The following is a 144,179-nucleotide window of genomic DNA, read 5'->3' on the forward strand; positions in this document are numbered from 1 at the left end:
GTTTGGGAGGGCAAATAATTTTACTCCTTTCCTACCTTATTCTATTAGTTGATAAATATGTTTTGTCTATGCCTCATGAGGAGGGAAACTTTTTGATAAAATGGAAAGCACCCTAGCATGGGAATCAGGCTCACTCGGTCCTAATTCTAGCTCTGATAGTCATCAGTTGAAGGAGAATAACCTCTGTGAACCACACTCTTCTTCCATAGCAGCTTTTTATAATTCACGACTCCAACACACCAGTCATAATATGGAAAATTATGAAAATAATTAAAAAATATAGTTGGACAGATAGATTATTTTCATGTCCCTTAGTTATTCTGTATGACCCAACAAATAAACTCCTTGAAATGTAAAGGTAGAAATTGATGGTCTTACAAAAGTGTTTGTGATTACTTTGCTAGAAGCTTTGATATTGAGATCATGTTATTAAACACCAAAGGGCATTCAGACAAAAGATATCTTGGAGATAAAATTAATTCACCTGTCTCTCTATAAAAAGAAAAAAAATTTATTTTTTTCATTTTACTTGTCTATATCTTAAAATTTGAATTATTTTGTTCATTGCTGGCATTCATCATTTCATCTCAAAAATTCACTTCATAAATGAAATACTTGTCTTTCATAATTCACCTTATAGTTAGATTTAGAAATTATAATTAGGTGTCTTAATCTCCTTTCAAAATTTATCACTGCAAAAAAGTTTTGATGAAATATTAATTTTCCCCTTTCTATAAATGAGAGGTGAATGCTAGCCTAGCCAAACAAAAACCTAAAACCAGAGTGCCTTTCCTTGAAGTTCATTAAGTTTTCTTATTTCCCTAAGGTGAATTCTGTTTTCCAATTCTATAGGTTGCTTTTTTAATTTTTCAAATATAAGTGACAAAAATTCTGTAAGATATAAAGCATGATGTCTGTCTAAATATTAACAAGAAGTTAGAGAGTGTATTCAAACGGTGAAGTGACTTCTTCTTCTATGTCATAGAATCTGGATATGCTACAGCAAAGGTGTGGTGAACTGCAAAAAATAAAAAATACTACTTAGCCAACTTCCTGAAAACAGAATTTTCTCTTCCTCCCAGAGGGTCAGCCTTGAAGCAGCCAAGTTTTGCTCTAGAGGTTTTAGGTGTTACCCTGCTGCTGTTCTTTGCTGATAAAAATTTGAATAATACTCTCTTCAGTATTGTGTAGAGGATTTTACCTCTTGTACATACATATGAAAATAAAACATGGCTTGTTTGAGAGTCATGTGTTTAGGTTGATGCATTATTTACATAGAAAAACAAGAAACATTTCTTGAGAAATAAGCACTAGTGTTGGTTTCTTTTCACTTTTAGATGGTGACAAGAAAGCTATGGGAGAATCATTATTGAAAGTAAAACACTCATGGAAATTAAAGAAAAATGAGTGAAAGAAATTGAAAAAATAAGAACCATGGTAGTATTAGCAACTATTCATAAAAAAAATTTATTTCTGAAAAATTCATTAGGTGATAAAAGATGCAAAGAGACTTTGCTGACACATATTGAAACAGGAAGAAAGAACTGTGTGAAGGAAAATGGAAGCCTGTGTGTAAACACAAAGAAACCCCAAGGAGGTATATTTATGAGAAGAGAAAATTCAGGATAAAAGAAAAAGAAAAGTACTAAGTATGAATACCTTAACCACATGCTCTCACTTCTTTGGCAGCAATCCCTGTCAGAGTTCTCATTCTGTCTGCTACTCAGGAAACCTGCCTCAGAGAACAGAGTGGCTGATTACACTGTCTTAGGCCCTGTTATGTCCTGCTGTGTTCTAATATCCCAGTGGGTATCTGTGGTAGTAGTTGATTTTGGAAATCGGTAGGGATTTGTGTAGGTACACACATTTGAAATTCACCCTCCTTTAACACGATGCTATTATACTTTAAGCAGAGGAATTCACACAGCTAATTTTTGAAAGGCAGTGCTCCTGGGTAGAAAAATTGGATTTGATTTGGAGTTAATGAATGATGAATTTGTTCTATGGTAATGTATCATTAGAGTCATGCTAAGAAGGGAAGTTTCAAAGGATCATTAAAAAACTCAACTTGCCAGACTAAGTTGTTTCACTTTAATTGAGAAACCTCATTTGAAGTATAGTTCCTCACCGGGAAACAGTGCACACAGTACACAGAGTGCAAATAAAAGCAATTAGACCTACTACCTTGGCCTTCATGGGGTCTGCCTTCTCGGAATGCCTGATTAAATTCTGGTCTCAAAGGCAGGCTCTGATGCAGTCACTTAACTCTTTGTCCTTGAAGTAGGAAGGGTTGTAATGTTTGTTTCCAAGGAGGCTGGGGGATGAGAAGAGTAACTGACCTATGAAAAAGGAGCAATGCTTTTTCCCCAGTAGACTCTCTATATATGTAATAACCCTATATATATACTGTTGCTTCATATTATTCCCTTTAAAATTCCTAGATACATGTAGGAATCATAAAAATGATATGCCAAGATTGCAACTATTTCTCTTTATCAAAGGGACCATTTTGTTTGGTAAAGTTCTTAACCATCTATAAGAGACTCCCTAAATTTAGACCCCAGAATTTTCCTTGGAGAAGTAAAGCTAGGCTATTACAGTCCCTCCCAAAATATTTTAACATTATTATTGTCTCATTAATAGCACAGTTTATTGGCCAGGTGCAGTGGCTCACACCTATAATCCCAGCACTTTGGGAGGCCAAGGCGGGTGGATCACCTGAGATCAGGAGTTCGAGACCAGCCTGGCCAACATGGCGAAACTCCATCTCTACTAAAAAATACAAAAACTAGCTGGGTGTGGTGGCAGGCACTAATCCCAGCTACTCAGGAGGCTGAAGCAGGAGAATTGCTTGAACCTGGGAGGTGGAGGTTGCAGTGAGCTGAGATCACACCATCACACTCCAGACTGGGCAACAGAGTGAGACTCTGTCTCAAAAAAAAACAAAACAAACAAACAAAAAAAACAATTTATCTTGTTTGTTATTATTCCTATTTTGCAAATCAGATTTATGGGAAATCTATATAAACAGATGAACAGCCTTTCAGTAACCCAGGGTTTTTCTAAATAATTCAGGGTTAAATGTAGCTGTTCTTCTGATGAGATATTCTCCTTGAAAATCAACCTGATATCTTCACTTCTACTCTTTAATAAACTCTTTCACCTCACCTATTCCAGTCTGGCTTCCGCTCTCCTTCTTCATCACATACACTCTTATACTCATATCCACACTCTTTCTATCTCTTTCTATTGAAACTACTCCTACATAAATCAACCATGACTTCCTTTTTGCCAAATCAAATATACACTACTCTATCTTGGGTTTTCTTGACCTCTCAGCAATATTCAGCTAGTTGACTGCTCCCTTCTCTTGAAACACTCTCTTTTCTTGCTCTTCATGACTTCACAGTCTCCTGACACTTATTCCATCTCTGAAGAGTTACTCCTTCTCAGAATTCATTACTGGATTATTCTACTGTAGCTTATGTCTAAATGTTGAAGTTTCTAAAACCTTACCACCTCTTCCTCTACAGTCTCTTCTTTGATGACTCATGTATCTCCATGACTTACAATAAACAAAAGGACTTCTTTTTTCAGCTGTAATATATAGAGTTTGGAAGTCATCACTCCCTTAAAATAACGAAAAACTGAAAATCAATAATTTTTCTGAAATCTACAAAAAAATTGAGGTCACCAGGACAAACGCCACCCTAAAATGTGAAGACATTACTGAATTCTGAGAGTGATAACCAAGAGCTGTTTAACTGAAGCAGAAACCTCTGGAGCCACAAAATGATAGTAATAACTGAATGATTACTTTGACAAATTGTTAGAGGCTGAGTGTGGAGTAGCTGAACAAGGAGAAACTCCTAGGGGTCACAGCCATAAAGGGCCCACCATTCTTTTATGAGTTTTTCCTTCAGAAACTCCACAAGTTTCTAAGGTGAACAGTCAAAAAACATCCCTCTGTGGCTTTGGAAGATGAAGAATCACTTAAAAATAGGTGCAGAGTATTCCCCATAACAGAGGCCTAACTGGGGCTAAAGGACATATCAGAGTCTCACTCACTTGGGGAAAGGATATTTCTCTGTCTCCAGCCCCCTTGTACCTTCCTGTTTTACCTAAGGGAGAAGTGTGGAAAGCAAGAAATGTTCATGAAAGTACAGCCCAATTGCACTGGAAAAGACAGAGATTTATTCGTAGGATTATGCAATGCTTCTCCTCACCAAAACCTCAACAGAACATTAATTGAGCTCCAGTAAAATAACAGTGAACTAGAGTTGCAAGAGCTGCAAAGTTCAGACTCTCTCTGAGGAGGAGTATTTAGGGAAGCCCAATATCACAAAGGGAGATGTAAGTAAGGATACAGAGAAAATATAAATATATAGATAAGAAACTTGAATTTACATCAAGAAAATAAGAACATTAGGGAAGGCACAAATAAAGACCAATAAAAGCTTTTATTTTTCTGATTCTTAATTGATCTAAAACTTTGCTTAAAGTAATATAGTAAGAATATATTGAGGGATGATTACAACATACAGTTATGTGAAATGAATGACTGACAGAAATGTCATTAGAGATGAGTGAGAGGAACTGGCAATATTATGTTATAAGGTAACTTCACTACATATAAAGTGTCTGAGAAACATATATTAGAAACTCTAGAGCAACTCCTAAAAAATTTGAAAGAAGTATAATTACTGGATTAAGAGAGCAGTGAAAATGTAATCATTAAAAAATGCTACATTAAAACATAGACGACAAAAAATAGGGAGATTTTAAAAAGAGGAAAAATGCAACAAAAAGAAAACAGTTACAAATATGGTAGATTTTAATCCAACTATATCAATAATCATGTAAAAACATGGGATGCAAAGCTGATGCAATGGAAAGGAGAAATAGGCAAATCCACTATTATAGTTGGGGTCGTCAATACCCCTCTACTCGTAATTGATAAATAAAGCAGGTAGAAAATCAGTGAGGATATAGTTGACCTGAACAGCTCTGTCACCCAACTTCATCTGGTCAACATTTATAGAACTCTCCATCTAACAACAGCATAAATTCTTCTCAAACTCACATGGAACATATGTCAAGACAAACCACATTCTGAGCCATAAAACATACCTTAAAAAATTTGTTGGTTATAACAAAAACAGTGCTTAAAGAGAAATTTATATAACTGAATGCATATTTTAGAAGAGAAGGAAGCTCTAACATCTATTATCTAAGTTTCCACCTTAGGAACTAGGAAAGAAGAGCAATATAAATCTAAAGTAGGAAGAAGAAAATAAATTATAAAAAATTAGAACAAAAGTTATAAAATTGTAAAAACAAAAGCTATAGAGAAAAACCAATAGAGCCAAAAGCTGGTTTTTCAGTTTGTTTGCTTTTAAGATCAATAAACATCTAGTCAGGCAATCAAGAAATAAACGAATAAACCATGAATTACTAATATCAGTAATGAAAGAGGGGTCATAATTACTGATTCTAGGACCACTAAAAGGATAATAAAGTAATAATATAAACAGTTTTTCACCCAGAAATTCAATAACCCTAATGAGATTGACCAATTTCTTAAAAGACACAATCTACTAAAACTCACACAAAGAGAAAGAGACCATTTGAATAGACCAATATCTATTAAATACATTGTGTTAATAATTTAAGCCTTTGACAAATGAAAGCATCAGGCCTAGATGGTTCTGATGGTGCATTATACCAAATATTTAAGGACTTCATGGTACCAATTCTCCACATTCTCTTCCAAAAACAAACAAGATAAAAACACACCTCAGTGTCACTATGGAGCTCAAACCTACATCTCTACCCAAGACATTTCCTCTGAGCTCAAGATATATGTATATCCAATTCCCTACTTTAAATTTCTTCTTTTATGTCTCATAGACATCTCAAATTTATTGTCCAAAACACACTTTAGAAAAAATATTTTACCCCTCTTAACCATTATTTTTCCCTCTGCTGAATCTAAGTATGCAATATCAATTATAAAAACCTAGGAATCATGCTTGATCCTACAAGTAAGTCATTTTTATATTAAATCTAAAAGTAGATTCTGTGAATTTTACCTCCCTTATACCTCTTAAATTCATGCACTGACCCCATCTTGTTCTTGCTGGAATCACCATCATCACTCTTTTTGGTTTATCCCTTAATATACTAACTGGTGTCAATCCACCCTTTCTTGTTTCTCTAATACACTCTATACTGCAATGAGAGGACTTGCCTTTAACATCTCCCTACATAAAACAATTCAATAATTCTTCTCATTACACTTATATCAAAATTCAATATCTTGTTGTGATCTTTAAAGTCCTATATGATTTACCTGTTATTGATTTCTTTCCAACCCTTGTTTTTCACTAGACTCCAACCACACTGGAATTCTCTCAGATCCCAAACACCACAAGAGATCAACACATTTGTTTTCTTTGCAACAGGATAGTCAACCCAAACTTGATCCACTCCCTTCATATAACTAACTTCTCATGCTTCGGGATTTAGCTTAAATAAAGCTTCCCAATAAAAGTCTTTCCTGACCATCATTTCTAAAGAAAGTTTTTTCACCCTAATTCTCTTTCTCAGCAACTTATTACTGAACTCATAGAAATGGATTACAAACTGCATTTATTTTGTTTGCTTCCTCATGTTGCTTGTCTCCTCCAATAGAATTTAAATTTCAGGAGTGGAGGAACAATAGTGGATTTGTTCACATTGTATTCCTAGTTTCTAGAACAGACTATGACACTTAACATTCCTAGTCTGTGTTTGTTGAGTCAATGAATGTGTCTAGAAAATTACAGTTGACCCTTGAACAATGCAGGGTTTCAACAACCCTCACACAGTCAAAAATCCACTTATAACTTCTGACTCCCCCAAAACTGAACTATTAATAGCCTACTGTTGACTCTTTTCTGTTTCTTGGGAAAACTTCCAGTATAGTGGTGCTTTGTATGGGTGCCATGCTATTATTCCCTAAATATTGCAATAAATAAAATGAAAAATACACAAGAACGGTGAGAGATAACTTTACTGCTATACTGGAGAAAAGAAACTGCAAAGTGGAGATGATTAGTGTTGCATTGCATTTTAAGCTAATACTTGCAAGGCTTGAGCTCACTGCAATAGAAACAGGAGTTGGCTACAAAATTACTCCAGTAGTACAGTATGCACTATAGTTAACTTATGCAATTATAACTTTTTTTTTTTTTTTTGGAGACAGAGTCTACCTCTGTCACCCAGGCTTGAGTGCAGTGGTGTGATCTCGGCTCACTGCAAAATCTGCCACCCAGGGTTAAAGCGATTCTCCTGTCCCAGCCTCCCGAGTAGCTGGAATTACAAGCGTGCACCATGCCCGGCTAATTTTTTCATTTTTTTAGAGAAGGGGTTTTGCCATGTTTTCCAGGCTGGTCTTGAACTCCTGACCTCAAATGATCTGCCCACCTTGGCCTGCCAAAGTGCTGGGATTACAGGCGTGAGCTAGCAAGCCTGAATCTTTACATTTGCTTATATTTCTCTTGACTCCGAATGGCTCCATGTACAGTCTGTTTGTATGCTTAAGTTTTGATGAATTTTAACTTTTTGTAATAGATTTGTATATATTATGGTAGTACATGATGAAATAGACTAGCTTCTACATACATTTTATGCATTCATGACATAGCTAACTTTTTAAATTTTTTCAATACTTCTAGGGTACACAGTTCATCTGTGAAATTTTTCAAATTGCCAGAAATCTCCAAAAATATTTTCCTATATATATAAACAGGAAAATATATATTTCTCTCTCTCTCTCTCTCTCTCTCTCTATATATATATATATATATATATATATATATATATAAATCTGCATGTAAGTGGACCCACACAGTTCAAACTCATGTTGTTGAAACATCAACTATATATATTAACTTGACTTGATAGCACCAAAGAGAAACAAAATAAAAATTTTCCCAGTTCAAAATTAAGTGAATTATTTGTGTACAAATTCCTAAATTCTCCAAATATATGTTTGGTATAGTATTTTTGCATCACTGTTGTGGAAAAAGGAATCAATGAAATTATTATAAACAACGTAGATAATTTATATTTAAATTTGTCCAGTATACTAGCCAGAAATTACTCCTGCCCTTAAAAGATTTATATTACACCTGAGAAAACATGGTGAATGCTCATAAATTTTTCTGAAAGAGATCAGCAGTTGGCAGCTTCCTGAATCTTCTTTTAATATGAAAATATCTGTTTATTCCTCTTATTCACTTCATTCTCTACATCAACATGTAACAGAGTCTGAGTTCTGGTGACAAATGATTGGCTACTTACTAGTTACATAATCTTAGGTACATTTCTCAATCCTATTGATCCTCAGTTTCTCATCTGCAAAATGGGATTAATAATAATATTCCCAATGTTATTTCCTTTTCTTTAAATACATTACCTTTATGTGTAATGCATTTAATGTTGGAATAGTTATTTTAGAGAAACTAATATCTTTATTATTAAAAATATCAAGAAATACAAAAATAGAGCTAAAATTACATAAAATCTCACCGCCCTGGAATTACCTGTCTAATCTCCTGTATTCATTCCTGAGGACTTCATTCTGGATTTATCTATGCAAACAATCAGATAGATAGATAGATTGATGTAGTTTAAAAGATCAATAGACAGGATCTATTTATCCCTGAGAACCATAAAAGCACTAGTTCCCCCAAATCCTGCTTATACTAAGGATAATATTATGTAAATATTAAGAATTTGGAGTCACTATGTTTTAGCCACATTTTATTATAGACAGTTTTAAATACTCCCTGCCTTAAAAATAAAAGTATTCCTCTTTGTGTTCTCCTACCTTTACTCCAACTTTTTCAATTAACTATGTAATTTTCCTTTCTCAAAATTTTTAGTACTGACTTTATACTTTTTAATCCAATTTCCTCAAGTTGTTTTGTCTCCATTCGATACTTAAAAGCTCGCTACTTTAGGTTTTTATTGCTATGTAACAAATCAACACAAATTTAGTAGCTTGAGACAGCACACATTTATTATCTAGCATTTTCCATGGGTCAGGGGTCCAGATGTGGTTTGGGTTCAGAGTTTCACAAGACTGAAATCCAGGTTTGGCTGCCTAAGTACTCTTCCAAGCTCAACTATTATTGGCAAAATTCAGTTTCTTATGACTGTAGAACATGGCTCCCTATTATCCTGCTAGGGGTTGCCCAGAAACCAGGCACTCTTTTCCATAGTCAGATCCTAACATGTTTGTTTCCTTTCTTTCAGCTCAGCAGAACATGTCTCTGCAACTGCATATTCTTTAAAGGGTACCCCTGATTAAGTTAGGCCCACTCAGTTCATCTCTCTTTTGATTAACTCAAGGCCAACTCATTAGTAACCTAATCAAGGAAGAGATATCTGATCTCATTTAATAGTGCCACCCACACTCAAGGGCAAGCGATTACATAAAGCATCTAAACCTAGTAAGGAGAATATCGAGGGCAATGTTAGAATTCTGCCTACTACACTCATTTCAAATTTGTTTTATTCCTGACTCCTCATTTGATTCACTTATTGATTACTTGAACTTCATCAATAAGTAGTTATTTCAAGAAAATATTATAGGAGTTATAATCCCTGAGTTCTTTCTTGCCTAAGAATGTCTGTCAGGTGTTGCTTTTACTATAATGGCTCAGCCAAAAAATATTCTTGGATGATTTTTGTTTTCCCTCAGAATTTTATATACTTTCCAGATGATACTGAAAGTTGTTGTGGAGAAATCTGTGATATTTATTATTTCCTGCTTCCCACTCATTGCAGGAGACAGGACTTTTTTCCTGCCTGGAAGTCTAGAGAAGTCTTTCTTTTTTGAAGTTTATAATCTACCTAGGATATGTTTTAATATTTGTCTTAATTTGGGAGTATTTCCTCCTTGTATAGTTCTTAATAGTTTTTCTCTTCCATTAACTAGATTCGCTCCTCCAAGAATAGCAATTGTTGTTACACTACATCATCTGTGGCCTCAAATCTGTCAACCTTCTGTAATTTTAAAAATTTCTTTGTTTACTTTTCTTCGTTGAGTTTATTATGCTGTCTTTCCCCCAGAACAGAAATTCAATATTTTACTCTCTCTTTCCTGACTCTTCTTGTTTCTAATTTATTTATTAGAGCTATAAATGTTGATATTTTGAACTTGGTTTGTCTTACTAGTGCAGAAATTTCCCTTTTCATTTTATGCTTGTTTAGTGCCTTGTCTACGACCTGTTGTTTTATTGATTTTGTATTTTTATTAAGTTCTTTATAGCTCAAAACCTACTTGGAAAGTTTTATTCTCTTTCTTGGACAATATATTTTCCCTACTGGGTACTTCATTTGTCTTGCATTGCTACATTCCTTTTACCCACTGTTTTGCCATGTTTATTTAGTTGCTGTCCATTTTTAAAAGCCTTGCTATTGGTAACAAATGTATTTCTAATATGGGTGTTAATTTTCTCCGACATAGTGAGGGTGAAATATTTTTGACACTGTCACAATTTATCCAAACTACAGATTCAGGACAGGATCATGTTTTCTATCCATTAATCTGCATTGTGAGAGTTTGTTGTGTTGGAAAGGGGAGGGGAACACCTGAAAATTAAAGCACCACTTCTAAAAAATAACTGCCCTATTTTACCGTTGGAATTTTTTTTTGAATGTCCTATAAATAACATAATCCATACAACCAGGGGTATTTCCTGCTCTGAAAATCTTTGCCTCGTTGGAAAAGGAAATTTCCTAGAGAACATTTTTAGTTCTACTGAGATCCTGTTCTCAAGGGCTTCATTGTGACTTTTCCCTACACTGTCTATCACAGTCACAGTCGTCATCTTTCCAGACTGGAGCTCTCAGAAATACCAGAATTTTGTCAGCTCACCTTCTATTTTCAATTACCTTTCTGGCATGAGGATTGGGGTGACAGCAAAATTAGGAGCTGCTTTGATATAGAATCTTCTGTTTTGATATAGAATCTTCTGTTTCTTTCCTTTGGCCTTCGTTTTTCAAAGTTTATAGCATAACATTTTACCACTTTGTATTCACTATATGTTAGGAAGGCTGAAATCTGTGATGAAGCTTTGCTCAGCCATCCTTACCTAAAAGTTTCCATTCCTTCATATTTTAAAAAGCAGAATTAAAATATTGAAAACATCTAAATATCTAAGTGTCACTAGTTAGAAAATTGCTAGACACACATGTAGCCATAGAAGTATGAGTAGGAAGAAATACTCATGGGTTGATAGGAAAAGATCTCCAGGGTTCAGTGTTAGGTGGAATAGGAGAAATACAGAACATAGTGCATAATAAGCTTTGTGTCAAAAAGGGAGGTGGCTTAATGATGGTATGCCGATGTGCTAATATATGCTTAAGTATCTCTGGAAAGATACACAAGTGATTAATGGGGATGGAAGGCTTTATATTGTACACTACATACTATTTTGAATTTTGTACATATGAATGCCTATTCAAAAAATTTTTGAGTTAATTTTTTGAAAATATGCATTATTGTTGCATTTATTGTATTCTAGAGCCTGCTAAAGTTGTCTTAATTTCTCTTCAACCTCAAGCAAAATGTTAAATTAGGAGCCCACCCTACTCAAGCATGACTTCATCATAATTAATTACATCCGTAATAAACTTATATCCAAATAAGTTCACATTGTGAGGTGCTGGGAGTTAGGACTTCAACATATCTGTTTTTGAGTAGGGGATACAGTTTTTTTTGGTGGCGGATAAACATAAAGCCAGACATAAAAATACTAGCATTGTTATGATTCCTCTAACACTGCAGCAATTCTCTTATTAGACAAAACACTGTCATTTGTAAAGCCTTTCAACCATATATTTGTGGCTCACCAAGAAACCGCTTTTAAAAAGAATTTATTAAATGTTGAAAAGATCTCAAATAAAATTTATAAAACATTTATAAGAGATCATGTATATGTCAACCAGGTTAAGAAAGAAGAAATTATTATTTTGAAGGCTCTTATGTATTTCTTCCTAAAGCCATTCACTTTCATTTCATCTTCTTTAATGAAACTGCTATTCTGAACTTAGGTTTACCATAAATTTGTGTTGTTTCGTTTTGCATGTTTTGTGAAGTTTGTGTTAATTTACTTACTCTCTTTATAATCTTCTTGCTTCTTTTGCCCAAGACTATGCTTCTTGCAACCTGGCATTGTTTACGGATGCCATTTAGGTTTCTCCTTCTATAAAGTGCTTAAGGTTTTTGCCTAGTTTTAGTAGATTATTTGTCTGTCTCTTACTGATTTCTTGAGTACTTTATATGTTCTTAATGCCAGTCCTTTATCAAATATTTTTGCTGAAAATGTTGTCTTCTAATTTGTAAATTACCTTATCACTATAGTATTAATAAACATGTTTTATTTTGTCATTAAATTTATCAAGCTTTTTTTATATGATCTCTGCTGACTGTGTATGTGTGTGTGTACATATGTTTAAGAAATTTTTTCTTTACCTTGCTAAAAATATACATCTATATTGTTTAAAAAATATTATTCTATATTGTTTATAAAAGTTCATAGCTTGCGCTTTACATCTAGGTCTTTAAGACATAGAGATTATTTTTTGTACATAATAAGAGGTAGAATTCCAACTCCATTTTTTATTCCATATAGACAATTATGTGTTCTAACTTCTTTTAATCAAGTGTTTTCCCAGTAGTTTGCATAAATTATGTTTCTGTTTTTTGTGTGTTTCTATGCTCTCTCCTCATTTTACTACCTAATTTGTCTATTTCTTTATCATTCAACTACTGTATTAATTACTGCAGTAATAAATTCTTGATATATGAAAAGGCAGGTCTCCTCACTTTGTTCTATTTCCTGATTAATTGCTTATTCTTTATTCTTTGCTCATCCATATACATTTTCAAATGAGTTAATCAAATTATACATACGCACAGGCTTGTTAAAATTTTTATTAGAATTACTTGAATCTGTTATTACAACACTGAGACTTTTAATCAATGAACATGATATATATTTCCATCATTTGGTACTTTTTCAATATTTTCAATATGTTTTATTATTTTATCCATTAAGAGCATGCATAGCTTCTCTTTAGTTATTCTCACATACTTTATGTTCTTTGTATTGTTACTGTGATTACCTGCTTTGGCATGTACGTAAATGTGACTGATTTGTAGATATTGATGTTCTTTAGCCAAAAAGGTTGCTAAATTCTGTGATTATTTTATAATACATTTGTATTGATATATTCGTAGTGATGTTTAACATAAACAATCATATCATGAAAATAAGGATTTTTAAAATTTTTCTAGTTATTACCTATTTTATTTCTTTTTTGCCTTATTATTCTAACAGAGCCTGCCAGAGGTTTATGTACAATTTTGAAAAGTGGACACGGTCATCTTTGTCTTATTCCTGATATTAGAAAGAACATTTTCAAAGTTTAACAGTTAATTATGATGCTTGCTACAGGATTTTGTCTTAGTATATTCCTAGTTTACTACAAATTTTTATCATAAATGAACCTTGATTTTACAAATACTTCTGCCTTTCCTGAATGATTTATATGGGGTTCTCCTTTAGTCTGCTGGTATAATTAATTATATTGATTGATTGTTAAATGCTAAACCAAAGTTGCATCACAAGATGTTCCCAATATGCTTATGATATGTTATCTTTTTACATAATTCAGAATTTGGTTTCCTAATATGTTGTTTAAAATTTTTGCAACAAAAATGCATTTTAGCACTTTTCCTTCTACTTCCTTTTTTATTTGTTGGTATCAAAGTCATTGTAGACACATAAAATTGGGAGAGTTTCTTCTCTTTCCATATTGCATAAAATATTCTTGACTGTTTTGTATTTAATATTATTTTTCCATTAAATGGTTGGGTACACAATAATAATCTAGTGACTGGAAGTTATTTTACTTGTTTCTGTGAAAATATTTTTTATTTTTTTTATTTTCTTTATTTTTTCTTTATTTCAAACTTTTATTTTAACTTCAGGGGTACATGTGCAGGATGTGCAGGTTTGTTAAATATTTAAACCTGTGCCATAGTGATTAGCTGCACAGACCATATCATCACCTAGGTATTAAGCCCAGCATCCATTAGCTATTCTTCCTGATTCCTGATGCTCTTCCTCCTCCCACCCACCATGCTCTGACAGGCCCCAGTGTGTCTTGTTCCCTTCCATGTGTCCATATGTTCTCATCATTCAGTTCCCACTTATAAGTGTGAACATGCTGCATTTGGTTTTCTGTTAGTGTGTTAGTTTGGTGAGGATAATGGCCTCCAGCTCCATCCACGTACCTGAAAACAAAAAACAAAAAACAAAAAACAAAAAAAAAAAACATGATCTCATTCCGTATTACAGCTGAATATCATTCTATGGTGTAAATGTACCACATTTTCTTTATCCACTCTATTATTGATGGGCATTTAGGTTAATTCCATCTTTGCTATTGTGAATAGTGTTGCAATGAACATACACGTGCATGTGTCTTTATAACAGAATGATTTATATTCATTTGGGTATACACCCAGGAATGGGATTGCTGGGTCAAATGGTATTTCTGCCTCTAGGTCTTTGAGAAATCACCACACTGTCTTCCACAACGGTTGAACTAATTTACACTCCCACCAACAGTGTAAAAGCATTCATTTTTCTCCACAACCTCGCCAGCATCTGTTGTCTTCTGACTGTTTCATAATAGTCATTCTGACTGATGTGAAATGATGTCTCATTGTGGTTTTAATTTGCGTTTCTCTAGTGATAGTGATGTTGAGCTTTTTTTCACATGTTTGTTGACCGCATGTATGTCTTCTTTTGAGAAGGGTTTGTTCATGTCCTTTGCCCACTCTTTGATGTGGTTGTTTGATTTTTTTCTTGTAAATTTGCTTAAGTTCTTTGTAGATGCTGAATATTAGACCTTTGCCAGAAGGGTAGATTGCAAAAAGTTTCTCCCATTATGTAGGTTGTCTGTTCACTCCGATGATAGTTTCTTTTGCTGTGCAGAAGCTCTTTAGTTTACTTAGATCCCATTTGTTAATTTTTGCTTTTGTTGCAATTGCTTTTGGCATCTTTGTCATGAAATCTTTGCTTGTGCCTATGTCCTCGGTGGTATTGCCTAGATTTTCTTCTAGGGTTTTATAGTTTGGGGTTTTACATTTAAGTCTTAAATCCACTGTGAGTTGATTTTTGTATATGGTGTCAAGAAAGGGTCCAGTTTCAATTTTCTGCATATGGCTACTCAGTTCTCCCAGCACAATTTATTAAACAGGAAATCCTTTCCCCATTGTTTGTTTTTGTCAGGTTTGTCGAAGATCACATGGTTGTATGTGTGCAGTCTTATTTCTGGGTTCTCTATGCTGTTCCATTGGTTCATGTGTCTGTTATTGTAGCAGTTCTTGTTTTGGTTACTGTAGCCTTGTAGTATAGTTTGAAGTCAGGTAGTGTGATGCCTCCAGCTTTGTTCTTTCTCCTTAAGATTGTCTTGGCTGTTTGAGCTCTTTCTTGGTTCCATATGAATTTTAAAATAGCTTTTTTTTTTCTAATTCTGTGAAGAATGTCAATGGTAGTTTAATGTGAGTAGCACTGAATTTATAAAATGCTGTGGGCAGTATGGCCATTTTCACAATATTGATTCTTCCTATCTGTGAACATGGAATGTTTTTTCATTTGTTTGTGTCATCTCTGATTTCTTTAAGCAGTGCTTTGTAGTTATCCTTGAAGAGCTCCTTCACTTCCTTTGTTACCTGTATTCCTGGGTAGTTTATTCCTTTTGGGCAATTGTGAATGGTAGTTCATTCATGATTTGGCTCTCAGCTTGCCTGTTATTTGTGTATAAGAATGCTAGAAAACTTTGCACATTGATTTTGTATTCTGAGAATTTACTGAAGTTGCTTATCAGCTTAAGATGCTTTTTGACTGAGACGATGAGATTTTCTAGATATAGGATCATGTCATCTACAAACAAAGACAATTTGACTTCCTCTCTCCCTGTTTGAGTACACTTTATTACTTTCTCTTGCCTGATTGCCCCAGCCAGAACTTCCAATACTATGATGAACAGGAGTGGTGAGAGAGGGCATCCTTGTCTTGTGCCAGTTTTCAAGGGGAATACCTCCAGCTTTTGTCCATTCAGTACGATATTGGCTGTTCGTTTGTCATAGATGGCTTTTATTATTTTGAGGTATGTCCCTTCAATACCTAGTTTACTGAGAGTTTTTAACATAAAGGAATCTTGAGTTTTTTGAAAGGCCTTTTCTGCGTCTATTGAGATAATGTGGTTTTGTCTTTAGTTCTGTTTATGTGATAAATTATGCTTATTGATTTGTGTATGTTGAACCAACCTTGCAATTGGAGATGAAGCCAACTTGATTGTGGTGGATAAGCTATTTGATGTGCTGCTGGATTTGGTTTGCCAGTATTTTGTTGGGGATTTTTCCATCGATGTTCATCAAGGACATTGGCCTGAAGTTTTCTTTATTTGTTGTATCTCTGCCAGGTTTTGGTATCAGGAGGATGTTGGCTTTACAGAATGATTTGGGGAGAAGTCCCTCCTTTTTAATTTTTTGGAATAGTTTCAGTAGGAAAGATATCTGCTCTTTTTTATACTTCTGGTATAATTCAGCTGTGAATCCATCTGGTCCTGGGCTTTTTTTTTTTTTTTTTTCCTGGTAGGCTATTTATTATTGCCTCAATTTCAGAACTCATTATTGGTCTATTCAGGGATTGCCTCCTGGTTTAGTCTTGGGATGGTGTATGTATCCAGGAATTTATTCATTTCATCTAGATCTTCTAGTTTATGTGCATAGAGATGTTTACAGTATTCTCTGATGGTTGGTTGCATTTCTGTGGCGTCAGTCATAATTTCCCCCTTATCATTTCTGATGGTGTTTATTTGAATCTTTTTTTCTTCTTTATTAGAGTAGCTAGTGGTCTATTTTATTAATTTAAAAAAAAACCAGTTTCTGGAATCATTGATTTTTTGAAGAGTTTTTTGTCTCTATTTCCTTCAGTTCAGCTCTGATCTTAGTTATTTCTTGTCTTTTGCTATCTTTGGGGTTTTTTTGTTCTTGGTTCTCTGGTTCTTTTGGTTGTGATGTTAGGTTGTTAACTTGAGATCTTTCTAGCTTTTTGATATGGGTATTTAGTGCTATAAATTTCCCTCTTAACACTGCTTTAGCTACATCCCAGAGATTCTAATCCTAGTATGTTGTCACTTTGTTCTCATTAGTTTCAAAGAACTTCCTAATTTCTACCTTAATTTTATTATTTGCCCAAGAGTCATTCAGGAGCAGGTTGTTCAGTTTCCATGTAGCTGTGTGGTTTTGAGTGAATTTCTTAATTTTGAGTTCTAATTTCATTGCACTGTGGTCTGAGAGACTGTTATGATTTCAGTTCTTTTGTATTTGCTGAGGAGTGATTTACTTCCAATTTTGTGATCAATTTTAGAGTCAATGCTTTGCAGCAATTAGAAAAATGTATATTCTATTGTTTTGGAGTAGAGAGTTCTGTAGATATCTATCAGGTCCACTTGATCTAGAACTGAGTTCAGGTCCTGAATATCTTTGTTAATTTTCTGTCTTGTTAACCTGTCTAATATTGTCAGTGTGGTGTTAAATCCTCCCACTATTATTGTGTGGGAGATTAAGTCTCTTTGAAGTTCTCTAAAAATCTGCTTCATGAGGCCAGGCGTGGTGGCTCACACCTGTAATCCCAGCACTTTGGGAGGCTGAGGTCGGCGGATCACGAGGTCAGGAGATTGAGACCATCCTGGCTAACATGGTGAAACTCTGTCTCTACTAAAAATACAAAAAAATTAGCCAGGCGTGGTGGCGGGTGCCTGTAGTCCCAGCTACTCAGGAGGCTGAGGCAGGAGAATGGCGTGAACCTGGGAGGTGGAGCTTGCAGTGAGCAGAGATCGTGCCACTGTAGTCCAGCCTGGGTGACAGAGTGAGACTCTATCTCAAAAAAAAAAAAAAACAGAATCTGCTTCATGAATCTGGGTGCTCCTACATTGGATGCATATATATCTAGGATAGTTAGCTCTTCTTGTTGAATTGAACCCTTTACCATTATGTAATGTCTTTCTTTATCTTTTTTGATCTTTGTTGATTTAAAGTCCATTTTGTCAGAAACTAGGATCACAATCCCTGCTTTTTTCTATTTTCCATTTGCTTGGTAAATTTTCTTTCATCTCTTTATTTGAGCTATGTGTGTCTTTTGCATGTGAGATGGATCTCTTGGAGACAGCATAACAGTGGATCTTGATTCATTATCCAGCTTGTCATTCTTTGTCTTTTAATTGGAGCATTTAGCCCATTCACATTTAAGGATAGTATTGCTATGTGTGAATTTGATCCTGTCCTCATGATGCTGGTTATTTTGCAGACTTGTTTATGGGATTCATAGTGTCACTGCTCTGTGTACTTCAGTGTGTTTTTGTAGTGACTGGTAATGGTTTTTACTTTTCATATTTAGTGCTTCCTTTGCAATCCTGATGGCAACAAATTCCCTCAGCATTTACTTGTCTGAAAAGGATCTTATTTTTTCTTCATTTATAAAGCTTAATTTGACTGGATATGCAATTCTGGGTTGGAAATTATTTTAAGAATGTTGAACATCGCTCCCCAATCTCTTCTGGCTTGTAGGCCTTCTGTTAAGAGGTCTGTTGTTGGTCTGATGGGCTTCCCTTTGTAGGTGACCTGCCCTTTCTGTCTGACTGTCCTTGACATTTTTTCTTTCATTTTGAGCCTGGAGAATCTGATGATTATGTGTCTGGGGGATGATCTTGTGGAGCATCTTACTGGGGTTCTCTGCATTTCCTGAATTTGAATGTTGGCCTTTCTTGCTAGGTTCTCCTGGATAATCTCCTGAAGCGTTTTCCAACTTGGTTCTATTATCCCATCACTTTCAGATACTCCAGTCAGTCATAGATTCTGTCTCTTGACATAATCCCATATTTCTCAGAGGTTTTGTTCATTCCTTTTCATTCTTTTTCCTCCATTCTTGTCTGCCTGTCTAAATGCAGAAAGTCAGTCTTCTAGCTCTGAGGTTCTTTCTTCCACTTGTTCTATTCTGCTATTAATATATGTGATTGCATTGTGAAGTTCTTGTGATGTTTTTCAGCTCTAACAGGTCAGTTATGTTCCTCTTTAAACTGGCTGTTTTGACTGTTAGCTTCTGTATTGTATTATCATGATTCTTAACTTCTTTGCTTTGGGTTACAATGTGCTCCTTTACCTCAGCAAAGTTCATTATTACCCACATTGTGAAGCCTACTTCTGTAATTTCAGCCATCTCAGCCTCAGCCTAGTTCTTAGCCCTTGCTGGAGCAGTGTTGTGGTCATTTGGCAGAGAAGGGACACTCTGGCTTTTTGAGTTTTCAGTCCTTTTGTTGATGCCTTCTCATCTTTGTGGGCTTATCTACCTTCAATCTTTGAGGTTGCTGACCTTTGGATGGGGTTTTTGTGTTTTTTCTTTGTTGTTGTTGTTTACTTGCTTTTCTTTTAACAGTCTGGCCACTCTTCCATAGTTGCCTCAGTTCTTCCCATAACTAGAGGTATTGCCAGTGAAGCCTGCAAAACAACAAAGATGGCAGCCTGCCGCTTCCTCTGGAAGTTCCATCCAGTAGGTACTGACCTATTGCCAGTCTCAACGCATCTGTAGGGGGTGGTTAGAGACCCTGGTTGTGAGGTCTCACCCAGTCAGGAGGAACAGGATCAGGGACCTACTTAAAGAAGCAGTCTGGCTGCTTTTTCGTATAGCAGCTGTGCTGTGTTGGGTTTCCTTTCATCCCCTGATTGGTCTGGGCTTTCGAAGGCCCACAGGCTGGACCAGCTGACTAGCCCAAATGACCGAGGTCACGGCCTGCTCCATCCCTCAGGCACTCTGTCCTAGGGAGAAATTGGAACTCTGTCAACCCCATGGAACACAGGCAGTGGTTGGAGGTCCTGACTGGAAGGACCTGGCTGGGAGGACTCACCTGACAAGGGGGAGTGGATCAGGGTCCCACTTAAAGTGAGTTATTTTTTAATCATCATAAAACTATTCAGGAATTCTCTTCTTCTTGAGTTGCTTTTGTTAAATTCCATTTTTCAAAGAATATATGCATTTTATCTAAATTTGATGTTTTTGACATAAAGTTGTCTTCAGTATCTTCTTATTATATATTTAATATCTATTGCCACTACAATTATCAACAGTATTTTCAATTCTGCATTAATTATCCTCTCTTCTCTCTTTCTCTCTCACTCCATTAAGGTTGCCAGAGGCTTATCAATTTTATAATGCTTTCAAAGAATGAAGTCTTTGTTCCATATGAATTTTGGAATTGTTCTTTCTAATACTGTGAGAAATGATGTTGGTATTTTGATAGCAATTGCACTAAATCTGTAGATTGCTTTGGGCAGTATATGAAAAAATGCTCAATATCACTAATCATCAGGGAAATGTAAATTAAAACCACAGTGAAATGCCTCCTTATTCCTGCAAGAATGGCCATTATTAAAAAGTGAAAAAACAATAGATGTTGGCATAGATGTGTTGAAAAGGGAATGCTTATACACTGAGTGTGGGAATGTAAATTAGTACAACCTCTATGTAAAACAGTATAAAGAGTCCTTAAAAAGCTAAAAGTAGATCTACCAGTGGATCCAGCAATCTCACTACTGGGTATCTACCCAAAGAAAAGAAGTCATAATATGAAAAAGACACTGGAACATGTATGTTTATAGCAGTACAATTCACAAGTGTACAGATGTGGAACCAACCTAAGTACCCATCAACTAATGAGTGGATAAAGAAAATATGGTGTGTATATATATATATATATATATATATATATATATAGAGAGAGAGAGAGAGAGAGAGAGAGAGAGACACGCACCATGGACTACTACTCAGCCATTCAAACAAACAAAATAATGTGCTTTGAAGCAACTTGGATGGAGCCAGAGGCCACTATTCTAAGTGAAGTAACACAGGAGTGGAAAACCAAAAACCATATGTTCTCATCTATAAGTGGGAGCCAAGCTATGAGTATGCAAAAGCATACAGAGTGAAATAATGGACTTTAGAGACTCAGAAGGGGGAGGGTGGGATAGGGGCAGAGACAAAAAGCTACACATTAGGTACAATGTACACTACTCGGGAGACACGTGCACTAAGATCTCAGAATTCACCACTATATGATTCATCTATTAACCAAAAACCACTTGTACCCCCAAAGCTACTGAAATATACAAAAAAATAAGGTTTTGCCTTTGCTGATAATCTTTATTTTACATTTCTATTTTATTCATTTCTGTCTTTTTTTCTTGTTTCTAGTTTCATTGCCATTATTCTGATTTTTTCCCTAATTTCTACAGGTAGACAATTAATTAATTACTTTTCTTCTTTTTTTCTACTATGAGTATAAAAGAGTCTAGATTTTCCCCTTTAGCTGTGCTATAGCTATACATCATCAATACTGATATGTAGTACTTTCATTATTGCTTGATTAAAAATATTTCCTGATTTTTGTTATTCCTTTTTTCTATATCACGTATTTATTTCCAAATATAGGTATGTTTTTGAATTAACTTTATATTAAATTTAATTGCATGAAAGTCCAAGGATAAGTTCTTTATGATGCAAATTTTTGAAATTGGTTGATCCTTTATGGCCTCGTGAATGGTCAACTTTCATAACATTCATTGTGCAATTTAATAGATGTATTCTGCTATTTCTACATATAATGTTTTACTACATTTGTAATCTGAAACTAGTTAACTGCATTAATCTCATCTTTTGATTTATTAATGACTGAAAGAAGTGAATTATAGTCTTCCACCAATAATTTACATTTTTGAATTTGCCTTGATTGGTTTTAACCTTCTCTTGCCTGGCTTTGAATGTAAACTACTGTCATTTTTGTGGGATCCACTTATTAATTTTTTCCTAGTTATTCCACCCAATTATACAACTCCAAACAATATATTTTAGTTCTGCCTACTTTTGAAATTCATATAATTGTATTACACAGGATGTATGGTGGTGTGTCTGGCTTCTTTCTCTCAGTACACCTGATCGTGTTGAGTATAGCTGTATTTTTTTCCTTAATTGATGTATATTGCTCTGTTTTATGACTAAATTATAATTTATCTACTGAAGTGTTCAGAACATTATCAATTCATCACAATTCTTGGAATTCATGCTACAAATACAGATAAAACCAGCTTATTTTTGTTAATCCTCAGGATAAGTTTTTACACCTTCAATCAGTACCAATGTTCAGAACAGGTGATTTTCTTTGGCATCCCTTGGAGGGGTTAGTTATTTCTAGTTTGCCTCTGTTTACCTTGTGTTTTTATGTCCTATCCTCTGAGTCCCATGAAACAAAGACTCACTCGGTTTCGCCAATGCCCTCAAGGGAAAAACCAGCTTCAGTGTTCCACCTATTTCTTTTAGTATCAACTTCATTTAGTATTTGTCCTATTTATTTGTTTCTTGTCAGCAACCTGATGTGCATAAGATGTCCTTTTTATAATACCCAAATAGTAGTTGCTGTTAGTAAGAGACTCTGTCTTAATACTTAATTCACTGTATTGCAAGAAAAGGAGGTAACTCTGTGTACTTTTTCAGTGTGCTCCTGTGGCAATTTTTAAAATAGACCCAAATTATTTTTACAGTCCTGCAATTGAAAAATAGAGTCTGTATACCCTCTTCTTGAATCTGGCCCTTTGATTGTTTGAACAGTGGAATAAACTGCAAGTGCTAACTTCCAGGCCCAAGCCTTGTAAAAATGGCAGCATGCACTTCTCATCTTTTGGGACATTTGCTCTTCCAAATTACATGATACGTGCAACAGTTTACTTTGTGTAACTGACCTACTAGTTGACCCGCTGGTCAATAATCTCAGTCACTGAGCCCGGCAACTCAAAGTCATGGTCTCAACCATTATTCTACGTATTTTGCATAACCCATCAGTGCAGTAAATATATACCAAAGTAGTCATAACATTTGCAAAGAAAAGACAGAGATCACGTTAAGAGTGTAATTAATTACTTCATTCATATTTAATAGAAGCAATGGGGCTAAACATCTATTGAACATCAAATATTAATAATATAAAACATATAACAAGAAATAGGTTGGTGTTTTTAAGCACATTATATTATTTGGGAACAAAGTCTTCTGAAAGATATAAAGTGAAGGATCACTTGATATGAAATAAATATAAAAGGCAAATAATACTTGTCTAAAGTAGCTATTCTTACTGTGGTGATTATAATCTTATAGGGGTTTTTAAAATATACAAATGACCAAATCCCATTAAAACCCAAGAAGGGAAGGTTTAGATGACCTGGTTAAAGCACTAGTTTTCAATGATGGCTGAATATTATAACTACTTATGGACCTTTAATACAAATTTCCAGGATGTATTCCAGGCCAATTAAATCAGGATCTTTCGGTGTGGGACTCATGCTGCATCAATACATTTTAAAGGTCCCCAGCTTTTCCATGTTTATCCAAAGTTGAAAACTCTGGTCTAAAATATCTGATTGATTGCATATATTGTTGTAATTCAAGAAAAATACTTTTAAAATTAAAAGTTCTATATACTTAACTGAATTTGCATTTCCATGATCAATCCAATCAAAATTAATATAAAATTTGAAAAAGCAAATTCTCCTAGAAAGAAAAACTCAGTGATGTATAGAAAAATTGAAATAAAATGGTATATTTAACTTGGAAAAATTAGGAAAGCTTTTTCAATCTAGAAAGTGAACTGCTCAATTCAGTCCAAAGTCAGAACCTAACATGAATTAAATACCATGCAAATGTGGCTTCTCTCTCAAGTAAATGAGCAAAATGTTGAATGCATTCCACTTATTTATAAAAAATTATTGATCAACTTTATATTTTAGTCACTAAATGTTTGAGACATAGCAGTGAGAAAAATTAAAGAAGATTCCAACCGTCCTCACATAATCAAATGGGGAGAAAGAAAATAAAGAAAAAACTCATGCAAATATCTGTGTAATGATGAGCTGTGAAAGGGGCTATGAAGGAAAGATTCATGGTGCTATAAGACATCTTACAGAATAATTTGGCAAAAGTGACAGTATGCTAGCTTTAAGGCCCAAAGTTTAAGGAACTGGGAGCTTCCAATTCCTGTCTATCCAGACCCTCACTCTTGAATTTCAGATATCTTAATTTAAGGAAGCCCAAGCAGCCAGTGAAGAGACATACGTGGAGAAGAACGAGTGCCCCTGGACCATAGCTAACAGCCAATACCCACTTATCAGCCATGGACATGAGCAATCTTGAAAAGTCAGTCATAGAGCCCACCTCGCTTCCTCCAGTGTTGGGATCAAGAAGGGCTTCTCACAAAGATGTGTCTAAAGAGGGAGCAGGAGGTATAGCATGTACAAAGGCCTCTGGAAGAAAGCGTGCTTACAGTTATGGCCTATCTGCAAGCCAGAATATTTTAGTTGGGCAATTAACTGGATTATATGCAAAACTGTTGAATGTTACTCAGTATATGTTCTGAGTTAGAAAATAATGGAAACACAAATATGTTTTATATAAAACATTACTATCAACAAGACACATAATGGTATCAAAGAAAAAAACAGTATTTAGTTTAAAATGTGACTAATGGTACATACAGATGAGTTGAAAGATATTTTTAAAATCCACTCTTTAATTTTCATATGCACTCTTGTTCACTAGAATATTATTCTATATTTTTAAATCACAAATAATGACTGTTTTTGGTCCAGCAGAATTATATAACACCTATAAACTTGATTTTTTCCTGTTGTTATTTTGAATTATAAGGAGGTGGAAAAGTGCTCTTACCAACTTCTATGAAATACTTATACTGAGTTGAGCTTTATGAGTTCAAATAGTCATACTTGAAAATTGAGTTTCAACCCACTGATTACAAGTTGTACTCTCACTGTTCTAAGCATATCCTTGCATAAATATTCTGAAGTAAAGAGGAACTGGAAGATTAGTGAAGCATCATCATCTTATTCAGCTCTTTGTCTGTCATTTGGAAACAAATATATGTTGAAATATCTTCCTGTCCATGTATTGACCTCCTTCCTAGCACTTGCCAAGATGTGATTGAAACTAATGATACAGTGTTAAGGCTCAGTGCAAATCCTGACATGTGATGGACTAAAGCACAGAATTAGTCAGACCTTATGATTTTCAGACAGCTTCTGCAGCTGTTTGTTTTTGATACACCAATGAGATGAATTGAGCATGAATTTTTATCATTTTCAACAGTGCTCAAATACATCCATGACCTATCAGCTCTTTCTAGAAAGCCCAAGCACTCTCCTTAGCCTCACTGAGGTCTCCAATATCAGTAAAAAAATTATAATTTCTTGAGTTAAGTACTCACCTGCACAATAGATCATGCTGTCCCCCTTTTTTAATGTGCCCCATTGGGTATTAATAGTGTTCAGATTTATTTTCCATAATTCAGAGCTTGGCTTATAAAATATTAAAATGCTTATTAATGTTTGGAAAAGTGGCAGAGGCAATAATATGGATTGCAAGCAGCACACGGCTGTACTTCCACCACATACTAATTAGCCACACATATAAAATACCTTGATTAAATTTTGTCTTCACTGTTCAGAAGGCAAATAGAAAAGAGGACATAGAAAACACATTTACAGATGCTTAGGACAAGCCAGTGTTTATCTGAAACTTTAACCTTTAGCCCAAACTGGTCAAATAATACTTATGAACACATATTATATACAGTAATTGTAAAAGGTTCCTTACCTTCTCATGCATAAAAAGAAAATAGTGAATCCCTTACGTTACTAAAAAACAAAATAAAACCCATATACTTTCAAATTATGAATCTTCTGTGTTTCTCAATCATCGTCATCAGGTACAGCACTTTTTTTCCCCCAAGAATAATGAATTCAACTTGTTTCATTCACCGTTTTGACTGACACCTGTAACCTGCATTTGCAAAATACATAAAAAGATTATAGATGCACTGTCTGCCCACAGAGTAGTATGGCACATCTACAGTGCTCTGTTCAGGGGATCCCACTAATCAAAAACTAAAATTATTTTGCAAAATCATACACATAGTATGTAATATCTATATTTCTAAAAATAGAAAGCTCTAGTAACACCATCTTTTATGTTTTGATACCAATCACCAATTGTAGTAGTCAATATTAAGCAAAATGAAGAATAAATTAAACCAGTACTAAATAATTATTTTGTTTTGTTTAATTTTAACAGGATAAATTTATAAAAACATGCTTTAAAGGGCTTTTGAAAATTAAAGTGCTTTTGACCTATTTGCCACTTAATGATCTATGTTGGAATGGAAGATAAACAGAGTGAAAAATTTAGCACAAGGCAAAATAAATCCCCCATTACTGGAATTTTTTGGAGCATACTGCTAATGCTCCAATTTCTCCAACAACCTCAATTAATGAATTAATCACAAATAAGCACATCTCTCCCATATATTCAAGTGGCTAAGGTCCATTTTGCATTTCTCCTCTGGGTAACCCACTTGCTTCCACTGTGAGAGTATATCCTGCCTCTCTTATTACTAGTAAGGGACACTGGAAAACTATTTCAATTTTATGAAACGTAGTTTTTCAGTCTTTCAGATAGAAATAATGACACCTACCTCAAATGATACAATTAAATGAGACTGTTTATATGAATCACAAATTACATTGTAATTCTTTTAAGAAGTATTAGCTCCTATTGGATAGTTACCCTAACTCCCCCAATTTCATATATTAAAACCCTAATCCCCAATGTGATGGCGTTTGAAGAAAGGGTCTTGGGGAAGGAATTAAGTATTGAGGGCGAAATCCTTATGATGGGATTAGTGCCCTGATAAGAAGAGACACAAGAAAAAAAGCTTGCTTCCTCTCTGTTTTCTACCATGTGAGGACACAACTAGAAGACAGCTATCCGCAAACCAGAAGGTGGGCATCACTAGACACTGGATCTGCTGGCACCTTCATTTTTAACTTCCAGGCCTCCAGAACTGTAAGAAACAGATGTTTGTTGTTTAAGCCACAAATCTAAGAGATTTTGTTATAGAAGCCCAAACTAACTAAGATATATAATAGCAATAATTTCTGGAATTGCATTTAATATTTTCATTAATCTGAAATTTTAGAAAGTTATAAGAATTATGAAGGGCAGAATAGAAATTAAAGTATTATAAATGTCAATTAGATGATTATTTTCTATATCTCCTAAATCACAATGCTACAAATATGAAGACTTTCTGTGTTTATCCTTCTTTTCATTAGAGAATTTATTTATATTTCAGATAGATTTTGTATGCTTTTAACGGGAGTCCACAGATTAAATTCAATATTCTTAAGAAGTACTTCATAAGGAAATTATTTATTCATTTTTAGACACAGGGTCTCACTGGATCCCTCAGTTTAGAGTGCAGAAGGGCAATCATTGCTTACACAGCCCCAACCTCCATTGGCACAGGTGATCCTCCCAACTCAAACTCCCATGTAGCTGGAACTACAGGCACATGCCACCACACCTGGCAAAAAAAAAAAAAAAAAAAACTTACAGAGATAGGGTCTCATTTTGTTGCCCAGGCTGTTCTTAAACTCCTGGGCTCAAGCTATCCTCCTCCCTCAGCCTCCCAGTGTGCTGAGATTACAGGCATGAGCCACCACACCTGGCCTGAAAGGAAATTATGTGATTTTCATTCAGAGAAGATTGGCAATCCATCTTTGGTCACATATATAGTGTGTATATATATATATATATATGTATCACCACCTTTCATATATACACACACATATATTTATATATATGTGTGAATACCTACACATATGTGTATTAGGCTAATACATATATCTTGTGTGTGTGTATATATATATACACACACATATTTTTTGTGTATATACATATATATACACACACACACACACACACACATATCTTGTGATCTTAACTGAGCAAGAGTGGAGTTTCAAGTGAATGCACACAAGCACACAAGGTATTGCAAGTACTACAAACAATTGGATAACTAGTTGCAAGTCCACTGGCAGGAATTATTAAGAGGAAGTGATCTTCCATGAAAGGAGTATCCTGACTGGTAACTGTGCATTAGCTGGCATTATTATTGATGAACCATCAGAATATGAATTATGGAATAACTCATAAGACTAAGAAATTCTTATTTACTCTTTGAGAATGAGAATTACATTTTTATTGATGTGAAATCTACTGTGAATAATAGATATATTATGACACATCGGCCCAGAAGGATTAATATGCACTACACTTTTTGTTGCTTATCTGCTGTTTTATCTTAAGCCCTGAGGCTTTCATTGAGACCAAGGTTAAATAAAATCAAGAAATAGGAAATGTCTCCCTCTCTCTTCCTTTCACCCCACACAACCTACCCGTCTCCTCCTGCCTCCACCAAAAAGATTAGAGAAGCACCATCCCTACTGTAGATAAGTAAGTTAAAACAAGATGATGGAATTTTTAAATTATTAAAGAAGATAGGTAAATATATTTTGTTTACTTTATGTTTACTAAGAGGATATTTTGCAGGTATATGACTGAATACTAAACTTATCATCAGAAATATCTGCTAGAGGATCTTGTTACTTCCTATGCAGTATATACTATATGTATGATGTTTCTCTTTAAGTTTACATATAAAAATATATAACTTTATAATACCAGTCCTTCTGAATTTGCTCTCTATTTAAATCATTTTCCTCCATATTGTGATACATTGTTAAACCATTTACTATTATTGAAGCTTTTATTAGTATTCAGCAATATTTATTAACCTTCGAGAAAGTCACTGACCTCATTTAAGAAGGTAATGAAAGCCATTCCAAAAAAAATGCACACAAACATGAGCACACATAGTTTCCTACAATGCCAAGAAGCTCATACATATGCTACAGCTCATCCACAGACCAGACTGATTAGACTTAAGAAATCCTGACCAAAGGCTCTTTCACCCTGAGGCTACATAGCATTCATGCTTTTGAAAGTCCACAGAGCTTTAAGTTAAAAGACATGGGTTCCTACCCAAATTCCACTTCTCAATTAACTTTAGCATCCTCATTTATAAAACACGAAGTGGTCTCTTTGGTCTTGTCCTACCTAAAATTCTCTGGGTCTAGGGCAAATAAGTTGCTTTAAGGAAAAAAAAAAGGCTCTATCTGAAAATTACAAAAAGAAAAGCAGATATACAATATGAACAAGGTTTTGTATTTTTCTATAATTTATTAACATAAGAAACCTTGAAAAGAAAATATATGTGCCATCTGAATTTTGTTAATAAACATGACTTTATGGCTTTTGAAAAAGTAAATTGGCTTTTAAGGGTCATATTTACATATGATTATATGAACCATGCTTGCATATTCTTTTGTTTTCCTTTTCAGGAGTGTTTTAAGGATATTAAATAATAAGTTAATTGAGTAGAAGTATATGGCTGACTTAAATATTGAGATAATACATTCATTTTTATAATTAATACTATATTTTGCAAGTGTCTGAATATTTGAAAGGAACCGACTGCCATTGACTATTGATACTGACCCAGCTTTCACACTGACAAAGGAATTATATATAATGTCATCAACAAATCTGATCATCTTTGGTTGTCTTAGCTTAATTTTAAATTTGAAAAGTAAAGAGTGAGCATACTTGCAATTGGGGATGTCTTAATACACATATCTTCCATCACTGACTTCACAGGTAATTTTCTGAGCACATGAAGTAGATCATCATGTGATAGACAGAATCTAATTCTTTTTCTCCAGAAATTGGGGGTAATTTCCAGCAGTAAAGAAAACAAGAGAGGATATATTTCACTTGCAAAAATATTAAGGAATTCCTGTGAGATACAGGACACAAGAGACCTGAATGAAGGAAGGACTCATTCAAAACTCTCATCCTGTGAGAGAGTATCTTTGCTGGAAGTAAGTGGAAAGCACGGTCACAGGATGTGGAATGTGAAACTTAGGAAGTCATAGCAGAGGCAAAGTGTGCAGTGAGCTTGTGGGAGGAGCACATCAACCCTACAACCACTGTATCCTTGAATCAAGATTTTATGACTTTTTTTTGCATTACACATGACATAAAGATAGTTTTGTCATTCAGCAAAGGACACCATCATTTTCAAAATTCAGCAAACATGACAAGCAACAACAAGAAATACATTAGCTATCTGTATTAACTGCCGCTAAGTTAAATTCTGGACCACATATCTCTGTTTCACTAAGTAGCTAAGTTTCTAAAGTATTATCATTGAAAGCAACACAATGCTAAATTTTACACCGTCTGTGCTTCTAGGCCTATTGGACATAGATTGATATCCGCATGAATCTAAGGGATAGCTTTCAACTCAAATTTCCTTTCAGCCAAATCTGAGAATGTATAAGTGTTCAAATCCTTTTCTTTAAGGACACAGAAATGGAAACAAGTCACCATACTTACAAAAGATAAGCACTGTGGTTCTAAATAGGACCTGTTTTGAAAATTCTGTCTCTCTGAAATAAATGGTAAAAAAGAAGAGAAGGGAGAAATACATAGAAAATTTCTATTTAGTGTTTTCAAAAATAGTCAAAGCAGCATTGCATCTGAGAAATTAGGGCAGCAATTATAAAGAGAGAATAAATTTAGATCAGTAAATATGAGTATGATTAAATGACAACTAATTTAAAAATGTTATGAGAGACAATAGCAGAATATTGAATAATCAAGAAAATTACATTGGCCAAGGAAAGCACAAACACATTCTCAAAGTTCAAAAGACAATGATAAAGAGAATAAAATAATAAGAAAAATTTAAAATGGAGAGCAGATTCAATCTACTTATAAATAAGAATTACAAAAAAGGGAAAGCAGATTACTGAAATTTGGTAAGCCTGGGTGTTCAAACCCATGAGACTGTACCAGGAATCAAAGCTGTGGAGTAGAACAAATATTATACCCCTGAGATCTTTCACAAATGAGGACCATTTCAGTGGAGCTGAAGTCTGCATCTTACATTAGTTATAGGAAAGTGAGAGAAGATCCAGATTTTCAAGACAATGGGAGCAGACACATGCACACACAAATGTGTGTGTTATATATTTGAAATAAAATAAAATAAAATTACAGAACTGAGAGTAAACATGTTGATCATTCCAATATATGTAACTGGACATAATACACCTATTAGAAGAATAAGTAAGATCATACCGACTAACAAAGCAAAATCCAATTACATACTACATATAAGACAGAAAGATAGCTAGAGATATAATAAATGAAAATAAAGAGAAAGCAAGAGTCGAAATCTTGTTATCCAACAAAATAAAACTTAGAATTAAAAAATGTTAAAAATGACAAAGAAGGACACTTTATAAAGCTAAGACTATAATTCACCATGAGAATATAATAATTATTACTATTTTTGAATCCAACAAAAACAACAATTTTCATAGAGCAGAAACTTTAGTCTTGGAAGAATTAAATATAAATAACTAATGATAGACACCACCTTTCTCTCACTTGAAGATGGAAAAAGTGGGCAAGATACTGATAGGAATAGAGAAGACCTAAGCAACACCATCAAGTGAACTACGTCTCCAGGTATCCCCCAACAGGGGATAGGTATCCAGTTATTCTCCCAACTGTAGGGAATGTATATTTTTTGGAAACCTTAATTTACTAAAATTGATTTTAGTAAAGAATAGAAAAAGTTTTAAAAGATCCTCCACACCCCTCAGGAGAGAGAGAGGAAAAAGTGGGAGACACAATTGGTTTTACCAGAATTGTGATGACTAGATAATTCCATTGCTGCTTGAGCTGATCCAGAGAGTAAACAAGAAAAACTTACAAATTATTTTTACGAGACAAATATGATGTGACTTTGAACAAAAACATAATCACACAAAAAGGACAGTATTGATCAGTCTTCCCCATGGATATTATGGCAGAAATCTAAAATATTAGCCAAGTGAATCCAACATCATATTAAAAATTAATATATATAAAGATCATGAGGGGTTTCAAGGCGGGCGGATTGCCTGAACTCAGGAGTTCGAGACAAGCCTGACAACACGGTGAAACCCCATCTCTACTAAAATACAAAAAATTAGCCAGGCGTGGAGGCAAGTGCCTGTAGTCCCAGCCACTTGGGAGGCTGAGGCAGGAGAATTGCTTGAATGCGGGAGGCAGAGGTTGCAGTGAGCCGAGATCACACCACTGCACTCCAGCCTGGGTGACAGAGTAAGACTCCATCTCAAAAAAAAAAAAAAGAGAAAAAGTAAAGAAAAAAGAAAAGAAAAGAAAATTAATATATAAAGATCATGAGGGGTTTATTTCAGGAATATAAGAATGGATTAATATTAAGAAAGCCATTAATTTAATCATTGTAATAGATCTAAGAAGAAAAAGCATTATGAATATCTCTTCAGATCTTATAAGACACTTGACAACATTTACAATCCTTTCATGTTAAAAGAATTCAATAAAATAGAAAGTTACTTCTTAACTTTCTTAACACACACTCACTCATACACACAACATTATTGCACATTAGGTGAAATAATAGATGTATTCCTACTAAAGTAAGACAAAGAAAAGGATTCTTACTATCTCAACTATAATTGAACATTGAATTAAAATAATTGACAAGTGAAAATAACTAAATTCAATAATTTTTAAAGGACCACATAAAACTATCTCTATTTACGGGAAAATCATTATGTATCTAGAAATCTTCTACCAAAAATATTAACAGAAAAATTGCTATGGCCAGGCGCGGTGGCTCAGACCTATAATTCCAGCACTTTGTGAGGCAGAGGCAGGTGGATCACTTGAGGTCAAGATTCAAAACCAGCCTCGCCAAGATGGTGAAACCCTGTCTCTACTAAAAATACTAAACATTAGCTGGGTATGGTGGCGTGCACCTGTAATCCCAGCTACTTGGGAGGCTGAGGCAGGAGAATGGCTTGGAGGCAGAGGTTGCAGTGAGCTGTGATCATGCCAATGCACTCCAGTTTGGGAGGCAGAGCGAGACTATGTCTCAAAAAAAAGAAAAAAAAAAAGAAGAAAACTTGATATAAAAATAAGGAAATTGGCTGGGCGTGGTGGCTCACACCTGTAAATCCCAGCACTTTGGGAGGTCAAGGTGGGTGGATCACCTGAGGTCAGGAGTTCGAGACCAACCTGGCCAACATGGTGAGTTTGAGACCATCCCGGCCAACATGGTGAAACTTCGTCTCTACTAAAAATACAAAAAATTGGCCAGGTGTGGAGGCATGTGCCTGTAATCCCAGCTACTCAGGAGACTGAGGCAGGAGAATCACTTGAACCTGGGAGGCAGAAGTTGCAGTGAGCCGAGATCATGCCATTGCACTCCAGCTTGGGCAACAAGAGTGAAACTTCATCTCAATAAATAAATAAGGAAATAAGGAAATTAAGTAAAGTATAAGAATATAAACCTAGCAGGTAAACAGGTAGCATTCCTATATAAAAACTCTAAGTGAATAGAAGATACAGTAGAAAGAAATTCCATGTATAATAGCAAACAAAAATTCAGGTACAGAAACTATAAGTACTGAAATACACACACAAAAAGAGATTTAACAAGTAGAAACATTCACCATGTCATAAAGAATAAGCAACATTATAAATATGTCAATTCATTCCAAGATCGTCTATAAATTTAATTCAATTCCAACGACATTACCATCAGTTGGCTTTTTCCCGGAGCTAGAAAGGTAGATTATAAACTTTATATGGAATAACACATTGGGAATTATTGTCAAAATAACCCTGAAAATAAGAGTTAATGCTATCGCAGACACACACACACACACACACACACACACACAGAGAGAGAGAGAGAGAGAGAGAGAGAGAGATAGAGAGATAGAGAGATAGAGAGAGATAGAGAGAGAGAGAGAGAGAGAGAAAGAGAGAGATTGGCTTAAAAGAGTACATGGTGTATGATTCACTTATATTAAATTCAAGAATAGTCATAACTAATTCGGTGGGTCATAACTAATAAGTCAAAAGAGTGAAAAGAGTAGCTACCTTTAAAAGAGGGAAGGCAAACAAGAATCTATTAGATGAGAAATTTTTAAATCTTGTTTTGTGTGGTGGTTATACGGGTATAAGCGTATGTACAATTTTTAAGGTTTGTGCAAGGGTATATTTTATTTAATAGACTTCATTTTTGAACAAATACTACAGAGAGTTCTTGTACACCCCTTAACCCACACACAATTCCTCTTTTATTTTGCGTTAGTGAGTATACTTGTTCAATGAATGAACCGTTATTAATATATGATTAACCAAAGTCTATAATTTACATTGTTTCACCTTAATACAATACCTCCGTTGTACAACTTTATGGGTTTTGACAAATGCATAATGTCATATATATGCACCATTCCAGTATCATACAGAATATCATATCTTCTGTATATCACCATAATACAGTATCATACAGAATAATTTCACTGTTTCAAAAATCTCCTCTGCTTCACCTGTTCATGCCTTTCCTCTACCCCCTGGAATCCCTGGCAACCAATGATCTTTTTAGTGTCTCTATAAATTTTGCCTTTTCCAGAATGTCATATAGTTGGATTTATATAGTATTTAGCCTTTCAGACTGACCTCTTTCATTTAGCAATATGCATTTAAGTTACCTCCATTTTTTTTCATGGCTGGATAGCTCTTTTGTAAAATTACTGAATAATATTCTATTATATAGATATACTATAGATTGTTTATGCATTCACATACTAAAGGAGATCTTGGTTACTTCTAGTCTTTGATGATTATGAATAAAACTGCTAAAAACATTTTTGTGGACTAAGTTTTCAACTCAATTGAGTAAATACCTAAGAGCATGATTGCTGGATCGTATGGTAAGACTATGTTTAGTTTTCTAAAACCTTTCCAAACCATTTTCCAAAATGGCTTTACTAGTTTGCATTCTTACCAGCAATAAATGAGAATTACTGTTGTTCTTCATTCTCACCAGGATTTGGTATTGTCCGTTTTTGTTTTATCCACTCTCCTAGGTGTGTACTGTCATGTCACATGTCATTGTTGTTTTAATTTGCAATTCCCTAATGACCTATAATGTAGAGCATCTTTTCATATGTTTATTTGACATCTGTATATCTTCTTTAGTAACGCGTGTATTCAGAGACTTTGCCCAATTTTTAGTTGAGTTGTTTGTTTTCTTATCTTTGAGTTTCAATAGTTCTTTGTACATTTTGAATACAAGTCCATTATCAGATATGTTTTGCAAATATTTGCTCCCAGTCTGTGGCCTGAATTTTCATTGCCTTAACCATGTCTTTTTCAGGGCAGAAGTTTTTAATTTTAATAAAGTCCAAATTATCAATTTTTTTCTTTCATGGATCATGCTTTTGGTATTGTATCTAAAAACTTATTACCAAACTGAAGGTCACTTAGATTTTTTTCCTTTGTTATTTTCTAGAAGTTTTATACTTTTGCATTTTACATTTAGTTCTATGATCCATTTTTAGTTAACTTTTGTGAAAGGTACAAAGTCTCTGTCTACATTCATTTTTTGCATATGAATGCTCAATGGGTCTAGCACTGTGTGTTCAAAAACACATTCTTTTCTTAATTTAATTGCCTTGGCTCCTTCGTGAAAAATCAGTTGGTTATATTTGCATAGGTCTATTTCTGGGCTCCCTGCTCTGTTTCACTGATATATTTCTCAATTATTTAGCCAATCCCACATTGTCTTGATTACTGTAGCTTTATAGTAAGCCTTGGAGTCACAAATTGCCAGTCTCTCACCTTGATCTTCTTTACTGTTGGCTATTCTGGGGATTTCTGCCTTTACACCTAAATTTTAGAATAAGTTTGTCAATATCCACCAAATAACTTGCTGAGATTTGGATTAAGATGATATTGAACCTACAGACCAAGCTGGGAAGCTGAACATGGAGTATCTCTACATTTATACAGAGAATCTTTGATTTCTTTAATTAGAGTTTTATCTGTATGAGTGTTCCTTCTATAGACCTTGTGCATATTTTGCTAAATTTATGACTAAATTTTCCATTTTTTGGTGCTAATAGAAATGATACTGTGTTTTTATTTCAAATTCCAATTTTCATCACTGCTGTACAGGAAATTAATTGATTTTGCTATTATTAACATTTTCTTTCCCAACTTTGCTATAATCACTCACTAGTTCCAAGAGTTTTTTGTTGCTGATTCTTCTGGATTTTCTACATATAAAGTCTTGTCATCTATGAATGAAGACGGTTTTACTTGTTTTTTCCCTGTTGTATCTTTTCTTTTACTTTCTTGCTTTATTGCTCTAGCTAGGACTTCTAATAAAATTTTGAATAGGAATAATTAGAGGGAGCATCCTTGTGCTTTTCCCCATCTTAGGGGAACAGTATCTTGTTTCTCACCACTGATTATGTTAACTATAGAATTTTGTAGTTTGTTTTCTTTTTTATTTATCAAGTTGAGGAAGTTTCCCTCTATTCCTAGTTTGCTAAGTTTTTATTATGATTGTATGCTGGATTTTGTCAAATGCTTTTTCTGCATTTATTGATATGATCATGTGATTTTTCTTCTTTAGTTTATTTATATAAATGATGACATTAATTGATTTTGGAATATTGAACCAATTTTGTATACCTGAAATAAATATTGTTTGGTCATGGCATTATGTCTTTTTATACAACATTGGATTAAAATTACTCATATTTTGTTGAAGATTTTTACATTTACATCCATGAGAGATATTGACTTCTGTAGTTTTTCTTTCTTGTAATACCTTTATCTAGTTTTAATATTAGTGTAGCACTCACCTTAAATTGAGTTAGGAATTATTCCCTTTGCTTCTGTTTTTTTGTAAGACACTGGAGAATTATCATTTCTTCCATAAATGTTTGGTAGAATTCACCAGTGAAACCATCTATGCCTGATGCTTTCTTTTTTGGAAATGTAATTGTTATGTGTCAACTTGACTGGTCCACAGGAAGCCCAGGCATTAGCCAAATATTTTGAGTGTGCCAGTAGTGGTGTTTTGGATGTTATTAACATTTGAATTAGTAGAATGAGTAAACATTGACTTTCATAATGTGTATGGCTCTCATACAATAAATGGAAGCCTGGGTAGAACAAAATGCTGACCTTCCCAACAAAAAGAAAGAATTCCTTCTGCCTGTGTTGAGAAGGGACATCCGTCTTTTCCTGACTTCAGATTGAATTAAAACATCAGCTCCTCTTGAGTCCCAAGCCTGCAGGATTCTGGACTGAAATTTACACCACTGGCTCTCCTGAGTTTGCAGCTTGCTGACTGCAGATGTTGGCACTTCTCAGCTTCTCTCTCTCTCTCTCTCTCTCTCCATATATATATATATATATATATATATATATATCTTTATATGTAGAGAATGTACACACACACACACACGAGCGCATATTGGTTCTGTTTCTCTGGAGAACCCTAATACAGAAGGTTATTAAATATTAAATCGATTGCTTTAATTGACATTAGCTTATTTTTATTATGTATTTCTCCTTCTATGAGATGGTAGTTTGTGTCTTTCAAGGAACTGGTCCATTTCCTCTAAGCTCTCAATGTGTGGACACACAGCTGTTCATAATATTCCTCAATTATCTTTTTAATGTCTATGAGATCAGCAGTGATGACCTCTTTCATTTCTGATATTAATTTGTGACTTTCTCTTTTTTCTTGATTAGCCTGACTAGAGGTTTATCAATTGCACTGATCTTTTTACAGAACAACCTTTTTCATTTTGGACACATTAATTTTCCCTGAATATTTGTCAGTATATTACACGATTTTGAAATTTTGTTTGTGCTATCCTTTGTCCTATTTTATTTCAAAGTGCTTAATGTGTACATCGTCAAAAATACAAACCTTTATGATTTCTGGGTTTCTTAAATGGCTCAGAAGAGGCTCTCTACCTTCCCTTCTCAAGGCTATTCAAATATTCTTAAAACTTTCTGCAGCTTTTTGGTTTACACTGGATATTTACATTTTAAATATAACTGAACTTTATTTTTATATGTTATCAGATGTATCTCAATTATCTTTCAGATAAAAAGATTGCACCACTTATTAAATTAACGACTGTGCTAGTTCAGGGATAAGCTAAGCTGTACAAACAAAGATACAAACATTCAGTTTAATTCAGCTATGAGGGAGCAGGTCTGCCATCTTCATCAAATAGTTTCCATTTCTGATTCATCAGTTCCCAGAAAACAAGAAACAAAAAGGAAACATGAAAACACACACCCACTCACGATGAGGACACAATTCAGAAACGACACATGCCAGCATCACCTCCATTTTCTTTCCTTTTCCCTTTTGGCCAGTACTACTTAGTTACATGGCCATACCTAAATACAAAGGAGTCTGCAAAATGTAATCTTTACTTGGTGGATCATGTATCCTGCCTAGGTAAAACTCTATTAATATGGAAAAGAGAAAAAGAGTGTTAAATTATTACTAGCTATTTATCACAATTGTCCTTTTCCTTCTAAATTAAAATGCCCATTAAGTCTTATGAGACTAAGAGGGTTTGTTTTTTTCCTAGACTTTATTCTCTTCTACTAATCTTCATTGTGTTGCTATGACAACACCATTCTCTGCTTACAGAGGTTTTATAGCAAACGTTAACCTTTGATGATGTTAGTTTCTCTGCCCCTTACATTAATTTTTCTTAATTCTTCCAGATATATTTTTAAGTTCTTCTAAATCTAAACCATCAATATTCAAATTAAAATTGAATTAGTCATATTTACTCATTGTAGTGTAGCTTCTTGCAATCAAGAAATCAATTTGTTCTCTAATTCTTCTAGTTTAAATGATTATAAGCTTCTTTAATGAAAGTACTTCTGAAATATTCTAAATGTAAATATAATGTGGAGATTATTTACAATAATTATACATGACTTATATCTTCCTCATGTTTGTCCATTTTATATTGGTTAATATGCCACTCTGCCTTATTTTCATGTCTTTCTCCTCAAAGTTACAAATATTAATATCATTATTCCTACTTCCCTGTGGTTTACATTTGCCTTGTCTAGCCTTCCTTGACATTCAGAACTTTTACCAAGAAACGTTTCAGTGTGTGGGGAGGCATTCTATTTTTTTATCATTGCATTTTGACATTAATTCTTCATGAAAATAAATGAGCCTTTTTAATCTATGAACTTAAGATTTTTTCTTTTGACCAAGAAACTAGCTCCCATTACTGTATAATTATAAATTTTGTGTCTGTTTCTGTTTCTATTTATGAAACTCTTACTTATAAATAACTACCTTGGATCTGTTCTTCAAGTGCCTCATATTTTTACTGTTTCTAATTCTATGGAGCAAAATATTTCTCCTACTGTGTTTTTCTCACTACTAAATCAGTTCAGTTGTAAACACAATTTTTCAATTCACTTTTCTAATTTTTAAGTTCAAAAATCATATTATTTATTAAGTCCTTTTGGGTTCTATAGAAATAATTAGGACTGTTCATAAATATCCCGGTGTTTTTCTCCTAAACATGTGGTAAGGATTACACCTTTCTCCCTTGTAGTGTACCAAGTGACTTTCTCTGGCAAACAGTATGTAAGTAGTAGTAATGTGTGTAACAATCATGCAGAACTTTAAGAGCTAGTGTGCAATTTCCCATGCTCCTTTCACCCAGCTTTAATGAGCATAGAGCATCTTGCCCTTCCTGACTTCTGGTACTCAGGTAGAAATGAGGCTAGGAATGTTCACTGGAGCCGCCACTTTCCAGAGGTCTCTTTATACCTTTCCCCTGGTCAATCCCCAACATTGGTATGCAGCTATGAGACTTGGAGATTCTACAGTCATCCTTACCATCAAAAAAGGATGAAGGCAACACACAGAAGGAGATCTAAGAGGTAAGTCCTTTTGATATCATTTAGGGGAGTAACGAGGTAGAAGGAACCTACTTCTGTGGTGCCTTCATGAAGCATTGTGCCACACAAGCCTAGGTAATTTTATAGGAAAGAAAAAAAGTTCTGTCTCCTCCAAAACACTCTTATATTAGGTCAATGGTACCTGCAACCAAGTTTGTATTCAATCTAACACATATCTAAAAATATAAGTATGAAATAATCAGTTAATTACGTTTAACATTGAAATGTTACGTATTTTTTGAACTAAACAGTAGACCCAAAAATCTTGTGAGAAAAAGGAGAGTATATCTTATTAGTGTCATATATTGTTTTCATTTATTTTAGAATTATGAAACCACTTAGTATTGCATATTTAAAGACATAAGGCATGTGGTGGGTTTTGACAGAATACTCTAAATAGCTGTAGTGTTCTTACTATTGCTTTAATGAATGTTGAAACTTCATGTGGAACATAATCAAATTTAATGACTATTAATAACTTTATTCCTCTATAATTAGCAAAATAATGCTTTGTCCTACAAATATAGTATGAAAGTCACTAATTACACATAAAAGCTATTTTTCAGTAGAGGTTTTAAAACTCATTGGTAGCTTAATGAAATTCATTGAGCTTAGCAATATAAGGAAAAAGTTGTTAATGCATTAAAAAATGTCATTTTGTTGATTTTTGCCTGATAGTAGGATAAACATAGACCATGTGTTAGAAATTCAATACTTTGAATATGCTGAAAAATAAAATGAAGAGTCCCACTCAATTCATAATTGGTTCTGGCACATATACCAACAGAGGGGCCCAAGACTAAGGTCTGAACTTTGTTAACGGGGCTGTGTATGAAACTTCTCCTGAGTCTTCATTCCTCTGTGTTAGTAAAGAATAGGTTCTTCCTTCTTTCTCTTCCAAATTTTCCCATTTCACAGATTCACACTGTCATTTCTCCAGGAAGCCGCTCCAGCTCCTACCACTGCATAGCAGGCCGTCTCACCTCAGAATTCACATACATACAGTCTGTACAACTTACCTCAGAAAAACACGTGAAAACAGAAGCCAAGCTTCATATAATTTTGCAGAATTACTTTTTTATGCAATTATGGATTTTTCTATTACATTTTAAGCATTTTGGGTGCAATGGACATAGTTCTTGAGTATAAAATATATTTTAAAATATGTCTTTATTGTTTTGATATCTTGTACATTTCTGAGCACACAGACACTCTGTAAATATTTTGTTGAACTTAGTCTATAGTCATTTCTATTCTCTTCACTGAATAATTAATGGATATACTGACAGTATAAAACTGAACTACATATGAAAAGGAGCAATTTGATTACCTAATCCATTTTAAAACTGTTTTCATTTCCTTTTGAAACAAGTAAATAGAAACAGGTTCTTTATAGTTTTTATGTATGTATATGTAAAAGGATATATACAAAAGCTGATCAACTTCCATAAAATTGTAAGGCAAGAGTTATGATAATAATTTGCTTCTGAGTAATGATTTTAAAGTAAAATGAAGTAAGAGTTTGAGGCACAAAGTTTCAGTGCAGAGTGAGCATATTCCACCCTGTCTCTTTCACTGAATGCAGCTATAAAACCTAGATGGAATGCATGGAGCAACTATTTGATGTCTCTGAAAAGTAAGTAGTAGCACATAGATCAGTAAAAGAAACCAGAATTTCAAGTATCACGAACTCAGTGGTAAGTCTTCCATTTTTCCACTCCCATATCCCTCACCCTCATCTCAATGTAGCCTGAAGCAGAAGTGGGCACTGAGTTGCAGAGAGAGCTCAGGAAAAAACACTCGAGTTCTAGCTCAAGAAGTGGAAAAGAGCATTTCTAAAGCACAGAGAATGTGGAAACACCTTTTGTCCTTTCTCTAGTTTCTCAAACCTCATCCCACTAGCAATCCTGTGATGAGGTAGCAGCAGCAGTAGGAAAAGAAGCCCATTGAAACCCAGATTCTGAAGAGAGGAATCTTCTTTCCTCATTGGTGGAGCTGTGATCCCGAGAGGGTAGGGCACATTACCCACTGCTTTTGTCTCTTGTTTCCCAGTCACTTGGCTTGAAATGCAGGTACAGTCATGGAAGCCCAACTTCCTGGGTCAGAAAAGTATCACCTTTCGGGTTGGAATACTGAAAAAGGGAGCCCCAGGAAACTGGATGTACTGGAGAGATGGGGGCAGGGGGAAGAGCAGCTCAGGAAAAAGTCCCTGAAAGTTGCTTATAACTTCATGGGATCACCCTCAAGTTTCAGAGTTATATTTTATCTTAATCAGCCTTTTAAAGAATTTGAGAAGTGAAATAACTTACAGACTGCCACCCTAGACTCTTGCCTGGCCACTCTGGGGGGCAGACATGTAGTGTAAATGTTAATAGTACTGAATAGGCTTTAAAAATGGAACTGATTTTAGGACCAAAGCCCATAGAAGATATATTGAAATATATACGTCCTGAACCTAACCAGGTTGATTGCTAAAACAAAAATATCAACATGCTTTATAGGATTTATAAGATGCAGAGTTTTATAACATCATGTTCAAAAAGCCCAGACAATAATCCAAAATTATTTGGCATATGAAGAACCAGGAAAACGTTAACTCACACAGAAAAAGACAATCAGCTGAGGCCAAGGCAAAGATGACAAGATGTTGGATTATTTGACAAAGTTTAAAGTGCCTATTACAAAGGTTCTTCAACAGGCAATTTTGAACATTCTTGAAAGAGTGGGAAAATATAGATATGCCAAAAAAAAAAAAGGTGATAAGAAGAATATATAAAAATTTTGTAACTGAAAAATACATAACTGAAATTTTAAAAATTCACTGAATAGGATTAATATTAGCATGGAAATGGCAAAGGAAAGAATCAGTGAGCCTGAAAATAAAACGAGAGAAAATATCAAATCTGAATGCAAGAAAGAAAATAGATTTAAAAAATAAAGAAAAACATAGCCTCAGGGACATGTGAGATAATAAGAAAAGGCCTAACATTCGTGTCTTTAGAGAAGTGGAGAAGGTGGTGCTGAAAAATTTTTTGAAGAGATAATAGTTGAAAATGTCCCAAATTATGTGAAAGTCATAAGGCTACAGATTTAAGGGTCTAATTGAATCCTAAGTAAGATAAATTCAAATCCACCCACAAACACATCATAATGAAATGTCTGAAAACTAAAAACAGAGGGAAAAAAGTCTTTATAGCAGCCAGAGGAAAATGACGCATTATCTACAGGGGAAGAACAATTCAAAAGACTGCAGATTTCTCGTCAGTAAACATGGAAACCAGAAGGAAGTAGAATGTTCTTAAAGTGCTTGAAGAAAAGAACTGTTAACTCATTATTCTATATTCAGTGAAAATGTCTGTCAGAAATGAAACTGAAAGAAACTCATTCTCAGATGAAAGAAAACTAAGAGAATTTATAATCAGCATATCTGCTCTGGAAGAATTGCTAAGTGAAATTCTTCCATTAGAGAGAAAAGTTACCGGAAGTAAACTTGGAAAATCAGAAATAAAGATAACAGAAATAATAAATATCTGAGTAAATATATTAATTATTATTTTACTATTGAGTTCTTTAAAATACGTTTGACAGTTGAAAGCAAAAATTCTAACACTATCTGATGAGAATCTCAATGTATGTATATATATGAGACGACTAAAACATAAAAGTAGGGGAGTTAACGAGATCTACACAGTAATGAAATTTGCACTTTACTTGATGTGGTTAATAACTGATTCTAAGTAGACTATCAAAGTGTACAAAGATGTACAGTCTAAAGCAATGGAAAAATTCAAAACAACACTAAAAAGTGTTCAAATAACCCACAGGAAGGCATGAAGGGGAATCAACCAAACAAACAAATAAAAACACAAGAATAAAACTCAAAAAAGATAATAAAATGGTGGGCCTAAAACCAAACATATCAATAATTACATTAAATAAAAATGCCCAGGCCGGGGCACGGTGCCTCACACCTGTAACCCCAGCACTTTGGGAGGTGGCGGCGCATCCCTGTAATCCAGCTACTTGGCAGGTTGAGGCAGGAGAATCACTTGAACCCAGGCGGAGGAGGTTGCAGTGAGCCGAGATGGCACCACTGTACTCCAACCTGTGCAATGGAGTGAGACTCCATCTTAAAAAGAAAAAAAATGCCCAAAGACCCCAATTTGAAAGACAGATATTATCCACGTGTGTGTGTATTTGTGTTTGTGTATCTGGATTCAATTTAAGAATATTTACATATATTAAAATATATATATTGCTTCTTTTTCTAGTATTTATATATACTTTTTAAATATATATTAAAAAACAAAAGTTGAGATGTTAAATCTCTTCAAATGAATCTATATATTTTATGCAATTTCAACCAAAATCTCATGGAACTTTTTTATAGATACAAGCTGATCTTAAATATGTTTGAGGAAGAAAAGAAATGAGAATAACTAAAACCATTTTTAAGAAAACTAAAGTTGAAAAACATAATACAATCTAATTTTAAAACTTACTATAAGGTTATTGCAAGCAATAGAGCATGGTACTGGCAAACAGATCATATTTCTAAATATAAAAGGTAAAATGTAAAATTTTTAGAAGAAAACAAAATCTTCATGACTTAGGGTTAGGCAATGAGTTCTTAGACATAATACTTTAAAAATATATTAATAAATTAGACTACATTGAAATTAAAAGGTATTGTTAAAATGAAAAAGATAAACTATGAACTGGAAAAAAATGTTAGCAAATCACGTAACAGAGAACTTATATCTAAATAAAAGAACTCTCAAACTCAAAAGTAAGAAACCAATTTAAAAGTGGGTAAAAGACTTCAACAGAGACTTTACCAAAGAGGATATAAGGATTGTAAACAAGCACATGAAAAGATTTTCATATCATTAGCCATTAGGAAAATGAAAAAACTGCAATGAGATACCACTACACACTATTAAAATGGATAAACATTTTTTAAAAAGTCAATACCAACCACTGGCAAGGATACAGAGAAACTGGATTTATTTTACTTTGCTGGAGGGAATGCAAAGTGGTATAACCATTCTGAAAAACAGTCTGATAGTTTCTTACAAAGATAAACATACACTTACCAGATAATGCAGCAATGCCACTAAAGGGTAGAGAAATGTTTGAAGCACCCATATTCATTATTGTCAAAACCTTTCATTGCAAAACAACCCAAAGTTTCTCGAACACTTGAATGGAAAAAATATGGTATATTCACACAGTGAAAAGCTACTTAGCAATAAAAAAGAGCAAACTATTGACACACACAACAACATGCATGGATCTCAAAGTCATTAAGCCGAGTGAAACAAGCCAGTCTTAAAAGGTTACATACTTTACAATTTCATTTATATGACACTCTGGAAAAGACACAACTATAATGATAGAAAGCAGATCAGTGGTTATCAGAGGTTTGGGGTGGTGGAAGCTTTATTCTAAAAGGATACATGAGGGAGTTCTGTGGGGGTGATAACATTGTCCCCTATCCTGATAGTGGTGCTGGCAATTGCACAAATCTATACATGTGTTAAAATTCATAGAACCAAAAACTAGTTAAATTTACTGTTTAATAAATTAAAAATTAAAATTAAAATGAATAATTGCAAACCAAATGACAATGTTAAAATGAAAGAAGTGAAAAAGAGAAAAGCATAATGATTACTATGCTTGCCACAACTATTATATATTTATAGTATCTACTTCTTTAATAGTGAAATAATAATACCATATATTCTGTTTCCCATGAATCCTGCATATAATATCTTTTTGTTCCCAGTGGATGTCCCAACACAGGATGCCTGACTGATGGCTATTGGTTCACATATTGTACACCACTTAAATATGCTGGGACGAGGAGAAATTTCTGTTTGGGGATTTTGGCCAGCTTCTATGGCTTTTGAATTGTGAGGTACAAACCACCCACATGTCTTTTTCTATAAATTTGGTAATAAATTTCTCTCCCACCTGAGTTGTACATGGCAACAAGAACATAAATGAAATACATTCTGAGATGGAAGTGGGGCTGGGACTAGACTGGAGAATTCCTCATTTTCCATTTTCTGTCTTTATATGGGTAAGAGCATTAACTGTTGTCCTGGCTAAGTTCCAGCTCAGGTAGTTACCTTCTTCCAAAAAATTTTCACTGTAGTTTTAATTGAACAATGTATTTTTTACTTCCTGTCTTAAATCATATGCCTATGCCTGTTTTCACCAGCTGCAGAAATACATCTACTCTGACCTAAAATTCAAGAGGCTGTGGATGTAATCGTTTTCAAAGAAAGAGCAGTACCCTTTTTTTAAAAAAAGCATTTTATTCTTTTTCTCAATGAAAAAGAGCTAAGCAGCTTTACAGTAAGAAGCTCTCCCCTTCAATGGAAAGATAAATGATTGAACAGACTCTATATAAATATTTGATATCCTTGAATTTTCCTGATACACAAAAAGCAGCAAGGCAGCAGACTTGTTAACATCTGATATTTTATGCAATACCTGAAAAAACATTAGATCTCCATTTTTCATTCCCAGTGTCAAGGAGATGTCCACACTAGTAGAAATACTGACCAGTACCCATTCATATGTTTTCAGAAATGTTTTATCAGAAACTTTCTGGGCATCAGAAGCTAATGCTGAAGGCTAAATGGCAAGCCTAAGTGATTATAAGGTGTTTTAATAAAACATAAGGCGTTATGTGTTAGTCTGTTTTGCATTGCTTTACAGGAACACCTGAGGCTGGGTAATTTATAAGGAAAAGATGTTTATTTTGGCTTATGGTTCTGCAGACGGTACAAAAGCAGAGTGCAAGCATTTGCTTCTGGTAAGGGCCTCAGGAAGCTTCCAATTGTGGCAGAAGTCAAAGAGGGAGCGGGCATGTCACATGGTAAGTGTGGGAGCAAGAGAGAGAGAGAGAGAGAGAGAGAGAGAGAGAGAGATGCCATACTCTAACAACCAGATCTTGTGGTAACTAATAGAGTGTGACTCACTAATTACCATGAGGACAGTATCAAGCCATTCACGAGGGATCCACCCGCATGACCCTAACACCTTCCACCAGGTCCCACCTCCAACACTGTGGATTACATTTCAACATGAGATCTGGAGGAGACAAATATCCAAATCATATCACATTACTATGATAATTAGATATGACAGGCCTATTTTGAAACTGGATTAGGCCAGCAGTTCCCAAACTTGCTTGATTAGAATTACTGGGGGCACTTGCTTCAAAAACAGATTAACAGACCTCTCCTGGAAATCAGAGGAGAAGAGAAATTGTTACGTAAGAAAATTTGACCTTATAAACCCTCCATCGTTCTTTCCACTCCAAACTCCTCAAGCCAACTCCCCATCTGCCAGTGGCCTTCTCTGCTTGCTATCTCAAGCATAGCTACACACTGGAACAACCCGACAAGATTTCTAAATACTGATGCCAGTTCCACCACAACACATTCTTATTTGATGGATTTGAGAAGATGTGTAGCCATTGACATTTTCAAAGTACTCAGCTAACTCTAATGTGCACCAAAAGTTGAGAACCACTGAATAAAGGTAGTTCTAAAATAATTTAGACTAAGGGTGATGATAATTCTACACTGGTTTTCTAAGAACACCAGAGCAGTACATTTGGCTCTGAAGAGATGTAATGACCAAGTGGAACGCACACGCTAACTGCAGAATGACAAAGATCTCAGCTGGAATCTCAGGTCTACCAGGTAAAATGAGATCTATTGCCACTTAGAAGACAATCTACCCTCAGTTTTCCAGTTATGTAATGGGAAATATAGTAGCTATTAATCAAACAGGTAAACCAACTAGTCTGCCAGATTCAACTTTTTCTGGCTTATGCAGCTCTTTTACTATACCCAAGAAGTGATTGTCTTACAAATGAGGTGACCCTGTCTCCCTGTTTGTCTAGAAGCATCCTGTTTATCATTATTGTTTTGGCATAATTAGTAATCATGCCAGCTTTTCTCTCAAAAGTGTCCCAGTTTAGAATATAAACTAAGTAGTTACCTTACCTATATGCCACATTTTTCATTCATCACTTATAATTGACTGGACCAATGTGAGCAGCTGATCCATATATTGAACAGAGCCAATAGATTGTCTACATAACTTTATCTAAAATATGGAGTGTAGAGTTGTATAAGTTATCTAAGCTGCATAACAAATTACCTAAAATCATAGTGGCTTAAAACAACAAGATTTATTATTTCACATTTCTGCACGCCAGGAATCCAGGTATGATCCCTTCAGAGTCTATCACTACAATAAGCTGTTCAGCAGTGGCTACGGTCATCCTAAGGCTCAACTGAAGAAGCATCAACATGCAGGTCACTTATGTGGTTGTTGGCAGGATTCAGTTCCTCACAAGCTGTTAGATTAAGTACTTCAGTTTCTTACTGGCTGCTGGCAGGAGGCTGCCCTTGGTTTCTTGCTACATGGGTCTCTTCCATAAAACAGATCCCAAGAAGGTAGCCTGCCCTCATCAAAGTGAACAAATGAGAAGAGCCAAAGAGAGAGTGAGAGAGAGCAAACAAGACAATATCCACAACCTTTTTAAAAACCCGTTCTTGGATTTTATATCCCACCTCTGTTGCCATATTCTGTATGTTTGAAGTAAATCACTATGACCAGTCCACACTCAAAGGGAGGGGACTAACACAGGGCATGAATACCAGGAGACAGGAATCATTGAGAACTATTTTAAAGGCTGCCTACCACACAAAGAGACTATAATCAAATAGTGGAGTTGAAAAGTCCAACAAAATTAGAGATAGATATGAAATGTAGCAAACCAATGTCATGAGTAAACTGAAGTTATGGAGTAGAAATAATTAAAAAGTAAAAAGATAAGAGTTGAAAAAATAATGAAACAGATGCAAATATATCTGTTCAGAGTCTGGAGACTATTGTTGAAGGGTAATTCAGAGACACTTAAAAATTTCTTATGCAAATTATTTACATTTGAAGGAATCAGGTGGTAGACTACTGTATTAATCAGGGTTTCCTAAGACACAGCTCCAGTGGGTCACATATAGATATTTAAAAGATTTATCATGGGAATTAGCACATGCAATTATGAAGACCAAGAAGTCCCATAATCTGCCATCTACATACTGGAGAACCAGGAAACCTGGTGGAATAAATCAGTCCAAGTCCAAAGCCCTGAGAACTAGAAGCTCTAACATTCTAGATGAGGAAAAAATAGCTGTCCCAGCTCAAGAAGAAAGAATAAAATTGCCTTTTCTTCACTGTTTTCTTTTTGTTCTATTCAGGCCCTCAATGGATTGTATGATCCCCATCTAATTGAGGGTGGATATTCTTTATGCAATCTACTGATTCAAAAGGTAATCTTTTCTGGAAACACTTGTAGACACACCCAGAAATAATGCTTTACCAGCTATCTGGGCATCCTGTAGCCCAGTCAAGTCAACATGCAAAATTAAGGATCACAACTGCCTCAGGAAGTGAAAGCAAAACAGGATTCAAAGAGTGAAAAGCGGGATGAAAAAAACCGCAGACAGTATAGGGGAAAAAAAATCTCACTTGTACATTTCTAGGGTAAACTGATTAGCTGCCAGCTAGCAAAGAGTTCAGTCAAGGCATTAGGTCCTTGATCAGGCTGACTAGGTAGATCAAGGAAAGCAATTTCACTTCTCTAGAAAACCTTGAGAGTTTATCTTTAAAACAAATGTGATAGTTGCCAGTGTATAAATTCTGCCAAGTCCATTTAAGCCTCCTTCTTAAACTATTTATACTTTTATTCTTTTTTCAGAGCTTTTCACCATGTAACTCCAAACTTACTGTCAGGCCTCTGAGCCCAAGCTAAGCCACCATATCCCCTGTGACCTGCACGTACACATCCAGATGGCAGATTCCTGCCTTAACTGATGACACTCCACCACAAAATAAGTGAAAATGGCCTGTTCCTGCCTTAACTGATGACATTGTCTTGTGAAATTCCTACTCCTGGCTCATCCTGGCTCAAAAGCTCCCCCACTGAGTACCTGGCGACCCCCACTCTGCCTGCCAGAGAACAACTCCCCTTTGACTGTAATTTTCCTTTATCTACCCAAATCTTATAAAACGGCCCCACCCTTATCTCCCTTCCCTGACTCTCTTTTCAGACTCAGCCCACCTGCACCCAGGTGAAATAAACAGCCATGTTGCTCACACAAAGCCTGTTTGGTGGTCTCTTCACACGGACGCACATGAAATTTGGTGCTGTGACTCGGATCGGGGGACCTCTCTTGGGAGATCAATCCCCTGTCCTCCTGCTCTTTGCTCCGTGAGAAAGATCCACATATGACCTCAGGTCCTTAGACCAACCAGCCCAAGAAACATCTCACCAATTTCAAATCCAGTAAGCGGCCTCTTTTTACTCTCTTCTCCAACCTCCCTCACTATCCCTTAACCTCTTTCTCCTTTCAATCTTGGTGCCACACTTCAATCTCTCCCTTCTCTTAATTTCAATTCCTTTCATTTTCTGGCAGAGACAAAGGAGACACGTTTTATCTGTGGACCCAAAACTCCGGCGCCGGTCACGGACTAGGGAAGGCAGCCTCGTGGGTGTTTAATCATTGCAGGGACGCCTCTCTGATTAGTCACCAAGGTTTCAGAGGTGTCAGACCACACAGGGACGCCTGCCTTGGTCCTTCACCCTTAGCGGCAAGTCCCGCTTTTCTGGGGAAGGGGCAAGTACCCCAACCCCTTCTCTCCCTGTCTCTACCCCTTCTTCACTTTTCTAGGGGGCAAGAAACCCCCAAACCCTTCTTCATTCACCCTTAGCGGCAAGTCCCGCTTTTCTAGGGGAGAGGCAAGTACCCCAACCCCTTATATCTCTGTGCCCCGATCCCTTATTTCCGTGCCCCAACCCCTTATATCTCTGTGCCCCAATCCCTTATTTCCACACCCCAACCCCTTATATGTCTGCACCCCGATCCCTTATTTCCATGCCCTGACCTCATATCTCTGTGCCCCGACCCCTTTCCCACTTTTCTGGAGGGTAAGAACCCCCGAACCCCTTCCCTCCATGTCTCTACACTCTCTTTTCTCTAGGCTTGCCTCCTTCACTATAGGCAACCTTCCACCCTCCATTCCTCCTCCTTCTCCCTTAGCCTGTGTTCTTAAGAACTTAAAACCTCTTCAACTCTCACCTGACCTAAAATCTAAGTGCCTTATTTTCTTCTGCAACACCGCTTGGCCCCAATACAAACTTGACAATGGCTCTAAATGGCCAGAAAATGGCACTTCGATTTCTCCATCCTACAAGACCTAAATAATATTTGTCGAAAAATGGGCAAATAGTCTGAGGTGCCTTACGTCCAGGCATTTTTCACACTTCATTCCCTCCCTAGTCTCTGTTCCCAATGCGATTCCTCCCAGATCCTCCTTCTTTCCCTCCCGCCTGTCCCCTCAGTCCCAACCCCAAGTGTCACTGAATCTTTCAAGTCTTCCTTTCCTACAGACCCATCTGACCTTTCCCCTCTTCCCCAGGCTGCTCGTCGCCAGGCCGAGCTAAGTCCCAATTCCTCCTCAGCCTCCGCTCCTCCACCCTATGATCCTTCTACCACCTACCCTCCTCACACTGGGTCCGGCTTACAGTTTAGTTCCATGACTAGTTCTTCCCCACCTGCCCAACAATTTCCTCTTAGAGAGGTGGCTGGAGCTGAAGCCATAGTCAGGGTACATGTACCTTTTTCTCTATCAGACCTCTCTCAGATCAGTCAGTGTTTAGGCTCTTTCTCATCAGACCCCACTAAATATGTACAGGAATTCCAATATCTAACTCTGTCCTGCAATTTAACCTGGAGTGACTTAAATATCATCCTGACTTCTACCCTCTCCCCAGATGAACAGGAAAGAGTTTTTTTCCCTAGCCCAATCTCACACTGATAACCGTTGGCTTCATGAGCCGGACCTCCAGGAAGGCATTAGAGCAGTTCCCCAAGAAGATCCCCAATGGAACTATCAGGCAAATTCCCCAGGTATAGCTAGGCAAGATTACATGATTTCCTGCCTAGTTGAAAGGCTTAAAAAGGCAGCTTACAAAGCTGTTAATTATGACAAGCTTAAAGAAACTACCCAAGGTAAAGATGAACACCCAGCCCAGTTCATGGCCCGCTTAGCAGCAACCCTTAGACGCTATACCGCCCTAGACCCAGAAGAGCCAAAAGGCCGCCTTATTCTTAATATACATTTTATTATCCAATCTGCTCCCGACATTAAATAAAACTCCAAAAATTAAATTCCGGCCCTCAAACCCCACAACAGGATTTAATTAACCTCACCTTCAAGGTGTACAATAATAGAAACAAGTTGCAATTCCTTGCCTCCACTGTGAGACAAACCCCAGCCACATCTCCAGCACACAAGAACTTCCAAACGCCTGAACCGCAGCGGCCAGGCATTCCTCCAGAACCTCCTCCCCCAGAAGCTTGCTACAAGTGTCAGAAATCTGACCACCAGGCCAAGGAATGCCTGCAGCCCAGGATTCCTCCTAAGCCATGTCCCATCTGTGCAGGACCCCACTAGAAATCGGACTGTTCAACTCACCTGGCAGCCACTCCCAGAGCCCCTGGAACTCTGGCCCAAGGCTCTCTGACTCCTTCTTGGCTTAGCAGCTGAAGACTGACGCTGCCGGATCGCCTCAGAAGCCCCACAGACCATCACGGATGCCGAGCTTCGGGTAACTCTCACAGTGGAAGGTTAAGTCCGTCCCCTTAGTCAAAACAGAGGCTACCCACTCCACATTACCTTCTTTTCAAGGGCCTGTTTCCCCTTGCCTCCATAACTGTTGTGGGTATTGACGGCCAGGCTTTTAAACCCCTGAAAACTCCCCCCACTCTGGTGCCAACTCGAACAACACTCTTTTATGCACTCTTTTTTAATTATCCCCACCTGCCCAGTTCCCTTATTAGGCTGAGATATTTTAACCAAATCAGCTGCTTCCCTGACTATTCCTAGGCTACAGCCACACCTCATTGCCACCTTTTCCCCAGTTCAAAGCCTCCTTCGCATCCTCGTCTCATATCCCTCCACCTTAACCCACAAGTATAAGATACCTCTATTCCCTCCTTGGCGACTGATCACGCACCCCTTACAATCTCATTAAAACCTAATCACCCTTACTCCCCTCAATGCCAATATCCCATCCCACAGCACACCTTAAAAAGATTAAAGCCTGTTATCACTCGCCTGCTACAGCATGGCACTTTAGAGCCTATAAACTCTCCTTACAATTCCCCCATTTTACCTGTCCTAAAACCAGACAAGGCTTACAGTTTAGTTCAGAATCTGCACCTTATCAACCAAATTATTTTGCCTATCCACCCCGTGGTGCCAAACCCGTATACTCTCCTATCCTCAATACCTCCCTCTACAACCCATTATTCTGTTCTGGATCTCAAACATGCTTTCTTTACTATTCCTTTGCACCCTTCATCCCAGCCCCTCTTCGCTTTCACCTAGACTGACCCTGACATCCATTAGGCTCAGCAAATTACCTGGGCTGTACTGCCGCAAGGCTTCACAGACAGACCCCATTTCTTCAATCAAGAACAAATTTCATCCTCATCTGTTACCTATCTCAGCATAATTCTCATAAAAACACACGTGCTGTCCCTCTGATCGTGTCTGATTAATCTCCCAAACCTCGATCCCTTACAAAACAACAACTCCTTTCCTTCCTAGGCATGGTTAGTGCGGTCAGAATTCTTACAGAAGAGCCAGGACTGCACCCTGTAGCCTTTCTGTCCAAATAACTTAACCTTACTGTTTTAGCCTAGCCCTCATGTCTGCGTGCAGCGGCTGCTGCTGCTTTAATACTTTTAGAGGCCCTAAAAATCACAAACTATGCTCAACTCACTCCCTACATTTCTCATAACTTCCAAAATCTATTTTCTTCCTCATACCTGACGCATATACTTTCTGCTCCCTGGCTCCTTCAGCTGTACTCACTCTTTGTTAAGTCCCACAATTACCATTATGCCTGGCCCGCACTTCAATCCCGCCTCCCACATTATTCCTGATACCACACCTGACCCCCATGACTGTATCTCTCTGATCCACCTGACACTCACCCCATTTCCCCATATTTCCTTCTTTCCTATTCCTCACCCTGATCATACTTGATTTATTGATGGCAGTTCCACCAGGCCTAATCACCATACACCAGCAAAGGCAGGCTATGCTACAGTACAAGCCACTAGCCCGCCTCTTAATACCTCTAATTTCCTTTCCGTCATGGTAAATCTATCCTCAAGGAAATAACTTCTCAGTGTTCCATCTGCTATTCTACTACTCCTCAGGGATTATTCAGGCCCCTTCCCTTCCCTACACATCAAGCTCGAGGATTTGCCCCCACCAGGACTGGCAAATTAGCTTTACTCAACATGCCCCGAGTCAGATAACTAAGATACCTCTTAGTCTAGGTAGACACTTTCACTGGATAGGTAGAGGCCTTTCCTACAGGGTCTGAGAAGGCCACCGCAATCATTTCTTCCCTTCTGTCAGAAATAATTCCTCAGTTTAGCCTTTCTACCTCTATACAGTCTGATAACAGACCAGCCTTTATTAGTCAAATCAGCCAAGCAGTTTTTCAGGCTCTTGGTATTCAGTGAAACCTTTATATCCCTTACAGTCCTCAGTCTTCAGGAAAAGTAGAACGGACTAAAGGTCTTTTAAAACCACACCTCACCAAGCTCAGCCACCAACTTAAAAAGGACTGGACAATCCTTTTACCACTTTCGCTTCTCAGAATTCAGGCCTGTCCTCAGGATGCTACAAGGTACAGCCCATTTGAGCTCCCATATAGACGCTCCTTTTTATTAGGCCCCAGTCTCATTCCAGACACCAGACCACCTTAGACTGTGCCCCCAAAAAACTTGTCATCCCCACTATCTTCTGTCTAGTCATACTCCTATTCACCATTCTCAACTACTCATACATGCCCTGCTCTTGTTTACACTGCCGGTTTACACTGTTTTTCCAAGCCATCACAGCTGAAATCTCCTGGTTCTATCCCCAAACTGCCACTCTTAACTCTTGAAGTAAATAAATAATCTTTGCTGGCAGGACTATGCTGAATCTCCTTAGGCACTGTCTAATCAGATGTCCTGAGTCGTCCCAATTCTTCGATCTTTTATACCTGTTTTTCTCCTTCTCTTATTCCATTTAGTTTTTCGATTCATAGAAAACTGTATCCAGGCCATCACCAATAATTCTAAATGACAAATGTTCCTTCTAACAACCCCACAATATCACCCGTTACCACAAAATCTTCCTTCAGCTTAATCTCTCCCACTCTAGGTTCCCACGCCACCCCTAATATAGCTTGAAGCAGCCCTGAGAAACATCGCCCATTATCTCTCCATACCACCCCCAAAAATTTTCACCATCCCAACACTTTACCACTATTTCATTTTATTTTTCTTATTAATATAAGAAGACAGGAATGTCAGGCCTCTGAGCCCAAGCTAAGCCATCATATCCCGTGACCTGCACGTACACATCCAGATGGCCGATTCCTGCCTTAACTGATGACATTCCACCACAAAATAAGTGAAAATGGCCTGTTTCTGCCTTAACTGATGACATTGTCTTGTGAAATTCCTTCTCCTGGCTCATCCTGGCTCAAAAGCTCCCCCACTCTGCCCGCCAGAGAACAACTCCCCTTTGACTGTAATTTTCCTTTATCTACCCAAATCCTATAAAATGGCCCCACCCTTATCTCCCTTCGCTGACTCTCTTTTCGGACTCAGCCCGCCTGCACCCAGGTGAAATAAACAGCCATGTTGCTCACACAAAGCCTGTTTGCTGGTCTCTTCACACGGACGCACATGAAACTTAACACATTCAGTCAGATGACTTACCATGTTTCCAAAGTTCCCACTATATTTTAGAATCCATGCCATGAAATCCCTCTGGGTTTATTGTGTTTAAGCTAATTCTGATGGATTTTTGTTCCTCCAACCAAAGAGTCTTCACTAAAGCAATTTGACTGAGTTATTGAAAAGATTAAATAACATAGTGTGGATAAATTATGTGGAACTTAATTGGAACCTATAAGTAGTAGTTGTTTTCAAGCTATGAGTACAATTATTGAAGAGACTAGACAGATGGAAACATGTGCATGAGAAAGTGAAGAAGTGATTAAACAATCTCAAAATCATATCTCATGAAGAATGACTGAAGGAGCCAGAGAGTTTAGCCAGGACAAGAGAATCTCAGACGGTATATGGCTTTTTTTCTAAATGCTGACAGTCAATCATATAAATGATGATTCCATAGACAGACATAAAAGCATAAACCTATGAGGAAGCTGTGAGAGGGTAGATGAAAGTATTTTAGGGGGTAGGGCTTTCTTCAGCATGGAAAGAATTTAACCATAAGCAGCTTGTTGGAAACACTATCTATTAAAACCAGATTGTGGGGGAAAAGAAAGAGAGATCAGATTGTTACTGTGTCTGTGTAGAAAGAAGTAGACATAGGAGACTCCATTTTGTTCTGTACTAAAAAAAATTCTTCTGCCTTGAGATGCTGTTAATCTGTAACCCTACCCCCAATCCTGCGCTCCCTGAAACATGTGCTGTGTCAACTCAGGGTTAAATGGATTAAGGGCTGTGCAGGTGTGCTTTGTTAAACAAATGCTTGAAGGCAGCATGCTTGTTAAGAGTCATCACCACTCCCTAATCTCAAACCAGTCCCTAATCTCAAGTACCCAGAGACACAAAACACGCAGAAGGCCGCAGGGACCTCTGCCTAAGAAAGCCAGGTATTGTCCAAGGTTTCTCCCCATGTGATAGTATGAAATATGGCCTCGTGGGAAGGGAAAGACCTGACCGTCCCCCAGCCCGACACCTGTAAAGGGTCTGTGCTGAGGAGGATTAGTAAAAGAGAAAGGAACACCTCTTTGCAGTTGAGATAAAAGGAAGGCTTCTGTCTCCTGCTCGTCCCTGGGCATTGGAATGTCTCGGTGTAAAGCTGATTGTATATTCCATCTACTGAGATAGGGGAAAACCGCCTTAGGGCTGGAGGTGGGACATGCTGGCAGCAATACTGCTCCTTAAGTCATTGAGATGTTTATGTATATGCACATCAAAAGCACAGCACTTTTTTCTTTACCTTGTTTATGATCCAGAGACATTTGTTCACGTGTTTACCTGCTGATCTTCTCTCCACTATTATCCTATGATCCTGCCACATCCCCCTCTCTGAGAAACACCCAATAATGATCAATAAATACTAAGGGAACTCAGAGGCCTGTGTGGATCCTCTGTATGCTGAACGCCGGTCCCCTGGGCCCCCTTTTTCTTTCTCTATACTTTGTCTCTGTGTCTCTTTCTTTTCCAAGTCTCTCATTCCACCTAATGAGAAACACCCACAGGTGTGGAGGGGCAACCTACCCCTTCAACAGATGATACGTAAGGTCTTTTCAATCCTAAACTTATATGATTTTGTAAAACAAGGGGAGAATTCTTTTCTCTCTGTGTGTTGATTTTCTATTCTGTAAAATAGCTAAGATAGTGACTGCCTTTTCCAGCTGCAGTTGTTGAGAGAATGCACTGAAGCCTTAATAGAATATACAATGTTCCACAAAATATAAATTGAAGAATAAACCTCTGAATTAAAATCTCCATAAATACATGAAATGTTTATTTTTACTCTTTAAATGAAATATTTCTTGAGTCCCGACTATGCGCCAAACACTCCTATAAGTACTTAAAATGCATTAGTAAATGAAGCAGATAAAATAGGGACAACTTATTTTTACATATAATGTCATAACGGAAGAATGGTGAAAACCAAACCAGTTTTTAATCATCTGGGAAGCTGTAACCATGATAAAGCTACAACATGAACCTAGGATTCAACCACAAAATTAAGGAAAAAGAAAAAAATTGTTGATCAGTACCAATTAGCAGGACCTGGAAGTCCACAGGCAAGACTCGCTTTAAAAAGAGAGAGAGAGAGAGAGAGAGAGACTAATAGAGGCTTAATCTCAACCTTCCCAGTCTCCACCATTAATAAGACTAGCTTTACCATTTGGCCTTCTCAGTACCTCCCTGCTTGTATTCCCAAGGCTTGCGGTCTCTCAACACTATCTACAAAGAAAGTGTTTAGGCCCTATTTCTCTAATCATGGATAATATGATAACTGGACCACTGATTCCCATTACTCCCACTACTGCTCTTTGAGAATTTCTGTTCATTTGAAAAATATATACTGAGAGGCTCTTTAAGAATCAGGCATATAGTATGATATGGTGTGTGTGTGTGTGTGTGTGTGTGTAATACGTGTGTGTGTTTGTAATACGTATGTGTGTATTTGCATATTTGTGTGCAAGGAAATTAACAATTTCCTTCTTAGATCAAAACATTGGTCTTTATATCACAGGTAGGTATCAGAATTAACTACAGGCTCTCCCAATACACCCACATATATTCTGATTCAGTAGATCTGAACAAGTGAAATTTGGAAAAGTAATTCTGGTAGATATACTGGATTCCAAATCACTGTACTAAAAACATAACTAGATTTAAAAATAAAATAACAAAGCTTTCTCTTCCACCATGCTATCCCATCTCTGGCAAAATCTTCAGCTTATTTGACTAAAGTAAATGGTGTGCATAATTCAGTGTTTATTTCATGCTCATTCATAACATAGGGCTTCATTTAAAGCACTGTGATATTTTACTTTTATTATTACAATTCTATAAATGAAAGAGACCTTATTCAATAAATGGAGCTAGGAAAATTAGATAGCCATATGGAGAAGAATGAAACTAGACCTGTATCTCTCATCATATATAAAAGTCAACTCAAGATGGATTAAAGACTTAAATATGAGACCTGAAACTATAAAGATTCTAGAAGAAAGCCTAGGAAAAACTCCTCTGGACATTGGCCTAGGGAAAGAATGTATGACTAGGTCTTCAGTGCAAATGCAACACAAACAAAAGTGGACAAATGGGACTTAATTAAGCTAAAAATCTTCTTCATAGCAAAAGAAATAATCAACAGACAAGACACAGAATGGGAGAAAATATTTTCAAACTATGCATATGACAAAGGGCTAATATCCAGAACATACAAGGAACTCAAACAACTCAACAAGAAAAAAAAAATCCCGTTAAAAAGTGTGCAAACATGTTTCAATAGAAGACATCTAAGTGGCCAAAAGCATATGAAAAAATGTTCAACATCATGAATCATTAGAAAAATGCAAATTAAAACCACAACAAGACATCATCTTATATTAAAAGTCAAATAACAGATGTTGGCAAGGATGCAGAGAAAAGGGAATGCTTATATGCTGTTGTTGGAAATGTAAATTAGTAAAACCTCTATGGAAAACAGTATGGAAATTTCTTAAGGAACTATAAATAGAACTACCATTCAACCCAGCAATCCCACTACTAGGTATCTACCCAAAGGAAAAGAAATCATTATATTAAAGAGACACCTGCACTTGTATGTTTATTGCAGCACTATTCACAACAGTCATTAAATCAACCTAAGTGTCCATCTGCAGATGACTGAATAATGAAAATGTAGCATATATATACCATGGACGCTCCTCAGCCATAGAAAATAATAAAATCATGTCTTTTGCAGCAACATGGATGAAACTGGAGACCATTCTCCTGAGTGAAATAATCCAAAACAAAGTCAAAATACCACATATTCTCACTTAAAAGTGGGAGCTAAACAATAGGTACATATGGATATGCAGAGTGGACAAATAGATGTTGGAGACTCCAAAAGGTGGGAGGAGAGTAAGGATTGAAAAATGATATATTGGGTACAATGTTCACTATTTAGGTGATGGGTACATTAAAAGCCCAACTTTACCACTATACGATATAGTCACATAATAAATCTGCATGTGTACTCTCGAAACCTATTTTTAAAATTTTAAGAATTTTATTTTTTAAATCTTTAATTGTTTATAGCCTTGTTTTTCCTAAGTCATTCTAATGTAAAAGTGTACAATCAGAGAGCTACAACAATTGTAACTCAAATCAACTTGAATAACTATAAAGGCAGGTGACAAAGTCATCCATAGCTTTGCTGAATAGAATGTTTTTAAGTAGGAAAGGGATGTAGGGCTTATAATACGTTACCTTTTCTATTCACAATTTCCATTCACATTGGTATGTGGCTCTGTTTATCTCTCCTGAACTGTCTAAGGCCTCTATGCACTGCTGCATTATTGTTGCTGCTTCACTAAAAGAAGCTGACAGGTCTCTCAGCATACCCTTCTATTAACATGCACTCCAGAATGCACAGGTTATTTTCATTCTGATGAAAACTACATCACACTTGATCTGAGCTGTTCTCCCTGTAGAATAACAAAGCCAAAATACAGACACCCTTCCCCCAACCCCTCAATTCCTACCGCTTCTACTGTTCTTTTGGGTTATACTGAATCACCATCAGGTTTATTAATTTATTTTAAGGCAAAAGTAAGTAAGCCATACAGCATATTACAGCAGACACAAAAACCGTAATATATTTTCTATGGAAAATCCTGAATTTTAAAAGATATTTAGTGGGTTTCTAAGAAAGTGATAAAACAGCTGGTTTTTCTGAACACTAGGAACTAGGATTTTATAGTAGAGAAAAATGGGCTGTGGAGACAGAACAATCTCGGTTTGAATCCTGGATCTTAGGCTAGAGTAACTTCATATTTGCCTCAGTTTCCTTAAATATAAAATAAGATTTAAATACCAGCCATTCAAGGTTGTTGAAACAATCAGTAATGACATAGAATAAGCTCCTAATATAGTCTGTATATAATAACTACAAATATGTCTACTAAATAAGTAAATGTCTGCATGAGAAAACATTTGTCCTCCAAAATATACATATTTCAGTGGGTAGATGGGTGAATTTTTTAAAAAACTGCACATATTATGAAAGCCCACTATATAGAATATGTTGTAAAGCATTACAAAACCATCCAGAGGGACAATACAAAGTCTTTCAGTTACTCCTCAAGTACTTTGTCTATGTACTATCAAAACCTAGAATGAATGATGGAGTAATTAAATGCATAGGTTATCTTCTTCCTATCTTCATTGAGGTTACAGGTATATAATGAGTCATACTTTCTGAGGATGACCTTCAGGCTACTCATTAATTTTTCTTCCCCTTTTTGTTTTTGCTGGTAATTTACCAGAACAATAGATCTCTGAAGAAAAAAAGAAAGAGACAGAAAGGAGGAAAAAGATAAAGGAAGGAGAGAAAAACGAGGATGAAGGAAGAGAGCACAAAAGAGGAAGAAGGAAAAAAAAGAAAAGAAAAAAGAAGTCATGAATTTTTTTAAACTAAGATTTGGTTTAATCTGATTTAAGAACAAGCTGTGTTATAACTCTCCTTTATAAATTAGTTTTGTTGTTGTTGTTTTTATCTTAACCAAATGATTGGTGGAGAATGACTTTAATAAATTTATAAAGAAATTCATAACTTTGACTTGCTTTTTTATGAATTCACTGTCATCTTTTCTTAATTATATGAGAAATACATGAATCCACCCTATTTGTAAAATATTCAAGTAATACACATGCCAAAACATGACATTATTCTGCTACCTCCATCTGTTCTAATTCTTTCTCACTATTACCAGTCTTTTCCCCATGCTCTAATATAAATATAAAAAATACATTCACATTAATACATTTCTTTTACAAAAATGAGATCTTGTCACGTGTATTGTTCTGGAGCCTTGATTTTTACACTTTGCTAATCTTCCTAACTTTTATGGGCAAGGGTTACAATACACAACACTACAGTTAACTGACAGTGTGTGTGATCTAAAAGTCCAAAAAGCTGGACTAATAAATACATAAGAGTTATCACAGTTTAAACTTCCAAATGTTCTCTCCTCACTCTGTTATGCCACTAATGTTCTCTTGCTTCCTTCACATTTTTATGTTGATCTTTTCTATTCTTCCATCATATTCTTATTTTCTGGTTTGATACAATCTATTTCTCTGAGACCTCAGGGACATTTGGGAAATTTCTCTCTATTGTTGCAAAGTAAACAGGTTTCCTAGAATTCCTATGCTAAATATGTCCTTGGCAAGACAGGTGCTGCAGTGGCACTTTGTGTGTATGTTACATGGACCTTGCCCCAGCAATGGGGTTGCATATCAGAATCTGGAGTAGTGCAGAAAAGGCCAGTATCGTTAGAAACCAATGGGTATCTTATTTCATTGCTAGGGTCTATATTTATATTATATTAAATTTATTCTAAAATTTCAAACAATGTTAAATGTAGTTGTTAGACTTCTGTGTTAATCAAAAAGTGGAAAAAGGATGAGTTCATGTCCTTTGTAGGGACATGGATGAAGCTGGAAACCATCATTCTCAGCAAACTATCACAAGCACAAAAAACCAAACACTGCATGTTCTCACTCACAGGTGGGAATTGAACAATGAGAACATTTGGACACAGGAAGGGGAACATCACACACCGGGGCCTGTCATGGGGTTGGGGGAGGAGGGAAGGATAGCGTTAGGAGATACACCTAATGTAAATGACGAGTTAATGGGTGCAGCACACTAACATGGCACATGTATACATATGTAACAAACCTGCACATTGTGCACATGTACCCTAGAACTTAAAGTATAATTTTTAAAAAAGTGGAATTACCTAAGTCACTGAGAAAAACTATGTGAGAAAGATTACCAAACAGAGTATTTATAACAAATGCAAGTTTTTGAGGCTTTAGACGTTGTTAGGTGTATTCTGCCAATACTCCTTGGATTTACACATTTTCTATTAGCCATACTCTGAATTAGTTGAAAGGAAAAAAGTGGACTTTAATTGTGATTTTTGGTGTTCATTTGCTAAGAAAACTTTTAATCTACTGGAGACCAAGGGTGCTTCTGATCTTAATTTTGACATGCTTTCTAAATGGAGTTCATATAGAGCCATGGCTTAGTGCAGCATAATTAGACACTGCAAGTCAAGAAGCCTTGGGTTTAAATCCTGGCCCTTCTTACTCCCAGCTGGGTAACCTTGTTTGTATTACCAAATATCTTTAAGCTCAGTTTCCTCATTTGTGAAAGGGAATAACAATGACACCTTCTTACAGGGTCGCTGAGTGAAATTTCACTAGATAAATAATTAAAGTTCCATAGCATCATGTCTGGCAAAAAAAATGAACAAGTAATAAATAGAGATATTGTTATGTTCATTTTCTTCATATATTCTATTTTTAGTTTCCTTGTTATCCTACAATGAAATAGTACAATTCATTAATATATGCTATTTTCATAATTGTACTGTTACTGAGAATCTGAAAATGTCATTTATTTAATATGAGTATTCTAGTTCCTTTAATGTTAGCTTCAGAGTTTTGGGAGACTTCTTCTTTCTTTGTGTATTTTGCCAACACAGGCCACATCTCCTAGATACAAAGTGATGGTCACTTTGTTGTAGTTTTCAAGCATTGATATAGATGTATTACACTCTTCCCATAGAAAAAAAAGCAAGGGAGAAATTTCAGCAGTGACAAATTTTAATTTTTGGAAAAATCAATAAACAGAAATAAATGTCAACAAAATGTGTTCAATGTACACATCAAAAAGAAGCAAGGTAAATAGAAAGGAAGTATAATATGGCAGGGCCAGAAAAGTAACAGGAATATCTGTGACACTATAATATCCTTCTCTTGAGAAATGAACTGCCTCAAGTCAGCCTTGAATATTTACGCAACCTCTGATCTGGTGTACTATGGGGACAAGAAGAAGCTCATGACCAAAACTATGCCTTCAGTTGCCTGTCACATTGCCTGAAATGTCACTATTAGAATTTTTATATTTGTGTTCTTTCTTAAAAAGCAATGTCCAGGGAAGACAACACATCATAAGTTATTCTGAGTCTTTGCATAAGAGAAAATGATTAAAGCAAATTTAGAGTAACGCACTCTGGGTACAGCAAATAGGCTAGGTGTCTAAAAAAGAGGAACAAAGATTTCTGGCATGGCAAGTTAATGTGTGTATGTGTGAGAAGTGAAACTGAAAAGCTAGATGAGGGAAATGATTATTTCTAAGATAAAAGTTAAAATAGCCAGAAAAGGCAGCATTTTTTTCTCTTTCACTTAAGAAAATGACCTACAAGCCATTGTTACACCTGAGCCCTCCGAAACAGAATTGTAACCGCATCTATCTTCACTGATAAGAGAAAATTTATCAGAAACTCAGGAGTTGGGTAACCTTGCAAGTATTGCTACAGCTATAGGCTCCCTGATTTATGGCAATGTTAGGAAGCTGGGCCTTTTCCTTTCTGAAGTACTGCAACATGCTATAAAAGGGCATTCTGAATCACAAGGCGTAAAACAGCATGTCAAGGGAGGGATATTCCAAGTCAGAAATAATGGCGATAAATCAGGAACAGTGAATGTGGCTATATGGTTTTATTTTGTTAAATAAAGTCTTTGCTACACTTTTTAGTATACTCTGTTGGAAACTAAACCCATGACAGTTACATGCAACTGGAGGGATTGGCCTTTTTAATAAGTATTATCTCAAAAATGATACACTATGCTGCACTCCAATATTGGAGAAGCAAGTGAATATTTTGAAGGGATATGTATTCTCAAGGGCTATCTATATCTATATCCATATATATCTATGGATATAGATATAGATAGCCCTTGAAATGTAGAGATATATGTGTATATACATATATGTATACCTATACACATTTATCTCTACATGTGTCTTTGATAATTTAACTGAAGTTTGCTCTTATTTTAAAAATAAACTATAGTTTACCTGTAAATATATAGATATAAATAAGCCTGATTGAATTGTTAATTCTCAATGGGAGTTGTGTGTGTGTGTGTATGTGCACATGTTTTAATTTTTAAATTCTCAAAATGTAAAACACAAATTTAGTACAGGAAGTTCAAAGTATAATCAATCACTGAATCAATCAGGCATGAATACTAATACTTTCCTAAAGAATATTCTTAATATCTTGATTAGAATTGAATCAATGTTAAAACTGTTTCTCTATTGTTTATCAGATTTCAGAGCAGTTCAATACTTGAATAGTTACTTGTAAATATTTGTAAAATTTTGAAACTCAAATAATCATGGAGTACAAATGGCCATCTGTGTTGCCATTCGTTACATCCTAGGGTAGACCCTTGGGTGTCAGAGCTTTAAAATTTACTATATTGAGTACTTATAAGTGACCTGAAAGTCCACGATGTCAAATAATTTTCAGTTTGTCCATGGCATAAGTTGCCACGTCTCAGCTTTCAGTGCCCTAAACCAAATGCTCCTGTGGCTTCATGTGCTCTTGGCTGTAACTCACATGTTTGATGTTTATATGTGGAAAAGAACCCTCTCCCACAAAGTAAATAATTCAACAAGCAGAAGCCAACTGCTAGTACTTGTGAGGGTAATAAAGAGAATGAGGAAGAGGGCTAATTAATTATTAGACTTAAATCAGAGGTTTGAGATAAATAAAAAACTGGAATTTTCAATGACACTGAATTTGTTATGTTTATTATTTTACTATGTACTCTGCACACACACACAAAAGCAAAAGTGGTTTGTAAAACTTGTCCAGTCTTCCAACTAGTGCACAATTGTCCATCAATTTATTTATTCTCAATTCAGACAGAAAACTGGAATCAAAATGGAAAAGATGATAATTTTATGCTGTAAAAATGTGCAGTTATCAATGATTCTCAATGGAAGAGTAATACACATGAAAAGCTTTTACAATTTCTTCATGTTTGTGATTTTGAGGTATCATGAAGGAATCTGATCGATGTATCTTTCACAAACGTCAATGTGAGAATAGCCTTTTCCTTTCTTTTGAAGAGGGAAGGTGGCATAAGAAAAGTTTATGCCCTAAAGAATCAAATAAACCTAAATTCTAATCCAAGCATCACTTTTGTATTAGTCATGGAAACTTCAATAACTACTTAACCTCTTTAAGTCCTAGTTCCCCATCTGAAAATGTGACTAAAAATTGATCTGAGTATTAAATGAAGTAGTGCATCCAAATTGCCTGAACATGAAAGCATTAAGTACAGTGTTTTTGTTTTTTAAGGCAAGTGGCATCCTCTCAAAATCTATCCTCTAAATCTGTCTACTAATGGATTCTGTATTACTATCCATCAGTAGACAGTTGTGGCATATCCAAAATTGAAGGTACAGTTTATGGCCATGAGTCATGTATAAAGTCTTATCTTCCAAGATAACTAATTCATCAATTAATTATTGATAACACTTTTAAGTAATAACTAGCCAGGTAAACCAATAATTACATGAATTTTTAAAAAGCAGTTATAGTTAATTCATAAAATAAATTTTTTCATTTATTATTCAAATTCCAAAGCCTGTTTATTTATTCATTGAAATGTAGTAAGCCACTTAATTAGAATGTTGCTCAAGATCTATAAAAATGAATCTTTGTGTCTGTTTTACATATAAATAAAATTATAAATAAAATGAAGGCCCCATGAATATTCTAATACATTCTAATAAAATAAAAATATTTTATCTATTAGTACATTTTAAAATAAATTACTGTAATTATTTATTTATGAACTACAACTTAGAGAATTAATTAGTAAGAGAAAAAGAGGAAATTCAATTAATCGATCAGTTTTTTTTGTTCTGCTTTTGATATTAGCTAGCATTTCATCTTCAATCATTACAAAAATATATACTGTTTTACTGAACTATAGTTCGGTATAAGGGATATTTTAAATTATGATTTTACTCTACAGCTTACTATAAATAAGAAATCTTAACTTCATCCCTTACCTTTTCAAGATGTTTTTAAAACTACCTGTTAAACAAAACTTTCTATTTTAATGTACTGATCAAAATAACTTTTTCCCCTGTTCTCAGTAAATCACTTGCTTTTCTTTGTAGTCCATCTTCAAAACTTGACATTTATCATCTTTTCAAGAAGATAGATTTAAAAAAAAGATACAGATCACATTTGCATGAACTCTCCATGATATGGTTTATCAACATGAATCAATCAGGGAATCAATAGGAGGTGATAGAGAAGCTGGGAGAGACTGGCACTCTGTTAAGTACTAGAATAGGAAGCCATTAAAGGAATTAAATCCAGAGATAAGCTAAAATTATGTATTGCAATTCTAATCTATATTCAGAATAACCTTTTAGTACTAAATCAAAAGGAAGCTCTGAACAGAAAATATATCAACTAAATAAGCTTTTGCTGTTTATACTGTAACAGAATATTAAAAACACCTCTGCTGGTCAGGTTGAAAACAAAGGTTGCTAAAATAAGCAAGGTTTCAATGTCCTCCCTCCATATGATTCAAGGTGACATAAATTGTTGCACAAGCACAAAGGTATTTTTGAATACATTACTGCACACAGATTATTTTGAAACTATTGTGAGCAATTTATTGGTTTTTCAAAATATGCCTTATTACTTTGAAGTTGTATTTTAAACAAACCCCCATTTATAAAATTTGCTAATATGGCCTTACTCTTCAGTACATGTTATTGATAATATTCAATTTATCCTAATACCTTATGCCAGTAATATTAAGACAACAGTTTAATGAAATAGATTTATAAACTAATCATTGGCTACCATTTAAAATTAATGAGTTTATTGATAACCTACCTCCTTCCTAAAAGCATTTGCGAAGGTCTAGGAACAATAACATGGAAACAACTAAAAGCAATAGAAAACTAAAAATTAAAACTCAAAGGAATGACTGGCTTAGGAAAACTGCAGAGATTAAGCTCAAAGCTAAATTCTGAAACTCTTATTAGGAGGAGTGAAATAAGCAAATGCTGAGTTACTTTTCCACAGCCATTGGGGGAAGAAAGTCTTAATTCCTGTATGGAAGCAATTAAATAGTTTGCATATGTTCAATGAATTTGTGAAAATAGAAAAGAAAGAAATGTGTGTACATAAGTTTTACTAAATAAGGCAATGCTATGAGGTAGGGCTGAAATCAGTAGAGAGAAAGAGGATCTAGAGATAAAGCATCTCAAGGCCTTAATTTAAGAACAATTAAAAGTTGACATATTGTTTGATCAAAAATTTGACAAGGGATAAATAGTAAACAAATCCGCACAAGGAACCAACCAAGAAACTCAAGAGAAAGTATTCTATGTTTTGTTTGAAAGAAAATTTGTTAGATGCCAAGTATGTGGACACTCCTGCTTGTGTTTTATGGTAAAAGATATGTTTTAATTATCTGAAGTGCCCACTTGAATTCTTGTCTAAGTGTATGGAGATAGCCTATAGGAATTTATATAAAAGCTATATTTTTTGCCTGCAAAGTAATTAGACAGTTCATATTATCAATTAAAATATCAAAGGTCAATATTGTTAATATGAACAAAATAACCTTGAATGATCATTTTTAATGAAGGAAGTTATCAAATGTCACCTCTACCTCTGAGAAAACAAAATTGAGTTCTGTAACATCTGGACACATATTATCTTTCTTCCTCTGACACAAAGGAGATAATAACCCTTCTTGTAACCAAGACCAAATTTTCACATGTGCCAATGGATCCCATCCTCTCCCACATTCTCCAAGACTATACACTATCAATTATTTCTTTATTTCATGCATCATCCCCTCTCTCTCTCTTTTTTACTGATTCTAGTGGTTTTGAACAATAATATTCAACATCCTTTAGTTTCTCTATTATTGTTTTTAACTTTCTTTTGTTTTCCCACATCTTACGTCAGAGATCTCTCCCTTTTCTTTTTGTAGGCAGCTTTGAGTTTTGTGTTGGGAAAATATGAAGCAAATTGATCTAAAGACGCCTATTTTTATATCTGAGTTCAAGAAAAGATGGGTCAAGATTTTCAAAACAGTTGGTAAGTTTGGAACAATATAGAGACTGAAAATGAGCTTACTAGAGATGTATATTAAGATTGTTGAGCTATCAAAGTGATTGTACCTGGCATCAGCCTTTTCATTCTAATGAGTGTATCTGTTGAGAACTAAATGTGTCTGGTAAGGAATGAAACAAGTGAAAATATTCTATTTAATGAAAATGTAATTTTCCTTGTGAAAACTAATTTTAAACTTGTGATTTCAATAAATAACTCCAGCTCCCATAACAAAATACCACGGATTTTTGGCTTATACAATAGACATTTATTTTCTCACAGTTCTGGAGGCCAGAAATTCATGATCAAGGTGCTGGCAAATTCAGTTTCTGGTGAGGGCTCTCTTCCTGGCTTGTAGATAGGCACCTTATCGCTGTGGCTTCACCTGGCCTTTCCTCTGAGCTCATGTGGAGAGCTCTCTGGTATCTATTCTTCTAAGGACACCAACCCTATGGCATTAGGGCTCAACCTTATGACCTTGTTTAATCCTAATTACCTCCCTACATGTCCCTTCTCTAAATTCAGTAATTTTGGGGGTTAGGGCTCCACTATATACATTTTGGAGGAGCACAATTTTGTCTACAAACATCTTGAATCTGTTTTAATTTATACTTCTACATTTGAACATATTTAAATATCAACCAAATAGTTATTACTGATAATCAATTGTTTTCTACATTTTATATGACTGAGTTGAATATATGCTCCTTCACTATTTTACTTCCATATGAACATTTCAAATGTAAATTATAGGCAGTGTAATTATGTCATTTTTAAAAATGTGACTTTGCATTCAAAAGGCAACAACACGTTTTCTGGATTGAGATATTGTATCAGGTTGTTCTTGCATTTATATAAAGCAATACCTGAGACTGGGTAATGTATAAAGAAAAGAAGTTTGATTGGCTCATCGTTCTGCAGGCTGTACAGGAAGCATGGTGCCCACCTCTGCTCAGCTTCTGGGGAGGCCTCAAGGAGTTTGCAATCATTGCAGAAGGTAAAGGGGGAGCAGGTGCATCACATGGTGAAAGCAGGAACAAGACAGAAGGAGTGAGGGGCAGGTGCCACACCCTTTTAAATGACCAAATTTCTCCAGATCTCACTACCACAACGACAGCACCAAGTGAGGAAAGATCTGCCGCATGATCCAAACACCTCCCACCAGGACCCACCTCCAGCACCGGGGATTACAATTCAGCATAAGATTTGCATAGGGACAAATGTCCAAACTATATCAGATGTGATCTCACCCAAACAGTGCTAAGAGAAGGAAAACACAGCAGAGGTAGATTTAGGATGAAATACAGAGGTGCAAGAGGCAGGGCACAGTGGCTCATGCCTGTAATCCCAGCACTTTGGGAGGCAGAAGGATCACTTGAGGCCAGGAGTTCAAGACCAGCTTGGCCAACATGATGAAACCCTATCTCTACTAAAAAAAATTACCAAAAAATTAGCCAGGTGTCATGGTGCATGCCCGGAATCCCAGCCACTCGGGAGGCTGAGGTATGAGAATCAATTGAACATGGGAGGTGGAGGTTGCAGTGAGCCGAGATTGTGCCACTGAATTCCAGTCTGAGTGACAAAGTGTGACTCTGTCACAAAAATAAGTATCTATATTTCTATATATAGATATTTAAATATATATAAATATACAGATCTATATATAATATAAATATATATTTATAGATATAGTTCATATTTTTATATATTATATAAAGAGAGAGAGAGAGAGAGGTGCAAGAAAGACAAAGTTATTTGTGGGATACATACAAGTTCCAATTGCCAATTCCAATCTATTCCTAATACGAATCCCAGTCCTAGGAGCCCACAAAATCCTTCTACAAATCCTCCTTTACAATTAAGCTTACTAAAATTCTTGCTACTTATACTGCAGATTTCTAGCTAAATCATTTTTATGGACAAGATTTTCAAAACAGTTGTTTCTACAAGCTGTCTCCACTTGCTCACCTTACAGCATTCAAAGAACTGCAGTTTCTCTTCCTCTTACATTACTTAAGCAACATAAAGGTCAAATGGAGCACCGTTTATTATACTCCATCAATAATTCAAAATCATGTCACATTTTAGTTTGCTTCATAAGTAGATTATTAACATTCTTTCACAGGCTTTTATTTTACTTGGAGTTTCTACTCACACTGACCTCTCTTCTGTTCCTAAAACATGCCAAGCATGTTCCTTTCTGAGGCTCTGAGAAGGAATGCTCTCTTCATTTAAACCCACGAACCCCAACCACACACATGCAAGCACGCTGCCATCTTGCCATGGTTAATACCCATTCACCCTAAATTCTCAGTTTTAATATCACTTGAGACCTTCTACACTGAGACCTTCTCGGACTCCACCCACATGAAGCTCCCCTCTTTTACTCTCATGACATGCTACATTTCTTCATGGAAATGTTCACAGTTCATAGCTGCAATTTAATTTCTTAATGTTTGTCCAAACTTCTACCTACCCATCATCCATTAGAATATTGTGTATCCCCTGAGGAAAGATGCTGTCTATTTTGTTAACATTATATATTCTATACATTTCTCTGAGCTCATGCCTAATAAATGGCAATAATTACTGTCTAATTTAAGCATAGATCTATGTATATTTAGCCAAAATTTTTTAGTGTCCGTACTATTCTTTGGTTATAAGGGGAACATTTGGTGATGTTACCTTAATTCTTTCAAATATGTGATTCTCAGAGCCTGAATGGAAAATAGGTGGGGTTTTTTTTTTCTTGTATGCCAATGTTTATCTACTTGTATTGGCTGTCTAGAATGCTGTCTGGAAGCAGAATCTGAGGCTGAGGCTAGGTTCAGCAAAAAAGAATAGTAAGACAGATAAATCCTCTCTGCTGAAGACAAAAAGAATTGTTGAAGCATAACTCTTGAATTTTATGTTTGACATCTTTAACTTAGTAAAATTTTACCACCCAGGGTGCTAACTACATACCTAGTTGAGTAATTCTCTTACTTGAATTATTATTGAGATTAAGTTCCAAGATCATCTTATTTTACTGAGTTGAAGGAAATACAGACATGAAATTTAATTTCCAGGTTAGTCCAATTGCTTCTAAAGTCTAAATAAATTCAAAAATGTCTCTGAGGAAATCAGTGTGTAGACAATAGTTTGAACATAATATTACTAAACCAAAGCTCAGGAGAACTGAATATAATCTCTAACCCTGGCTAGTTCTCAAACATCCTAACCTCATCCATGTTTGTTTACCAATCTGAAAAATAAAGATTATGCAACTTTAATCAGTAACTATTAAATGAAACTACAAAATATTTTAGAAGTTTTATTTCATTACATTTGTGTGAAAACAAATATTTATTTTCTTATTATTGTTATTAATTTTGATGTGATGGAATAGTAAGTAGCAAAACATCAAAACCTGATAATTTAGATACAATTTCTAAAAATAAATGACTGCTTCGATTTAAAGCAGTAACACATGACAGTAAAGAAAGGACCCAGCCTTAGATATAGTTCCAGAATAGAATCTAATGGTCTTATTTGGAATTAATATTACTTAACTCTTGGGAAGTGGAACTCAGTAATTCAGGTTTCATTATGTAAACATTTTTGGCATTTCATTTACTTTCTGAGTCCAAACAGCTGGCAAAACAATAGAAGGACAAGATTATTTGCAAATTAGTTTTTGGGTTAATTCTCCAAATGGCCCTAGGACAGAAACAAATGTTTAAATCTGTTGTGTATTACTTGGAATTAGTACTTACCTTCTTGGTTAAAACTATAATAACAACTTTTAAAGGTAAAACCTGTTTGGAGCTCAGTATTATAATTTGTGACATAAAAAAACAATATTAAGAAAGTTAGCAAACACAAATAATACAGTCAGCCTTACTCCCAGGTTGTACTCTAGACACTCATTAACAATATCTGCACCCCTTCCTTAATCAGATTCACAAACTCCATTTCTGTCCATAATTCTTATGTTTCCAGGCTTTATTAGTACTCCAACTATACAAACCCATCCCTGTCATTTCCTCATTTCACTTATTTTCCAGTTAGATTCCATGTTTCTTCATTAATATCACTTGCATATATTCTAAAGGCTTTTATTGTGCCAAGCTAAAGCTCAATTCTGGTTAAATCCAGTTTATCCCATGAATGCTTGTGCCATGTTGCCAAAGTATATCACATCACTCTGGCAATTTTCTTCTACTTTTCCCACAAACATAATTATTTCCTTTTAGCTACATTTTAAAATCCACAAACAGATGATACTTGCACCATCTTAAAACACACACACACAAACACAAAGAAATACTTATCCTACATCCTCATTTAATTACAGCCCTTAATATCTGCTCACTTTTATAGGAAAACTCCTTGAAATACTTATCAGTATTTGCCCCCTCCTCCTACTCCACCTTGAGTTTGTCTCAATCAGGCTTTCACCTTCATAATGATACCAAAGATCTCCATGTTGTTGAATTCAATGGTCAATTATTGGTCTTCTTATTAATTTATTAGCAATAAATCATTGAATATTATTATTTTATATATATTATTTTAATAGTACATCCTATTTAATGGTACATCTGATATGTGATTCAGCTGATGTCAGTGGTCATGCTTTTTGTCTCCTTTGCTGGTCCCTCCTTACCTCTCTAACATCTAAACATTGGAGCAGCCATGATCTCAGACCTTTTACTTTGTTCCTCTTTATACTGTCTAGGTAATCTCAGCTAACCTTGTATTTTTAAATTCTATCTATAAGTTATTTCCAAATTTATAGCTCCATTAGATACCTCTACCTTGAACCCTAGACTTGTAATTCCAATTATCTACTTGACATATCTACTTGCATATCTCACAGGCATCCCAAATTTAGCAAATCTCCCAAACTGAACTTCCAATGTTTCCCCCAAAATCTACTTCTCCTAACAGAATGTTATGAGAATGTCTATATCTCAGTGAGAGCAACTCTGACCATCTAGGTGATCAGGACAAAAAACCAGAATCATATTTGATGCATATTTTTCTCTCATAGCCCAAGTCAATGTCAGCTAACTCTATTAGGTTTATATTCACAACATTCCCTTAATCTATACCCTTCTCACTACCTCCATTTAGGCTATGGTCAAAGGCGTAAACATCTCTGGTCTAAACTAGTGCAAAGTCCTTCTATTTGGTTTCTCTGCCCTCTGCTACTACTGCCCTTGCTCAATCTACCCCAGTCACATTAGCTTATTTGATGACTTTGGAACAGGATGGACATGCTCATGCTCAGCACCTTTGCCCTTTCTGTTCCCTCTGCCCAGATTATTCCTCCCCCAGACATCCACATGCCTCATTGCATCTACTTCTTCAGATATTTCTTCAAATAACCCTTCTTAGTAAGTCTTTCCTTACTTAATATTACATCTAACCCTGCTACATATATTTAGTAGACATCACAAACACACACACACACACACATATATATTTGTGATACATGAATGACTTTATTCCACATGGTATGTCAGAAGCAAGCAATGTTTTTCCAAGCATGATACATTAATCACCCAAAGCAGCAGCCAATAATATGTTCAATCACATTCCTTTGGAATCTTTTAACTTAGTTGTTGATTTGACCACCTAACCACAGAAACAAAATTTTCTATTTTGTAAATAACAATTAATGAATAAACTAATATATGATTAATAGAGATATTGCATTAGGTTTAGAAGAATAACATAATAGGCCTGAAATGATCATAAAATCTAAATTTTGTTAATTTCCTTAAGGTTTTAATCACAGTCTAATTCACACTGCTAATCTTAAAATGAATATAAACTTCAAGATAAAAACAATATCATATAAGGTTTTCTACTAAAATTTCTTATAGTAGTGCATGATTTTGAGAAAATTAAATGAAAATTGCACCAAATCAAAAACTTCAGTAGCAGCAGCACTACTTTTCAAAATGTTACCAATGATTTATACAAAACAAACAAAATCATTAAATGTAAGAAAAAATGCAAGACTTGACATCACTAAAGGTGTTAAGGCCATATTAGCCAAGCAAATCAGTGGTCTAAATTAGTGCTCTCAAACTTTATCATGCATTACAATTACCTGGACAGCTGGCTAAAGTGCATATGGCTGGACCTCATCTCCACATTTCTGATTTAGTAAATCGGGGGTAAAGCTTGCATTCCAGGCGATGTTAGTTCAGAAACCACAATATGAAAAATACAGCTTTAGGCCGGGCGCGGTGGCTCACACCTGTAATCCCAGCACTTTGGGAGGCCGAGGCGGACGGATCACAAGGTCTAGAGATTGAGACCATCCTGGCCAACGTGGTGAAACCCCATCTCTATTAAAAATTCAAAAAGTAGCTGGGTGTGGTGGTGCACGCCTATAGTCCCAACTACTTGGGAGGCTGAGGCAGAAGAATCGCTTGAACCTGGGAGGCAGAGGTTGCACTGAGCCGAGATCGTGCCATTGCACTCCAGCCTAGCGACAAAGCGAGAATCCATAAAAAAAAAAAAAAAAAAAAAAAAAAAAAATTACAGAATCACTGAGCATAGGATATGCTAGAAGAACATCTATAGATTTACATGCATATATGTGTGTGTGTGTATGTGTGTATATATATAATTTAAACTATCATGCAGATTTAATGAAAGGTAACTTTTTTTTCCAGAAATAACTCCCCCTGGTTTCACATACTTAAGAGAAAGAAGATGGCATTCTTTCTTTGTTGATTGGTTGATGTCAGAATTTCCTTTTCGCCTGTGTGGAATTCAGGCCACCCTTCACACCAACACCACCAAACAAAGCAATTTCACATGCCTTTAATAACATTCTAATTTTTTTGGATTATGCAGCTACAGGTATAATTTGCAGCCTTATATATATGACTCCCTATTGTGTTACTTCTAAAAATGGAAGTCTGGAATAAAAGAAACTGAAGTGTTAGAGTATCATAGAGAATTATATAAAAATCAAAGCAAGAATACTTCAGAGAGTCTGATTGTGTGGAGTTATTCTTGATTTACTAACTAGATGTGCAGCTGGATCTCTTAAAATCCAATTGCCAACATAAAAAGAAAATCCTTAGTTTCTCCCTCATAGCTTGTACTTTCTGTTGACTTTTTGGTATTAAAATATGTCTTCTGCCTTAATCTAGGCCATTTTACAACCACCATCTTTTCTCTTCATACTCTTTTCAAGATTAAAGGGACAATGGACAGAGATAGAAAAATGAGACGATGGTGTGTGCTTCTGACTGGAAAGTAGTGTGTCTGATTCACTGTAAAGAATAGCTTGATTGAGAAAAATGAGACTCTGGCACATACAAGGTTTATCTCTTCCTTTTATTTACAAGTCTTGATAAGCAGGCAACTGAAAAGACAATTCCTAAAATGAGCACAGGACATCACAGATAGCTATCATGACTGAGTGTACTCACGAAGTAACGTTTGTTTCCACCGTTGCCCTTAAAATCCTCTTTAATCTACCTCCTTCTCAGTGCTTTCATTCTCACTGTAATGGATTCTTATTCAAAATACTGATATCACTCTCATCCATAAATTTCACACCCCAACACTCCATACACAAACATACAATTATTAAGATTTTCCAAAGCATGTAGTGCCTTTTCATTGAAAATTTTGACCCCAAATAGGAGTGCTAAAGTGACTGCTCTCACAGCCCTTGAAACATAATGGCACACGGTTATGAAGATGAAAGCCTCCTTCATCTGGGCTCACAAAATTGTAATGGATATCTGTCTCCTGTAGGGGTTTAATTTCTGAATTTAACTCTTCATCTATTATTTAATATTGATGTCTTACAGCATTGTTATATAAATTAGTGATTGAAGTAGAATTGGAGAAAATAAAACATCAAAAACAGAATTTGCCTGTGTATAAATAAAGGATTGAATGAGTTTACAGATTATTCTGATCACACAGAATCACTGAGCATAGGATATGCTAGAAGAACATCTATAGATTTAAAAAACTTAAATACCTCTATGACTTTTATTCATAAAAGAAAGGGTATCCTACATGATAAAAATTAGTTATTGATTTAACAACCCTGCCAATATAATGATGATTTTGGCACACTTTACATTTCTCTATGGCATGACATTGAAAATAAAATCTAAGGACCTAACTGGAGCATATTAATGTGTGGAAGTTAATGAAAACTTGATACTGAAATTGAGAATAAAAGTTTTTCTTTGATTTATATGGAAAGAAAAAAGTGCTTAATCATTGTTTAGTATCTAATGGGCTTCACCATTTCTCAAGAATAGTCAAAAATCAATCAATGAACCTTGTGATAAATATGAATGATAAAATACCAGATGGTTTAAAATAAGTGAAAGTAGACTAAGATTTTAATAGCTCTTGAATATATCTTAAAATAGAATTCCAGAACATGAAAAACTCCCTTTTCAAAGAAAATAAAATGGATGAATAGTTTACTTCCACTGATTTTCCACTAATACTAGAAACTGAAGTCTCTGCTATGATTCCACAAAGAGCACTAATCGTACTTGTCAGATCCAAACTTGGCTGGTTATGTCCAAAGCAGTGGACAATAATTAGGAAAATGATTCCAGGGTACCCATTTATCCCTTTGTATTTATGTATCTATTTGATATTCTACCTAATTTTTAAGTGATTGAGGATGCTTATATAAACACAATTACATTGTAACAAGATAAAAAGTGAACAAGGAAATAAGAGCAAGGAAAAATAAAAATTGTACGATGACATGCAGTAGGGTTAGATACATATGAAACGGGAGAGTTCCCTTATCCCCGTCACAGGACAGGAGGTGCGACAGGGCTGTGGCTCACTTGCTTGGTCGCCCCACTGCTCAAACCCCAAGGGGAAGCATGCAGACGAAAAGGCGCAGAGGCCAGGGCAAGTGCTTTGGGTTCTGGCCTCATGGTAATGTCTAGGGGTAGGTGCCTGCAACCCCAGTGTTACAAAACTCTTTCAGATCTTTCAACACTCACCGCATGAGTGTTAATCAGCTCAATGGACCCTCTGCCTTATCGTTAAGATTTCTGTATCCCAAGTTCTTGCCCGGTGTACGGGAAGAATCGGATCATACGTGGGCTCGAAGGATGAGGCAAGGTTTTATTGAGGGGTGGAGGTGGCTCTCAGCGAGATGGATGGGGAGCTGGAAGGAGGAAACGGAGTGGGAAGGTGATGTTCCCCTGGAGTCCGACCGTTCTCGTCCGACATTTAGAGGCCTCTTCCCTCTTTCTCTGCTTTCTGTTCCTCTGCTCCTCCGGATGTAGAGTTGCTTGCATGTTTGCCCGCTAAGGTCTCGGGTTTATATGTGGGCAGTATAGGGCACGTGGTGTGCCAAAACGCACCTTTTTGGGCACGAAAACAGAAATGCCTGTCCTCAATTAGGGCCGCGGGTCTTCAGGCTTGAGTAGGGCCTTTGCCGGGGCAGTGCCCTCTTCTACCCAGTATTTCCTTGCTCCCCCTCCCATATCACATAGATACAGATGATAATATAGATGATGGTAGATATATATTGTTATAGATATTGATTATAAATATCAAACTCTTACAGTTGCTAAAGATGGCCTACAAATTTGCCTCTAGGCTTAAATTTCTTCACAAAGGAAAATTACATTTTCTGAAATCTTCAATTTTACAAAAACAATAATGATTAAACGTAAAAGTATTTGAACCATAATAATTTCTCATTTGTTTCTAATATTTCTCAGATTTCTCTGTAGTTATCCCCTGAAAGTTCCTAGATTTTACATCTTTAGCTGAAAGATAGCAGTGGAAATTTAACTCCTCTTATCTGCCATCAACATTGATTTCCATGGTAAGTATTATTTATGTTTGACATATATGTCAACTTTAATACATTCTTTTCTGTATTTTTCTCATATGCTCATCATTCATCCTCATTTCAGGTTGTTATTTCTACTTCTGAGAGGAAATCAAAAATTATACTAAATATATTTTTCATAGGAAAAAACCCTACCCATTTTGCATTATTAATAAGAACAGTAAGAGTAAGATTAAGCATTACTGCTAATGGGGTCAGGAGCCACTGACTAAGCAGAATAGCACTACTACTATTCTAGCTTTCATCTAAAGTACATGCTGAATGCCTTTATCCACCCATTTAATCTCTTAAACTTTGAAATCTAATTCCTTCTTTTAAATCCTCTTTTCTTGTTTTGTTTGGTCTCCTAACCCTTGAAGTTCTCTTAGATAAGCCATAAATTCAGTTGAAATAATCCCTATTGATTCTTGTGTTTCTCAGAAAGCTTGTGAGCAGGAAAACAAACTCAGATCAAAAGCTGAAATAAATGTCACTGAGCTAACAAAAACAATAAATGCATTTAATATTTAAGCTAACAGTAGATATTTGTAGCAGAAAGCATATCTTCAATAACAAATACCCTGTAGCACTTAATAAATGCTCAGCTAACCCTTACACACCCCTATGTGGCAGGTGTTGTTATTATCCCTGTTTTATAGATGAGGGAATTGAATAGATGCAGATTAAATACTTGGTCCAAAGTCACACGGCTAGTGAGGGATGGAGCTGCAATTTAAACTCTATCTAGCAGTCTGCTCTAGTCTATACTCCGAACCTCTAAACTGCCTCTTCTGAGAGGGAACTGATCATAGGCAGTCCTCCCTGTTCTACAAGCAGCTTCTCATGTAATTCTGATTATTCACTCTCCCACGGCTCACACCACTCTGTAGCAATTTAACATCACCAGACAAAGCATCATGCAAATTAATTTATTCTACCAATGTGTAAAATATTTAAAATATATAATATTTATATTCTTCATATGTGTAAAGAAAAACTAATAAAGTGAAATAGAACATGGGGTAGTTACACAGCTATTTAGCTACCAAATAGACATTTGTAAATTCCCAACTTAGTATTCTAATCACCAGGTTTGTATAATTTTTCCATGTCCCCAAATCTTAGCAACTATCTGAAAATTGTGGACATTTTGAAAATCAAAATTTACCATAAGGTCTAATGAAATATTGACTAAATATTCTAATACATCAAAATGTCAAATCACACATTGTAGTGTACTTGAGGAGAATACTATCTATTGTCTGGTGCCTGTATGATTAAGAGTCAAAAGATAAACAATTTGTATAACTAATACTTTAAAACTGTAATAATATAAAGAAATAATAGATTCAAATAAATAACAAATATAAAGTTGTTTGTGTTCTTTTGATTTTGCCTCCAGGGGCAAAGATCTTGAGTTTGCATTTCTAGATTCAGTACAATACAATAAACCTTTTCTAGCCATCTAATATTTTCAAAACTTTGAGCCAGATCTTGAAGAGGGGTAGAGCTGTGTGAACAGAACCCAATGTGTACGCTCATAAAATTTAAGATGTACTAGAAGGAGTAAAATATACTGTATGTACAAAATAACTATAACACAATGCAAACTGCTAAGAAAATATAAGAAAATGAAGTGTTATTAAACCTTATACAAAAGAAAAATCATTCAAGGCTGAGTCCTGATAAATAGATTTTTACAAGAATTATAGAAATGGAAAGAAAGGAACTACTAATGGGAAGAGTATCATGAGCAAGGACAAAGTGGCAGGAAAGATCAGTGAAGGTTCTCTGGATGGCATCTGCTTAGTTTGGCTTCCGTGTGCAGTGGAAAAAGAAGTGTAGTAGGACTGCCATAGACACTTAGGATCAAATGATGAGGAGCCTTGAATGTCAAGAAAGAACACAAGTAAAAGTCATAGAAGATTACAGAAACAGCATGTGATATAGGACATTTGATTTAAGAAATGTTCTCTCAGAGTAATGAGCAGAATTAACTGGGAAGGTTGAAGGCCAGAGGTGGGAAGACCAATTAGGAAGCTATTATAGTGGTCCAAACTATTGGAAATAGGGATCTAGACCAGGTCAGTGACAATGTTAAAAAAAAAAAAAAAAAAAAAAAAGGAAATGAATGAGAGAGAAACTGCAGAAGAAAATGAACTTTCTAGGTAATTTCTTATACTTGCTTTCTCAGGAAGAGAAGGGAAAATTAAAAATTAATTCTAAAATTTAATGTCCAATTGATTGTAAGAAATAGGAAGCTATTAACCCAGCAAAAGATTATGGAGGGAAATGTTTGTGGGAAAAACAGGCTGGCTTGTGGACATGATTAATGCGAGGTGGTAGAGCAAAATCTGTGTAAAGGTACTCATCACACACTTATTGAGTATGAAACTCAAGGGAGAGATTAGGGGATTAATGTGTATTTGGGATTTCTCTGAATACAGATGATAGTTGAAATTGCACCAATAAGTGACTCGGCAAGAAAAGAGAAAAAAATGTAGAAAAGGATTCTTAGATATTATATTAAGAAATAAAAGTAGAGTTAGGAAGAAAATATCAAAAGGTTAACACAGAGCAATGACACAGAAGCCAAAAGAATAAATTTTCATAAAGAAGATAATGAAGTAGAAAAAGGGTGAGAAATGGGAATCAATTTGATTTTGTAACTAGGTGACTTTTACAGAGAAATATCAGAAGAGTTATAAGGATAAAAGCTATGTTACCAGGCAGTCAACAGTGAGGAAAGGTAGATATGGAGTATAGATTCATATGAGAAAAAGTAAAAAGTGAGTTACTGAGAGTTATTAAATGGCAAAATATACTGTTGTTAACATTTGTTATATGTTACTTTATTTTGATAATAAAAGTTTTAGCATTCCAGCATGTGAACCCTCTCCTATGTTTATAATATGTCCCACAGTAGAAATCTTGGTGGACCACATTAAAAGCTGGAGAGACAAGGTCGTCCCTCTGGCCTACCCATAGGGCAAGAGTGCATGATTGGAGCTTGTCCATGTACGTACTTTTGCCCAAAATATTGATTGTGGAGTAAGTCACACAGACAAGTAGGGAGAATGAACAATTTCTTTCAATAGCAGCACCAGCAACATCTTATTTCTAGAAGCAGCAGGACCCAGTGCCAGCAAGAGCAACCATTGTACAGCAGTGGTGATAATGGCATTTCTTGCGCCATTTCTAAAACATCATTTTGGTTGTATTATTGGCTGTGCTGTCCACCTTGATTCTTTTCCACTTTTTGAGTCTGGTTTTCTAGCCTTCCAGAGAGTTTGGAGAGCTAGTCAATATCCTTTCAATACATGACTTACCTGGGTAAATCAGCTAGAATTGATTTTTTGTTTGTTTGTTTCTTATCCCTAAGAATAAGGCACACCCGTGTGATTGACCCATGTGTGATTGACACACAGATATGACAAAAGATGAAGGTAACTAGGAATTTTAGGTTTCTGACTTGAGAATAATTGAAATGTCTTACTCTCTTACCCAGCTATGCAGGCTGGGTAAGAAAGTAAGTCAAATGAGTGAAGAATTAATTTTATGTAATAATTAAAGGCCAATAGAGATTTGAGAAATTAATGAGAATAAATAATAGATTCAGAAGAACAGAGTTTAAGAGGGATTACAGGAAAATTTAATAGTTCAATATAGCTGAACTCAAAAGATAAAAGGGTTCCCAAGCTTTCTAGGCAACTATTTGGAATCAAGATGACTTTATTTGATCTTGTCACTAACTGTATACCCTTAAGGAGGAGTTTTTATACTCACAGGAAATAGAGTCCACATTTGAGTGTTATTTGGTGCCTCCCATCAAACTCCAGAGATCTCTCTGCCTCTTGATTCTAGTATTAATACGTCTCGTGTTTCTCCCTGGCTGACTTACTATCACTTGATTTCTATATATTCCTCTTAACTGTTTATACCCATATACCATATGGTTTAAAAATGAAAAATAAAAGCATACAATGAAAAACAATATTCAATTATCTCCAGTCTAATCCTGTTCCCCAGAACCAAACCTCTCTATTTATGTTTTTCTTCTGAAATAGCAGGGTTAATTTAAAAAATTGAAAATCCCGACCATGCATATTCAGTACAAAATGAATCATCATTGTTAATATTCTGGGAGTGGAAATCTCCAAAAATATGTACAAGATAGAATTGCTATAGGGTTACATGACGCTAGAAACTTCAAACTTTAAGTCACTCCTAAAGCAGGATTCTTGGCTTGGGTTTGTTTTGGTGTGTGTGTGTGTGTGTGTGTGTGTGTGTGTGTGTGCATGTCTTGTCTTCATTTGTTTTTGTTTGGTTTAGGAGTTTGTTGCCTAGACGTGGAACTGAACCTCTGAGCTTAGAGAGTGGAGAGTGGAGATGGCTGTGTCTTGTACTCTTTTTCCGTAACCAAGGTGAAGCAAAAATAAAAGTCTACAGTTATTCATATTTTATTTTCCCAGATACCTATATGTTTTTAATTATAAATGACTAGTCAGTTTTTAAAAAGCAGTTATTCATTCTCAAAAAAACCTTATGAAAATTGTTTTGTTGCAATTTATGCAAATTAAGAGTTCATCTAAATATTCACTCAGAATTTTAAAATCACAAACCCAGCTGACTTCAACTATCTTATAGATTATATAGAAATTTACTATTAAATATTTTTAAATGGAAAAATATATCTTAGGTTTAGGGTTAAAAATGTTATCTAGTTTATCCTCCCAACCAATGGAGAACAATGGAATATTTCTAATTCAGTGCATCTATCTACAGTGCCTCTTTTTAATTATTAGAGAGTTCTACATTATTTTTAGTCAATTTACTTTCTATTCATGTTTTCTCTCTTTTCAAAGTTTTGCTGTCTGAAACAACATAGCTTAGGTATCCTTCACTCTGCAGAACCTTAAAATATTGAAAGAACAATTATTTCTTCTAGCTAAATATTTATAGAAGCTTTAATTTCTTTTCAGTTGGAGCCCAAACCTGTTTGCCAGTGTCTCTTAAAATGTGTGTCCTGAATTGAACACAACATTCCACATAGAAGCCTCATCAGTGCAAGCCTTTCACAAAATCAGAATGTTCCATTTCTAATAACATAGCATAAGAATTAGCTTTCTTTGACAAATGTGCTAACATATTGACCTTGTGGCCTTCCAAAGTCCTAGGTGTTTTTCAAACATACTGTTCTCAAACTAGGTCTCCCTTTGTGCATATCATTTCTTATGCATAAACTTTTACATAAAATTTAATGGAGAAAATAGTGTGTGTACTACATAGTTTTATTTAACAGTGTTTTTAGCCACCATTCATCAACTCATGCACAGAAAAATCCAACAAATAATTTCAAAGACCACAGAGTAAGTTATCAGCTTGCTATAGGCCTGACATAATGAAGCTGTCAACAATTTTTTACTCAAGTGAAATAAATAGCCCTAAATAATAATTATGTATTTATTTAGTGTTATTGTTCCTCAAGGCACTTTTCAATCATTGATTTACAGCTCATCATGCAATACAGGTAAAAAAAAAGTTTTATTATGATAGGGCTTACCACATGTGAAAATATATTAGACTCAATTAAAAAAAATCTTGAAAATTCTTCTAGAAGGGATAGCTCCCCACTTGGCAGTAGGCATAGATAACTTTGCTTTTGTAACAGCTCCCCAGTCTGAGCTTTATTTACTTCCCATTTACGTCTTTTCATTCTAAATGCCTTACCAGTGACTTTCTACCAGTATCATTCTTTGAATGGCCCTAATTTCTCTTCATGCTATCTTGATATTCTTTGAGGAAATATCTAAGGACAGTTATAGTGAATGCGAGTTGGGTATAGGGAAATGTGGGCTTCTTTGACTTATCTTCAAAAGAAGACAGAGGAAACAAACCATTATTAAACATCCTCCAAGGGGCAGGCAGTAGGCTTAGATATTTCATAGATGTTATTTCTCTTCAGTCTTATAAGATCTTGTAAGGGACATATTACTTTTGCTTTATTAAAAAAAAAAACTGGTAGAACTTAGAATCAAAAAGCTTAAGCATTTGGCCCACTCCGAATGCGATTTAGCTGAGATTCAAACACGGGTTTTTCTGATTCTGTATCCATTCTCTTTCCTCTGAAAGAGCTAAGGTAAAAATCATTATGTTTGGTGCAGAAGCAGGAATTTCTTTAAGCATCAAAAAAGTGTGGCATATTCTTTTTGGGTCTCCAGCATAGTGGGGTTCTGCAGAGATTTAAGAACTCCAGTTTCCACATGCATTAGGTGTGAAGAATTTTAAATATGGATGTTGTTTTAAGGAACTTTCAGACAAAAAAAAACAGATTTAATTATTACATTAAATGTTCTTAGCTAAAGAGAAGTTGAAAAAACATTCACAAATTCAGTTACACGGCCTACTAGTGAGAGTTTACAAATAATTAAAAGACTCCAGAGGACTTCAGAGAATCCAGGTACACTGGAATAGCTGAGGGTTACTTGCATAAGGCATCTGCTTCATAACCACAACTAGCTTGAAAGTGTCATGATCTCACTCCACCTGTTCCCATCTACCTGCAGTTGCTCCAGTTTCAAATGAACCTCCTACCCATGCAATGTGTCTTTTCATCTTTTAACTGTTTGATTTTCTTTGCAAAGATGAAGTAATAATGACATTTTGTGTCGTCTTTTGCTTTTCATGGGTTCAAAAATAGCTCAGGTTGTTCTACGTGTCCATATCTTAAAGAAATGTCTAGCATACTTTTGCTGTCGATGGGTTCCCTTTTCACAGGTGGCTGGCTTGCTTACAATATGTAGTTTGATAGTCATTACAGTTAATTTACTTAGGAAATGAAGGCCTCACTCTGCAGCATAAGGGTATTTTATACTTAGCTGACAAGTCCGGAGCCCTTCTAATAGCGCAGGCATACTCAGACTGCCATGCCTGACCTTGCTCCTACATCTCTTACTCAAAAGTGTAGGCAGTAGCCTCTGTGTAGGAACCCCTTCTCAACACACTATGATCAGCAGTCAAATTAACAGTTCTACTTATTCATAACTGTAGTTGGAAACTTACCAGATGAGGAATGGAGATGACCAATTTAATCTTTGAAATGAAAATCAGAACACCAAATTCTGAGTCATTACCAAGAAAAGATGATCATTTAATATGTGTTATTGTATATTTAACAATCCCAAAATCATACAGTTTGCATTCAAGGAGCACAAGAATATCCAACAGTTAGTAAGTACATGGTGAGAGTCAACTCAGTTGTTCTTTTACACTGCTCAATTTATAGTCCAACATATTTTGTTTCTGACATTACGCAGTATGTACAGTGTGTTGTGAGGACTGTTGACAGTAGATAAAGAAATTGTCTAAACTTTATATTTGGAGGAATACCAAGGAAACCTCATGACTTGAAACAATGTTTCCACCCACATGCTGCAACACCTTTAGAATGTCATTAATTTGTGTGTTTCTTTTTCTTTGAAGTGTATTTCTATTCCCTGGATGGACCATGTGGTTCAAATATTCATGTGATATTAATATATTTTCAGATTGCCTTTCTTATAACAGGAGCAACCCAGAGTTAAGAATATTTTATAATATTAATATGAAAATAACTTTGAGTAAAATTATTAAGTAAAAGATAAATAGAAAATTTGTGTATATATAAATGTCTGTATCTATATATATACATATGACACAACTATTCTGGACAAAAATATACAGAAAAAGATAGGAAGGAAATACAATACAGTGAAATCATTGTCACTAGGCATGTGAATTCTTCTATTTATTTATTTTTTGTTTATGTATATTTTTAAACTAAAATTTACTAACAGGAGGCTCTTGAAAAAAATCATTAGCATGCATTTAACATTGTTCAAAAAGTTAAAGAGCTGGCTCCTACTGCACTCTGTTCCTTCATCCTCTTATAAAGTGCCTGGCTGGCTCCCCTGCAGTTGTTAGCATTCAGGATGTCCTGCTACTTCATTGCAATTTTCTCAAGACACATTCCTCTGACCTTGGTTAGTTCTCAGTCTCCATAGAGTTATGTGAAAACTGCTCTACAACTTTCCCATGTCTATAGTACTTAGTTTCTATACATCATTATCCTTTCCCTAAAGGAGAATCAATTTTTTGTTGCATTTCTCCAGCTTTTTTTTTTAATAGTGCCCTTCCCAAGGAAATGCATTTAAAATATCTTTCCACAAACACTAATCCACTTCTCTGGAAGATATATTTTCAATGGGATTTTGTATCCCTTATTTGGAAATTGTCCCTTAACACATTATGGCACTGCTCTTTTTCACAGGATGAGGAGATATTAAAATTTCACATGAGCTTCTTTTCCACTTTGTTCCTTCAGCTTTTTATTTTTATTTTTCAAAAGGACATAGGTGTAGGTGCCTCTTATTAAAGGTATCGCAGTGTAGACCAAATACAGTGTCATAGTGTCATACACTGGGTTGTTTCTCAAACCCAAACCAGTGAGCTACTTTGTTTCATCTATCTGCCTATGAATTGGAAAAAATAGTAATAAATTAAAAGCAAAGTGAGGTCATATGATAGGATAGTAAGGCAAATCTCCACAAACCTCAATGCACAAATCAAAAAAGTCTGTTGAAGACTGAATGCCAGTAAAATCTCAGGATACCATGCCTTGTTAAAAAGTCATTGCTAGCCGCCAGTGTATTCACTTTAAATCAGGTGTTTAATTCAAGGAACTACTAGAGTTAGATTTAAAAGAAGAGTAAGAAAAATCAATGATTGGCTGTGATTTAAAAGAAGTCATACTGGGCATGGTTTAAGATTTGTCACATCTCTCCTGAAGGCTCATAAAGCAACTGATGAGTAATATATTTAGCAATTTGCAGAAACCTTGAGGGTGTAAAAAGCCAAATGTAACTAGAAATCTTATTTTCAGGGAAAATATATATTTCATTCAAGATTTCATTAAAACTAGGGGAGCAAGGGTGAATTGTATTAAAGGAAGACTGTGAATTTGAAAGCAGACATTGTCATCGGGAGTTTAGGGTCAGCATCTCAATTTCTCATCTGATTTGTATTAGTCTTCTCAGATGTAGAAAGATTGTGAGGTTAGCTGGGGTTATGTCACACAGCTGCTCTGTTTTATTGAGAAGGCTGGTCCAGGGAAGCTGAGAGCTGCTTCAGGTCCTCCAGGCAATGTTGATCCACTAGTTTCACAACACATTATTGCCTTTCAAAGGTGAATGATGAATTTGCAAGTGGATTTAAGAAAGTTAAGAAAAAATAGAACAATTTCTCATTATGCTTTATTCTTATGTCTTTATCTGTTCATTAACCTGTCTCTGTAAATATTAGGCATTATTCTTTTTTTCACTGACAGCAGGAACTATTGGCTGACTTTTAGAAATAAAACTACTTTCATTCCCATTTTAGTACAGTTTCTACATATAATTTCTTGTGATTAAAAATATTTTGATGAAATGACTTTAAACATTAACAATTTTTTTTTTGACAGAGTCTTACTCTGTCACCCAGGCTGGAGTGCAGTGGCATGGTCTCGGTTCACTGCAACCTCCACCTCCCGGGTTCAAGCGATTCTTCTGCCTCAGCCTCCCAAGTAGCTGGGACTACAGGCATGCACCAGGCTTGGCTAATTTTTGTATTTTTAAAGTAGAGATGAGGTTTCACCATGTTGGCCAGGCTGGTCTCGAACTCCTAACCTCAAGTGATCCACCTGCCTCAGCCTCCCAAAGTGCTGGAATTATAGGCGTGAGCCACCGCACCTGGCCAGTATTTTTAATAAAAGATAAAAAGTACTTTATATAAATGAGAAGCCAAAATAATCATGTTGGACTATGAAACAGGCTCTTGTTTTAAACGTAGATTCTGTATTACTCCCTCTTGATACAGGAAGCCTAACAAATGGCTAACAGAAAACAAATGTGTTTTCAGAATAGTTGAAAAGTTTGATATTTGTTTTTTCTTTCCCATTTTAAAGGGGATATAGGCAGAATATTTATACTGTTTTCCCTTTTGTCAGATACAACTTTTCTAACCAATTCCAGCCAAGCTAGCTGAAAAGTGAAAGATGCAACAAATCACTTACTCATTTGGTTTTTGTTTCACTTAACAATGACTTTGAGTTTTTTTTTTCTGTTTTTTTTTTTTTTTTTTTTTTTTGAGACAGAGTCTTGCACTGTTGCCCATGCTGGAGTGCAATGCTGTGATCTCAGCTCACCACAACCTCCACCTCCCAGGTTCAAGCGATTCTCCTGCCTCAGCCTCCCTAGTAGCTGGGATTACAGGTGCCCGCCACCATGCCTGGCTAATTTTTTTGTATTTTTAGTAGAGACAGGGTTTCACTATGTTGGCCAGGCTGGTCTTGAACTCCTGACCTCGTGATCCACCTGCCTCGGCCTCCCAAAGTGCTGGGATTACAGGTGTGAGCCACCTTCACAGTTATTCTCTAGTTTGATGAGTTAGGAATCATGTAAATACTGCCTGAATTGATATGGTGTCTAGCTCATTTTCCTTTCTATACTTCCAAATAAAATTAATTTTAAAACAATGAGAACACGTGGACACAGGGCAGGGAACATCACACACAGGGGCCTGTTTAGGGATGGGGGGCTGGGGGAGGGGTAACTTTAGGAGAAATACCTAATGTAAATGATGAGTTGATGGGTGCAGCAAACCAACATGGCACATGTGTACCTATGTAACAAACCTGCACGTTGTGCACATGTACCCTAGAACTTAAAGTATAATTAAAAATAAATAAATAAATAAATAAATAATTTAAAATGGATCACAGACATTCATGTGCTGACACAGTCATATGCTGCATAATGTTTCAGTCAATGGACCACAAAAATGACTGGTGGCCCCATAAAATTACAAAGAAGCTGAAAAAATCCTATAGCCTAATGACATCGTAACTGTCAAACACCACGTGTTCATGATGATGCTGGTGTAAACACACCATGCTGCCAGTCATCTAAAAGTATACCACATACAATTATGTTCACTACATAATGCTTGATAATAAATTTTGTTACTAATATAAAAAAAATTAATGTTAAAAAGCAGGTGGTGTCTATTATGTATGCCTTCCCACTTCACTGAAATTGCCTCCTTGCGGAGGAGTAACATAAATTACTGAATAGTTCCTGGGTTACATAAGACCAAAAGGACCATTGGCCAGAAGGAACTTGAGAGATTTAATAGTCCTCATGGTCAAGACTGACCCAAAAAATGAGAAACTTTCATGAACATTTTGTATGCTTCCAAATTACAGAAAAGAATCAAGTTTTCTCCCACCAGTTGCATCTTCCACCAATCATAAAATCACACCATAAACACCCATATCCATGGAAAGTAGGAAAAGATGAAGAGGGCACTATAAGGTGGGAAGGAAATTATTGCAATCAAGCTTGCACTCTATTTTTTCCTTATGTAGGGACGGGGGAGCAGACCCAGAAAGGAAAAAGAGAGGTGAATTGTCAAATTTCTTTATGGACATGCTAATGACAGGCCACAAGGCCAATACACTAGTGATATTTCCTAGAAAGACCCTATGGATAGATATTTCCTGTAGGATGTACCTGTCTAGGGTTGCTTGAGGAAAAGTAAATAAATAACAATAACAAAAATACCCAGAATCTATAGATGAAGATAAATAATATGTAAGGTATAATAATGCACAAAAGAGAAATGTGTCACGACTGAAAGAGTCCACTTATAATTGTCAGACAGGTTCATCTTGACCACTGCCCAAAAAAGCCAATGCATTGAGAATTGCAGAATTTTGCAGCAAAGAAAGAGTTTAATAACTGCAGGGCAAGTCAGGAGGGAGGATGAAAGTTAATTCTCAAATCTCATTGCCAAAAACCTCAGAGGTTAGGGTTTTTCACAGACAGTTTGGTCAGCAGGGGCCTAGGAAATGGGGAATGCTCATTGGTTGGGCTGGAGATGAAATCATAAGAGGCCAAAGCTATCTTCTTGCACTGAGTCAGTACTCGGATGGGGATCATAGAACCAGTTGAATTAGTTTCTTGGCATGAGTCACAGGTCTAGGTGGAGTCAATCAGTCGCTAGACTGACTTTTGTGTTTCACTAGAACACAAAAGTCTAAAAAATATCTCAAAGACCAACCTTAGCTTTCGATAATAGTTATGTTATCTATTGGAGCAACTGAGGAAGTTACAAAATCTTCTGACCTTTGGAGCAGTAAACAACTACAGAAAGGCAAGGTAAAGAATAATGACTGGTTATCGTTCACACCTACACCTTAGCAGAAGTCAGGCCCTTCCCATAATCCTAGTCTTGTGGCCTTTCATGAGTCTTACAAAGGTGGTTTTAAGATCCCTGAGAGGGTCAGTTTTGGGAAAAGACTGTGATCATCTTTGTTTTAAAGTTAACAAAGGTGGTTAGCTTGTGAGGTTAGAAGCAAGATGGAGTCAATTAGACTAGATTCTCTCACTGTCATAATTTTTACAAAAGTGGTTTCACTCTTTGTATGTGTGATATAGTCACACTTAGAGAGGTCATATGTTAAATCTTGGCCTGAGCATGCAGCAAAAAGGGACCTGAGAAGTGACATTGGCTGTGTCAAACCTCTCCATGCTTCACCTATTCCTCATATTACTTGTACTTTTGCAATTGTTACTACTGCTGATACAAGGTAAGATCTCTGACTCTCATAGGTCTCATTTAACAATAAGATATTTTGTATTATCTCATCAAGAGAAATAGTTCATGGCTGCCCTCTTTCATCCTGAGAGGTCTCTGATCCTATATTGTCCATGTGAGTTGTTGACATTTTATGATCCTCAACCTTTATCCTCAAACACTGAAAATTCGGAAGTTTAGCAGACATTTTGGCAATCTGTTTCAAAACTCAAAATTCCCAGTTTCTGTATTGTTATGTAATACAGCATGGAACATCGTTGCTTTTTGCCACTAAGCCTGCATTTGTTGAGGGTCCTGGTTAAGCCAAGGTCTTAAATTATGTTTGTTTTACACAGATATTCTAATTCAATTAGGTCACCGTGATGGGTAATTTTGAATGTCAACTTGATGGGGCTAATGGATATCAGATAGCTGGTAAGACATCATTTCTGAGTGTGTTTGTGAGGGTGTTGCTGGAAGAGATTAGCATTTGATTTGATAAACTGAGTAAGATATTCCTCACCAATATAGGTGCACATCAACTAGTCCTTTGAGAACCTGAATAGAACAAAAAGGTGGAGGAAGGGCAAATGTGCTCTTTCTTGTGGATTCAGACATCTATATTCTGCCCTCAGACATCAATGCCTCTGGTTCTCAGGCCTTAAGGCTTGGACTAAAACTATACCACAAGCTTTCCTGGTTCTCCAGTTTGCAGATGGCAGCTGGTGGTACTCACCTCTATAATCACCAGTCCTTCATAATAAATCTCTTTCCATACATCTATGTATATCCTGCTAGTTCTGTTTCTCTGGAACATCGTGATTAATACACCATTTTAAAAATGTCCTGCCCTTGACAGTATCCTCCCAATAGAAGGACAAAATGTTCTGCCTTTACTATTTCTAATTGTACTTTAATATTAAATTTCTGTGCAATAAATCACATTGTAGCAGATAATTTTATATCAAATTAAAATTTATTAAGTCACTATTAGACATTTTAAAAGTTAATAGTATGTGGATTCCTGAAAATTTAGATACTCATTTATTCATAAAGCATTTATTGTATCCCTACTATTTCCCAGACAAGGTACTACATTAAAAGTTATGGAAAATATAAAGTACGATCTTGATTATTTCCCGGAAGATCATTTAATATGTAGAGAGAGTAAATCAAGTACCCAAATGTTGGATTAAGTGTTAAGTGATATGAAAACACAGGGAAAGAATTTATGAAAGGAAAGGAGTCCACTAAGAATTCCAGGAGGAGTCTAATAACATTCTCCTGAATGGATGACTGTTGGTCGGAACCTTGAAGAATGAATAGAAGGTCAGGTCATTATGTGCAGAAAAGTGGAAAGGGCATTTTACTGAGGGAAAAAAAGCAAGCGTGCAAGCAAAGCATGGAAGATGGTGATTGTTCAGAAACACTTATGAAGTGACTGGAAGGCAAAGGATGTGCTAGAATAAAATTCAACAGTCTCTGGTATGATACCATCTTACAAGTTATTGCAGTAGCTCTGGCTTGACATGGGCCCAATTAAGGCAAAGGCAAAGAATTTTTTTTTTTAAGAAGGAGAAAAATGAGAAGGATTTAATAGGTGTACTAAGTATGGAATGAGTTAAAAAGTAATGAAAAGGGAGGATTTACACTACAAGAAAAGAAAATTACAGGCCAATATCCCTGATTAACATATATGAAAAAATCCTCAACAAATTACTAGCAAACCAAATTCAATAACGCATTAAAATAATTCACCACAATTGGCCAGGTGCAGTGGCACCACAATCAAGTGAGATTAATCCCTGGGATGCAAAGATGGTTCAACATACGTAAATCATTAACTGTGACACATTACATCAATAGACTGAAAGCCAAAAACCATATGACTATCCCAATGAGTGCAAAGAAAAAAAAGCATGTAATAGAATTAAATATTCTTTCATGATTAAAAAAATAACTCTCAATAGATTAGCTATAGAAGGAATGTACCTCAACATAGTAAAGCCCATATATGACAAGCCCACAGTGACATCATACTCACTAGTGAAAATTTGAAAGTTTTACCTCTAAGATTAAGAATGAGACAAGGATTCTCACTCTCCACACTCTTTTCAACATAGTACTGGAAGTCCTAGTCAGAGAATTAAGCAAGATAAAAATAAATAAAGGGGATCCTAATAAGAAAGGAAGAAGTGAAGTTGCCACTGGTTGCTGACATAAACTTATATATATACAAAATCCTAAAGACTGTACCCCAAAACTGTTAGAAGTAATAAACAAACTCAGTAAAGTTGCAGGATACAAAATCAACGCACAAAAATCAGTTGCGTATCTATACAATAACAATGAACTATCTGAGAAAGAAATCAAGAAAACAATTCCATTTACAACAGTAACAACAAAAATACTTAGGTGCAAATTTAACCAAGAAGGTGAAGATCTGTGTACTAGAAACAATAAAACACTTATGAAAGAAAGTGAAGAAAATACCAATAAGTGGGAAAATATCATGTGTTCATGAATTAAAGAGTTAATATTATTAAAATGTCCCTACTACCCAAAGCAATGTACAGATTCAATGCAATCCTTATTAAAATGTAATTATTTTCATGGAAATAGAAAAAAAATTCTAATATCCATATAGAACCACAAAAGCCCTTAATATCCAAAGCAGTCTTGAGCAAAAAACAAATCAAAACAAAGCTTGAGGCATCATACTTACCTGACATCAAAATATTCTACAAAGTTGCAGTAATTAAAACAGCATGGTACTGCATAAAAATAGACACATCAACCAATGGAACAGGATAGACAGTACAAAAATAAACCCATGCATTTATGACAATTGATTTTTTTATAAAAGTTCCAAGAACACATAATAGGGAAAGGACAGACTCCAATTAATGAGAAAACTGGATCCAGTTGAGAAAACTGTGTATCTATATGCAAAAGAGTGAAATTAGGTTCATATTTCATACAATACATAAAAATCAACTGAAAATGGGTTTAATCCCAGGGATTAATCTCACTTGATTGTGGTGAATATATGTAAAACCTTGAATATATTAAAAAACTTAAATATAAGACCTGAAACTGTAAAACTGCTAGAAGAAATCATAGGGGAAAGTTCTACAACATTGATCTGAGCAGTTATATTTTGGATATGATGTTAAAAGCACAGGTAACAAAAGCAAAAATAGATTAATGGGAATATATGAAACTAAAAGTCTTCTGCACAGTAGAGGAAGCAATTAAAAAGGTGAATAATCAGAGAGTGAGAGAAGATATTTGCGAACCATATATATCTGATAAGGGGTTAATATCCAAAATATATAAGGAACTCAAACAATTGAATAGCAAATAAGACAAATAATCAAATTTTTAAAAGGGCAAAGGACTTGAATAGACTTTGCTCAAAAGAATATATACAAATGGCCAACAGGTCCATGAAAAAATGCTCCATGTTACTACTCATCAGGGAAATGCAAATTAAAACCACAACGAGATACACCTCACACCTATTAGAATACCTATTATCAAAATACAAACGATAACAAGTGTTAGTGAGTATGTGGAGAAAAGAGAACCCTGGTACTATTGGTGGGAATGTAAATTAGTACATTATGGAAAGCAGTATGGAGGTTCATCAAAAAACTAAAAATAAATTACCATTTGATCCAACAATCCCAGTTCTGGATATGTATCAAAAAATTAAAATTAATAAGTCAAAGCGATATCTGTACCTCCATGTTCATTGGGATATTATTTGCAATAGCCAATATCAACCTAAGTGTGTATCAATAGGTGAATGGATAAAGAAAATGTGGCATATATTAATAGTATATAAAAAATGAAATACTATTCAGCCTTAAAGGAAATCCTGCCATTTGCAACAACATGGAAGAACCCAAAGAACATTATGCTAAGTGAAATAAACCAGGCACAGAAAGACAAACAACTAAAAATGTCAAACTCATAGAAGTAGTAATTAAATGGTGGCTACCAAAGGGTCAGGGGGAGAGTAAATGGAAGACTGGGGAGATGGTGATCAAAGGATACAAAGTTTCAGTTAGACAGGAGGAATAAGTCTTTGATATCTATTACACAGCATGGTGAGTATAGTTTATAATGCACTGTATATTTCAAAATTGCTAAGAGTAAATTTTTAATGTGCCACCACGTAAATAAATTAGGTAATGGATATGTGAATTCACTTGATTTAGTCATTCCACATTGTATATTTCTATGAAAATATCACATTGTACCCCATAAATATACACTATTATTCATCAGTTAAAATAATTTTTAAAGGAGGATTTGTAGGAGTAGCAGGTCTCTAGACCTCTGGAGTTGAACAATTTGGCTGATGAGATTAGCTTGCATGAGAATTTCAGGAAGGAAAAAGCAGGTGTGTTGACCGGCAAGCACCGACTATGACTTGGGCCTACTAAATTCCTTCCAGTTCTTCCAACAAACTAAAAGTCTAATGACTTGGAGTCTTTGCCCATGCTATCCCCTCTGTCCGGGATGCCCTACCACCTTTTACACCATTTTTGGTGACACACGGCCACAGGGCTTTCAGACACATACCAAATATAATCTTCTGAATATTTCACAGGAATAGAGGCACTTTAGTGTTTACATGGCTTCCTCTATTATATACCTTCCTCACATGCCACTATCATTACTTTTTAGCTTTTCTTCCTCCATTCAGACTCTAAGATCTTCTAGGGTAGAAGCCACAGGCATTCCTTTAAATTCAGTACCTATCACAAAATAAGCACATGAGCATTAATATTCTGTTTTTAGTCTTTGTTATGCCTTTTCTAAATTAATTTTAATAGTGCCAAAATTGATTAGCTTCAAATCATGTTTTCTGTCAGTAGAAAAACATGCATACATCTTAAGAATCAGCTATAGGCAGGTTATTGACCTTTGCCTATAAATCTTGCCACTTTTCTTGTGTGCATGTAAGCATACATTTTGGTAAGCATATATGTACATTGAATAGTCATGATGAGAAATAAAAATAATATCCTTTGATTTTTCTCCCAGCACCAAATTCATCTGAATAGCCAATTGGTTGTTGTAGTTGTTGGCAAATGATGTCTGAATTTGTATGTTTCTAGTCAGCCCAGAGAAACAGGAATCAATGAATTTGTCACTTTCTATCTCTTCTAGCTTCGTTGTTTTTGTGATCCTTTATTCCACTGCAGTAAAGTGTTAATGCAATTGACTGGTAGTGCCTACAAAATAAACTCACTCCTCCTTTTGATAGGCCATGCTTTGAAGAGCTAAACGGCAAATCTTTTTGATCTAAACAGTTTAATTACCTTGCTAAAAAAAAAAAGAATGTGTATCCCATGCGTTGATTATCTTTCTTAGTCATCTCTCTAGGAGCATGCCATTTTTTCCTTACTAGGCTCTCTGTTTCTTTAAACTACTCTCCAGATTTTCCAAAAAAGTATAAAAACCCCATAGTGTGTGAAAACTTTGCAATTTTCACTGGGTACAATTCCAATTAACTCAAATATAAGGATCAGTCCTAAGGGCTGCATGATATGTCTATGTTAGAACAAACTAATAAGTGAAACAAAAACATCACAGCCTAGAGAACAGAAAGGAGCACTTTTCCTGAAATGCTTATAATCTGAATATGAGCTCTAATGACCATGTTCTGATTAATTTCCAACAGAGATGCCTACCCAGGCATGAGAACTTTTCCACTACAGCCTGCTCAAAAAAGACTTCTGTGTTTTGAAACAACACGACAACACTCATGACTGCTGCTTTTTGTTGCTTTATTTTTCTAGAAAAGCACTTCTTAGCTTGACAGATGTTCAGCCATTCTGTCAAAAGGATTTCTTCAGAAAAGTTAGGGGATACTGTGTAGGCCATGTCTTCCCATGCTGTCATTGGAAAACTAACAGGGAGTCTTAGCAGGCTTTCATTCACTCTCAACCACCATTACTGCTGAATACATTAAATAATACTTCCCTTTTTAGTACATTTCAATGTGAAAAAGAAACCCTGGATTTTAATGTGTTTGTCAATTTGAACTGGATACGTTTTTTTAAAAATCATTCAAAACTTCAGAATTATACATTGCTGCTACTGCTTTACCAATACTGTTCTGAAGCAACCAAGGATTATGGGGCATAAAATTCTGGAAATTTCTGTTAGGCCTGGTTTGGTTTCAAGTAGATTTCTCTAGTGAAAAAGAATATTCAGAGTGCTTGAGGATATTAACATGATACTTTATGAGGAATTTCCAGATAGTTATAATTAACCCCAAACCAAACGCTAATCTCCTGAAGCTGTTCTACATAAGGGTGGTTCTCTCAGATTTAGCCCTGTTCAATCAAGGTACCAGACTGGGTATTCTGGCTACCTCTGAAGGCCAGCACCCATCCAGGATGTCTCTGTGATAATATTAGGCTTCCTCCTTAATGGTTGGCTCAAGGATGTCCCTGGATTGGAAAGTCATATTCTTGAAAAGCCTTTATTTTCTCCTAGCAATACCAGTCAGCATTAACTTACTATTAGACAAGAAATTCTTAAATACAGAGCCGATTTTACTTATCTAGGATCAAGAAGGAAAATAACATTTAAGAGTCTATAACATACCAGAAACCTTGTTTAGTATTTTATATCTTTAGTCTTCCTAAGAAAACTAAAAGGAAGTCACCATTATTTTCATTTTCTGTATGAGAAAATTCCTAATAACCATAGAAGGCAATATCCTAAATATGATAGCTGCTTTCTTTGTATACTGTTTCATTTCCCAGTTTTTTCTTCATTTTTTAACACTCTAAACAAAAGAGATCCTGTAAAGAAATTACAACTGTTTCCTGTCACTTACCTATTTATAACCATGTACTAATTTTCATAAAAGGATGGTGACAAAACTCAACACAGTCCCGAAGCTCTCCATATCATCTCTCCCATGTCTCCATGGACCATGTTCCTTTCTTCTCTCTAATGTTCCTTCTGCTTCTAATGCCCCAAATGTGCTGACTCCTCCCTGCCCTAGAGAGCATATGCTGTTTATTCCATCCAAAAAGATCTCTCTAATCCTCTCCACTCCCAACTCATCAAGCAAACTTGTATTCATTCTTTAATTCTTAGAATAAAAAGAACTTCCTTAAGGTAGTTAAAAATATCGTTTCTGCAAATATATTCAAATATATCTTTTGCTGCTATGAGGGCATATAATAAATCCTGTTTTATACTGTATAGCAAGACACATTGTTTTACGCCCTCATAGCATCCTCTACATAGTTGCCAGAGAACGTATTTTGATTTCAATTAATATTTACCTAATCATATGCTTTTCATATTGCCTGTAACTGCAAGAGCCACGAGGGCAAAATCTATGTCTACTTTATTTAATGCTGAAACCCCATGGCCTAGAACAGTGTTTGAAACATAGTAGGTGCTCAGTGAATATTTGTTGAATGAATAAATGAGCCACTGCTCTGCATAATTAGTGTCCTTATTTTACTTAAAAAGCCATAGGTGAGTTTACCCTGAATTAGTATTTCCAAGGATTTTTTCCAATTTTTTTCCATATCTGAGTGTTTAGCCATCTTTCTGTGAAATATGAGAATTCACAAGACTGTAACATGTTAAAAAATAAAATGAAACAGGGCTGTTTTCAGTCTTGAGCTCCAGATTTGTATTTACGTCAATATATCTTATTATTGATATAATTTAACCTACATTCCACAAAACATAATTTTGCTTCTTGACCCTTTCATTTAATGTACACTTGTTGGTTCTGGTAAACACATACTTTGGAGAGTTAGAAAGGAAATTTGAAGTTGAATAAAAAGAAATTTATCTACAAAAAACACAGCCTGACTTTCATTCAACTATTAAGATTTCATTAAATATAAATAAAAATGAAATACACATATTTGGGTTTGTGCATAACAGAAGAACCACACATGTTCTGGTTTTACAATTTCTATCTTATTTCACCCCTTTGTAGCATTAAACACTGTTGATAAGTCTTTTTTCAAAGTCTTTTATCTGGGCTTCCATGACACCAGGTTTTCCTCCTAATTTTCTTCCTTTCTTTCTATTGCTACCCATCACTCCTTTCCCTGGCTTTTCTTCAACTCTTTCTTCCTTAAACAGCATGTATTGAAAGCTCACTGTGTATCTGGTGCTGAGCTGTATTCTGGAATAAAAAAATCTTACTCTTTTTTCATCTCACTAAACCCTCTGGAAGGGATTAAACACAATTTTTGTTTTATGCTGATTACTTCCAAATCTGTACGTAGTCTACACTGTTCTCCTAAGCTTAAGGCTCACATGGCCATCTGTATAATGGGCATAAACTATCTCAGACTCAGCATGTCCAAAGTGAACTTGCTATTCTCTCCCCAAAACCTTTCTACACTCTATCTCATAACTGGATAATTGTACCCAGTGCCATAGTCTCCCAGACAAGGAACATGCAACTCATTCTGACTTTCCTTCTTTATTCTTCAAATGCACTTGGTTCTAGAGTCCTAACTGGTTAACCTTTTCTTTATTTCCTTTGCACTGTCACTGTCCTAATTTTAATGCTCATCAACGCTTTTCTGTATTGCAATATTTACCTCATAACTGGTCTTCTCTCCCTCATTTCTTTTTCTCTCAAATCCATTTTTCATACTGCCACCAGAGTGCTATTTCTAAATTTAAATACGGCCATATGGCCCAAGCTTAAAACTCATCCATGGCTTCAAATTTCCTGTAGGGTAAAGCCTAAGCTTTGTAGCACCCTATTTTGTCATGATCTGATCATAATTTACCTCTCCATCTTCCTACACCTTATCTTACACCTATGATGCTATCACAACATAAAGTGTCCTCCATAAGACATTGTATTTTTATATTTCTGTACTTTCATAATGCTTTTCCTCTGCCAGAAATGTCTTCCTCACCTTGTACACTAGAAAACCTAACCACCAGAATTCATATTAGACATCTTTTCTGTTAAGCTTTCCATGGCCTCTTCAGAAAACGCTGTGCCACCACAGATGTTCATAAATATAGAACATATTGTTCCCTAATGCAATTACAAATGTACACATTTGTCTCCAACTGTATATTTAGAACTATAGGACCTAGCACCATAAGCCATGGCACATAATGGGTCCTGAAGACCAAAATAAAATAAAACTCCTAAATTTCTCCAACAGACACTCCTTTGACTATAAAAACCCAAAATTTTAAGTTCCCTTCCAAGGTAAGATGGGAGGCTAATTACGTCCCATTTGCTTTCACCTTCTTTTACTCATTCATCATTACTAGATTTTCTCAAAAGCCAGCTTGAGAAAACAAAAGATTGGAAGGCCCCTCAGCTCCTCCTGTTGTTATGGCTCCAGCATAACAGCTATTCCAGTTCACAAGGAATTTCTTCTTCAATACTGACTACCGGCTGTGGACTGGTTTTGGCCAGTGTCCTGAGGATGCACAGAACTTGTACACTATATTTCACCTTTTTATGTATAGAACCTAATTATAATGCATTTAAATGTTAAATTGCCACCCCAAAGTGAAAATGGGTCATAATGTATGTTTCACACATGTAAACCTAAAGTGCACACATGTGAGCATCTTTCATGAATATTGATAAGTCCTCCCATCTCCTGTTAAATATGTACACCCTGCCACCCCATTTAGAATATATACCTATCTCTTCTTTCTCTCCCTTTGAAGCATGGCTTTATGGTTTTGGCCAGAGGCTTACTTCCCACCTGCGCACCTGCAGGATGGAACCCCCTTGAAATAAATCTCTCCATTTAAATTTATTGACTCAACAGTATATAACAAACTTTTGTGGAAGGAGTGAATTAATGATCATAAGTAAACTACTAATAAATTAGATTTCTCCTTTGACAAAAAGTCTTTTCAAATAAAAAGTCAACTGGGAAAGCAAGATTAGTATAATGAAATCACATTTATGGGAATTCAAACTAATATTTTATTAACAATTACAAATCAGAAGATAAACAGATGGGCTGCAGAAAAGGTTTGAGTTTTGTTCATGAGGTGAAAAGGTCATCCTTGAGTATTACCAGTACATATGCTCCTCTACTTATGATGGGGTTAGTTCCAACAAACCCACTGTAAATTGGAAATACCATAAGTCAAAAATGCATTTAATACACCTAACCTACCAAACATCATAGCTTAGCCTAGCCTACTTTAACCATGCTTGGAATACTTACATTAGCCCACAACAGGGCAAAATAATCTAACACAAAGCCTATTTAAAAAGAAAGTGTTGGATATCTCATGTAATTTATTGAATACGGTACTGAAAGTGAAAAACAAAATGGTTGTAAGGATAAAGTACGGTTTCTACTGAATGTTTATCACTTTTGTACCTTTACAAAGTTGAAAATTTTAAGTCAAACTGTTATAAGTTTGAGACCATCCTTATTAAACTTGGCATTTTATTTCTGAAATACCACCTTATCCCTATCCTAGTTCTGAATGGTCACCAATAGCCTCACTCATAAATGTAGAAATTCAGGAAGATATGCTCCTTCTCCTTCCAATGGAGATACAGATTTTTTGTTAATTTATGACATAATCGTTCCTGTCTGAGCATTTCTTTCGGGAATTAATTTCCTAGGGAACATGAACTATTTTCTGTTGTTGTTAATAACATTATGGTCTTGTCAATAAACATGATGATCACAGAGTTCTAAGCATCTTTAATTCCTATCCAAAACTTGCTGTAAGTGTGCTCTATGTTGGTTTGTCTAAAATTGGTCACAACGGACACATTTCTGCTCTTGTAGTTGATATTATTTGCATAGAGAAAAAGTTGTTGCTAGTAAATGCTTAATAATTTCCTATAAAATAGTGATAGTATCTCACTTTGGGGAAGGGAAAACTGAGTCATGTGGAATACATTTTGTTTTGGAATTCATTTCTCTTGGAAAACTAATTAGAGTTCATTTCATTCTGGTACATGGGACAGGGACACAAAAATGCTAAGGTTCCCAGTATTAATTAAGTTGTGCATATCTAAGCAAAACAATCTGTTGATCCAAAAGTAATTAAGCCCACACTTCTTTAAGAAGTATTAAGAAAAAATAAGAAAACGAGAAGTAAGCCTTAGCTTCTGATGTGGCAGCCTTGGGGAGATGGACCAGTGGGAAGCTAATCTTGCCATAATGGACAGGAATGTGAGAATATTATAGAAGGGCTGAGATATGAAGCAAAATTACTGCTACTGGTTAATACCATCTATCTTGTTTGGGTGCTTCTACAGCTCAAACATCCTCCTCTGTAGTTAGTCTCTTTTTGCAGCGAGCCTAATCTACCTCCAGGGGACTAATTCCTGGAACATTTTAAACATCCTGCTCTGGGAAAATACGATGGGCAAATGGTTAATACGACTTCCTTCTTTGTGCATTGTGCTAATAAATATGCCTCTTTTCCACTTTTTAAAGCCCCAACGTACAGTGTGCTCCATCTATCCAAAACAGATAGGATAGGACTATATGAATCAGAGAGGACTAAGACAACCAGTCCTTAACATGTACGTCAATATTATTCAGAAGTCTCTGCAGCAATGAAGACAATGGTGATGGCGAAATCTAGGATGTTGCTGCAATCTAGACTGCAATCTTAATCTAGGATGTTGCTGCTGTAACACACAGACAGGTGGAAAATCCCACGATAATTTTTAAATGAAGGAATCCCCAGGAATTCCCATGACCTTTTCACCATCTTTCAAGCTTCTGAATGTGGTCTATTCATTTATTTTGATTAACCCAATAAATTAGCTTTGAATCTCTACCTTTCTATAAAATAAATTTAGTTAGCTCTATTATTGTTTTATTTAAAAGAAAGTATAAAAACTTAAGATATATAGAAAAAGGTACCAAATAATAAATAAAGTAAGCTCTATCATTTTAAAGAAATAACTGGATTGCAAAGGAAAATTGCTGTTAATGGAATTGTAACATAGTCCCCAAACCAAAGATGTAGTAATCCAGACAAGTATATTGTAGACTAGAGATCAGGACACAGTTTCTATAACATATAAAACTAGGTTTTATTCTCTAAATCTGTGTTTAATATATTTTACCAAAATATAAAGTCAAATTATTCTAATATAAATTTATAGCATTGAAAAGTTATAAAAGGGAGTTGTTATGCATTTAGAAAGGATCTAAGTTGAGTAAAAATTTGATAAATTTTGCAACTTTAAATTACCTGAGTTTATTAGTAAAACACTTGAAATCTTCTTTGTAATTCTCTCATTTCTCTAGATCCCTTAAGAGCTGTCAGGTGCATCCTTGGAAGTATCATTGCTTTTGTTTTCATCAGTTCACATATTCATGGCATTTCCCTGCTGCTTGTCAAAATAATTAATATCTGGAGTGGAAGAAATAGGTATACTGCATTTTAATAAAAAATTTTATACAAACATGGTTAGAGAAATAGTCTATTAAAAGTGTGAGCTTTCAGTCTTTGACCTTTTGTTACATTGCAAAAACATTTCTGATCTGCTTAAAGAATTATGGACACAGCTGTCATCTCTGTAGCATTAATGAAGGGTTTATTTTCAAAAGAATTATCTTGCTAAAGTTTTGGAAAAGTCTGGATATTCATCAATTTAGGATCTGCCTCACAGTCAATAAGAATAAATAAGAAAAAAAAATCTGCTCTATGGAACTGTACTGAAAGCTTATGAGAACTTAAAGTGCCTATCACCTTGAATATACAATTTTTGCTCATTTACGAATAAATGTATTTAATTCCATCATATATTCTTGCTAGCTACAAGTAGGTTATCAGCCACTTCCCTGGGTGACCTATGGAATCAAAATAACTGTGATATATTAGATCAAGTTCTTTTCACAATCCATTATAAAACACAATGATTCACTTTCCCAAGATATGACGCCACCCAATATCTTGTATTCTTCCTACTGATGCTGGGAACATTTAGAATTATATCATCCTCCATATAACACACCTGAAGTTTTTAGGTCCCATTGCCTCTGCTTTTAGTCTATGGTTAGGAACATTTTGTTCTTTTGTATGAAATCACTCTCTCTCAAGAGTTACTTAAATCAACACAGAATACACAGTCCCATAAAATGGGCAAGTGAAATATATTAGTCCAGCAAACAAGCATCAAAAGTACTAACACAATGACAAATTATTGGAAAAGAAGGGAATATGGTCTTCCTCCTGGTGTATTACATTTAAAAAAATAAGTCTTTTAGGAAAAATTGAAAATAATTGAGTCTAAATAACAAAAAGGATTGCAAATATCATACAAATTCTTAGCACACTTCATAACACACACTTTTCTCTACAGATACCCAATGACATAGGAAACAAAAAGGTGTCTGATGCTTTTAAAAGGCTCCTAATTTTATATAGTCCATAACTTTAGCTTCTGAATTTCAGATAACCAAAAACAATGTATTTTTTAAAATCTCGATTTCCTGAATCCTTAAAAATAATGCACATACTATTTTTAAAGAAAGAATTATTAAAGTAAAATAATAATAATATGTGTAGAAGCATCTAGGAGATATCTGGCACAAAGCAGACACAGGAAAATCAACATTCTCATTCTTTATCCTTTTCTTAACCAAAAGAATGTAGATACAATTTTGCAATATACAAGCATACAGACTTTTCATAGATGCTAAAATCTCTTCAAGCAGCACCCCATGGAATTTTATTTTAATTTTACCTATTACTGATCTGTAAAATCCTGAATTGGCATAATAGATGACAATTAAGTCAAATCAGAAAATAATTTTATATGCTTTCATTAAAGTTTAAAGTAAATTGATGTAGAATTTGATCTAGTTTTTCTTTTTGAAGCAGACAGCCATCTGTATCTGTGTGGGTTCTACATCCACAGATTCAATCAACTGTGGACTGAAAATATTCAGTTGAAGGCTGAGGCAGGAGGGTCACCTGAGGCCGGGAGTTCAAGACCACCCTGAGCAACATAATAAAATCCCCTGTCTAAAAAAGAAAACAATTAGTCAAGTGTAGTGGCACATAGTTGTAGTCCCAACTGCTCAGGAGGCTGAGGTAGGATTCCTTGTGCTCAGGAGTTTGACACAGCAATGAGCTGTGGTAGCACCACTGCACTCCAGCCTAGGCAACAGAATAATGTCTCGTCTCTTAAAAATTCACAGAAAATACAATTTAAAAATACAGTATAAAGACTATTTGCCTAACATTTATATTGTATTAGATATTATAAGTAATCTAGAAATGATTTAAAGTATATTGGAGGAGATGCATAGATAATATGCAAATATTATGCCATTTTATACCAGAGACAAGCATCTGTGGATTTTGGTTCCCTAGGGGTCCTGCAACCAATCCACTGCAGATTCCAAGGGACAATGGGATACAATTTCATTTAACTACATAGCCTCCCAAATAATAAACCTTCCTCCAGTTGCCTGTTGATGCTTAAAAATGCTTTGACAGAAGACAAATCTTACTCCACGATGATAGACTACACTTAAAATATGTAAATATAATGTTTTAAAACCAGCAATTTAACTTCAACTCACCACAAAGTTATAGGGACTGATGTGTGAGCCCCTCTGGAAGTGAGTTTTGATAGGAGTCAGACAAGAACACTGAAGAGAGGTGAAGAAAGAAGGAAGGTGAGGAGAAGAAAGGGATATAAGTTAAGGGTAAACATTGCCTTCTATTTGCAAAGCCTCCTCTTCTGCCTTTCCATTTTCCTGTCTCTCTTTCCCTTTGTCTTAGCTCTAAACACTTCTTTCCTCATAAGGGTGACAGCTGTGTGCACATTTTAAAGGTCAAGAGGTGCTAAGCTAGACATTTCCTCAAGCATTCTTTTATAGGTGTTCCAGATAAAAGAGTTGGTGTAAGGCCGGGATTTAAAAGACTGAGAGAAAGAAAACCATGATAATTTCCCTTATGGCTTTTTTTTCTAGCCCTGGAATTATAAAAGTTATAAAAGTGATTCCCTTACCCCCTGGTGTAAAAAAAAAAATGTGACTACTATGGTAACATGTTTACATCCAGTCTTAATGTACAGAAGTCAAGAAAAGCTGAGTTCATGAATATTTTCCAGAGCTATGATACAAATGTTTCCAATTTAAAGCCAATTTCTTTTTATAATTCAGTCACTTCCTGTCTCAGGTAAAATAAAAACAAAAAAATTAAATATATTCCTGGAATTTACAAGACATGGTCACTATTTTATTCCACTCTGAATTATTTTGCCCTTCTATCCTTCTTGAAATTTGCTGAAGGTCAGGCTATGTGAATATTTGCTTCTATTGATTAGAATTGAATAACCAGCATGTGGTAAAGTTGAGTAAAGTTCAGAAGATCGCACAGCAGACAACAAGACAGAGATGCCAAGGAATAATGGATTTCCAGAACAGCACGGGCCTGTGTAACTTAGCATGAACTTTCTGGTTTTCTATGTACAAGTGTACTATTCATTGGCAATTAGGAGAATTTGTATGAACTGTGTGAAGTTTATTAAGTCTCAAGTTTTATATTGAATTTCTGGGTCTGATTGCATAGCAGCTCCAAAGTTTGCTACTGAGAGATACTTAGATTTTTGTTTGTCGAAAAGTGATCTAGATCCTAATCTCTCTTCTGCTCTTTTTCTTTTTTTCTGCTCTTTTCCCTACTTCAAACACTACCACCTCGGGAAGAGCTCACTTAAGAAATAATTTTCTGAAGATTAAAACTACTTAAAGAGCATCTTAATATTTAACATTTATAATGAGAGCTCTTCCCTTTGGGTCCAAGAAAGATTGTAGCCAAAAATAACTAAATATCAAACGCTAAAAAAAAAAAGAGAGAAAAAGATGTACACATTCAGATTGTTTTTCTCTTCTAGAAAGGTGAATTCATATACCTTGTTAACTTGTGCTTATGGTATAAAATTATTTATTATGGATCAATATTTACCTTATCAACTATAAGTAGAAGTGGATTTCTTTAATTGGAGTTCTCTTTGACTGCCTACATTGCATTTGTGTAATGGCATTGGTCTTATTTTAGTTATTCTTTCCTGTATATATTCTCAAGCTGTTTGGTATAGTTAACCCCTTGACTTATAAATTGATAGAGATTTAACCATTTGTGCCTTGCAGATGCCCAAGCTTTAATTGCAGTGCATATTTTCTATATGTTTTAATTTTGAAAACAAATCAGAATATCCAGAATAATTATTCCTTCTCAAAAAGCACAAAAGTAGGTGGACAGCAGTAACTTAAGAAGAAAACTAAGTTTACCATAAATGTCTCTCTTTTCTATTACACAGTTGGAAAAACTATAAGTCAACAGTGCTGAGCCATTCAGAGAAATATTGTGTTTAATGTCTTTGAGAAGCTTTGAAAAGAGGGAAATATTTTTTTCCTTTTATTGATGCTTTGGGAGTTTAGCCCAATAGCACTATAGTTGTGACTTGAATTGCGTTGGAAATTGGATTCTGTACACTAAATTAATCTTTAAAAGTGCTCAAATAGTATTATAATTTATTGACAGTGTGATGGTATAATATACTAAAGAACTAGACAATATTCTCCAGCAATACATTAAATAAAAACTTGATTATAGTTCAGATTATATTGGTGCTAATTGATCTTTATTTAGATAGCTGAAAATTTTCTATTTCTGTTTCTGATAAAGAAAAAGTAGCAGCATCTACTTTCTTAGAATTCCAGGTTTTTTTTTTTTTTGTATTGCTTGTACTTAATCTTGCTATTTAAAAAAATGAGAAACTAGCTAGAATTTTGGAGCCAGGAAATGTATTTTTGATTTGGTCTACTTTAATGTTTCTGGGCTGATTTGGTTGACCCTGTTGATCAAATAATTGGCCTTGTTTGCAATCCCATTACTGGGTATATACCCAAAGGATTATAAATCATGCTGCTATAAAGACACATGCACACATATGTTTATTGCAGCACTATTCACAATAGCAAAGACTTGGAACCAAGCCAAATGTCCAACAATGATAGACTGGATTAAGAAAATGTGGCACATATACACCATGGAATACTATGCAGCCATAAAAAATGGTGAGTTCATGTCCTTTATAGGGACATGGATGAAGCTGGAAACCATCATTCTCAGCAAACTATCACAAGGACAAAAAACCAAACACCGCATGTTCTCACTCATAGGTGGGAATTGAACAATGAGAACACATGGACACAGGAAGGGGAACATCACACTCTGGGGCCTGTTGTGGGGTGGGGGTAGCGGGGAGGGATAGCATTAGGAGATATACCTAATGTTAAATGACGAGTTACTAGGTGCAGCACACCAACATGGCACATGTATACAAATGTAACTAACCTGCACGTTGTGCACATGTACCCTAAAACTTAAAGTATAATAATAATAAAAAAAGAAGTAAACAACACGGAGCTTCAGGCTGATATAGTTACAAATATTTTAAAATGGGAGTCTGATATGGAAATGATAATTCTTCATTTGCCTTCCCAGACAGGCCTTCTTAAAATAGTTATACCCACTATCACAAAACACCTTATACTTATAAACATTCTTCCCTTTGCTTGACATGTACTTGGAATAAGTTTTGAAGTATTGGTAATACAAATAATTGAGTTCAGTAAAAGAACACTGGGATTAGAAGAGTGTGTGTAGTGTCACCATTAAATAGCTCAGCACTCTTAGATAAATGACAACGTCTCTCAACCACGATTTCTCTCTCAGCTCTAAAATGAGGCATTAGACTTAATCGTCTACAGACTCTGGCAGCTCAAATTCCTGTAACCTGTTCCAATTATACTCTCTTGCCCAATTTATCTTCTGTCAGTGGCCCCATTTAAAAGATTGTTGGCCAGTCAATATTTGCAATGAAAATAACAGAGAAATATATTCAATTTTTATAGAAAAAAATCAGAGTTCTTACTCTCATTTTATTAATTTATTATATAATCAAGACTGAGACAGAGAGATAAACAGAAAGAGAAACAGAGAGAAAGAAAGAGGTAGAAAGAAAAGCACTGTAACAGTTAGTATTCCATATATTTCTTTTATAAAATTATCATCAAGGTTCTAGTATATGAGGAAGTTTAAGAGAAAAACCATATATAAAAAAAATTTGCAACTGGGTAACATTTTATAGGAAAATTTATAAAAATATAGACTATGCAAATATAATTAATTTTTATTATAGACGATGGCTTACAGTGCGATTTAGTGTTTTATCTTAATTTTCCTAAAAAAAAGGCAACTAAAATATTGACAATCATAACTTCTTTTATTAGGTACAATGTGTTTTTCACGATATATTCCTGCCAGAGAACCAGCTTTCTAGTAGTATTTGGTTATATGGTTTGGAAATTAAAAGAACTCCATTAACCTCCTGGGTCCATGAGCTGATGAGTAGCATTCTTATACCATCATTTCAAAATGACTTCTTATTACTAACACTAGTTGTTCCATTATAGTTAAAATTAAAGACTATGGAAGCTTGTTTAAAGGAAGCTTAATGTGGACTTTTACACTGAAAGAGTGCTAATTCGCCACAGCAAATATATGACTACATACAGCAGTTATTCATCATTTTGACTTTAGAGCAAAATGAGAATTTGTGGCCATGCTATTAAAAGACTTAAAGGGCATCTTTAGTATCTTTTTCCTCTCCCAGACCTCTAGATACATTAATATACTAAAGAGACACAGTCATGCAATCTCCTATGATTTGAATGTGTCTCCCAAAGTTTATGTACTGGAAACTTAATCCCCAATGCAACAGTGTTAAAAGAGACGGTTAAGAGGTGATTAGGGCATGAAGACTCTGCCCTCACCAATGGATTAATGCTATTATCATGAGAGTAGGTTAGTTATTGTTATAGAAAGATGCAGCAAGAAGGCCCTTGCCAGATGTGGGCTTCTCCACCTTAGACCTCCCGGACTCTAAAACTGTAAGAAATAAGTCTCTGTTCTTTATAAATTATGCAATCCCAGGTATTCTGTTATAGCATCACAAAACAGGCTAAGACAAAATCTTAAGAGTATTTGGTTGTCTGTATAAAACAATTTGGGGCTGAGTTATGAGGTATGAAAAACAATCTATTCATTAAGTTAATCATCAGTATGAAAGGCAATTAGGAGTTGGTTATCCATAAATAAATAAGCATATGAACTTTGAATCTTAACTGAAGATTACTAAACAATGAAACTATATAAACATTTAATTTCTCTATTTCCTGAAGTAGGAGGAATCTCTCTCCTCTTAAAAAGTTTAAAATAATCAACATATAAAAGATTGAGGTGGTAGATGGATTACTTGAGGTCAGGAGGTCGAGACCAGCCTGGCCAACACAGTGAAACCCCGTCCCTACTAAAAATACAAAAATCAGCCAGGCACGGTGGTGTGTGCCTGTAGTCCCAGCCTCTCGGGAGGCTGAGGCAGAGAAATCACTTGAACCCAGGAGGCAGAGGTTGCAGTGAGCTGAGATCACGCCACTGCACTCCAGCCTGGGCAACAGAGTGAGACTCTGCCTCAAAAAATAAAAACAAATAAATAAATAAATAATTCAAGAAAATATATTTTTGTTGTTATTTTTCAGAATATCGGTCTTTTAGAGAGTGAAGTCAAAAGACTAATCATCTATTGGATGCCAGACTTTTGCGTGGTTTTGGCTGATGTTAAAAAATAAATTAGGCTTAAAAACATAAAGCAACTGACCTTTACTGACCATCTAGTGTGAGCCTGATCCTATGCTAAATATTCCAAAATCATCCTATTTCATTTGATTTCATCAAGAGACTGAAGGAAGATTTTGCTCTTTTGATCCACAGGTCAGATCTCTTACACAGTCATGAGAAACTAAAATGGCTTTGACTTGTTATACATATTAACAGCAGCAATAATTTAAATGTATTTAGGTTTTTTTTAAGATTTGATTTTTTAAATAACTTTTTATCAACATACATAAAACATATGGCCAAGTTGACTGCATCATTAACAGTTGTATCTAACCTGTAGTCACAGAATCAACATATAGGAAATATTAAAGAGTTAACTAGTAAAGCTATTGCAGCAGGTAGTGGATGTGTATTAGGCTGTTCGCACTGCTAATAAAGACTGGGTGATTTATCAAGAAAAAAAGATTTAATGGACTCACAGTTCCACATGGCTGGGGAGGCCTCACAATCATGGTGGAAGGCAAATGAGGAGCAAAGTCACATCTTACATGGCATCAGGCAAGATAACTTGTATAGGGGAACTCCCCTTTGTAAAACCATCAGATCTTGTGAGACTTATTCACTATCACGAGAACAGCATGGGAAAGAACCTACCTCCATGATTCAATTACCTTCCACCAGGTCCCTCCTACAACACATGGGAATTATGGGAGCCACAATTCAAGATGAGATTTGGGTGGGGACACAGCCAAACCATATCAGGGTGTGTGACAAGAAGGGGGATAATGTAATCAAATATTCCATCCAACACAGGAATAGCTCCCAGTTACTCTGGTGTAGTGAAGAGATATTCATTAACAATGTTTTCTTCTTTTCTGTATTCTCGATACTCTGGCATCCGGGCCTTGAAGACTGGGGAGAGACTGCCCCTCTCAGGGCTAGCCAATTCTTAGAAATACCAGATGACTTACCCAGGAGCATGCCTTTGATTTGCAAACCAACTAATCCAGACCCCATACCTCAATCATCTATTTTATCTAATTCTCATACACCAAGCCAATGTTCCCTGTTTCATAATCACCCTGGGGTCAGGTACTATACAACTAGGGGCCACTCATATAGCCCAGAGTCTACCAAAATTATTCAAACTATCCAAACCTAAACCTGTACAGCTGCTTACCCTGCCTCTCTCACTGCATCCCACAACAATCACAATAAAGTTTCTGATCCATGCATTCCCCCTGCTCCATCTGTCTCCTGATCAACTTTGGTGCTTCTCCATGTGGCCCTGAATGGCTTGTTGTGCCCCTACTCTTGGAAGCTATAAGTAACAAACTACCTTTTCAATGGAAATTTTCTCCTGATCTGTTGGCCTCACCATATCTGAAAGAAAAGAAAATTTCGGGTGCATTTTAAAACAGAGTAATTTTTAAATAACAATCAGTTCTGAAGATGTTCTCTTCTACCCAAAATGTCAAGGAGCATAAGTTTACATATAAGTCAGGGTCCTCCAGAGAAACAGAATGAATAGGATATGGCTCTATCTATCTATCTATCTATCTATCTATCTATCTATCTATCTACCTATCTATCTATCTGATATATATACATACATATATATACACACATATATTTATGGAGAGAGAGATATTGATTATTAGGAATTAGCTCATGAAATTATGGAAGGTGGAAAGTCCACCATCTGCTGCATGCCACCTGGAGACCCAAGAAAGCCAGTGGTGTGATTCAGTCCCAATCAGAAGGCCTGAGAACAAGGTGAGCCAGTGATTATGTAAATCTCATTCTGAAAGCAGGAAGAGATGAGATGAGCTATCCCAGCTCAAACAGTGAGGAAGGAAAAAGGTGAATTTCTGTTTACTCCACCTTTTATTCTATTCAGGCCCTCCACAGATTGGATGATGCCGACCTACATTGGGGAGGGCAGGCTACCTTATTAAATCCACCAATTCAAATGCCAATGTCATCCAGAAACACCCTTACAGACACACACAGAAACAATGTTTATCCTGAGCACCCCATAACTCACTCAAGTTGACACATAAAACAACCCATTGCAAGGGGGAAAAATATCTTCCCATTCCACCACTGCAGCTCTTTGCAACAGAGAACTACTGAAGATAGGCCAAAAGTTCATAGCAAAGTTCAGAAAAGCCATTCCTGGAGTAAATGAGTAACCAGTTGTAGGGATCTTTTTCAAAGAATATTGGCAACTTCCATATTTTTTTTGTAGTTGCAACTGGTGGTGTCTAGAATTAGATAAATATACTCAATAAAAACTATGTTCTAAGGATTTAATGTGTGTAATTTGAGCATTTACAAAAGAAGACAGAGAATTTGCTGTAATTTTTACAAAAGCCTTGGTGCAGTTAGGCAATAGATAATGCAGAACTCAGAAGCATACCACTGGAGAATACTTCAGTAAAATGAAAGAAAAAGGGGCATTTTCTGAGAATTGAAGAAGGAAACGTCCCCCTAAACCACTGGCCCACGATTCTAATAGGAAGGGCTTGGAAGAAAACATCAGAACCATATTCAGTATGAACTATATATAGTTCTCCTTCCACAGCATGGGTTTAGACACTTCATTGCCTTTAGTTATAATCAGTTTTTCAGGTCTTTTAAAAAATAGCTGCAAAAGCAGTGGACCCAATTGACAACTATGGTCATGATACTATACTAGTACTCCATCTAAACACACCAGGTAGGCATTTCATTCATCTATGCTGCCTTAAAAAAATAATTCCAGCTATGTACCAGTAATTTTGTTCAATTCCTTCATTTTTATCCGTTAAACTGCCAGAGAATAAGGAAGAGGAAGAGAAGAAGGCTATCTGGGGAATAGTCAAATTTGTTGATTAGATACACTGCATTTACAATTAATTTGATTTACTGACTTGACTAGTTCATGTATTTATTTGTCTATTCCTAGCAAATATAGATGGAGCACTACTTTGTGGTAAGCACTCTGCTAACTTCTAGGTAGCAATAATGGACAAACTAAGCATGTTCTTTTTAATTTAGGGTCTACTCGGAGAAGCAGACATTAAAAAAGCAAACTCACAGAAACAATCTAGAATTGTGGTAATTGCTGTAAAGAAAAGGAAAAGTCCTATGAAAGGGAAGAGTCAGGAGGCTGTGTAGACATATTCTGCATCAGAAATTAATCAGTCACATAAATGAGCTGATGTTACAGAATATTTTTTAAATAATTAAATTTTTGTATTTTGTAAGTACGTGTTTTGCTTTTTGAAGATTTTGGTGGTAAAATCCACTCAATTTGACAGCTCCTTTTCTCTTTCTGTTCTTTCTTCATACCCAACAAGGGTTTTCTGATTATTTAAAATTTTTTTTTCTCAGAACAGCTTGACTTCAGATTTCCCCAAGCATTTTATCGGGCAAGAGATGATATAAATTATTCATTTTATAAATGTCTTACTATTCTACCAATACCCATAGGAATATATGTTTTAGAACTTATTTTCTAGTCCAATAAAAATTAATCTCTACATGAGCATTACAGGCTATGTCATTCAGAACTTGTTTATATGATATGTTAGTATTTCTGTGGTGTATTGAGCTTATATTTCTGTTTAGGTAACCAATAATTTAAAAAACAAAGATTTTTATTTTATTTTAGTTAATTAGACATGGGGTCTTGCTATATTGCCCAGGCTGAAACACAGTGGCTATTCACAGGCATGATCATAGCATACTACAACCTCAAACTCTGGCCTCAAGTGATCCTCCCACTTCAGCCTCCCAAGTAGCTGGGACCACAGTTGCATGCCACCACACCTGAACAAGAATCTTAATAACAATAATAATAATGATAAAGTATCCCATAATTTAATACTTATTTAGAAGATCTATATAATTATATGCTTTTAACCAGAAGGGAATACACAGTATAACATTTATTAACCCTTTACACTATGGTATGCACTGTGCATCTTCTGATCAAATGCAGTTTGATTAGACAAGCTTAAAAATCTTTTCATATTACCAATATTTTACCAATAATTCAAGTTTGTTTGTGTGCATGTGCACATATCTTTAACAGGAGAATTATTTATAATCATATTTAGTATAATGACTAATATACTTAATTTCATTACTTCAATATTAATTCATATATGCTTATTAGCTCTTTTCAGCATTTTTTTCCTCCTCGTGGCAGCACTGAAATGTAGTATTGTATCCACAGTCAAATGAGAGAGTTGAGGTTCTGATTTTGATGGGAATGCTTCATGCATATTTTCATCTTTGAGTGTGATTTGGCTTTATCATGTTAAGAAAACATCTTTCCAGTTTAAGAAGCTTTATATCAGGACTTGATGTCAAATTTTATCACATCTATTTGGAACTGTTAAAATAATTACATTTAATTTTTCTTTGATTTAGTGATAAACTGAGCTGCGAGTTTCTAATATTGACCATTTGCCTATGCCTGAAACAAAAGCTTCTTGATCATAACATGGTGTTCTTTTAGCATGTGGTGAGTTTTCAATTGTATTATTTTATTTGTGCTTTTACATCTATAATCATGAGAGAAATTGGTTTGCTTTTCATGCTTTCTCAGGTTTGGGTAACAAAAAAGTAGCACTTGCGGCATCTTTATATAAATTCCCAGTGTCTGGAGTAGACTGGGCAGGGCTCACAGCTGGTAAGCAGGATATAACAGACTATATTCAACACCTACCGCTGCTCGCACCCTTGGCCAGGGACTCCTGGGCAGTAAACTTTGATATGTTGTGACCCCAGTTTCGAGGTTACATTCACTACCTTAAGTTTGGCAACTTCTCTTCTTTTTGTGTTTATTCTTTGTCTCTCATGACATTAATAATCTTGAAAACTATGGCCAGCTGCATTACAGAATATCCCTCAGTGTGTGCTTTCTGATTTTTCTTTTTGATTTGATTTAGATTATGCATTTTAGCTGAAATAGTACAGTGATGCTATGTACACACGTCATTCAGAGGCACATGATATTCACTGCTTCTTATTGAGGATGTTAATTTTGATCAGTTGTTGACTGTTTTCTGCACAGCATTAAATGTTTTTTTTAATTTTTTATTAGTAAATAATTTGTGGAAAGATACAGTCATGCTTACCTTAACAACAGGAATATGTTCTGAGTAATATATTGTTTGGCAATTGTGTCATTGTGTGAATATCACAGAGTGTACTTATACAAACCTAGCCTCTATAGCCTACTACACACCTAGGCTACATAGTATAGGCTATTGCTCCTAAACTATAAACCTGTATAGCACATTACCATACTGAATACTGCAGGTGACTATAACACAATGGTATTTATGTATCTAAACATCTAAGCACAAAAAAATACAGTAAAAATACAGTATCATAATTTTATGAAGTCACTGCTGCTTGTGTGGTGGGTCCATTGTTGGTCCAATGGTCCAAAACATTGTTAAGCGTGCATGACTGTATTTTGGGACTATGTAAATACATGTTCCTCATTAAATTTCCCCACTCTCAGAATCTATTGATTATTCTTTTTGTTGGAAACCTGAATTCATTTTTACCATTATGGTTGTAAAGTGGTGATGTTTTAATTCCCATCACTCTTTTTTGGTTGTCATTCTGCTATTGTTATTCTCAAGACAAAAAAAAAGACCTTTCATTTGAGCAAGTTCTCAACCTGTCTGTACCTCAGCTTCCTTATCTCCAGAATGGTTAAGAACTATATCTCTTAGGGTTTATGTGAAATTGAAAGAAGATAATGTATATAAGTATATTAACATAATGGCTAGTATAAAGCAGCATGCAATAAACGTTAGTTTCCCGATCTATTCTTTCCAACATAAGTTTTTAATTTATTTACTTTAAAAGTTCTTGCCTCTTTAATGTATAATAGATATTCTAATAAATAATAACATTCTAATAAAATGATTTCTAGATAAAAATACTTCAGAAAATCATGTGATTTCATCCTCCTTGATTTAAGCAAATTGTTAATATGACCATTTATTGAAACAATTGCAGATTCATTTGATACTAATCTTTGGAGTTTCCTGATTAGTAAATGTGGGGTTTACACAATTCTGTAATGCAGCTGTTATTGGAAAAGTCAGTACAAAGTTCAGCTGCAGTCTTGGAAATAGAATTCATTGTGTTTTATTTTTAGATGGTTCTTTAATTTCTGTTCCCTTTCTAAAGAAAGACTCAATTTCACTGTCCCTGGTATGTATTATTTCCATTCTCTTGGCTCAATATTTTCTATTATTTATTTTTCCAAGTATAAAATTTCATTTCTGGTAGCCCCTGGGGTCGTGGTTATCAGAAACAAACAACTGAAATAGATACGTGGACGAGATTGGACTCACATACCATATTGGTTGGCAAACTACAGTAAGCCAATAAGGGGTTTTAGGACATATATTTTAAAAGTCCCAGAATCATTGTAGATACCAAAGATCTCTGAATCCCCTTTCAATTTGCCTTGGGTCCTTTGCTAACATGCCACACAAATCAGTCAACATAGTCTTTAAACTTTTGCTTCCCCTCTAGTTTCATGAATGTGAGCCTGGGGAAAATATGTCAAGCCTGAGGAAAATATGTTCCTCCCTCACATGTCTCTTTTCTTAAAAGTCACACCCATTGGGTAATGAGTGAATACACTGGGTATTCTTTTTAATAAAGAACTATTTTGTGCCAAAGTGACCATTTCAGTTGTTCCTATGCTATGTCATTAAAAGAAATACATAAAAGGGGCTGCTTCCCACTTAGACATTCTAAAATGTTACCTCAAAAGATAGCCCCCTACCAATCATATTATCAATTTCCTGCCAATCCCACTATAATCAAACTTTTTTATTTCAACTAATTTATCCCCCTGTTAAATTCCAATTCTTACCCAACTTTACCACTAAATGCTCCCTCTATACAGTTAGCAGTCCCATTCATATCAAGTTGCAGTAACTGGAGTTGATGCGGCATAAAGAGAGCCTTAGTCTCCTTCCCTTCCTGATTCAATTTGATAAATGAGACCCCCTTTGTCTTATTCATGTCGGGTTTACAGTTGCTTGGGTCTTGCTTCTACTCAGTCATCCTCACTTGAGCCAGGGTACTGATCCCTGACCTCCTAAGAGAACTATCGCTATCTAAAGAGTTCTTCCACGCTGCCTCCTTCCCATATTCATTGGAACCTTGTGATCTCCTTTCAAGCCCAGACCAAATGGTCATCTTCCATTTTCACTGTAAAATAGGAGTTGAAAGCTTTACTCCTCTCCCAGGAGCCAGCTCTAGACCTGATAGTCTAACTTCTACTCCCTCATTCCTGCTGGCCATAAAAAGGAAAGTGGGACCCACGGGGTATCATCAATTTATATCTCAAAATAATATAATTCTTCCCTGTCCCACAACAAGACAAAGTTCAAGCCCTTTCCACAGGTGAAAATTAACGGAGAAACCAAAAACAAAGAAATTTAACAGTTCAGCTAAACGTGTACACACATGAAATCTCTTCATTTTTTTTTAGCTGCTGTTGGGAAACTCTTAAGCAGATACCAGGTAAGCATGTGGTACTTTGTATTTCAATCATTTTGATTAAAAGGATGGAGGGATACTCATCAACATATGCCAAGACAGATGAGCCTACAATAATAGAGGACCCTGGTCCTTGAGGTTTCTGCAGTCAGCTTCCTTTATACTCCAGATTCCCATGGTACAAATGTAAGTGACCTGGCAGCATTCTGTTAAAAGTGTTTTATGCCCTTTGCCCTCGGAAGACAAACACATTCACTTTAGCCTTTGCACCAGAATATAGCAAGCTGGACACCAATGTCTCCCCAGGCATAAGGAGCGATTACTCCGTCTCCATTCTCTAGAGGAATAATACAGTGCCCACAGAATCCATGGGAGTTAAATAAATATTTGCTACAAATTACACTGGTATTTGGAATTCATTATTAGGGAATTGTTGTAATGGATTTTTCAGACTGTTCCTCAGATAAATCTTCTGACTACCCCCTGATGAGCAGCAGAAGTGCAGCGACTCTTAAATTGACATGATTAACCTAAATTGTAAGTTGTCACCATGTTCTATGCTATATATCCTTTCGGCTTTGAGGCTAACAAGCCTTTCCTAGAAAAATACAAAAATGCCATGCATTTTATCACTTTAACATATGATTATTTATTGCATCACTTCACTTGAATCCCAGGAGTTAGATCTGCATACATAACTCTGGAATCATCGACATAAACTGTAAACCACTATACAAATATAAGCATCCTCATTGCCATCATCACCATCATCATCCTCATCATCATTATTCATAAAATCTGTTCTTTTTCCCTCCAGTATTTCCCTATGAATCACCATTTCCTCTCCGGTACACAATCACTGTCCTTCTGGACCCTCATTGCCTCATGCCTGAATATCACAATGCATTTGTAAACAACTTTTCTAACTCCGTGATCTCCCAGCCCCCAATTCATCTCATACAGGACTATCAGAGGCAGCTCACTAAAAATCTGCATTTGCTATGTTTGAAACGCTCTAATTCATTCAATATTCACTTATTGAGAACATACCATGTAGAAACATTCACTATGAGGGAAGCAAAGATGAACAAGACAAGAGAGCAAAATATGTATACACAAATTACTATAGTCCTAGGCAGAACTGAGAGCTGACAGAACAGAATTAAAACACAGTTCTATGCAAACTCAGAGATGGTAGGATTTAATTCTCATTGAGTACATTCGGAAAGGTGTAATTGAGGTGGTGGGATCTGGAGGCAGCTTCAAAGAAAATAATAAATTTTTTGAATGGTAGAGATAGGAAAACCTATAGGAGGAGAAAAATGTGAGCTAAGGTACAAAAGCAGAAGATCATAGGTTATATATTTTAGATATATATATTTACAGCAATGCCATGATTACACCGAAAATGCAGTGTGTGTGAGTTTCCTATGCCAATTTCTACTGTAGATTTATAGATCACATATCCTCCTCGACCCATCCACCCTTCATCAGCCAGTACCCACATTAGAAATAACAGGGGGAGAGTTGAAAAAATGGAAGAAAAATTAAGATTCCCTTATCTTTTTATCACCTGTTAGTTTTTTTTTTTTAAATAATTTTGCCAGATCAAACATTTTAACTTACCTTAAGGTGGGACAAAGCTGTTTCCAACAGACCCTTAGTTCTTCCAGAAGAAAGCAAAAGGTGATTCAGCTGACTAGTTAGGAAAAAGCTAAGGACAGTTGTTTTCCTTATAAGTTGATTTTCTTGCTACTCTGCCAATTTAATCTAATAACCTACCTCTGCTTCTAAAAGTCACAAGCACCATAGCCACCTCCAAACAAGAAACAGGTCATGTTCTCTTTTTGGTGCTGTCATTTGCCTTGCAGTTTACTGCCCCAACTCTGACACCAATTGTTCCCACTGCCTAGTCTCTAGTTGCTATGTATTTGTGTTTATAAAAGTATAGTATAGGAAATACCCAATAATTTGTTTTATTTTGTTCTGTGAGTCTTGTTTTATGTTTTTCCTTGATTATGAATCACTATGATTATAGTGATTTGGGGGGATAATACCAAAACCTATGTTTTTATCAGGCATCTCAGAAGAATTCAAGCAAGAGCAATTCATTGTTTGAATTGAATTTATGGCTGCTGAATGAAGACAAAACTTATGTAAAAAGGCTAAAATTAAGTATAGAAAAGATAAGAAATCCTGCTCTTGGAGCTCCATATTAGCCAAATGACAGAAAGCTGACTTCTGACTAAGTTTAAAAAAAACTGTTTAAGTCCTTAACTGTGAACTCTTCAGTGTTATGCGAAACCTTGTCTCTACCAAAAATACAAAAAAATTAGCCGGACGTAATGGTGCACACCTGTGGTCCCGGCTACACAGGAGACTGAGGTAGGGGGATCACCTGAGCCTGGGAGGCAGAGGTTGTGGTGCACTGAGATCACACCACTGCACTCCAGCCTGGGCAACACAGTGAGGCACCATCTCAAAACCTCCCCCCGCCAAAAACAAAACAAAACAAACAAACGAAAAAAAAAAAAAACTAAAAAAACTAACCCCTTCTTTGCTCAGGAACTGAAAACCACCTTTGTAGAGCTAATGAAAGGCCACAAGAAAAAGGTTATGGGAGGCGTCTGAACTTTGTCACCTAGGCTGGAGTACAGAGGCATGATCTTGGCTCACTGTAGCCTCTGCCTCCTGGGCTCAGGAGATCCTTTCACCTCAGCCTCCTGAGTAGTGGGAACTACAGGTGTGCGCCACAACCGCAACCCCTGCCCAGGTAGTTTTTTGTGTTTTTGGTAGAGAGGGGGTTCTGCCATGATGCTCAGGCTGGTCTTGAACTCCTGGCCTCAAATGATCCGCCCACTTCAGCCTGCAAAGTGCTGGGATTATAGGTCTGAGCCACCATGCTGGCCCAGCGTTGTATATTAAACAAGATCAACAAAAAGTCCAATTCATTCTCACAAAAGTGGCTAAAAGAATATTCCTCTGTTACCATCTTGCTGACTCTTCGACTTTCTGATTTTTCTGTTTGTACCTCATGTTATTTTTATTCATCAGCATCTGCACCTCATACCCGCTACTGCTTCAGGGCTCTTCCTGGAGCTGCTTCTTGGCCTTTCCTTATATCAATGCTTTAAAAAACTTCATTTAATGTTGGGTGCGATGGCTCACGCCTGTAATCCCAGCACTTTGGGAGGTCGAGGTGGCCATATCACGAGGTCAAGAGATCGAGACTATCCTGGCCAACATGGTGAAACCCTGTCTGTACTAAAAATACAAAAATTAGCTGGGTGTGGTAGCATGCACCTGTAGTCCCAGTACTTGGGAGGCTGAGGGAGGAGAATCGCTTGAACCCAGGAGGTAGAGGTTGCAGTGAGCCCAGATCGTGTCACTGCACTCCAGCCTGGCGACAGAGTGAGACTCCATCTCAAAAAAAAGAAAAAAAACCAAATAACAAAACACACAAAAAAACTGCATTTAAGTACAAAATATGTATAAGTTAAATTTACATATTCTCATTTGTCCAAGGAGTTAAATTAATCCTCTGCCTCCATTTTGGCACACTCCTCACAGGATTGTGCAAGAACCCCGTCTTGATGTATTTATTTAATTTCATTTTATTTCCATTCTAATATGCTTTGATATTCTTTTCATATTAATATATCCTACAAAAACATGTATCATAGTTTGAAGTGCATAAACTTTTTATTTCATTGACAGTATTGTTCTATAGCTCCTATTGTAGTTCTTAGGCATATAGAGCAAACATTTTGCAACCAGATGCCCAAGTTCAGATCTAGAATGTCCACTTACAATGTCACCTTATATACCTCAGCTTCTTCATCTATATAAAACATGGATGTAATAATCCATCACACGGTTGTTATGAGCTCTGAACAGTAACTGGCACATAGTAAATACTAGTAAGTGTTTTCCATTATTGTTAACATTACTATATGTTTCATATATCCTTATTTCATAAGATCTCTCCATGTTACTACACAAAGCTGGGCTATGACTTCTAACTGCCACATCATATCCCATATTGTATGTCCACTATATTCCATTTCTCCATTATCCCTACTAGACTTGATATTGAACATCCCCTTACATGCCTGATAACTGAGTACTTTTTCTGCAAATAGTCTGTTCCTATTTTCCTACATTTTATTGTTTTTTCCTATATTTTTCTTATTTATTTGTAAAGTTCCCTGTGTGTTGTAGATATATATCTCCTGTCAGATATAGACATTACAAATACCTTTCCCATTCTTATATCTGTTTATTCTGTTCATGACACCCGTAATTTAAAAGAAATCTTTAATTTTAACACAATCAAATAAATCCATTCTTTCAGCTCATGATTTGTGCTTTTCAGATTTTCTTTATGAAGTCGTTCCTCAGCCTTAGGTGACAAAAATAGTTTCCTATATCATAGACGGTTAACTTTGCAGGATTATTCTACCTGAAATCCCAACTTTGTAGTGTTAGGCAGAAATTCAGTTTCATTTTGCTCCACGGAGTGATCCAGTTTTTGCAAACTATTTACTAAACAATCTGTCCTTTCTTCATTAATTTGGGCTGGGATGATTTCTATGAAACACTCTGCATGGCAAAAGCCAGCTGCCTAATATATAAAAACCTATCCTAATGCTAAATTCTGTATGTTTCTCTCTAAGAAGACTATTGAGTTCTTTTGGTTGGGTGTGTACCCAAAGCTTTAATGCATAATCATTTCCTCTCAAGTTTATGTGGGCGTTTCTTTTACCAAGTTCACATGGGACAATAAATTCAAAGCAAATATTCAACTTGCCTACTCGTTCACTTGCAGAGACTGGTATGCTTGTTTAAAGAACAAACTTAAACAGGGCCTAGTTTGGCCCTGGTTTTGGATTCTGTTTCTGAGAAGTGGCTTTCCATTTTTCTTATGCCACAACTAGCCTTTTCTTGGAAGCCTGCCTTGAATTTATTTTCCTCTAGCTACCATGTTTCTCCCAAGTCTCCAGAAGGATTTTATCATTCAACCAATTTTGAGTAACTACTATGCACTAGGCAAAGTACAAGTTAAGCTGTGTGAACAAGACAGTGAATAACAGTAAACAGCACAGAGGCTCTGATCCAATGGAACTAACAGTGAAGAGACTAATTAAATGAATAATCAAATATATCTACACATTATAAACTATGGTAAGTGCTAAGAAGGAAATCACTGAGGTACTGTGTGAGAATATAATTGAGGAGGTGGATGCCTTACTTAGACAAGGGATTTTTAAGGCATTTTTGAAGAAGTGGAGTTTAAGATATGAGCTAATGAAGTAGGAGTTATCCAAGTGGAGGAGCCACATGTGAAGGCCCTGAGAGGGAAACAAGCTTGGTGGGTAACTGTGAAGCCCTGAAAGAGAGTCTAATGGCTGCCAGAAAGGTTTTATATTGCATGATGAGACTGTGATTTGAGATCATGGGAATTGGAACCATTTAAGTCTTTCTAAACCAAAATTCTCACAAAGACCAGGATTCCATGGTGTTTCTGGAGGAAACTACCGATTAAGCAAAATTGTTTAAAATCCTCAGAGATTCTTAGAAGTTCTCTAAAACTGAGAGTTCCAAATCAGGATACAAAGATTGAAAAGATAGTTCTCCTTCCACTTACAATGTACATAGATGCAAGAGAGTATCATTTTCATCCTAAGTACAAGGAAAATTCAGAAAATCTATAAAGTCATAATTTTTTGGAACCTTTGAGAGCCAAGTTTTCAAAACAACCAAATATATAGAATTCTAAAATGCTTTTCCAAGAATTGGGAACTATTAACTGTTGTGCCCTTGGCGGAGCATGGGAAGAAGAGGTAGCAGCAATAGAAGTGAGTAAAAAGGAAACAACGAATCTTTTAATGTATCTTAAAGGCTAACTGTGGGCTAACATGATAATTTAGAATCCCTGAGAGCTCCAGACACAAAGGGAGTCTGCACAAACTCACCAGCAATTTTACACCTCCTTCTACCAGCTGCTCACAAGAAAGACTGGGAGGCAGAAGACATGAGAGAGTCTCTCTCAGGGGTACCATCATAGAGGTGGCACAGTAGTATGGAGAATTGGCACAAACCCAGCAGTGTCCTAGACTCATATATCTTAGAAAGTAAAACCCTCACACTCACCTCCCCCTTACCAGGTGAATGATGATAAGCACTGGGGCAGTGTTGGAAATTAGTGTCCCATGATGTTGGAAAAAAGACTAGAAAGCGCTCCTAAAAACGAACCCCCTGGAAAAAAAAAAGTCTTTAATTGCTGGGGTGTGACAGAAATCCACCCTTCCCACGCTGCACCGAAATGAAGCAAAAATAAAAACATCTGTCACTGAGGGAAGGACAGGAAGTGCATTCATGTTCAGGATCTTAAATTAATACAAAGCAGAGGTCTGCTGCAATAAAAGAGAAACAAGAAATTTGGCTGTACCCAAGATCCCCAAAGACAGAAAGCAGAGTTTGGCTGACATAGGAAGAAAGGTCAGGAATGTTAAGAAAGCCCATTGCTCAGGCTCAAGAACAAAAAGCTACCTAAGACTGATGCCGGATAAGAAAAACAAAGGTATCCTCTAATATCACCACAAACAGTCTTGAAGCAAGTAAAAAACAATGGCACATTACCACAAGAGAGGTGAAAGAGCACCACTGCGAGAGACACATCTGACCTGCAGGCACAGAAGGCCTGCTAAAAAGAAGGATGGATCTGAGGATGGATGAGGAAGACTCAGGACTACCACTCCCTCCCATTTCACTCTGGAAATCTAGAACTTCCACTAAGAACAAAATAACATGTTTTCTACTGTAGGAATTTGAAGTCTATGTCACAATAAAATAACTAGCAACAACAAAATTCAAACCCAGTGAAACTACTGGGATTAATTTAACTCCCCATGCTAATGACCTGATAGGAAAAGAGGTGTGGCAATTGCAAGGCATAAATACTATTTCCTTCAGTTTCTACTGACCTATATACAACGTCAGCAGTAAAAAAATATGAGACACAAACATGACAAACTCACAGCTAACATCATACTGAAAAGGTAAAAACTGAAAACCTTTTCTGTAAGATCTGGATTAAGACAAAGATGCCCACTTTCACTACTTTTATTCCACATAGTATTAGAAGTCCTAGCCAATTAGACAAGAGAAAGAAATAAAAGGCATTCAATTTGTAAAAAAAAAAAAAAAAAAAAAAAAATCATATCAGCTTTCCTTGCAGATGACACGATCTTATACTTGGGAAAACCTAGACTCCATCAAAAAAGTGTTAGAGCTGATAAACAAATTCAGTAAAGTTACAGAATATGAAATTAACATAAAATGTCAGTAGCATTTCTATATGCTAACAGCAAACAATCTGAAAAAGAAACCAAAAGGGTAAAACCATTTACAATAGCTTCAAATAAAATAAAATACAAGAAGTAAACTTGGCCAAAAAAGTAAAATATCTCTACAATGAAATCTGTAAAACATTAATAAGAGAAATTGAAGAGGACACAAAAAAATGGAAGCATAGTCTCTGTTTATGGATTGGAAGAATCAATATTGTTAAAAATGTCAATACTATGCAAAGCAATCTACAGATTCATTGCAATCCCTATCAGAATACCAATGACATTCTTCACAGAAATAAAAATAGTAATACTAAAATTTATATGGAAACACACACACATAAAATAATAGCTAAACCAATCCTGAGCAAACAGAACAAAGCCGGAGGCATTGCACTACCTGACTTTGAAATGAACTACAAAGATATAATAACAAAAGCAGTATGGTACTGGCATAAAAACAAACAAATAGACCAAGAGAACAGAACAAAGAACCCAGAAATAAATCCATGCATTTACAGTCAACACACTTTTGATAAAGGGACCAAGAACATACATTGTAGAAAGAACAGTCTTCTCAATAAGTGGTGCTAGAAAAACCAGATATCCATATGCCAAAGAATAAAATTAGACCTCTATCTCTTGCCATACATAAATATCAAATTAAAGTGGATTAAATAGTTAAATGTAAGACCTGAAACTGAAAATACTAGAAGAAAATATTGGGGAAACAATCTAGGACATTGGTCTGAGCAAAGATTTCTTGTGTAAGAACTCAAAAGCATAGGCAATGAAAGCAAACATGGACAAATGGGATCACAGCAAGCTAAAAAGATTCTCCACAGCAAAGGAAACAATCAACAAAGTGAAAATACCACCTACAAATGGGAGAAAATATTTGCAAACTACCTATATGACAAGAGATTAATAACCAGAATATACAAGGAACTCAAGTAACTCAATAGTAAAAATAATAATAATAATAATAATAATAATCCAATTTAAAAATGAGCCAAAAATATGAATACGTATTTCTCAAAAGAAGACATACAAATGGCCAAGAGCCATATCAAAAAAATGCTCAATATCACTGCTTATCAGAGAAAGGCAAAACTACAATGAGATACCATACCACCCCAGTGAAAATGACTTTTATCAAAAAGATAGTCGATAATAGATACGGGTGAGGATGTGGAGAAAAGGAAATGCTTGTACATTGTTGGTGGGAATACAAATGAGTACAGTCACTATGGAGAACAGTATGGCAGTTTCTCAGAAAACTAAAAATAGAACCATCATATGATCCCATATGATCCTGCAATCCCCTTGGTGGGTATACATCCAAAAGAAAAGAAATCAGTATATGGAAGAGATTTCTGCAATCCCATGTTTATTGCAGCACTATTCACAATAGCCAATATATGGAATTAACCTACATGTCCATCAACGGAAGAATAAACAAAATATTGTGCATATTCACAAGACAATATTATTCTGCTATAGAAAAGAATAAAATTCTGTTATTTGCAAAAACTTAGATGAAACTGAAGGACATTATGTTAAATGAAATAAGCCAGGCACAGAAACAGAAATATCACATGTTCTCATTTATCTCTGGAAGCTGAAAAGTTTGATCTCATAGAGACAGAGAGTAGAATGATGGTTATCAGAGGCTGCAAAGGGTAGTGGGGAGGGATGAACAAAGATGGCTTGGTTAATAGGTACAAAAATACAGTTAGATATAAGGAATATGATCTAGTGTTTGGTAGCACAATAGAGTGACTATAGTTAACAATAATTTATTGTGTATTTCAAAATAGCTAGAAGAATAGAATTGGAATGTTAATAACACAAAGAAATGATAAATGTTTAAGGTGATGGATATTTTAATTACAATTTGATCATTATACATTGTATGCTTATATCAAAATATCACATGTACCCCATAATTATGTGCAACTACCATGTATCCATAAAAATTTTAAAATTTAAAAAATTATGAGACATAAAATATCAGCAAGAAAAATAGATCCATTGTCAAAAAATTAAGCAGTCAACAGAACTAGACCCAGAGATGGTCCAGATAATGGTACAACCAGATAGAGACTTTAAAATGAATATGGGCTGGGCACAGTGGCTCACACCTATAATCCCAAAACTTTAGGAGGCCAAAGCAAGAGGATCACTTGAGGCTAAGAGTTCCAGAGCAGCACTGGGCAACATAGCAAGACCCCATCTCTTCAAAACATTTAAACTTTAGCCAGATGTAGTGGTGTATGCCTATAGTCCTAGCTACTTGGGAGGCAGAGGCAGGAGGATTGCTTGAACCCAGGAGTTCGAGGTTACAGTGAGCTATGATCATGCCACTGCACTCTGGTCTGGGTGACAGAGCAAGACCCTGCCTCAAATAAATAAACTAATTTAATTTAATGAATATGATTAGTATGTTAAAAGCTAGATGAAATGGGCAAACTCTTGGAAAGAACAGATAATAATCATAATAGCTCTACATCTACTAAAGAAATTAAAGACTCCTCCAAAGAAAACTCTAGACCAAAATGGCTTCACAGAATGAAATCAACCAAAAATTTAGGAAAGAATTAATATAAATTTTAGATCACCTCTATAAGAAAGTCGACAAGGCTTGACACTTGACAACTCATTTTATTAGGCCAGCATAAACCTATCACCAATACCAGAAAAACACTGCAAAAAAACACACAAAGATATACTTTATAAATATAGATTTAAAAAATATAAATATTCAAATCTAAACACAGTTTTTAAAATTACTAGCGGTCCAATCCAGCAACATACAAAAAAGATAATACAACACAATTCAGTTAGCTTATCCTAGGAAAGCAAAGTTGGTTCAACATTAAAACTTCAATTAATTTAATTCATCATATTAACATACTAAGAAAGCAAAAGTAACATATGACTATCTTGATTGATGCAGAAAAAAATTTGACAAAATTCAACATCCATTCACACAAAAATTCCCAACTTGAAACACAAGGGAATTCTTCAGTCTTAAAAAGAACATCTGTAAAATACTACAGAATACATACAACGGTGAAAGACTGAATATTTTATCCCTAAGATCATAAAAAAGACAAGTTGATCCACCCTCACCACTCCTAATGAACACTGAATTGGAGTAAATTTGCACATTCATGCATGTGGGAACACATATACATACACACACACACACACACACACACATACGCACCATACAGGTTGGAAAGAAGGAAGTATAACTCTCTCTCTCTTCACAGACTACATGATTGTTTACATAGAGAATCCCAGGAAATCCACAATAATGCTACTATAGCAAATTTGTTTATAATATCAAAAAGCTGGAAATAGTTAAATGTCCATTAATTGGTGAATGAATAAACAAATTGTGGTGCATAAACGCAAAAGAATATTCCTTATCAACATCAAGTAAAAATAATTGATACATGCAACATGGATAAACCTCAAAATCATTATGGCCAGGAAAGAAGTCAGACATGAAAAGCTGCATATTGTAAAATTATTTTTATATGACATTCTAAAATTTTTACAAAAAGCAAAACAAGTTTAGAAAATGGATCAATGCTTGCCAGCAGCTGGGGCTAGAAACAAGAGATTGACTGCAAAGAAGCATAAGTGAACTTTTTGGGGTAATGGATATATGCTATATCTTGATTGTGGTGGTGGTTATGGTAACTGTATAAATCTGTCAAAATTCATTGTTTACTCTAAAAGGTATATTTTAGGGTCTTTAAATTGTACCTTAATAAATATAGCTTTTAAATGAAAGATGACTAGGACAGTCTCTGTATCATGGAGTTTGCAATTTAGTGTTGGAGACAGATAAATGAACTAACTATAATATAATGTGTTAAAGGTAGCATTTCAACAAATATTTCATTCAGCATGTATTTGTGGAGGTCATACTAAGTGCTAAGCACTGTTTTAGTCCTTAAGATACATCAGCAAAAAAACCAAAATTTTTAAATGAAGTTTACATTGTATTGAGGGCACATGCATAATAAGTTTAAAAAAATAAAGAAATTATAATATATTAAGTAATAAGTGCTATCAAAAAGGAAAATTAGTACAGGGTAAGGGAGATAGGAATATGAAGGTGGAGGAGGTAAAGGTCTTGTTGCAATGTAAAATCAGGTGGTAAGGGTAAATTGCATTGAGAAAGTGATATTGGAGCAAAGAAATGTGAGCCATGTAAACCATGGGAAAGCATGTTCGAGGCAGAGGTAAAATCCCATGAACTGGCCAATGAATTTGGTGAGAGAATGTGTGATGTGTTCCAGGAATAGCGAGTAGGTCTGGAACAGACTAAGCAAGGCAGAGAATAGTAGAAAACAAAGTTAGAAAGGTCATAGGAAGGTGAATTGTGTGGGACTTTTATAGACCGTTGTAAGTGATATAGTTTGGCTGTGCCCCACCCAAATCTCATCTTGAATTGTAGTTCCCATAATCTCCATGTGTCATGGGAGGAGCCAGGTGGAGATAATTTTGAATCATGGGAGCTGTTTCCGCCATCCTGTTCTCATGTAGTGACTTAGTTCTCATGAAAGCTGATGGTTTTATAAGGGGCTTCCCCCTTCACTCATTCTCCCTTTCCTGCTGCCCTGTGAAGAGGTGACTTCCTCAATGATTGTAAGTTTCCTGAGGCCTCACCAGCCTCAGGAACTGTGAGTCAGTTAAACCTATTAATTTTTTTTACATAAATTACCCAGTCTCAGCTATGTCCTATAGCAACCTGAGAATGGACCAATACAGTAAGGATTGGGGTTTTTATCCTGTCAAATGGGAGACATTGAAATCAACCTAAATGCCTATCAATGACAGATTAGATAAAGTGTGGTACATACACACCATAAAATACTTTGCAGCCACAAAAAAGAATGAGATCATGTCTTTTGTGGGAACGTGGTTGGAGCTGTAGGCTATTATCCTTAGCAAACTAATGCAGGAACAGAAAACCAAATATCACATGTTCTCACTTGTAAGTGGGAACTAAATGATGACAATTCATGGACACAAAGAAAGGAACAACAGACACTGGGGCCTACTTGAGGGTGGAAGGTGGGAGGAGGGACAGGAGCAGAAAAAATAACTACTGGGTACTTGGTTTAGTACCTGCGTAATAAAATAATCTGTACAACAAACCCCCATGACACGAGTTTACCTATATAACAAACTTGCACTGTACCCCCAAATCTAAAATAAAAGTTAAAAAAAGAAAATTTGTTTTATTTTGTAAATTTCTATATTTAATAATTTTATAATTTTATTTAAGTTAAAAAATAAAATATAATTCCAACTTTACAGCAATACAAACAATGCAAAATTACAAAATTGGTAACAAATAACTTCTGTCCATTGCAGGATCTTGAGAGGAATATATCATGATCCAACTTTCATTTTAAAAGGCTCACTCTGGTCTTCCGTTGAGAACGGAAGGTTGGGACAAGGGTAGAAACCACTTAGGAAACTATTAGAGTAATCCTAGGGAAAAGATAATGATGACTTAAAGATGGTGATAAAGGATATAGAGAGAAAGGTTCCAATTCTGAATGTATTTCAGATGTTGAGCCAACAAGATTTCTTGATGGATTGAATATAGATATAAAGCGGAGGCAAGAATGAATGATTTTGGACCTGATCAATGACAATTATGAAGTTGTAAATAACTAATGGAAAACCTTGTTACAGAAGTTGGGAGTAATGCAGGGGCTTGGTCTGAGATATTTGGGGGTAAAATTTGTACTACACATTGAAGTGAAAGTGTAGAGTATATAGATATATACCTCTAGGGTTTGCGAGAGAGGTATAGGGTGGAGATATACATTTAAGAGTTGATGGCTATATATTATTTAAAACTTCATGAATGGATAAAATCACTAAGGGAATAAATTTAAAAAGAAAAGAGTATCAATCACTGAGCCTTGAGTTTCTGAAGTTAAGGAGACTGAGAAGATGAACCTGAGTGGAAAAGGAAAGGAAGAAAATCAGAAGAGTGTGGTGAAGGAAGTATATCAAGAATTATGTCAAATTCTGCTGATGGAATAGTAACTAAGGATAGTCCACTGGGTTCAGTAATATGGTAACATGAATAAGCTTTAAAAAGTGTAACTTCAAAGGAGTGGAGGGGCAAACATCTAAATGAGGTAGGTTAAAAGAGAATTAAGGAACACAATTAAAGACAAGGACTATAGATGACTCTTTCAAGGAATTCAATAATAAAAGTGAGCAAAGAAATAGTATGGTAGCTGGTAGGGAAAGTAGGGTCAATAGGTTTTCTTATTGTTTGTTTTACTTTTTATTATCAAGAATTTTATATATACACGTAAGTACAGAGAATAGTATAGTACTCATCACCAAGCTTTGATCATTATCAATATTTTGCTAATCTAATTTCATCTATATCCCACCTTGCTCTTAAAGCGTATCTTATGTTTCATATTATTTCACCTAAAAATACTTTAGAATGTAATTTCAACTGATGAGAGCATTTTGGCATAACCACAATACCACTGTCACAGCAAACAAAATTTATGACAAGTCCTTAATATAGTCTAGGACCTAATAAGTTTTGTTTTGCTTTGTTTTTTGAGATAGGGGAAACAATAGAATGTATTTATGATAATTACAATAATCTAGTAGGAAAAAAATTGACTGATATAAAAGAGACAAAAAATATGGTTGGAATTGTATCCTTGAGTAGGCAAGACAGGCATGTGATCTAGTGCACAAGCAGAGGAATAGCTTTAGATAAGAGTATGGATAGTTTATGATAATAGATGAGAAAGGATAGTATTTGGTGTGGTTACAGGTGCTGGCTGGGCACTTTGGCAAATAGGGTAGTGGGATAATGCGTAATATCTCTTACATCTGCTTTTATTTTTAGTGAATAAGATGCAAGGTCACTAGGTAAAATAGAGGATGGGCTTGGAGATGTTGGGAATTTGCAGAGAGAAAATAAGATGTCAAATAATAATCCAAGATATTTAGACAGTAAATAGCTAGGGACATCCACTATGCTTTTATGAGCTTACTTGAAAGTTGTGGTCATATATTTAAGGTGAGAGTAATCAATGTGGTTGAGAATTTTTCTCTAGCTAGAATCAGTTCCAGAATGGTGGAGCTACCCACAGAATATTATACATTTATGTGGGTCTGGCTAGCCCCAATGACCAGGGGAAATGTATTTTGAATGATGCAATAACCAACACGAGCCTAAAATAATAAAGATGAATCAGAAAAAGAAATGTGGTAAATGGCAGGGTGAGAACACAAGAAGAGGCACTGAAAACACACAAGGCAAAGAAGTGAGGGAAAAATGTTTGAGTTTAAGAAAATACATCAGTTTGATTTTGCTGAAATTTAAAATGTAAAGAATGGAGTAGTAACACATCAAGCTAGAAAAGGATGTAGACCACACAGAGCTTTATAACAGACCTGGGTTTTATCCAGCAGACAATGAAAGGTTAACGAATGGTTTTAAAAAGGGAAGTGTAAAGATTCCATTGTACAGTTTGAATAAAAATAAATAAAATAAGACATATGTGAGGATTTGGGAAAGACACATGCAAAGTCAGGAACCACCATGAAGTGAGGCGTTTGGAGCAGGAATCCCCCAGTCAAGAAACAACAAGTTTCTGAACCAGAGCAGGGGAAAGGAAAAAGGCAGGAAATGAAAGAAGGAAATCAATTAAACAAATATTTCGATGTGGAATTAGCAGGATTTAATAATTATTTCAGGGAACTCCAAAATGGAGTAGAATGACTATATAGTAGTTATAGGAAATAAATATTAGAACTTCTTTTATCTTAATAAATAGAGTTTTCTTATATTTAATACATCGATTGATAATGCATGTAAATAATAACTAAATGAACTCATTTTGAAGTGCCTGATTAACATTTTTTACTATTAGGGTGCAAGTTCACAATAGTTTGGAGACCACTGTTTAGATGTGGATAGAGTGTAGGAAGAAAAAGGAATAGAGAAGACTGGTTTCTATTCAAGTGACAGGTATATATTTTTGCCACCAAATAAGATAGAAAATAACAGATTAGAAGCCAGTTTTAGGGAAGAGTGACAATAGATTTAATTTTGGATGTATGTTTAGGTATCTGAGGACATCTTGGTAGAGCTTCCCAGCTGACAATTGAATAAATTGGTTTGAAACTCAGTAGTTAAACGTACAGATTTGGAAACTAATAAGGTACAATGCTGGTTAAAACTCTGGAAGTGGGTAAGTGGAAGAACACTAAGTGGCAGGTCCAGGCGGAGGTGAAAGGGATAACGATATTTGCTGGCAGGAATGGTAGTGTCAGTGTTGATAGGGTTGAGGTGTATGGAAAAGATAGTCATGAGAAATTCAAAAAGAAATAAAGATGAGCAGAACTAGAAAAGCTGAATACAGAAAACAACAGTGCAGAATATTTTAAGAAGTAGCAGGTATCAATAGCATCAATGTAGGAAAGGCACAATGAAAATAAAGAAGGGAAGAATAAATTTTGCCAGCTGGAACATTTGTATCCTTCATGTAAGCAATATTTTAGAAAAAGTAATTGGTAGCAGAAAGGTAAGTGCATGGCGGAGTAAATAGAAATAAAGAAGGAGAGGCAGTGAATATAAACTACCTTTTGAGAATTCTGGATAAGTAGGAGGAAAAGATATTTATTTTGCTCATATCCACTTCAATTCTTCTTTGTCTCCATGTCTGTAAGTCTTCATCATCTTTAACAGTACTATTATAATAATTACTGCCCTCTAGGGATGAAAGAGACAAAGAAAAAAAAAGAAGAGACAATATTAGCAGTTACAATAACAACAATTGCAATGATACTATTTAATATTTAAATACCACAGCAACCCACTTAGGTAGGCCCTTAATTTTTATTCAATTTTTGTAGGTGAACTAAGACTGAAAGTGACAAGTGATTAGATCGAAGTATACAGCTTGTAATGTAGAAATGATTGCTATGCACCTTGAGATCAAACTTTGTACAATCCAGAGTGAGTCTGGTTCACTCTGCCTTACAGGAATAAGACTGGCCTGAAGGCCCAGGAATTTTCCTCTTCTAGAACCACCTCTGGCTATCCTTTTCTATATATACTGAATTTTTAGTCTTCATTCTGTGTTATGAAGTTGTTCCTTTCTGTCTGCTCTGTACTAGGACTTCAATCCCTCTTCTTTAGCTTTCACCAGAAAGAAATCCCATTCCATGTGTGTTTAAAGGCCACACTTCACAGAGAGTTTGGCTAGATGGAGAGCAGGAAGTAACATCACAGCAAAGAAAACAACTTCATACTTGTTATCTTTGTTTTTTTTTTAAAAGTCTTTTAGACAATTCTGGCCATTCTGGTTCTGGGTTCTTTCCATGTTATTTGACTCCATCTCTCTCTTTCCCTTCTCATTGCTACTTTCAAGATTCAAAATGCTGGCTTATCATCCTATATATATATATAGAGAGAGAGAGAGAGAGAGAGTAATGTCACTCTAGTATTTTTGTTAAATCTTCTTCAATTCCTGGTGTTTTTCTTTCCAACTTCAAGTGACCTAAAATTTGCATATCTTTATTTTCCTAAGTAAGGACTGTTCCTTCCCTAAAAGGAATTTTATTTTCAGTGAATAAAAATATGCTTTCTCATTCAGTCACACATGTAAAAGCTTTGGTCATGCATCTTTTGATCTATAATCACAATTGATTAAATCAGCTGTTTTTGCTGACCATAGTTGGAAAACTGCCAAAATTCATGGTTAACAATTTAATTATTTCTCTAATTGAATATATGTTTAACGACATTTGCAATTTATGGTTTACTACAAATATGAACTTTGCAAGAACCCACAGATCTAGAATTTAAATATACACTTAATATAACCCCCCTGCAGATCTAATTAAACTAAAGAGCTTCTGCACAGCAAAAGAAACTACCATCAGAGTGAACAGGCAACCTACAGAATGGGAGAAAAGTTTTGCAATCTAGCCATCTGACAAAGGGCTAATATCCAGAATCTACAAAGAAATTAAACAAATTTACAAGAAAAAATCAAACAACCCCATCAAAAAGTGGGCGAAGGATATGAACAGACACTTCCCAAAAGAAGACATTTATGCAGCCAACAGATACATGAAGAAATGCTCATCATCACTGGCTATCAGAGAAATGCAAATCAAAACCACAATGAGATACTATCTCACACCAGTTAGAATGGCGATCATTAAAAAGTCAGGAAACAACAGGTGCTGGAGACGATGTGGAGAAATAGGAACACTTTTATACTGTTGGTGGGACTGTAAACTAGTTCAACCATTGTGGTAGACAGTATGGCGATTCCTCAAGGATCTAGAACTAGAAATACCATTTGACCCAGCCATCCCATTTCTGGGTATATACCCAAAGGATTATAAATCATGCTGCTATAAAGACACATGCACACGTATGTTTATTGCAGCACTATTTACAATAGCAAAGACTTGGAACCAACCCAAATGTCTATCAATGATAGACTGGATTAAGAAAATGTGGCACATATACACCATGGAATACTATGCAGCCATAAAAAAGGATGAGTTCATGTCCTTTGTAGGGACATGGATGAAGCTGGAAACCATCATTCTCAGCAAACTATCGCAAGGACAGAAAACCAAACACCGCATGTTCTCACTCATAGGCAGGAATTGAACCATCAGAACACTTGGACACAGGAAGGAGAAGATCACACACTGGGGCCTGTCGTGGGGTGGGCAGAGTGGGGAGGGATAGCATTAGGATGTATACCTAATGTAAATGACCAGTTAGTGGGTGCAGCACACCAACATGGCACATGTGTACATATGTAACAAACCTGCACGTTGTGCACATGTACCCTAGAACTTAAAGTATAATAATAAAAAATATATATATAAGCCCCCTACAGGAAAACAATAATTAAAGCAATACTAAAAGAAAAAGGTACTCCTTAAGCAAATAATGCTATTCTTTGCACATAAAGAATAGGCATAAGAAAGATGACAATTTACTTTCAAGACTGAATTCAGTTGAAAGCCACATGGATGCTCAGCCGATTTATTTACTACTGAACCCCCAGTGCCTAGAAGAGTGCCTGGCTCATATTAGCCACTACATAAATATTTGTTGGGTGGACAAGGTTCAGTTCTAACTTAAAAACTAAATGCTTGAATGTGAGCTTATTTTGACCCAATTCACATACTTCTTCAATAATTTTAAGTTAGGTTCAGATAGCTAGGGAAATTAAGAAAACTATTTAACAATTGTAATAAATGAGTCTAAAGTAACATCTACCAAGTCACTATATTTAATTTGGATAGTGTAACCATTGGAACATGTCAAAGGAGATAAAAGGAATTAAATATGAGATTGAACTCCAAAGAGAAAAAACTCTGTTAACATTTACTACATTATGCTATATATTTATATTTCACCAATTATATTAATATAATCCTTGCAAGGTAAATGGCTGTGATAAGCAAAATAAGGCAACCTCCCCACAACAACCAAAAGATATCCATATCCTGATCTCCTGAACTTGTGAATATATTGCCCTACATCGTAAAAAAGTATTTTGAAGCTGTAATTAAGAATCTCAAGATGAGGGGGTGGGTCTAATTTAATCACATGAATACTTAAAAGTGGATAAACTTTCCTGGCTGTAGTTTGTCAGGGAAAGATGCAGTGTTGCTGAATTTGGAGAGGAAGGAATGCATCCAGCATCTAAGAATGCGTGTAATCTTTATAAGCTGAAAAAGGCAAGGAAACAGATTTTCCCTAGTGCTTCCAGAAAGAAATGTAGCCCTGTTGACACATTGATTTTGACACAAGACCCATATCAAATTTATCAAATTTGATAATAAATTATCCTATAGTTCTGGATGTGAGAACTCTGAAATAGATTTCACTGGGCTAAAATCAAGATGTCAGTACTGGTCAGCAATTTCATCACTCCAATCTCTGCTTCCTTCATCACATCTCTTTCTTTCTGCACTTGTTGGCCTCCCTCTGATAAAGTGTCACATAGGCCAGTCACAGTGGCTCATTCCAGTAATCTCAGTATTTTGGGAGGCCAAGGTGGAAGGATTGCTTGAGCCCAGGAGCTTGAGACCAGCCTGGGCAACATAGTGAGAGTCCATATCTGCAAAAAAAAAAAAAATTTTAATTAGTTAGGCATAGTGGCATGCAGCTGTAGTCCCAGCTATCCAGGAGGCTGAGGTGGGAGGATCACTTGAGCCCAGGAGTCTGAGACTACAGGGAGCCATGTTTTCACCACTGCACTCCAGCTTGACAGTGACAGGGAAAGACCGTGTCTCTGGGTTGGGAGGCAGGGAATCATGATTGCATTGGGTCTACCCAAATAATCCAGAATAATCTTTCCATTTCAAAATCCTTAACTTTATCACATTTTAAAAATCTCTTTTACCATGTAAAGTAACATATTCACAGGTTCTGTCAATAAGTTTGTGGACATATTTGGAGAGCCATTATTCTGTGCACCACACCTACAGAACTGTAAAATAATAAATTTGCATTGTAAATTCACTAAATTTGTAGTAATTTATTATAGTAGCAATTATAAACTACTACAGTTGCATTATCCTTCATATGCTTTCAAAGAAACAAAGTTTCATAGAAATTAAACATTTTACCCTAGTCACACAACTAAAGAAGGCTGAATTTTCTGAGAATCATCTTTGTCCTAAATACCATACTAACTTGGATATTAGTAGCAGTACAAAAATTAGAATATACTACTAAACATTTCATTCATGCATTGATTCAACAAACAATTATAGAGTGTCCACTATACACCTGGACCTGTTCTGGATAATGAGTTGTCTTGGTTATTAAGCATCTCTCTTCCTAACTTTCCTGTTAATAATCCCTAATCGATAAAGTCCAATTTCTGTATAAAATAAATTTATTTTAATATTATTTTCTTTACATACTACAATATACTCTGATATTTTATGAAACCTTTCAGAAGAAGTTTTACTGAAAATTATATTTAGAAGTTGGAAAGTAAATTGGCAAGTTTAAGATAAAGAAGGCCACTCCCGAACTACTCAGGTAGCTTCCTAAGGGCATGTGTACTCACCTTCTCCAATCCACTACTGTCTTAGTGTATTAATTAGTTTTCACACTGCTATAAAGATACTACCTGAGACTGGGTAATTTAGAAAGGAAAGAGGTTTAATTGACTTACAGTTCCACATGGCTGGGGAGGCCTCAGGAAACACAATCATGGCAGAAGGGGAAGGAGAAGCAAGCACCTTCTTCACAAGGCATCAGGAGAAAAAGAGAGCAGGGAAGCTGCCATGTTTATTTCTTTTAATTTTTATTTTTTTTATTTTTATTTTTTTGAGACAGAGTCTTGCTTTGTCACCCAGGCTGGAGTGCAGTGGCGCAGTCTTGACTCACTGCAGCCTCAACCACCCGGCTTCAAGTAATCTTCCCACCTCAGTCTCCCAAGTAGCTGGGACCACAGGTACACACCGCCATGCTCGGCTAACTTTTTGTATTTTTGGTAGAGACAGAGTCTTGCCATGTTGCCCACGGTGGTCTCAAACTCCTGAGCTCCAGCAATCCACCTGTCTTGGCCTCCCAAAGTGGTGGGATTACAGGTGTGAGCCACCATGCCCGGCAGGAACTGCCACCTTGAAACCAATCAGATCTTGTGAAACCTTCCTCACTATCACAAGAACAGCATGGGGAAACTGCCCCCATGATCAAATCACCTCCCACCAGACGCCTCCTTCGACACATGGCGATTACAATTCAATATGAGATTTGGGGGGGGGGACACAGAGCCAAACCATATTACTTAGTTTGAGTACTCAGAGAACAGACTCTGTGACAGAAATTTACATGTAGTAGTTTTCTTAAAGGTTGCTCCTAGGAACAAGATTTGTAAGGAAGTGAAGGAAGCAGAATTAGGCAGAAATGGAAACTGAACTGTTACAGACAACAGGGGACTGAGAAAATCACACAGGAAGTCCAAGAGCTGAGGTTACCCCTCATATGTGCCTGGAATTGAGGCAAAAGGGCTGAGTCCCTGAAACCCCATATTGACTAGTCATTGGATAGCAGGGTTGTTCCCAAAGAAAGGGCATGACTTTTTTAAGGCAGGTCCCTTTGGATAAAAACAATCGGTAGAGAGGTATTCAACTCTAAGCTAAGAGCAGCCAATACTCCTGGCAGCCAAAGTGACCATACAGCAGCCATACCTTCAATTTTAATATGACTCATACTGTGTCTCCTGGTAGACCCATCCCCACTCTGTGGAACAAGAATTCTAGTTGCTCAGAACCTAGAATTTGAGGACAGGATGCACAAATTATCCCAGTAGACCACTGGGAATGATAAGCGAGGCCACTCCTGCCTCATACTCTGTCAGTTCACAAGTACTGATGTTGGTTGAGGCTTAGTCTCAGGAAATGCAAAAATCCCCAGACTATTATGTCAATTCCATCTTGGGCCTGCTCTGAGCCCTAGTGAAAACTAAAATATTTCAGTCACTTGTAAATGGGTCTGAGCACTATTACTAAGTAATGAGAATTATAAGATGAAACAATTTGTACTATACATTTGAGGGGATGCCCCACCAGTTTGCAGACCATTCTGTAGGTGATGAAATAGACCAATTACGTTTTGTAGGGTTTAAATCACACCACTAGGCATGTCGTGTTCTAGTAAACATTTCCATAGCTTTCTGTGAGTCAGCACACACATACACAGAAACACACACACATACTCATGCACAAACATACACATACACATGCCTCTCTGACACTGCCACTCATTTATCTTGCTTCAAATGGTTTAAATACTGTAAGTTGGCTTTGATTATTCCAAAATCCTAACATTTCCATTGCAATTAGGGACTCCAGTTCTGTAACACCAATTCTATCATCAGCCATAACCCACAGAGGACGGCCACCACTGAGCTTCTCAGTGAAGCTGGTTCCTTTCACGAGAACATTACTTACTTCTGTGGAAAATGGAGTATCCTCTGTGCTTACCTAATACATCCCTCCAGCATGTTCTCTGAGTCTCTTGGTTTCTTCTTCCATTGTCTGCTATAGCAACTCTAGCATTTCTGCTTCATTAAATGTGTGCCATTGCTTTCTCCAAACTTCTAAGAACCAACTTAGTTGCATTTTAATAGCATTTCTTGGGGTCTTTGATGCAGTGTTAAATCCTATATCAGAAGAAAGCATTTCCATATCAATAAACTATCTTATCCAACTAAGTTCTGTTCTCCCTCAATTCAGTTATCCCCAGAATCCAGCCCCACACATATTCTCCAGGCTTTTTCTGAAACACGTTAACTAGGTCCTTTCTTTTCTATAGAAAGTCCAGCATTATCCCAGTTGGGTTATGTTAATACAAGAGGAGAGATGGAGGTCAGCATGTGTTGTCTATATCATCTTCCAGAAGATGGTAGAAAATTTGTCTTCAACAAGGAAAAGTCGGCCATATCTGCACGCTGAGATTTCAGAGGAATGTGAGGATTCAGGTTTTCAAGTGTTTTGACTCAAGTGTCCCCATCCCAAATCTCAGGATTCTATACCTTCTCAATAAGAGTTTTGACCCTGACACAGTAGACTTACAAGGCAAGGAGTAAATATTCTCTGGATCTCTGCTGCCCTCATAAATAAATTTTAGGCCTAACTGTCAGCATGCTCCCTGCTGCATTTACACAATATGAAACTATTCTAAATTTACCTTTACTCAACTTGACCAATAAACATGGAGATCACTATGGCACTCAACAGCTATACATCTACACCCCTGAAATTTTGAAATACTGAAATTCCCTTCTCTGATTCAACTTCCTCCTCCTACAGCTGGATTTACTGATCCTGTTTTACAACCTCAACGTAATTTACCGTTAAATTATCCGTTCCTAGTCTCATTTCCTTCCCAATCCAGTCTAAACCCTACTTCAACTCCTTTCTTACCAGCTTTCACAAATCTCCTGGCCATCCAAACTTTTACCATAACAAGTTCTCCTATCCTCAACTTTGAAGAACAAAAATACCTGTTTTTCTATTTCTTTCTGCTGGACTATTGCAAACTACTGGAGAAAAATGACATAACAGTAAAGATCACCTACAATAAAATTTATGATTTCCAACTTTAGTAGTCTTCAATGTTTTCCACCCATTATTTTACTTATCATTATTGCATAATTCTCTTTGTCAACGGAACAAAGTTGTTTCAAACCAAATCTAGTATGATTAAGCATTTGTTCCCAATTGATAATCTAACTCCCTTCTTTGAAAAAAAAAAAAAACAAACAAACAAAACTTGAGTCCATCTGATATTTTCTCCTTCATTTTACCTCGTACATGTAAACCATAACATCTTCAGTACTATCTTCCTCAGTAAGAAAAGGTGATGCTTATTTACTTTTTTACACCAATACCTTCATCTATGATTTCTGTTTAGGAGCTTTCTAACAACAACAATAATAATAGCTGTTGTGTATCTAATGTTTACCACATGCCACTGGACTAAGCACTTTAAAGTACTGTAACACCTAATCTTCACAGCAACCCTAAATTATCCCTCTTTAAGTAAGTGACAAAACTGAAGTTTGTCCAGGTCCACAGAACTAATAAAAATCTTTTTATAAATATCTATTATAAATTCAAGTTTCAAACTCTAGTGGTCTGGTACCAGATCACACATAATTAGCACTGACTGATAATGTCTCCTCTATTGCTTATCCCCAATCAATTCCCAACCTCTTATTCCTTCTGTTTCATCTCTAAACATGCTCAAGTATTTTATCTGAAAACTACCTGTCCTTGGTTTTAATTTCCCTTCAAGTCACCACTCCAACTTTTTCCAATCCTTTATCATCAAGCTTCTAGAAAAATAAGATAATACATACTTTTTGCCTCCATATTCTCATCTCCAGTTCATTCATCAACACTCTATAGTCTGCTTTAATTTCTCATCAGTCTAGTAAAATTGTCAATGATCACTTTCTTAAAAACAAGTAGCCTTTTGTCAACCCCATGCTTCTCAACCTCTCTGTAGTATTTGGTTCTCCTCTCATTCTAGATCTCTTTCTTTTGACTCATGATATCATTCTCTTTGGCTTTCCTAACTTCTTATGTTCACTACCTCTCAGTCTTATATGTTGCTCTACATATTTTACTAAAATATTGGCCTCCTTGCCCTTCTCTCCCATTATGCCTCTTCCTGATGCACCCCAGTAAAACATTTAAAGAGCTGATCACTGCCCTGAAAAAGCTTATTAACCAGTTCACTGAATAGTATATGTAATACTCCAAACACATTTACAGAACCTGGGTGACCAGGCATAAATCACTATGCAAAGTATTATGGTACATTAAGTGTTTGAGGAAGCACAGGATAAAAGATTCAATTGTTAGAATAATTCATAAAGGTATACTTAGTTGTTGAAGAAACTATGAAAAATATATTCTCTCTCATCTACTTAACTTGGAAAAGATGGTAATTTATGTTCCCCCATTCTCAAAGAGAGCCAAAGAAAATCATTCAGCAAGATGCTTTAGTTATCAATCCTGTGTGTTTAATGATCCTTCAGTTATTTTAATTTAGTCATCTATGAAATCATGAATGTCTCGTTAAGTTCAAATTCAGTCTTTACCATCACTTTGAACATATCCACATCACAACTAATTGAGTTATACTTTCTCAGCTTTCATCAAATACTAAAATGGATAGATTTGAAGATAGCTAAATATTCTTTCAATGAATGACACATTAATGTGCTCAAAGCCATTCTACAGATGCCACATGCTTCTTTTCCTTCTCACGCCCCACCACATAGTGTCATAGTCATCCAGAGTTGATGTCACATTGAGTTAATTCAAATCCCTTTGTGACTTCTTGTTAGCAATTCAACCTTTGGTTCATTACTTGAACTGAGTCTTCATTTCCTCATACATATGGTGGGAAAAATTATACACACATAGGAATCAGAACATTGCTGTGAGAATCAACAAGGCAATTTATGTGAAATCTTGACCCAAAGAGGTTGCTCAAAAAATGTTGATTCTCTCGTTTCCTTCCATCTCCACTGCAAATTGAGAATATTTTTTTGCCTATTCCTCCCATACATTGTGTAGAAAATAGAGGGGATAGAGCAAAG

The sequence above is a fragment of the Pan troglodytes genome, chromosome 5 (assembly GCF_028858775.2).
Source record: "Pan troglodytes isolate AG18354 chromosome 5, NHGRI_mPanTro3-v2.0_pri, whole genome shotgun sequence".
In the NCBI taxonomy this organism is placed as follows: domain Eukaryota; kingdom Metazoa; phylum Chordata; class Mammalia; order Primates; family Hominidae; genus Pan; species Pan troglodytes.